We start from the raw sequence: 144,179 nt of genomic DNA on the forward strand, positions 1-144,179 counted from the left end.
AAATCTGACAGCTGTCTCACTCCTCCATTGGCTTCTAAGACACTATAACTTGCTGGCTCAGAAAATGTATTAAAGACATCGTTAATATAGTCCAAGTGACTCCAGTGGCTCAATCTTAAGTTTATAAAGCGACGAGAATACTTTTTGTGCGCAAAAAAAAAAAAAAAAAATAACGACTTTATTCCACTTTTCATTTCCTTCTCTCTGGGCCTCTAACTTTTTCACGTAGTTGCACGTCACACGCACCACACACATGACCAGCGTCGGCCAATAGTGAGCCTACGTGTGACGTACAACACAGACGCGCTGCGCTAAAACACTACGTGAAAAGACTCGAGGCCCAGAGAGAAGGAAATGAAAAGTGGAATAAAGTCGTTATTTTTGGGGGTTTTTGCGCACAAAAAGTATTCTTGGACTTAAAAGTCACTTGGACTATATTAACGATGTCTTTAATACATTTTCTGGGCCAGCAAGTTATAATGTCTTAGAAGCCTATGGAGGAGTGAGACAGCTCTCAGATTTAATCAAAAATATCTTAATTTGTCAGTAATTACTGACAGAATTTTAATTTTTGGGTGAACTAACCCTTTAAGCTTGGTGTGTCCTCATTTAAAATAAATATAAATAAATAAAAGAATAATAAAATAAAAAGTAAAATAAAAGGATCTGTGATTGCAAGGTAAATGGTGTCTCATACAGTAGTCAAAGTCTTTAAAGAGGAAACTGTGTAAACATCAAATGGAAATTGAATATTCAGCAGTCCACCACACGCCACTGCTGCGGATCATATCCACACGCTCACATGCACGAAAACACACCTGTACATATGCATAGGAAACCCCCCTGCCAAATAGGAACCTCAGACTTCTCTTTTCCCCTTTCTGTCCCTCTCACATTCAACCACAATCTGAGAACACACGCAAAGACAAAAGAGAAATAGAGAGAGATTTATCGCTTTGTTTGTGCACATCACCCAAATGGAGGCTTTTAAAACGCAGAGCGGTAAGCAAGCGGAGTGAGGTTTCATGGTCACACTCATATTATTACAGAGACAAAATACAGCCAGTGCATGCTGGTCCGTCTGACGCCCCCAGTCACTGCTCGAGCGAGCGAACACATCAGCGGAGAGACTAAAGGATGAGATAAGACAAGATGAAGAGATTGAGCTGGACTGTTGCTGGCTGCATATTCATAATTTCATTTCAAACGATTTTGTTTTATTAGTACTTGGTGTTTCCACACAAAAAGCAATCATATGGCTTCAGAAGACTTCAGAAGAAGAAAACTAGTACTACTTTTGTCCTGCTTTTTTTGTCCCTCTCCCTTTATTGTTCACTGTGTCTGCTTTCATTGTTTGACAGACATTACATTTTTTTTATTTTAAAATCTATTATTTTTCAAAATATTAAATCAAATAGTGTGTAAAGCACTTATTTTTATAGTAATAATGCCCAACAGCAACAGTTTCAGGAACCAACATCTCATTTGCCTCCCTTTAAGCTTGGTTTGTCCTCATTTTAAAATAAAATTAATTAAAAATTAATCAAATAAATAAAATAAACCTTTCTGGAGGGAACATTTTGTATTCATTTGCTCATGCTGCTCCAAACTTGTATGACTTTATTGCTTCTGTAGAACTCAAAAGAAGATGTTTAAAAGGGCTTTTAAATTGTCAAAAGTCAATGGGGTCCAGTGTTTTGTTTCGGATTCTACTGACAGCCACTGTATGCAAACGTTCTGCAAAATATATTTTATTGTGTTCCGCAGAAAAAACTAAATGACGTGAGTAAATCATCACAGAATGTTAGGTGAACTAATAAGCCTTCTCCAAACCCGCTAGCAGAGCTCCAAGTGTCTCTGCAGGCGTCTGCCCCAGTTCCCATAGAGAGAACCCCTTCCCCCTTGTCTCCCCTGCGCTGTCCCGGCGTGCCTTGGACCTCCTGCCTCAGGGACACAGGTAAATCAGCATAGCTGGCTTGTCTAACAGACGGAGATGTGTGTTATTTGGCCGAAAGAGGTATGTGCGAGAGTGGGCGCTCTGTGCCATGGCTGTGCTACTGCTGCCCAACTCTGCCAGTCCTTCCATTTCTGCATGAGGTCCGCCTGATTTACAGCACCCTGCAGCCTGACGCCCACCCTGATACCAGCACGCCTGCCCAGGTACCATATGTAGAGGCGAAACACCTGCATACATAAAGTGGACGCAAAGAGGCAGTAGGCATGATGTTTACAGCAGGTGGATCTATATATTTAAATACTTTTTATTATCAGAGTTGTTGGCAGAAGTAAGGAGTTATGATGGAAAACATACTGAGGATGTATGCAGGGTGTTTAGAGGGGGACAGTCTCGGGTTCCTGATGGATATTGTGCAAGTGAAAAACCAGTGTGGTTTTAGCACAAGCATATGCACACATACTGATAACTAAAGTTTGTGTGGGGGGGGGGTTACAGAAGTGGTCTTGCCAAGAGTCTTACTCTGCCTCGGAGACAGCAGGTGAATTTATAAACACAGATCGCCCAAACTGTCTGCCTTCACACTGACACATTCACCACCTACATTTTAAACAGGATTTACAGGGTGTGGATTCAAATATACCCCCATAAAACGTCCACGGTAAAACTGGTTCACCTGGAGTCCGGCGGCACTGAAGTGTCTATCAGATCATGTCAGGGAGTTGAACTCCGGAGTCCAGTTACTGTGTTTTATGACACCCTTCACTATATATTTCAGCTTTACAGACAAGAAAAAAAATAAAAACTCTATCCCAGTGGTCCTCAACTGGTAGGTCACGGACAGCAGGACAAAAAACAATTCTGAATGCAATTAATAAGATGACAAGTTGCTCAAATCAAGAGTTAGTATGGGAATGTAAAAATATATTCTAATAAACTGATATGCATATCCATATTGTGTAAAATACAGTATATACATAGCCCATATATGGTATTTTATGGTGGTGGTTTAGTAAATAAAAAATGTTAGTGTACAAAAGTAAAATCAAAATACTAATTTATTAATTATATTATATATAGCTTTATTACAATTAATGAAAAAAATTTACAACTAGGCTACAGCATGGTCACCAACGTAAACTGTCTATCCCAACTTCCAGGTAAATCACATGTGAAAAAAGAAAGGATCTCACAATGGCATAGCAAGCATTAACCAAAGGGGGGAGAGAGAGAGAGAGAGAGAGAGAGAGAGAGAGAGAGAGAGAGAGAGAGAGAGAGAGAGAGAGAGAGAGAGAGAGAGAGAGAGAGAGAGAGAGAGAGAGAGAGAGAGAGAGAGAGAGAGAGAGAGAGAGAGAGAGAGAGAGAGAGAGAGAGAGAGAGAGAGAGAGATCAACAAATGCAGTTTTGTGCAAGGGCAGAGTGCAATATAATCGCTGGCACATGGTTCGGCGCACTGACCTGAAAGCTCACACTGAATGTGCTGTGGATGGATATGTTATGTGCGCAGGGGCCCCGGCTGTAAGAGGGATGGATGGGGTGAGCTGGACGGGTTCCATGCCCTTAATCCCCCTCCACAACCTTTGAGCCATTGGTCTGGATCACCATATCCAGCACTTTCATGCAGCTGATAGCTATTCATTTACACACGTGGCTCATAGAAAGAGGAGCACCAAATTTGGGATGGAAAGAGGGATAGAAAAAAAGAGATGCATTGCCGGGAAACGTTACTTTCAAAAGTACTCCAATTACTCTCTTACAGAAAATAAGAAAACTGATTAAAACATCTTGAACAGGTCTTAGCTGCTGATCTATCCTGGTCAGGATGCTCTGTTGGCAGATTTAGAGGTTTCTGGGGTATTTTTCAGCTGGTCAACCAGCTACATCAAGCTTGGCAAGTGTAAACCAATTAGACTAGCTTGGCCAGCCGTGGGACCTGGGGCTGGTTGCATAAACCACTTAGACTAGTCTTAAAAGACTCATTACATCTTGACTAATTGCTTGGTCAAATTAGTTCTTAAGACAGTCTTAACACATTGGCTAAGTTTATGCAACTGGCCATTGATCTTAAACCAGTTAAGACCAGCAAATAAGCTTAGGTCTACGATGTTTTTTTTCTCAACAGGATATGACATGAATTCAAAACTTAAAGGGTTAGTTCACCCAAAAATGAAAATTCTGTCAGTAATTACTCACCCTCATGTTGTTCCAACCCCGTAAGACTTTCGTTCATCTTCGGAACACAAATTAAGATATTTTTGGTTAAATCTGAGAGCTGGATCACTCCTCCATAGGCTTCTAAGACACTATAACTTGCTGGCCCAGAAAATGTATTAAAGACATCGTTAATATAGTCCAAGTGACTCCAGTGGCTCAATCTTAAGTTTATAAAGCGACGAGAATACTTTTTGTGTAAATTTTTGGGTGAACTAACCCTTTAACATGTACGTCTTACTTCTAAACACTTGTGATGGTGATAATAAGTACGGCTGAAGACCAGCCATGTCCTTCACAAGCATTTTTGTTTTGGTAGAAAGCATCCGTAGATAACAGTCAGCAACTATTCACATATTGACGTCTGTCACTGCCAACATAAACTAAAGACAATGATTAAGAGCAGTAGCCCCTCTGTAACCTTATTAATATTTAATAATAGGAAATACAACTGAATCTCGACGCACACAAAAAGTAATGTCAAATATGAGCAAATAACTCCAGATCAAGGACATATTATACCAGAAATGATGTCTATTCCAGCATTAGAAGATCTAGCCAGCATATCTATTCAGGAAACAGCTTAATCCTGTGTAATTCCAGGTTAAAGGCATCCTCAAATCCAGAGCATCAGAAATTCAGTAAATGTCAGAAGTGATAAGTGGCAGGTGGATAGTGGATTTAGGGAGTTAGCAGTTTAGGGATATTATGCAATGTCTGGATAAGTATTCTATTGGAATGTACAAAGACATTGAAAGTCACTGTTGCAAATGTTGTGAAGCTATAGAGAGTGATGACAGACAATATAAGAACAGGGGATTTTTCCCTCCTAGTTTAGTTTTCTAACATATGTCCATGTTTTTGGCCTGAACAATTGCTATGTTCAATTCCTAAATCTCTAAATGTTCTTGATGCTCTGATTACAGGAGCCTGGTGGCATAATTTGTACATAAATCTCATTTAATGTCTGTCTTTTATGTTCACCAAGGCTGCATTTATTTGATCAAAAATAGGCTACAATAAACACTACTATTGTAAAATGTTGTTACAATTTAAAAGAACTGTTTTGTATTTAATATAGGCTACTTTAAAATCCAACTTATTCTTCGAACAAAGCTGACTCTGAGCCATTTCTCCAGCACATGATCCTTCAGAAATTAATCTAATATGCTGATTTAGTTCTCATGAAACATTGATTATCATATCATCATTATCGTTGAAAACATCGTTGATGAAATAGAAATCTTTTGTAACATTATACATGTCTTAACACTGTAACTTAAATGTGTCCTTGCCCTTTAAAAAAAAAATTCTGACTGACCCCATAGGCCTACTTTTGTACGATGTATTTGTCTTTAGGACACAATTCTGATATTCAATACAACAGCACCATTGCAACTGTGATACTTCTTTTATACAATAGTTCTGCAAACAAGAAACTGATATTGAGTAACGTACGTTTCTGAAGTGGCTCAGTTGGTATTTCATCTCCAAAGAAAATAGTTCCACATTAGGCCAAAGTCAAAAGCTTTGATAGTCGCCAAGCAACGCACAGACTAAACTCCGGCCTGGATCTATCCATGGAGCGGAGCAACAGAAACGTATCCCAGCCAGGGCCCCAAAGCGTTAATTACTCCTGTAAAGATCCACTCCGGCTTTCCAACGCCGACGCTCTTTGGCTTTCAAGCTGCAGATAAAACCGCACAACTTCTTGTTGCGTCTGTTCGCAAGAGAAATAACAAACGCTCCGGATATCAAAAGACGCTTCTCGCTCAGCTCGTTTTCAGTCAACACCGAAAAATGGGTCGCAGCAATAATCTAGATTATAGAACGCCATGTCGTTCAACACAAACTAGCGTGAAATACAGTGAAAGGCCACTGTGCTGTTGAACTCTCGGAAGGCCAATCAAATTTGAGGACAGGGGTGTTGATGTTAATATTATGTATATAATTGTATTTTTTTATTTTGTCATTATTTGTATTACCTTTACATGTAAACGTTTTATTTACATGTTTTATTTATATATTTAAAAAGTACTTTTGAGCTATGATGTATTTTAATGTGCTTTCGGTTGCAGTTGTAACATGCTTTATTGGCTTATCAAATGTATGTATATTTGTATTGTATTGCTAAAATACTTCTTAGAATAGGCCTATATTTGGCTAAATTTTGTGCCATACATACAATAAGAAAAGAAATGGACAAACTGAAAAAAAAAAAACGAAAAAAAAAAACTGCAGCCTTAAATAATAAAGCTTTTTTTTATTAGGAATTTTTATTAGGAATTAGGAAAGAATTTTTGAAACCCATTTTATTGTCCACCAAGTGTGCAGACACATGCTGTGAGCCAAACACAGCTTTCCATGAAAAAAATTAAACTATTTCATTGTTTAGCACTCTTTTTTTTTTTCTATCAATACTTCACTAGCATGGCAAAGTATGGTGTATTTGTACTGCTGAAGCAGTAGCAAGTTAGACTGTCTCTCTCACACACATCCTCCCTCTATCTCTGTGTACTTGTCCGCTCTCTGCTCGGGCCTTTCACACACCGACAGGTTTGGGACCCCTGAGCAGCATGACACTGCATGATGGATGAGCTCTCAAACCTTCAAACCAACCCCACCATATAGGAGGGGTCTGTGTGCGCTCTCCGTCTCACCAGCAGCACCTCATTCAGAATGCTCACCCCACCCGCTCCACACACTCTCCCTCTCGTCCTCCTGAGAGCCACTCAGCAGGCGGGCCAGGAGAGGTCACGCCGCGGGCAGGACATTTATGAGGTGTAGATATTTGCCTTCTCTCAGAAAAACACACTGTGGCATTGACATGGTCTGGCTTCTGCTCTTTCAGGTTTTCAAGTTTCAGGTTCAGTGAGTTGCCGGAATAGCTGTCCTTGTCTGATACAGCTAGCAAAAGCTTAGTATTTGTTTATTTTTGTCAGTATTCGTGTCAGGCAGCCGAACAGGGTCGAATCCTGCAGTGTTGCCCAAAAGATTCTGTAAAAGTAAACTGACTTTATAGCGCACAAACTAATAAAAAATCCCTCCCCCAGTGGTCACATGCGTCTGATGCATGACGGGCCTCCGGCTCCGGGTGTGACTGATGCGAGATCATTAACTTCGGGTCAGCCTCACCCTCTAGTACCAATGCAGTCGCAAGCATCCCAAACCTTCCTCTCTCAACTACAGTAGGTGACATGGCAAACAGGGAAACCTTGACTGGGAAATAAAGGTTAAGAGATTCCAGACGGTAAAAAAAATACCCCTGCTGATTACACACACACACACACAAAAAATACACTACCTGTCTTAAAAAAAAAAAAAAAAAAAAATCTTATTTTAAACTTTTGAATAGTAGTGTATCACAGTTCACACAAAAATATTAAGAAGCAAATGTTTCTTTAGTACCAAAACAGCATATTAGAATGATTTCTGAAGGATGTGACATTAAAGACTGGAGTAATGATGCTGGAAATTCAGCTTTGCACAGGAAAAAATATATACATTTTAAAATATATTAACAAATCCATTATTTTAAATTGCAATAATATTTCACAATATTACTGTTTTTACTGTATTTTTTGAGCTTTGCTGAGAATAAGATGTCTTTTAACAACATTTGAAATCTTTATTATTGTATATAAAAAAAATTAAATTAGGCATGTTTTTTTATTTATTGCTGACTTCTTAACTCATAAGATAACACTTTGTGGAAATACAATTAGACATGAAACAGCAGAAGAAAAAAAAAAGGAATTGTTACAGAACGAGTTTTGAATATTAATGTGCTTGAAAGGGAATTCAAAATAAGGAGTTATCATGAATTTAAATCACAAAGGATACAGAACAATCTTCTAATTCCATCACTTCGCTGGTTTTACGTTTAACTGTGCGCAGAAACCATATTCTTCCTGCAGTGTGAAGGTGTGCATAATACAATTAGTTTTTACACTTTGTTACACCGCCTGATGCCATGAAAACTTTTTAAGTGGTTCTTTTTGAAAAACCATCTATAGATGCTTCAAAGAATCCAGAAAGGCTTAATTTTTTCTGGAAATCAATATACTGATCTGAAGAACCCATAGCCTGATCATCAAGACCCTTTTAAATCTCCAGAACATCATATAGCCAACTCAAAAATGATATCAATAAGAAGAGAGTTATTTGCTCAACCTAAGGTGCTACAAAGAGCCTGTTTAGTGTAGGTCAGTGAATCAACAAAAGTACATTAAGCCTGTTGTAATCCACCTCCCTTCCACCACGAAATACAATTATGTGTAAATAACGTGATTCATTTGTATTTGTCATGAAAATAATGCCACAATGTTAAACAGGATTCATTTTCTTTATGCAAAATATAATATTGTATTTCTTTCTGGTGAATTAGGAGTGAGATATGACATATTCCTGATAATCACTCAAGTCTAATCTGTTTAGAATTCAAGCTTTTTTTTTTTATTGCCTACAGAATATCCTGCCAAACTTGTAATGTAGCCTACCATTGTTTGCAGACTTTCTCCATGTCCTCTCTCTGCCCAACTCTCTTTATCTTTCCCTTCTCAAAGCGGTATTGGAGTGAAATGACCTGCATGTGTTCATGACCTTATGCTGCCTTAACATGCCATCGGAAATTTCCTACTTCCCACTTCTGAAGCTGTCATGAAGGACACCAGGTTTATGCTTGGGAAAATCGTATTAAAGCCAAAATGATATTTAGCCTCCCATTCATTGACAACCATACATATATACATTCACCATAAAATAGCTAGTCAGCTTGCTGTCAATTCGGTCAAATAGAGGCTATTTTCGCAGTGTATACAACATATAATACGCTTTAAATGATTATTCATATGTAAATATGCACAAGGCGATGCAGCTGTTGTGGAAAAAACGAATAAAAAAATACCAGTCACAGCAGCAATCGTATACCGCTTCGCCATGTTTAAAGTTTATGGCTCACCCAACTTGGGAATTATTATCCCCGAACTTCCCGGGAATACAGCTTTATCTTTAGCGTATGCGAAGAGAATAGAAGGCGAAGGCGTCATGTTCAGTTTTAACAAGGAAACTCGTATACAATAATTCCGATGGCACATGAAGGCAACATAGTTAACCAGCTGAAACTGAACAACATTAGATTAGTCAATACTCTGGATGACTCAAAACCATTTTTAACATTATTTGCCGTTTGCCGACAGTGTATCAAGTGGTGTAAATTTAATAAGACATCAATTTAAGACCATTTAATATATGCGTATACATTCAGGTAAATCAATGTTTTCACAATATTCAAACAACCTTGAATAAAACACACGGAGGCAAGGCCATTTAGATTTTTTTTTTTTAATTAAATGCAACACGAATGCAATAAAATTAAGATAAATAACGTTTTAACAGTGGAAATATCTTAGAGTTATATTCGCCACAAGGTCAAAAAGAACATCCACCGTAAAAATCAGTTCCAAGTGGGTCTCAAATTCAGGTTACACAATGATTCTATTTCCTTTGAGGCTTGGCCAACTTCCTGGCACGCCGGTGGTGCCAGTGCCATCATATCAAGCGTTGAATCCAGTGTTTGTTTACAAAAATATCATTTTCTTTTTTTTTTCTTCTAATTTTTTATAGACCCAGAAAGTGACATTACATTAATTTTCACATCAGATTTCTTAAAGCTTTAGCTTCTGCAGTGTAACAGCAACAATGTCATTAAAAAAGTAAGTCATCCTTTAGGATTGAAAGGCATATCTGTCACCTTTTTCACAATTCCAACACGGAACAATCTGTACAGGCTTGCATATTAAACAAATAAGAGTACAACATTGACAATGGAAAAAACAAACAGAACGATTTTTGGCAAAGCAGGAAGAAAAAAAGTGACAAGAGGAAATATTTTAGATTAGATCTGTTTTAAACTGCCATCACTTACAGGTTATGATTGTCCTTCATGATCACGTGACATAGGACAGCAGGAGGCTTCAAGTGCTGGAAGCGTCTGTTCACGCTTTGTTTGCATGTCTATACCCATTCTTTGCAGACAAAAAAAGAAAAAAAAATCCTTGGCCAACACTTTGCTACAACTTTGCTGAAACATTGTAAGAACATTTCAGCTGTTTTCAAACACAAAAGCATTTGGAAAGCTATCTGCAAAATTAGTTGTCAGTCATCTAAAGTACATCAGGCAAAATCATTGCAAGTGCCCCTTGTTTGTGATTCAGTCTACATATTTATTGCAGTTGGAAGTATAGTAGTTCCAAGGACATACTTTGGTTTGTCATTTTGGAGGCCAGATTCCTTCAGTCAGTATTTAAAATGAATTTCCGGACAGTAAAAAAAAAACCTCCAAATATGCTATATGGACCTGGCACTTTTGACTTTTTGCTTAAATTGTTACCAATTAGATCACACAAAGACAATGAAATGCAATAGAAACAACCAATTCTTTCAAAGCCAAAATCAAACTCCAAAAGAAAGATGAAAGATAGTAATGAAGTGTACACAGACAGCCTGTTTCCTCTGACTGGACTGCATCGTTTCGACTGTTTGCTCCATGAGCAGAATGTCTTCCCAACCCCTCCGTTCCCTCCTATACAACAGTGAAGATATTATTCAGTAACTAAGGTCACCTAAATCATGCCTGTCCCCAAAACAAACCTCCCAAACAAACATATTTCATTTAAAAAAATAACACAATCAAGAGCAATAAAGAGGAATAGAGCTCTCTCTCCATTTATATTATATTTACATTTGTTGTTTTTAATATATATTTATATATTTATATATTTACACACATCGAATAAATCAATTGTACAACTATACACCTGAATGAGAAGATAAGCAAGAGGTACAGAAGTGTATGGCTTGACTGGAAAAATCATTCCTTTTGTTTTTGTCTGTGTTTTTTGTTTGCTCATAAACGGACTTCTTAATATATTGACATAATCATTAGCGCCAAAAAGAATGAGAAAAGAACAATAAAAAATCCCTGGTATTGTCAAAAGAGGTTATTAGACTGTACACATGTGAGAGCATCATTCAATTTAGAACACCAGTTAGGCCTCTAATCTCCAGGTCAACACCCATTCCTGTTTTTTTGTATTTTTTTTTTTTTTTTGTGGCTGATCTCTACATACACACATGGCTGTTCACATATTTGCATAAAGCAAAAAATTACCCTCTCATTCACAACTCCTCTCACGCAAACACAAACAAACAGATCATACCACAGCTCAAAGTAACAGTGTATTTGGTCCTGCTGGGATATTTAAAAGTCCTGGTGACATCAGTTTGACTTGATTAACCAGTGAAGAGCTTTCCAAAAGAACTTTCCGCAAATCCAAAATTTCAGTCAGTGTTTTTCACCTCCGATCCCATGTCTGTCAGTCTAAATATCCTACTCTGAAAAAATCCAGTGTCTTTTTCATTAATAGATACAAAAATATTCCATGTCTGTGGAGCCTTCATAGAGTGATCACCACGATTTGTCCTCCCCACAATCCATTTGATAATATACTGTTACTCTAAGAGTGGGCTGCAGAAACCCATGGCTGTGGGTTAAACTCACTTTTCACATCATGCTAGTTTTGTATCTTGAATAAGACTGGCCTGATTGTCAGCCATTTCTCGTATCTCACGATTTCAGTAGTGCATTCAGCCATTTTCAAACGTTAGCAGATGATGGACTCTCCCTCTGCCGTCACCAGCTGGCCACTGGTGGGGTCGTAAGTTCCAGCCAGGTAGTATAGATCTTGACTGTTGCTGTTTGGTTTCCTGATATGACTCAGGCGCTCATATTCAGCTCTGCTTACCACCTGGCACTTATGGGAGATGGTTTGGACGTCATTTTCATCCTCATGGGAACTTTGGTAAAGGGCATGCTGTGAAGAGAGAGGAAGATAATTGTTTTAGGTCTGCAAAGTCTACCTTAAGTCAATCAAAACCAAACAAGACTTCTGGTCACTACTGTACCTTTCCATCCCGGTGCCTTTTTCCAAGCTTGGTCTCCTCAGGGTGGTAGAACCACTTTACTTTGACTACCATGTTGCTGGACCAAGATTCCCATAGACTTTCAATGCGACCAATGAAGGGGAGGTGGGGTCGACCAGCAGAGAGGAAAACCGCACAGTCTCCAACTCGGACGGTGTCTTTTCCCCGAACGATGGCCTTGTAGAAGAGCTTTCGGGCTTTTCCTTTCAAACCCCGTCTCTGATGACAAGAAAGTAAAGTTTAAGGGACATTGATTTTCCCAACTAAAACCATTTTGGATTGGGATTAAAACAGAAACATCAGAACGGGAAATTACCTGAGTTGGGTTCCCAGACCACCTCCACAGCTGCCGTCCTGGCATGAACGAGGATGAGTTTGGTGGACCCTCTGAAGATGGTAACTTCTGTTTTTTAGGGAAGTCTTTGGAAGATTTGGACTGTACTACAGAGGAAGAGTTGTTGGCAATATCCTTTCTCCTTGGAGGTTTTCCTGTACTACTATTGACTGCAGTCTTTGAATTAGGGATAGTTATAGTTTTGGCTCCGAAAGTATGTCGTGGTGGGGCGGTGGGAGGTTCAGGATGCTGCTGTTGTTGAAGCAATGTGTGATGAGAAGAAAGGCAACCCTGAAGCAGAAGCCGTGATGCCTCTTCTTCATCTGAACTGTAGGACGAATCATTGTCAGACGAGCAGATGCTAGAGCTGGACAACGAGCCCGAACTAGATGCGCTGGAGGACCCTGACGACGACGACGAAACAGAAAGACGAGACAGAAAGCGTCCAGTGGTGCGCATGTCTGCCCTTCTGACATCTTCATCCTCGTCTTCATCTTCATCCATATCTGAATAGGAGCTTAGGCAGTCGCTGTGGCAGTTTGGCCCATAATCTGGATATTCACTAAGCCCAAGACCCTGAGGGTGCTTACGCATGTCTGATGAACCTTTGAGAATATGGCAACTGTTCCTTTTGGCATCTTTGACTAGAAGAACGGACTGGGAGTAGCCCATTGTTGAGGTCAGTTCTCCTACTCCTTTGGCTCCAAAGCCCTTTTCCAGTCGTCCACCTCTTTGTACCTCTGGGTTACCAAGAAGCAACAATGCTTTTCCATTCTTAGTCTTGGGGGACGTTACCCCTTCGTGGTCCAGTTTGACGAGAAATTCCTTCCTGTCTCCTATCTTTCTACCCCGTAAACCAGAGACGCCCTTGTGACTAAGAGGCAGACCTGTTGCCAACTGCTGATTTCCAAAGGAAGTGCAACCATTAGCAATGCTGCTGAAGGAGTCCACCTCAAAGGAAGTGCTGAAGATGCCTTTGGCTGGAGTGGTCATGGTGGAGCTAAGTAAGGGGAACATGTCTGACTCCTTTCCTCTCAGAGCTTTCTTCGTTAACCCGTTAAACTGGAACAAATCCATGGAGGGTTTCCTCCTGGACATGGTGGCAACTGGCCAGCCAAGAAGAGGGGAAGCGGTTCCAGTCACATTCACAGACACACAGCTCTTTGATGATGCATTGACAGATTTTGGCCTTCCTGTTGAGGAAGATAAACAAAGGTATTGCTATGGGGATGTAGGAAAACAAACCCTGCCATCAATGTTGACTTATTTGCATTTTCCAAGCTCCACTTGCTACGATGCTACCTTCAGCCCCTCAGAGAAAACAGATACAAACAAATATGCCTGACAGCGGAACATCTTATGACTCCATGTTGTTTGTTGTACTATTGATAACATCTGCCGAATTGGAGCTGTTGGACCGGTAGTTCAGGGCTTTAAGTCAGACTATAGTTAAGCAGAGTTCAACCTTGACGGCAGTTTCCCTCATCCATTTGTTCAGTTAAACACATTTCATTCCATTAGTCAACCGAACCCTGATTTCATCAGTGCTGGTGTGTTAATTGCACAGGGTCATTTAAAGTAATGAAGGCAAATGTTTTTTTCTTCCGTATTAATACAGATTATTCTACTTTTCATCTGATAATACTTTTAAGGCTCTTGACAAACATTAAATAAACCATTTGGTAGGTGGGTCGGTTCCTGGAACAAGAACCAGGAAAGGTAGTGAAGCATGCCCTTAGGGACAAACAGATTGAGAAACATCTACCCAACAAGTTTCTCTGACAGACCTTGTGATGATAAATGTGTAAATTACTAAATCATGAAAACCTGTAGTGGGATCTTGTTTGATAGATATTTCTCAATGTGTCTCTTTGAAACAACACGTTTTACCACTTTGTTGCAGGTTAAACGTAACACCAGGGGTGTCTTAGATGATGCAAAAAGCATTGACTTTAAAACATGTAATGTAACCCAAAATTATTTGAATCCAATCAATGTGGTATTTGGAAAGCCACGAGAATGTGGATGATGCAGCTGTCATCACGCACCTGGCTTGGCTTTAACAACATTCTTCCTGGGCTCTGTGTTAGCGGAATGCTCTGAGGACACATCAGCCTGCCGAGTTATCTTCTCTTGAGTGGAGGTCTTCCTCCTGCGGCACCTAGGTGAGACCAGGTGAGCTGGTGATGGCTCTGCACCTGCAGTACATCAACAATGCCACAGGCTTAATGACAAGCACGGAAACTTGGCACACTGTCTAACATTGTTAACATGAGACTCTTTGTTTGTATTGGAGATGAAATGAATTTATCTGCAGAAACATACAATGGATTTGGTAGCCTGGCGGAAGCAGACGAATGCTTGAAAGAGAAATCCATCCCCGGTCTCCATCGTCAAACTCTACCATGACACTGCCCTCCTTCTGTTCCTCACCTGGACCTCCTGTGGAAGACACAAATGTACAGCTCTAAAGAGAATGCATATGACTGTATTTGTGTTTGAAAAATTGCAAAAATTATGAACAATGCTAATGATAAAATGTTTTACATTTATTCTAACTTTGTGTGTGTGTGTGTGTGTGGTCCTGGTAAACCCTACATTATGGGGACAAAATGTCCCCACAAAGATGGCAATATCCGAAATTCTTGTCCTTGTGAGAAATTTTTGGTCTTCTTTCAGGAAATCAGCTTATAAATCATACTAAATTATGTTTTTTGAAAATGTAAAAATGCAGAAAGTTTTCTGTGATGGGTAGGTTTAGGGGTAGGGTTAGTGTAGGGGAATTAAATATACAGTTTGCATAGTATAAAATTGTGTGTGTGTGTGTGAGAGAGAGAGAGAGAGAGAATGATCTCACCTCTACGGACATATCCAGGATACAAACAGCGCGAGCGTTCACTCCAGTAAGCGCACACTCTTGTTCCAGCCGTCAGAGTTTCCACTGTCTCCGGCTGCACATCTAAAACCTGAAACACATGGATGACTTTCAAAATTAACCTACATATCTGGCAGACATGCAGCTTATCAAGCATAACAAGTTGATTTAGTAGACACACATGAAGAATACGAGACATCTACTTTGCAAAAAGCATGGATATCTTTGAGGCCTTCCCTTAAGGCTATTACAACCATGGGTATACCTTTCTCAAGAAACGCTGTTTGTTGATTTTGGTCTCTTTGGACTCAACGAGAATAAAAAGAGAGAAAATCAGCATCGCTGAATGGAGAGTCTGCTTTGAAATAATGGAATAAAAGAGCAGAGAGGTGAAAAAGGCCTAAATCGATGACTTTATAGTGAGGCTGCCAGCTCCCCTCCCACCACACAGAGCACATGCACTGAGGGCTCTTTTAGGACCAGTTCAAACGAGTCTGCTGTAGATACAGCCCTTTTGACAGACAGCGCAAACGGGGAGCCAAGGAGTTTTTGGCCAGGATATGCACTATGCAGGCAATGGTGTTGGAAGCAAAACAACTGATAAGAAGTCTTAAAAGCAGCCCAGGAAAGATGGGGTATCACTGAAGCGGGGGCTAATGCTAGTGGCTAGCAGTGTCTCCATGAAATCTGACTTTTTAAAAAGGGCATTTGTAGGTTTATTCCCCCCAAAAGTATACAAGTATAAATAGTAGTTTCTATCAATATACTGCTATTTTTTTTATTGTACCAATCTAGCCCAATATGGCAATGTTGTTTCAACCAATGGCTTGCGTTTTGGGCATGACTATGTTTATCCAACCAATGATAGAGAGGTGAATGTGTAGGCAACCTGTTTGAATATAGTCATTATTTTTGCAATTCGTTTGGTGTAGAAATTACCCACTCCATCTACAAGTCCAGAGAAAACATGGGTGCAATCTGATGAGAGAAATTACACTTGAAATATAAATATATTTCTAATATTCAGCTTTTTCATTGTAACTAAGTCTCAGCTTGATTTTAGCCCTTTAATAATTGATTGGATTGTGAAGAGTGGGATTTTTACACCAAAATGGAGCCAGAAAAGTTTTTTGAGTTTGCATTAAGGATCGCATTCTTTCATCTTGACTTATGTTTATGTAAACCTGAGCTGTGTTCGCTTTTTAATTCCACGCTAGTTCCAGTAAAGCTGATACACAAATATACACACAGGAACAATGCTGCAGGCTTATGGGTGAGTCCAATTTGTAGGAGTAGAGTGTAGCGTTCAATGTCAAAGCCTTTACTGTGCTAGCCTTCAGTGAGAATATAGTGCTCGCTCTCTCTGTCTTTCTATTCTCCCAGCTTTATCTCTCCCACAACTATGCACAATCACATCCAACACTGACACAAATGACAACCTCCTCTCTTTGTTTAGCATTTTGTGAACAATCAAGAGCTTTTTGTGTTGCAGCTTGTGGATTGTATCAAGAAGAGATATCGTCAGATGTTTTGTGTACTGTACAGAATTTGAGAGTTGCATAGAGCATGCTCATTAATATGTCTTTGAGGGAGACTGGGGACGGGTGGGTAGAGTTTGCGATAGGCGGTCCCTAGGCAGCGAGACACTTTTTTCCAGCCCATGATACTGAGAGAGATGAATGAGAGAAGTAACGCATATAATGTATTCAAATGAATGCATGCTGACAAAGAGCTGTTGGTTTACGGTGTGTAATCAGCTCCCTTTTTCCCCGTCGGCTTAGATAAACTATGCGTGTAAGTGCAACCCGCAGTTCAGCCCCAAAGATGTTCCTAAATAAGATAAATAAATAAAAAAGGGATGAAACATGCTATTCTGTACGTCCTCCTGAGGGGCCACGCAGAACTAACAAGGAACAGTTATATACAGTCACAATGTGAAACTGTATATGCAGGAATGTAGTGGACTGCTGGACCGCATTAAGAGCAGCTAAGCTAAAAGTACTGCTTAAAAAAACAACAACCAGGCTATATTAGCGATATAAGAGTTCCTAGGGTTGTCTACCCTGCTCTATCACAACCAGATGCTGAAATGTTCCTTTTACTGATGAATTTGTGCTCAATGAGATAAGAAATGAGCAATAAAAGACGCAAATGCAAAAGAATGCCTAAAGTTGGTTTGGAGTCCTTCACACACAGATCATAGCAGTTTACACGCTTCATGGCTAAGTAACTGCTTATCGGAACACACTCACACACACAACCCCAGATGCTATGTTCCTAACTGCTTTAGCAGAGAAAGTCAGAGCTGGGATGGATCCAGCCTTGAGCTGATGGGGCTCTGGGGGAGAACAAGGGGTCTGTGAGAGCCTGTGAGGGTGGCCTGAAGGGCTGGTTCAGTCCGAGGCCTGTATGGAGAGAGTCTTTGGGGGAATGAGTCCCCTGAAGAAGCTTTTTAAAGGGTCTCACCGCTTCCTGAAGCAGCTGCTCCAGAGAGTAGATCCTCGGCCTGTTTCCACGCTCTCCCTCAACGACAACACTATAGCTGAAGAGACAAAAATTCGAAACTGTAATTATCCATCTATACATCTATCATTCAATCCATTTATCTATACATTTATCGTTCATTCGTTCCATTCATCCTTCCATCCATCTCTAACTATCCATCCATCCATCCATGTTTTTTATGTTGAAAATACAGGGTTGTTGTCTTACATATCAGGCAGGTCCAGTGTATGTACATAGGCAGCGTACAGTAACTCGTCCTCTTTTGAGATTAACACTTTCAGTCCATCCTTCAGGATTTCTTTGGTGAGAATGCAGTTGGGCAGGGCTGGTTGTGACAAAGACAGATTAAAGTGAGAGGTAATTCTCCTTTTTACCACATGCAGGAGTACAACAGCATTATCTGTTTGTATATTTCTTACCCGGAAATGCACTGCCCATCGGCTCTGGTTCCTCCTCCTCTTCCACATCATCTTCCTCTCCCTCTGAGAAGCTGCTGTCGTCATCCATCCGGAATCCCTCATCGGCAGCAAAGCTCTCGAGCAAACGACTGACTGCTCGCCCCTTAGCCTGCTAACAGTCACGGAACGGCATGTAAGTCTCACACACATACTCACACGCCCCTAATGGCCCCGGGGAGAGTGATTCAGGGCTCCAACATTCATTCAAACTCCCATACAAATATATCACAACCTCTCGAACCTTAACAGGTCCAATCTTGTGCACAGCCCTTGGTACTTAACATTGCTCAAAAAAGCTGTCATATATTAATGTGATGGAGGTTTCGTCACTTGGGGTGATGCTGTTCGGTTTTCATTTTACAAGTGTGTCTCTAGGGCGAGGCCCAGGTGAAGAATGATGCGTGTCTTTGTTCTCTATCGCACTCTTTGAGCAAAGCGGGAATTCTTCCCGCCTTCTGATTAGGCAGGCAAAGTCCCCTCGCATGCCTCACTGATGACCTCACAAAGTGCCGACAGTGACAGCCTTGACACCTACGGTGTAAATCCTTTCAAAACTATTGACTGTTTTATTTAGACAATGCATGATTCAGCCCGTGAATTAGCAGGCGGATCCCATCTTATCTTTATTGTGAGTAGATTTACGAGAGCCCCTGACAGGACAAACCACACGAGAATTGCACAATCCTTCTTGGAGGGATGACTTTTTATGGGCGCCAAGAGGGCAAGGCAGACAGATCTAGGCCACTAGGGGCTAATTCGCTATGTGGCGATGCAGCCTCGCTAGATTACACCAACGTTCAGCACAACTCTTATAAATGAGCTCAAAAGTTACTTGAATTCCTGGTCACCAGTATACATTTTATTTTGGAAGCCATCCAATTTTCATGGAAACTGAGAGGAACCATTCCATACCTGCTTGTTTCTGATTCGTCTGCTCCAAGTGATGTCATCATACTGAGACGACAGTGCTTCTAACCAACAGCTTTTCCCCTGAAACAGCCGTATGGGATATGTTAGCACTGTTAGAGCCTTGTTTGTAGCTAATTTACCAAAGTATTCCAACAAAACATAGCTGATACCTTGCCAAAAAGCACTGCACTCTTCCTGGTGGTGATTTCTCGTGGAGTAGGCAAGGTCTTGAGAAGCCTAGTGTGGTCAAAGGTGTTCTCCCTTGACCCCTCTCTCCACTTAGAGCCAGTCAATCTCCTTTCCTCCTCCAGTTCTGAGTGGTTATGGTCAGCACTGACCAGGGCTTGCCTACAGGGGGCCTTCCTTCTCTTCACCTCTTCTTTAGTGACGGACACATTCATAGACCCTGGAGGGAAGAAGAAAAAAGAAGATATTTAAGAGTGACAGTGAAAGATGAGTGTTTGTGAACTAAGGTGATATCTGTCAATCCCTGCGGTCTAATTAAATAAGGATGTAACATTTACCGTATCCCTGTCTTTCTGTTTTGTTCTTGGCTTTCTGATTGGCCTCAAGCTTCATGATGGAGCATTGTAAAGGACGGCCGACTCCAGACAGTTGCTCTTTAGATGATAGATTCTTGAAGCCCTCTGCCCCTTCCTCGCTGTCGTAGATGCCGTCATCTTCCTCCTCTGTGAAAATGATGGATCGATTGAATGCATTGACATCTTGACTGGATAACAGTTCACAGCGGACATCTGAATCGGTCATGGTGAATGTGAATGCAGCCTGACGATTCCTCTCACTGTATGATTTGTTCGATATTTAGCATGATGAAGTTCATGAAATGGGTGCCAACTGTGGCTGTAACTGTCAACGTTCACAGGAACTATGGCAGTCAGAAAAGTCTAGTCACTGACAGGTTTGACCACCAGACCTTTGCTTCCCACACGTGTCTGCCCTAGTATCTGACTCCTGCTTACAGTCACACAAACATTACCATTCCAAGTTTGGAATCACTATGAAAAATAAATAAAAAAATCTGTTCTTCAAAACTTCTAATGAATTTTGGGATATTGCACACAATTTGCTGATTGGAAACACCTAGGTGAAAATAAAATGTATAACATTCTGCGAAACTTACACTCACAAAATGTTTTATTCAGTAAGAATACGTTTTGAGTGATTTATTTAATTTGATAAAAGAGACACTGTGATTTCCCCACAGAGCTGTTAAAAAGCATATTAAAAAAGCGGAAATAAAATATAAATGATAGATTAAAAAAAACTTAAACATTTATTAGAAATGTTGCCTTCACAACAAACTGTTAAGTGCTAAAATTATTAACACTAAAACTTAAATAAAACGAAATAACATTGTTTTCCAAATACCTACAGCTTCCATTTCTATTTCTATTTCATAACATAAGTTCACAAGTTCATAACATGGATGGAAACAGCTACTGACACCATATGCATTCTAGCTGTCAGTTTATTAAGACATTCAGATAAAGTTACATCTCAAGCTTTCTGCGGCACTGTTTTTGTTTTTTTGTATTTTGTACTGTATTTTTGATGACTTTTGAATTTGAATTTCTTACAAAAACCTACAAATGTCTTTGTGATTCCCAATTTTTTTGAGCGGTAGCGTACGCACACGAAGTCATACTCGCATGCTTGGGTGTCACAGATATGTATTGGCAGATGCCGTCTGTGGGCTATGTGTCTCGCATAGAGCGGAGATGGCACGGTGGCAAGCAGTGTCGGGTGTCAACACAGTGCTGACACACTTGTCACTTACAAGGCGCTCGTCAACACTCTCGCAAGCTCGTGAAATGTGAAAAGGATAACTTTCAGGGCAATTAACAGAGCGGCAACAACACTGCCTAGCTCGACCGCAGGCGTAGCTCACATTAGCGTTCATTACTGCCATGATTTCATCTCCACTTTGTTCACTTACAGAGGTGTGTTTGCAGGGAGCGTGGACTAAAACATGTAGCGGAACTGGGGCGGTGGAGGAAGTGTACCATTTTTTTCCATCTAGGTGTGGCATTCTGAACGCAGCATGATGCAGACTAGCATTACAGCTCGGGTTTTGCCCAATGCATGCCTGAGGAGGCATCGTTAATTTTTTTTAACGGCATGACAGTCGAGCAGGGAAATGAGAGGGTCCGCTGATCGTCATGCTGGGATGCATCTCTCTCGGCCCATAACTCACCTGTGTTGCTGTCGGACGGAGAGATGCCCTTCTCGGTAGCTTCTAACTTGCTATCCGTATCGCACATCAGCTGCTGAGTTCGGGGTGGCAGGGGTGAGGAGCTCAGGATGGCCTTTGACCTCACACCTCTTCTCATAGTCCGCTTCCCACTGGATCCCTGGTGGACTGCTGCCCTACTGCCTGCTGGGATAGAGCAAATGTTCTTCAAATTTCTAAATAATCTACAGTAATCTAAATATGAATGCAATTAAAAGTCATGTGTCACATACGTCTAGTATATATAATGTTTACCTGTGTCAATGTTCTCTCCAGTTTTGTTACAATGTGTGTGCTCTTCTTTTCCACTGTGATCTCGGGACAGATGTTCTGTAATAGTACTCTGTGTTTTGGTCTCTCTGTGACACAACAGGTTCACCAGCCTCGATCCACGCTTAACTTTGGCTTTCTGCTTCAGCTGTGAGCAAGCTTTCTGCTTAAACTTAGTGCTCAGCAGTCTTGGCCTGCCTCTAGGCCTACAGTGAGCCTTCATCTGAAAAAGAGAGAGAAAAATTATACAAACCAAAGTCAATATTTGTGTTGCATTTTTATGTTTGCAAGGCAGCACTGTATTGATGTTCCTCAACAGATTCTCCTCTAAATATTTTTTTTATTTTTTATTTCTGCATAACAATGTACTATTGATGTTTCTCTCTTTCACTTCATCTTTATTAATATGATTAAATGTTATTTCTTAAATATAAACTGATACATTATGCATTAAAAAAAGTTATAATAATAATTTTTCTTATGTAAAAGTTTGAAAATCATTTGACCATGTTGAAAATCACTTGATGTTATTTAACCATGTGTGAGAGAACAAAAAACACTAACCAACTGACAGAAAACAGTGTTGAGTGTCATGACAAAGGTGACAAAAAGAAAAAAACGGTAAGAATTCCCTTTACTGTTTAAAGTGTAAAATTCAAGTTAAAAAATTATTATTACTTACACTAAGAATATTCCAAATTTTACTCGCAACAATGACATGATTATCATATTTACTGGTCTTGTTTTCTTGCATTTATTTGAATGCTGAATTTTTCTTTCTTACATGTATTTAACCGTCTGACAAAAAACACCAACCAACCAAGAATGTTTGGCCTTTAAAATCAAACCAATAATGATGACAGCTGTGATACTAATTGTGAATTGGTCTTGCCTTGCATTTAGCTGAATGATAAATAGAGATGGGTCTTTCCTTTCTTACAAGTATTTAACCATGTGACAGAACTAAAACGAAAACTGTTCAGCATCATGACAACAGCAAACTTTAAGGAGACATTTTCAGCAGTTTAGATGCGATTAGCTACGAACCTGTGTGCTAGTGAGATGGTGGTAAGGGCTACTGGTCATCCTCCTCTTCTTCCTCTTCCTGTCTCCGCCTCCAGTCAAGTCCTCCACTGTAAGCAGACCCGGCCCCGCCCCCGCTCCAGCCGACCTGTCCATCACAACAGAGAGGTATTCATGAGGGGAGAGAAGAACGAAGGATGAAAAGGAGAGATCAGAGGCGAGCGGAGGGCTTGCCTTCCCTCTCTGTGGCTCTCTAATGACCTTCTTTTCAGGCTTTGATGAATGGAGAGGCAGGGGCTTGGTTCCCCGCTGCACGCTTGAAAAATTGGGATCTGACGCCAAACCGAGAAATATCTGAGAGAAGTGCTGGTAAAGCAACCTCCCACTCATAATTTTGTTTGTTCTTTTTTTCCTCGCTCTCCCTCGTCTCGGTCTCTCCGTCTCTGCTTACTCCTTTTCCATTCTGTGCCAATGGTTTCAGGGCTGTGAATTCCAGCATTACATTAATAAAAAAAACCCTTCTCTGTCTTATTACCATATCAATGCATCTGTTCCTGCACAAAGCAGTACAATGCATAGGCCTTCAGGAGGGCAACGAGAGTGAGTGAGTGTGTGTGTGTAGCCAACCATCTAGCAGACCTATTACACTGAAATAAGGCTCATACACTCGCTCTGCGGCGATCGGCGTCTCGTTTTGCAGTGTGTAAGCATCAGTGTTTTTACTCCTGAGAAACAGACAGCTACTTCAAACTCGCCACAGGCTGCCTTAGTCTATGCTCGGGGCGGGGGGTGGCGGAACAGACATCAGCTGGCCCGTCAGTCACCAGGATGATTGGCAGGTGAGTGTCAGAAGCCGTGTCGGCATGTGGTTGGTGAATTCCAGCCTCCCTTCAGTGTCCTAGCGACAGCTATAGCCAGTTAATCCCAAAGCGACCCCGAATCATGACATGAAGACATTTTTAATTTTTCTTGTTAATCGAGGTGCCACATCACCAACTTGACCTCGTGATTTCTGCGGTGCTGGATGCTGGACTGTTTCCCAGCATGCACAGCGGCATGTATAAATCAATTACCGCCTCATTGTTTACTGTGCTTAATCCATTTTGTGCAACACCGTTGTTGTGTTTCCTTAACTTATGGTCAATTTTAAGAGCATATTTTCACCTTAATGATGTGTATAATGTTAAGAGCCAAATTAGCAAGTTTGAAAACCTTCATTTTTCATTATACTAGTGTCACAAGGTGACATTTCCCTATTCTGCAGAAATCCTCATTTTAAAATACTGCTCATGGCAACTTCTCCTAAATTAGACATGAGGAGTAAAAAGCAGCATAAAAGTGGACCAAATTTGCACTGAGCATCCCAACTAGGTTGAACATTTACTTGTGCGACCCACTAAAAGTGCAGCTCTGGCCAAATTGATCTGCGCATAACTGATCTGGCACTGCCCACTGGGTCTCGCGTGGATAATTGGTCATTAATAATTGATATAATAATAATTGATTAATGAATAATGAAATACTGAATAATTTGTTCAGCTGAATAGCGCAATTGCGTCCTGCTTTTGGAGCATTTGGCTTCCCATACACCTCATAACTAAATAAAAAAGCTGCCTGAAGATGAAGAAGATTACTTTGGCATGCATATGCGAGGGTCTAAACAAAATAAATACATGTGATTTTTCAGGATTACCCATTTAGAAGAAGACCTGGCAGAAAGGAATGATACAAAATACATATGCACATGCACGAAGACATTCACTTACATAGACACACATTCATATACACTTTCACCACACAAGCCCAGCACTGGCTGCGTTGTTTTCCACTCTTCCTTTCAGCTGTCTGAACACTGGCTGTCTGCCCTTTACTCAGGCCGGTGCTGTCAGAAAGAATCAGTGTCCCCACTACATAAACCCCGGCCCTCATCCTCAATACAAAGAGCCCCTGCTTTAGCTGGAGATGGAGGGAGGATACCCGCAGAGACAGAGAGGCACGGATACATGACCAGATGGGTGGAAAAAACATAGACCATGCTCTAAAAAACCTCAGTAGAAGAGTCATTCAGATTTGTAGATGGCAACTTTCTCAGGGTGTATTACAAGTTTAGAAATAAAGACCGGGTTCTCTGGAGTAATATAAAAATGTATAACAGGCACCAAAGTTGCGAAACCAAGCTTGAGTAGTGTTAACAGCCGCATTATCTTTCTTATTATTATCAGTGTTGAATACAGTTGTGCTGCTTAATATTTTTGTTAAAATTTAATTCCGAATTCTTTAATGAATAGAAAGTTCAAGAAAAAGAACAACATTTACTTGGAATTGAAGTCTGTACTGTCGTTTTTGATCAAATCAATGCATCATTGCTAAAAACGTACTGACCCCACGATTCTGAACTGTAGAGTGTTTATATAAATGTATCAAATATCGATATTTATATATAAATAAATATATTACTTACTTGTGTAAATAAAACTTATCATGGACATTAGGGGCCCTATCTTGCACCCAGCGCAATTGACTTTGTACACCGACGCATGTTTCATTCCTATTTTGCACCCGCGCAAAGCGCGCTTTTCCCTCCACAGAAGCACGTCGCTAAACTAGGGAATGAACTTGCGCTCTCTGGGCGGTTCAGCGCAAAAAAGGAGGCGTGTTTTGGCGCAAACGTTCCCTGGTGCTATTTTACTGTTCCATAAAACAATTGCGCCACTGGCCAGAAAAAACCTAGTCTAAAGTCAGTGGCGCGTTGCGCGTTGTTCATTATGCTATTTTAAGGGCGCATGCTTGACCATAATGTATAGAGTGCACAACGCTCATACACTGTGATTCTCTAATCTACACAGAAGCAGCAGTTTTCATTTTTGCAAATCATATTATTACAAACGATAGATAGATAGATAGATAGATAGATAGATAGATAGATAGATAGATAGATAGATAGATAGATAGATAGATAGATAGATAGATAGATAATTTATTATAAATATAATAATTTATTATAAAAGCATACATCTAGCTTACACATTTACCCACATTATTATATGCCTGTTTAGCCGAAGCTAATTTGGGTGTGTTTCTCCCATCCCCAATGTCACTTCTCTCTCTTTTACGGCCGTGACGAGAGCGTTGCTCTCCTCGGCTGTGAACCGCTCTTGACGCGCGCCTGGCAAATCCGCCGTTATAATAGCAATACGCCAAGGAAAAAGTGCGTCTGCTCTTAAAGGGAATGTGAGATGATGCTCTGATTGGTTTATTTCACGTTACGCCCAAACCACACCTATGAATAATGAAGCTACTTCAGACCAACCCCTTTTAGATTTGCGCCCGGCGCAAGAGTCATTTATCCCGCCGGGAAAATAGCAACAGCGCCGAGACCCGCCCACAAAGTTACTTGCGCTTTGCGCTTTGACACTTGCGTTTCAGATCGTTAAAATAGGGCCCTAGTACTACTATAGACAAATGTAACTTTGTAAGATTAAACAAAATCAGAAAAGCCAGAGGAACACCAAAGCATCACTAAATAGAAAGAGAAGCAGCCAAAGATCAATGTGGATACAAATGAGAATGACTGATGTAGTGAAATGAAAGAAAGAACAGAGAGGGAGGGTGAGAGAGAGAGAGACCAATCCAGAGGGAGTCAGTCGACCGACCGGAGCTGGATCAATGGACACTAACCTCTATCGACTGCCACCACATGCGACGTGAACATCCCCATTTACACCCCATTCTCCACATCTGCAATTCTGCATCCGATAATTTCATCCAAAAACATCATATTACCATATTACCCACAATCCCCATTCCAAATCACACCTGGAGATTCATTATTGTTTTTCAGGAGAAGATGCAACAAGCACAACAGACCTGAGGGGAACTGGAGGAAAAATCGTAAAGCACAAAAGCATTACCAAGAGTAAACTGTTCAGCTCTGAACAGAGTAGAGAGAGTGTTGAGTGCACTTTCCTTTCTCCTCCTCGTGGCACAAGTACATCTATCTACAGATCCTCAACTACAAAGTCATTAAGAGCCTTAATAAAGGCCCCGTTTTTGTCAGATCAGAGAATAAAGCTTCGGTCTGCAGCAGAGTGGTACTTCCTCTGGCCGTGTGCATCTCTGATTCGCTTCTTCTGCATTTAAATGCCACAGAGTCTCCAAAACCCCCAAGGCCCGGGAGACCAGGTAACCGTGGAAACCTGATTAGTAACCCGACACCTGGTCCGAGGCAGGGTTTGGTGTGCGGTTGCTTCAGTTTGATGAGGACTGTGGCATGGGCGTCTATTAAAGAGCAGAGCTGACAGCCCCCCTCCCTACTCTCCACTGCCTGTCGCCACCCAAAGGCGACCTTCTGACCTCCTGACCCCGAAAGGCCCCTCTAGTCCTTGTGTCAACTCCATGTCACATTCCTGCTGTTGAGAGAGTGTGTGTGCTTGAGCGAGTATGCTGGTAGGAGAATTCACAGTCCTCTAATTACAAACCCCTTCCCCTCAGAGAGGTCAGGATTACACAGTAATGCTATTCAGGGAAGGGCATTGATTAGCAAGACACAATCATCAAGCTGAGAGAGAGAGAGAGAGAGAGAGAGAGGAGAAGACAGCAGAAAAGAGCAGGAGAAAACGGTCGTGTGTGTGTGTATGTGTTCCTGCCATGGTCCCCTTCACAGTCCAATAATCAAATTCTAGCATTCTCTCTCTGAAAAAAAGATGCTGAATGTTGCTATTATTTACCATTGAAACCCTCAATCATTCTGGCAAGTGAATATATATCGGCATAAATCCCAGCATAAGAGCACTGTGCTGTTTTATCATATGCAGGAAACCGTCTGACAACCACAAAATGGCCAAATAGGTTCTGTTTTCATTTTGAACTGTACGTTTTGTACATTTAAACCCAACAAACTTGCTTAAAAAGTGCACACATGTTATTTTTCTCCTCGTTAAAATAAATATCACCTTCTTTTGGCATTGTTTTATCTAAAGCAATAACATTTACACATTTTTAAGTGTCCGAATACATTTTGTGGCTAACGTACACTACTGTTCAAGCATTTGGGGTCTGTGAGATTTTTTTAACGTTTTTGCAATAAGTCTCTGATGTTCACCAAGGCTGCATTTAATGATCAATACAGTAAAAACAGTAATACTGTTAAATATTGTAATTTAAAAATAACTTTGATAGCACTTTATTTTACAGTCCTATTCCCTATGTACATACTATGTACTTATTATAGTAATTACAATAACTGGGTAATAACTAGGTACTAACCCTGAACCTAACCTTAACTCATGTAGTTACCTTATATTAACCAGTACTTTCTTAGGTAAGTACACTGTAAGTACACTTAAGTGCACATACTGTAAAATAAAGTGCAATCATAACTTCTATTTAAAAAATCTGATTTATTCCTTTGATGACAAAGCTGAATTATCAGCATCCATTACTCCAGTCTTCAGTGTCACATGATCCTTCAGAAGAAGCTGATTTTGAGTTCAATAAATGTATTATCAACACTGACAAAAACAGTTGTGCTGCTTAACATTTTTGTGAAAACTGTGATACAATTTGGAGTCTTTGATGAACATAAAGTTCAAAAGAACAGCATTTATTTGAAACAGAAACCTTTTGTAACGTTACAAATGTCTTTACTGTAACTTTTGATCAATTTAATGAATCCTGGCTGAATAAAACTATTTATGTAAAAAAAGAAAAAATTGTACTTACCTCAAACATTTAAACGGTAGTGTAAACAGAAATGACCAGAATTAAGCTCTGTGCAAATTAACGTATTGTCCAAGCACCGCATTTGATGAAGAACATCCAAACTGACAATTAAAGTATGTTCTGTAATTTATAATTTAGCAAAAAATTATTATTGTTGTCTAATTTGAATTAAATATAAAACAAATCCTAGAAGATAAATTTACCTGAGAAGCAACACTGCATAAGACATTAAGACTTAATACAAGTGTATTTTGTCTTACTGCATTAGAACTCTAAAACTCTAGTGTTGCATCTGTAGCATTTTGTTTATGTTTTTTTTAAGGATATTTTTCCTGCAGGAAAGCAAGTCAAAAAAGCCTACTCCCATGGCCTCATGGGATGGTAAAGTGTCCATCAAAGGAAACTAAGCATATTTGGACACAGGGTTAGCTGTGGTCTGGTCTAAAATCTGTCTCCAATCCATGCTCCCATGATGCACCATCAACACCCTTAACCTTGTCAAATGACCCTTTGACCTCAAACAGATTCGGCCAGAAGCCGAAGGATGGTACACTTTTTAGTACACAAATGCATGAGGGGAGTGAAAGACTGAAAAAAGCCCACATATTTCAACACACAACCTCAAATCCAATAACGCTGACAAACACAACAATGAATGTTACCATTCAATTCCCCAACAATTCATGCCGTCTGCCATCAAACTGACATAAACCATGATGAGAAAGTCAAACCTTGGCTTTTCTCTGCCATTCTCTAAAGGGACTCAACAAAAAAAAAAACTATTTTTACGACTCGGATAGATTTTAGTGGCGGGAAGTTGTCATTTGTTTTATTTGGCAGGGGAGCTTTATTAACGACACGGATAAATGCGCGCTGGGTATAGCATGTGTAATTAAGCTGTTGCTCCTGCTTTTCATTAGCACGCTGCTAATCAACCAGGCTAGTAATAAAATGGGAGTTTTGTTAATCAGGTAGGGTAAACTTGATTTGACCGAGTTTATCAAAACGTCTAAGGCCCGGCATAAACAGAGGTGTATCTCAGGAGAGAACGCTCATCCATCAGAGTGATAACTTAAAGCCCTGACTTTGCGCAGGCAATTGGTCTCCGCGCTTTATCAAATTAATATCGCCGACGCGTCATGGGTTAGAAGGGTGTCGCAACACTTGTAGATAATCAATGGAAGTTGTAAATATGATTAATGACGGCTCTTTGCACTGATTAAGCACTTAGTCTGCCTTGTACGAACTGATAGGAGCCTTCTAGACTTATTTACATACACACACTCAAAAGAGTCGGATTGCACACGCACATACAAAATGAGTTCACTAACATAATCTTTCAAAACATCTCCTATCTAGACTGTTATTAATGCATGTGGAGCGTTCGGCTGCAGGTAAGGAATTGTTTCCTGAGCTAGGCTTAATACTGGTCGCTGTAAAGCTCTAATTTAATCTCAACTCTCTCGCTCTGGAAACTGTGAAAGAGCATTTTCATTATTAATATAAAAGAGCTGTAGAAGAATCGCACTATATTTGCTGCTCTGCAGAATTATACGATTCTAAACACACACATACAACTTATACATCTTGTATAGCAATTAAATATAGCTAATTATAACTAGATTGTTAGCCTATGTCGGGATTAGCGACAGATCTTTTCTTCCATGTTGTGATGAACACAATGAATAATCGAAAAAGAAAAAATGTAGGGTGGTCTAAGTCTAAGGGTATTTGTTTAACCCATTTTATCATCTGCCGCTGGAAAATCGCAAGTCCGACTGATTAAAACCATAACAGCATAGTTTGAAGTACTAGTAAATTTAATTAAAACACAAGCTGGCCCATTTATGATCCTTTCATCTAGCAAAGAAAGTCTTTGCGAGTCAGAAATGTGTCCCTCACAAATACATGGAAACGCCAAGCATGAAGAAACAAGGTGTAAGGGAAACACTCACTTGACTTTTTTAGGGGCGTCTGTGGGGATAGGGGGTGCCGATGTGGACTTGCGCTTGCGTGGCCTTCCGGGTCCTCGACGAGCTGGACTGCGTGAGGTCTCTTCTTTCCTGTAAACACACAAACACGCACACACACACACAGCCTGTCAATCACTCTAATTCACACTAATGATGTTGAATGAAACGAAACACTAAGCCATCCTAATTGTGAGAGTGGACTAGAGGAAAGACTTAAGCACAGCTCAGGCTTATGCAAAGAGGGCTCAGCACACACTGGGTGGTCTCAGCAGAGCGTTGCGAGGGGACAGAGAAAGAGCTGGAGAGAGACTGAGCGTGTGCTGGAGGATCGAAGAGAGTTCGATCTCTCCGTGCATGTGTGTAAATGGGTTTTGAAAGGTGTGCGGAGTGCATTTATATGTGGAGGGTGTGTATTTGTGAAAGTGGTCTGTGGTTCACTCACTGGTGGTCATGTTTTCTCTGTAGCTTGGCAAGCTCCCTCTGTTTTTCCTTGTAGCGCCGCTGCAGTTCTGCCAGCCGCACACGCATCGCTAGCTCCTCCCGGTCGAGCGTTTCCATGGTACCCTTAACAGGACACACCTACACAATGGAATAATCTCCAGTGAGTTTACAGTAAAAATGCCTTTCAACGTTTTGTATGACCGTTTTTGTTCCACAGAAAGCGAATGGAGATATTGTGAATAACGTTCACAATGCTCTTTTCCATAGAGCGAAACAATATAGTGATGGCACTCCAAAAAGGACTAAAAAGCACCACAAAAATATTATAAAATTGGTCAATTTGACTCATGCACTATATGTCAGGGTTTCTGGAACCATACAATAGATTTGTGTGAGAAACAAACAGAAATTTCAGTCATTAATAACTAAAATAATTGTATTATTTGAATTGCAAGTAGAGCTGAACAATTTGGGGAAATAATCTAATTGTAATTGCGATTTAAAATGTGTGTGTTTTTTTTTTTAAAGCTCCAGGTTTGCTGTGCTTATGTGCAGAGCTGCACAAGTTTTGCCAAAAATGTTGCTATTATATAGCAATATGACTATACAATTATAATAATTATCATTCAAGCTTTAAAAGCGCATAATATTTAATTCAATCTTTGTGATATAATAATTGCACACAGCCAGTTTTATTTCAATTAATCATGCAGCCCTGACTGCAAGCGTTACGAGATTAGGCATCACGTGTTTAATGCAACAAATTAGAATATGCAAAAGCACTAATAAGATTTGAGAGCTGCAGTTGAAGGATAGATTTTCATTCAATAACACATTTGTATTATTTAGTGAAGTTTTCGTTTAATTCATTACAGGAGTGCAACTGCTGACTATAGTCTAAACAATGTACAAACAATCAAATGTAAATGAATGAGTCACATGTACCGGTTCAGGCCGTGGCGTCCACCTGCACTTCCTGCGCAGATTGAGAATTCTGCGGAGGGGTGGGGTTGAGTCTGCTGGAAGGGGCGGAGCCAGCTCCAAAGCCCGGGCGGCAGCTAGGGTTGCCAAACTTTGAAGGTCAAAGGTCAACATGTCTTCTTCTGCACAAAATGAGAATAAATAAAGAGATTAAAGGAGACATCACATTATCTGATCTTCTATCACAATGACAGATATGAGGAAGATACAGAAAGACATCTGCCTAGGGCAGGGGAGTCCAATCCTGTTCTTGGAAGCCCAACTTCCTGGAGAGTCTTGCTCAAACAAGCCTGCCTGGAAGTTTCTAATAATCCTGAAGACCTTGATTAGCTGGTTCGGATGTATTAAACGAGATTAGTTAATTTGAAGGCAAAGTTCAAAACCCAAAGCACAATGATTCACACAAAAATGAATAATTCCAAACTCGTATGACTTTCTTTCTTTTGCGGAACACAAAAGATATTTTGAAGAATGTTGGTAACCAAACCACAGGACAAAAAAAAACTAAAACAATTTTCAAAAGACCTTCCCTTTACGTTCCACAGAAGAAGAAATGTCATGAGGGTGAGTAAATGATGACAGAATGTTCATTTTTTTGGCTGATCTATCCCTTTAATCGATTAGTCTTCATCGTTGTCTTAGATGCATCAAGATGTGGTCACACGTTTTCTGACCCTTTTCAAATGTTATGAACCCTGTTTACATGTGTATTTAGTGGGAATCACTTGAGACAGATGTTAATGCCATGTGTAAACTGAGGCCTCTGTCTCTCCATGTATATTCAAAAGTGACCTAGCAAAACAGACATCCAGTCTGTCCCAGTAGATGCAAGCTGAAAAAAAACCTGCGAAGGAGCAAAAATAAAAAGAGAGTGGAAGAGAGAAGAGAGCGAGAAAGAGGAAAGCCTCAAACGGTACAAAGCCGCCTCTAAGCACGCCGCTGTTTCCTGACAGCACTTTGTGCTTTCAGAGGCTGAATGAGCAATGATGATAGCTATTAACCAGAGAGCTTATCTCTGTACATGAGGCTTAGATGCCAGGAGCCATGTTACAGAGAGAAAGAGAGAGAGAGGGGGAGAGAGAGAGATGAAGAAGGGCGAATTCTCAACATTTATCACTGTCATTAGGGCAGGCCACATGCTCAGTCTCCACTCAGCCAATGAGGCTTGAATATTCATGACAGCCAAAGCTGGCCTGGGGATAGTGCGAAGACTGCATGAGTGTGTATGTGTGAGCGTCTGTGTCTGTGTTAGCGGGGCATCCACAGCTCGCTATTCTGTTGCGTCACTGCAAGGCAGGGGCACAGTATGAGATCGGCGAGGAGAGAGACTGAACAAGGGGGGGAAAGAGGGAGGGGAGAGAGGCAATAAGAAGTAAAGTGTTTATTGAGCTATCTATTTATTCGCAAACATCCCCTCATTACTAACATGGAAAGAATCCAATTTTCTCCTCCGAGGGGAAAAGCACGGTGCACGAGCAGACCTGCGCGCAGAGGGCAGAGAGCAGGAGATCAAAACCAAACGAGAGGACAGGAGAAGAGGGTGGTGAAAACTGGAAATCTCACAAGAAATTTCATATCACATTTACCACAAAATAAAAATAGCTTTTTATATTACAAAAATAAAGCCTATTTTAAAGATCATTAGGTCAGGCGTCTTGCGAGTTGAGACTTTTTTTGAAAGTTGAATTTCTTTTAACATGAGGTTCTCATAACACAAAGTCAAAGGGATTCTTCTAGTACGTTTACAAAGAAAGATTTTTTTCATGACAATTAAGCAAATGTTCCCCAAAGATTCTCAGTGTCCCCCCCCCCCCCCCATTATTCCCAATGTTGATTCTCATTATAAATGGTGTTGAAAAAATACTGTAATCATCATGGTAGTATTTCTTTAATTTATACGGATTTAATACTTTACATACTGAATAAATGCTATACAATTTATAGTAATAATAAAATCATTTTATTTTTAGCATTACAATAATTAGAACTGGGGCAGAAAATGTTCTTAACGGTCATGTCAAAATAAATGTTACAAAATCTTAATGGTTCTAAAAATAGGTTTAATTTGCAAATAAAAAGCAAATACTTTGAATTTCCCATAATTTTCTAAATCTTCACTGTATACTAAATTACTACTTTAAATACTTAATTTATAATAATAATACATTTAAGCATTACAGTAATAAGAATTGGACTGGAAAATGTTTTTAATCATCATGGAAAATGTTAATGTACAAATATATAACATATAAAATAATACATTTCTATTTTTGTTTGGGGTGAAATATGACATGTTCTTGACACATTCTGTGAGATTTGCCTCAAAAGGGAGGGAGAGGAAGGAGAAATGTGAACGACACATTGTACAGGCTTTAAAAGAATTATAGCCGCATGAAGGAAATCTCTCAGCTGAAACGCAAAGTGAGAGAGACAAGTGAACAAAAAGGAAAAAAAGAATGAAATACAAGATGAGGAAGACTGGATTATGGGGGTCTGGGAGGGTCTTTGGTTTCCCACCTGGCTGAAATCATTGTGCCACTTTTAGCCCTGTGGTGGTCTTTTTGAAATCGATGCCCATCGCCCTGCCGTAATGAAACCGGTGGGGACCAGAGCCATGAAACAGCACATGGATAGAGTGATGAAATGAAAGCAAGACGTATGAGAGGGATGGAAAAGCTGAGGCCCAAAAAAGAAATGAAAATGAGAGAGGGTAGGAGAAAAGACAGATACATTTAGCCTAGACATCTGTGTGTGTGTGTGTGTGTGGGGGGGGGGGAGAGAGAGCGGTAACGCTGTGATATCACTAACCAATCAATAACAACTACCAACAATACTTCAAAGAACCTCTCAAAATCTATATAATTTTATCACACATTATTTGTCCGTACATCACAATGCCCATAACACCGCAAGGAATGTTAGCGGAGCACCTGAGACGTCTGCCATAGATAAGGATGCTTGAAATCAAATCGGTAAATCACTGAAGAGTAAACCCAATCGCATATGAAATCTTTAGCTGGCGAGAGACTGGGTCCTGACAGCCCACGCGGCCGCCTCACCTCCAGTTCTTTAATAATTCAGAGGCGGGCGTGTTTATTGATGACTTCTTCCCCACTGCAAAGAGCTTTATCATATTCTCTTATTAGTCCCTTCAGTGCAGCTCGCTTAGACAAGAATTACACAGCAGATTACATTCCTGTTTTAATACGGGCAGAAAACGCACACACACACACACACAAACAGCTAAAACGATGCACAGCGCCAAATGCGGTTAGAATTTTTTTTCCTGAGCGGTGTGAGAGTTGGGGATTTCTCAGCTGCTAGAGGATGCTGGCGTAAATAAAAACATCCTTTGGCAGGGAGACCCTAAACGGTCCCTGGAAAAGCAACAAGCCTTTAAAACAGCGCTCACAACAATGGGGCCTAATTAGCCGACAAAAACGGCGGCGTCCTGAGAGGAAAAAGATCAGCTGTTTTTACTATTTCATCAACTTCGCACTGTGGGACTCGAAGAGCTGTGGGAAAGCGCAGAGGCTTTTTTTCCATCTAAAATGAGGCTTATAAAAGTGATCAAACAGGTTTGAGGAGCAGGGGCAGGGGAGCCGTCCCTCAGGATGAGTGAGTGGACACAGTCCAATCCGGCGGACCCGGGGGGAACTAGCTATCATTAGAGCTGCCTTTTAAGACAGGCTAAAGCCCTTTAAAAACACGGCCCCCTCCTCACCGCTCCGTCTTAGTCTCTCCCACAGGAAGTGCTGAACCCCAAAAGACGGGGGAGCATTTGATCTGTAGGCAGGAAGAGAAGGCAGGAGTGCGAGCTAGTGCACAGTTGACTGAGCTAGTGTGTGTGGGTTCCTATGAAAGTGGAAAGCTGGACGGTCAGCTGAGAGTTAGTGTTTGTGTGTATTTCGGTGCATCTCTGCACCGTATTGGCGGGATGGCGGGATGGCGGTATGGGGGGGGGGCTTTGTTATCTTTCCTTCACACAAAGCCTGGAGATCTGGCTGAGCTGAAAACCCTATTTTTTGCACCTCTTTTTGTGAGGAGAGGGAAAAAAATGAAAGCCTCTGTCGTGGTCTTCCCCTGCCGCCTGTATCACAGCGCTACAAGACCACTCATGCAAATCACTGATGAGGAATTAAATTGTGTGTGATTGGGCGTGCTTTCTATTGTGATAAGAAAGAACTCAACGGCCATTTCTCTGGCTTTTTAACTACCTTTTGTAAACCTGTTGGTGCTGGAAATGTTACATATTTAATGTTTTTCATTAAACATGCAAAGCTGTTTTTCATGTGTTCTTTTTGTTGTGTTGTTGATCTAATGTGTATATTGTTGACACCTTCCTTTAAGAGTGATGTTTATTGTAAAGTCGTCTTGGTTTTGGTATGGTAAATTTGAATGTTTATTTTAGCTCTATTTTTGTCTTCCTTTGTGTGAATGTTAGGAAACGTGAGTTTAGTGTGCATTCGTTATTTTTGGTCCATAATAAACATTGTTGGTTAGACAGCGCCTCGCTTCATGTGTCTTTTTTATGTTGCTTATCCCTTTTAACAAGTGTTTGATTAGGAGTTCGTAACACTCACAAACAGAAATTGTTTGCTTTTTGTTCTTTTATAAAATAATTCCTATAGGGAATTTTTAGAGTTTCATCCGATTCATGAACCTCAATTTTGCTAGCAAAAATCCTATAAAAAATCTTTTGCAAAAGCTGACTCCCCTGAAAATTGAACATTTTGCACACACAATGAAACCGGAGTAAGAATGTACGAATTTACCACTGAAAAACCCAAACTGATCAACTGGTAACCTGAATATTGGGGGGCACATGTGTATGTTCGTCCTTACCTCCATTCTCTCCCATGTTGTTGCTCTGCTGTTGGGATCGTTCCAGCTCTGCCAGTTCACTCAGTAACTCTATGCCATAATTAGGGGCCACTGCATTCCCAGACACAGGTACAGGGGCCGTCATACGGGCATCTCGTGTGGCACACAGTGCTGCTGCGATGAGCAGCTCCAGGCTCCAAATGCAGCTCCCGGGATACTGATTCCCCAGGGCGGAGGGCACAGGACAGGGGGAGAAAGCTGGCGAGGGTGAGTCAGTGGCTGACACGCACTCATCCTCACCAACCCTCTCTGGGTCGTGCTCGGTAGGTTCCACAGACTGTGAATCCTGGGTGGTCGTCATGGAAATCTGGATAGGGTCTTGTAGCTCCTCATCTTGCTTCTTGTTGTCTTCAGCTGCCGCTGGACTCTCCATTTCACTAGTCTGGCTATTGGGGATCATGGTTGTCCGGTCCGAATGGGAGTCCGCTACTGTAGAGTCAGTAACGGGGCAAAGGGAAGTTTGTGAGAGAGTGGCATCCACCTGTCCTTCATCCACCTGTCTGTCCGTCACTTCACCCTCCTCCGCTACATCCTCTACTTCCTGGGACATTCTAGTAGGAGAGCCAACGCCAGTGTGGCAAACAGGCTCCTCCTCTTTCGGAGAAAGGGGGTGGGGCTGAGGTGCAGGTTCTGCAGGTTCCGCTTGCTCCGCTTCCAAGTCGGCATGCTCAGCCAATTGGACTTCTTGAGGGGAGGGGCCACCCTTGTAACCCATGGCGATGGCGGGGTAAGTGTAGCCAGGAGGGAGATCTGCAGGAAAAAATGGGAATAAAACTGATTGAGTGTTTCCATAAACACTGATGTTAGTTTGGGCTCCTCAACCTTGTTTGAAGTCACTCTATTACAAGCATAAAGATTTAACTGCTCCTGAAACACACTTCAGCGCACAGCGAACCAGCAACCCATTACCATTCATTTGTAATACACATCACAATATGACCTTGTCAGTTAAGGGGCACGGCCCCCTGCCGCTGAAGTGCAGAGAGGGGTGATATATATGCTGTATACAGAAGCATTAGCGACAGTGTGTACCATTCGTTGCGTTTATCTAGTATAACTCACACACATAATGGAGCCGGCGCCATAAAGGCTATGGCGCAGGCATGAGCGAATTTTCCATGAATATTGAATTATGTTCAAGTTGTTATGGATGTAGTGTGTGCGAGAGAAAGAAAGAGTGCACAGAGGAATGTTTGTGTATAAATTAGTCTTTAAGTGAGAGTGTGTATTCGTCTCGTCCGCCACGTGAGTGAAAACGATTGTGCAGGGAATGCTGCGTGCATGAAAAAATGAGAGTGTGTGTGTGTGTGTGTCTCTCTATATGAGATCTGCAGCATAGCCGGGTATATTGATGACAGCATGGTGTCTGGGTGTGATTGCACAGCCAGCCCTGTCACCTCAGCGCTGTGTTATTGATGGTATCCATCCGCCAGATGAATGCGTATCCCTCCGCCAGCCAGCACTCAAGGACCTCTGAAGGATAAGAGAGACCCTGTCTGCTGTTTCACTGACCTCCCTACTGTTTTCTGTCTATCTCACTCATACCTACCCTGTACGGCTGGCTGCTCTCCATGGGGTCTATGCTTTCTTGCACATACCAATGTGTCAGAAATGGATACAATGGTGCAAAGACACAAACACAAAGTGAAAAGTCAGCGCTTATACTTCCATTCATATTAACAGGCAGATTGTCTCCAGTAATCAAAGGGTAAAAAGTCCTTCAAAGGCTCTGTGTATCTTATCTGCGGCGAAATATCTCTCTTCTCTTGATCGTCCCTGTGGTCACGGTCTATTTTTTCTACTTCCATCTCTTCTCTTCTTTTTATCCTTCTCTCCTTCACTCTCTCTCCCCCAGGGGTTTGTGGAGCCAGGCGCAATGGCAAGACCCTAACCTTGAGAATGAAATGAAATGTTCCAGTCTCTTTCCTCTAGTTGCTGTGTTTTTTTTTTTTTTGACTCAAATATGAGGGCATTGGGATAGGAAGCGAATTTGAAAAAACACAATTTTGCCTTTTTTTCTATGCTTTATTCCATTTACCCCTTTTTTCAGACTGGATTATTATTTCTGTGTGATTTTTTTATTTTGGAAAATATAACTTGTACCATGGAAAAGCTATTTCTTATAGCTATGGCAATTAGAAATAAAGGGGGGTCTCTTGATCATTTGTCTATTATAATTGGCTTATATCAGCCAATAGTATATATGATACCAATGATATCAGCAAACATAAACAGAAGCTCAACCGTACTTGTTTGACACGCGAGAAAAAAACTCATTGGTTGCTGTGTAACACACGAGAATGAGCCTCATTGGTTCTTACTAGCTAACTTTCCAGCATCTGCCTTTAAGTAAACAAGTTGTGCAAACATTATGAGACCTAATTAATATTAATGAGCCAAGATTACAAGGAATATAATGAGTCCTCCTCCCACTTTTCATATTACTACTACACCCCTGCCACTTATATTCACAATAGCACCCATGAACAGGTAAACCCATACAATGCATGTTTGTTTCTGTAAGTACACTAAATACATTCACTGAATAAACGTCCTATTGAAATAACAGACATGAATGCTGCCATTTTCCACTTACCAGGCTCCAGCGACTGAGGGTAGTCCTGTGGCGGCTGGCCCTCACCCCTCTTGTCCTGGGACTCGGCGGGTTTTGGCAGGTGGTGGGGGGTGGTGTGGGGGCTGAGTGAAGGGGAACAAGGGGCGGCCACAGCCGGGCTGGGTTCAGGGCAGGGCGTGCAGGGCGTACTCTTGAGATGGGACCGCGGGGCGGGTGAGCGACAACAGGGCGAAAGACGAGAGGCGCAGCCCCCTGGGGACGAGGAGGAGGGGGGAGGTTTAGCGGAGGCTCCAACGGAGAAAGGCTTCGTGTGCTTAGGCGTGCGGAGCTCAGACGATCCCTCAACCAGATCGATGGGGGGATCCTCAGGTTTCCTCTGCAGAAACAGAGGAATTACAAACAGGTTTCAGAGACTGTATAACACAGCAATACAGCAACATTATTTCCAGTTTTATCACAACTGAAATGCATTTATAGTGGAAAGGGGATGCTGACATGGAGCTAGATATGATTCAGTCACCTCAGGTTTCTTGCATAACGACACGCACCAGGGACGCAGTACAATGGGTGCTAATGATCCACTGTTCACTTGCATTCTGCTCTGCTGCTTTGTACAAAAGCAGCCAGATAAAAGCCTGAATCCTGCCCTGTGCCTGAGAAGAATCCCACTCTTTCAAAACTTCCAACATTTAAATGCACTTTGAAAATGAAAGCTGGCCGTTCTTTGGCTATAACTGCTATGAATTTCTGAGAGCAGGAATGACAGGCTTTCCATAACCTCGGGTGCCCTGGGTAGGTCTGCTGAAATACGCGGGGCGTCAGTAGAGAAATAGCTGTTGGGAAATCACCTTGAGTGGTACGAGGAAACGTGGCTACCCATATGTATGTGTGCTGTCTCCTTCATGTGTTACCTGTGAGTGACTGTGTCTGTGCACCAACTCCATTGCCTGTGCCGCTCGGTGCTGCTGGTGCTGATGTTGCTGCAGCGCATAGAGTTCCTGTTGCCGTAGAAACTGGGTGCGGGAATAGACAGCGGGATGCTGCATGTGTGAGGCGGGCCCTCGGGCTCCGTAAACAGGGGGCCACAGTCCCTGCTGCTCCATTACATCTACAGAAAGTGAGAGAGAGAAAGAGAAAGGAATGAGAAAAGAATGAACAAAGGTTTTTCTTTTTGCCTCAAGGCAAGTCTCAGTTATCGCTCTGAAGGCCTATTGGTTTACGGCTATAAGATTCCACTCCTTTTCCGTCCCTCTTTTCTTCTACTCTATTTTTTTCTTTCCAAAAGTCATCCTCCGTCCCCAGGGAAAAAGTGGAACACACTCAATCCGTGGGCAGAGAGAGAATGCAAACGGCTTCCTTTTTACATTGTCTGTCCCTTGCGCTCACCGTTAGCCTGGCCATACCACAGCGGATTAACGCAAAACGACGGTCACCAGTGAGCGCACCAGCCACACTTGCCTGATCTCTGGCTATCGCATGCCGCAGTGCCAGTCAAGACGATTCAGCGCTGCTGTCTCAAACTGTCACATGAATGTGGCTCCTCTGACAAGACCTTCCTGACAGCCTGCTGAGAGCGGGCAAGAAGGGTCTACTCCCAAATGGCTCACTCATTCACAAAAGCTTGGGTTGGGTTATTATGCCTGTAATGAGGGTTAGGTGAATGGTGTTGGCCTTAAAAAGGAGCACAGATGTTATATCCAGAGACAAACTCTTGAGGAAAGGAGACAGACATGGAAGCGTTAAGGTCACCCGTTGTCCCGGCCTCACAAGGCAGCACCCACTGGCCACCTGATGCATATTGCATGCAAAAACACCAAGTACTGACTGACGCTAAATAACTGGAAACAAAGTTGTGTTAACAAGATACTGGGTTGATACAATCAGCGTGGATGAAATAAATCACTGGATTCGGTCAAGTTTGCCAGGTTAGTGAATCAAATCTAGGAGCTTAATATCAAGTTAAAGGGATAGTTCACCCAAAAATTAAAATTCTGTAATTTACTCACCCACATGTTGGTGATATATATATATATATATATATAATTTTTTTTATTTTTTTTTAATGAGCATGAGGAAAGGATGCCAGATTTTTTATTTTTGTATGAATTATACCTTTAACTAGACAAGCTGAAATGTGGACCAGACTTAATGCTACAAAGTCAAAGTTTGCCTACATGTGACTAGGCATTTCACAGATGCACTTTTGTGCTGTTTAATCGCTAAGCGAACAGGAAATTTGAAAGGAGTTGGTCATTTCTGAAACAAGCTGATCAGATAGGAAGGACGGAGGAAGGGGGAGAGTGAGGGAGAGAGTGTAGAGGGATGAAGCGCAGCTGTGCAAAGCACTTAGTCTCAGCCTTGAGCCTCAGCCCACAGAAATTTCAACACAATATGTTTTTCTTTCAGCCATTCGGTTTTGCATGCTGCATATTCTCCGCCCCTCCTTCCTTGATGTATGGCAAGGACCTTTGTTTGGGAAAGATTACTGGGACAGGGTTATGTTTCCCTAGGGAGGGATCCAATGGATGCACTTCCCTTCTTTGTTGCGGAAAGGGGAGTGTGACGCTAAGGAGCAGAGAGCTAATTAAATTTCACAGCCAGTGTGGGGAGGAGGAATGCCGAACAGAGGCGCACAACACAGGACAGCAGAGCACAGCACAATACAGCAAAAAGCCACGAAATGATGCGGCGCATAGCAAGGCACAGGATAAATAGGGGGGCGAAAAGACATACAGAGATGCACAACAAATCAAAGCACAATGCCAGAACTGTGTAGACATGATAGCACAGCCAAATACAGCATGGCATGACAAAGCACAGTGCAATACAGTGTAAAACCATTAAAGACATGCTAAGTATACCATATTCTAACCAGAGAATGACACAAACTGCTGGCATGAGCTGATCCTAAATATTGCATTGGTTTAAAGTAACTCAGTGTTCAGGTAGAGTAGGGATGTGTTGTTATTAAAATTCTATCTGATACCGATAAGCCAATAATTATTTTCACGTTATCGCTGTTAACCAATAAATCAGTCATTTTAAATGCTACAAGTGACCTTAGGATATTAAGTATTATAGCATACAGTATGAATAATTAATACTCATTCTGAGATTTGCTGAAGATTACATTTAACAGTGTTATTAAATGATTAGTGCTTTTAAAGGTAAACTTTGTAAAAGTGAGCATTAGATGATGGCAAAGGTAGTCTAAAGGTAAACAAATAGAGGCAAGCAAAATTAAATATTTGATATTGACCAATACCAATACATTTTTTTAAATAATGTTGGCCAAAAACTGATATATATACTTAGTATATAGTAGTAAAATGATCTTTCGCTGTGCAAAAATGAACAAAACATTTTGATCCCTAAATTGTTGTTTTTCCCTGTACCCCTCGCTTTCTTAGATTCCACACATTGACACAAAGGAGACACAAACTCCTAAAAGCCCACCTGGGCCAATTCTGCTGCCATGCGAACAACGTATTCATACAAATTTAATCTAAATCAACAGACCCTGAAACGTACACCCACACAGTGACTTTAGATCTCCATTTCTCTCACTCGCACACGCTTATCTATGCATACGCCCCCCTTCCCCCCCACACACACTCAAAGTCAAATACGCAAGCTATCTACTTGAAATGATAATTTGTTTAAACAGTTTGAATAATTCCACTTTGCGCATTCAGAGTGTGCATTAGGGCCGCTTGTGAAACTGTTCCCATTAAGTCCATACTACAATGTGCTGTAAATGCCTGCTTGGCTTAGTGAAGCGTTTCACAATAATGATTACAGAATGATACAGGGGCAGAAGGGGATGAGATGGAACTGTGCAGAGGGGGAAGGGACATGAGACCCAAGGGGAAGGCATTCAGTGTAGAATTCTGGAACAAAACAAGTGGACAGACTGATCAAGGATTAAATTGCTACAACTGTCTTGGTGTTAAAGGAAAAGTTCCCCCAAACAAGAAATTTCTGTTTATTTCTAGTTATTAATTGATCATTGGATGAAGCTGTGTGATGATTCTTCAAAAGTCTGCTTTTGTGTTCCACTGGAAAAAGTCAGTCACAAGGGCTTGGAACAAGGTGAGAGTCATTTTTGGGCCATTTATCCATTTAAGGACTATTCACAACAAGTCTAAAGTGGTTTATACATAAATAAATAAAAAACTGCACAAACAATTACAAATATTTTAGCTTTTCTTCATTTGCATGGTCTTTGAATATATGTGGAACTGAATAACCTCCATACACTTTATATCCTAACCTACTGGCATTGTTGCTAGAAAAGCGCAATTCCTGGGATAATTAAAATATCAGTAATTTTGGGAAATTTACCAAGGTGATGAGTGGCAGGGTGTGCTGCTGGCTCGGTAGGCAATACCACTAGGGCGGCGGAGGGGTCCTGAGGCAGGGGCAAGACTGGCTGCAAGGGGCTGGGCATGGTTGCAGAGAAGCCTGGGGTCAAGTTCTGGTGCAATGCTGCATGACTGAGACCTGAACAGACATGGAAAACTGCTTAATGATGAAAGATTTTGGCTTAAGTTTCAATACTAATGGGCAATTCATTGATTATTTAGTAGGGTAAAACTAATTAAACAACACATGCAGAAATTCAACAAGACCATGAAGTATATTGTAATCTAATATCATCAAAACAGTAAAAACAGATGGCAATTGCTCACCATAAGAGTGACCCATCCAGAGGGAGGGACTTCCTGTCCGAGGCATCCAGTGATGATGGGCGGGGTGGGCGTGAGCAGATGGCTCAGTGCCTAATTGGCTACCGCCTGGCACAATAAGGTGTGAGGTCAAATCTCCATGGCAACTACTGGAGGGGTGGATCCTGGCAAACTCAACTCTGTCTTTGTTTTCCCTGAGGGGAGGCCATCAAAATGACACAATGTTACTCTCTCAGGCAGGAAAACTACACTGTAGCATGCTGACTCTGCAGGTTGATCTTTGGAAACATCATATGACTAAAAGCCATACCTGAGGAGGAGTTCTCGCTCTCTGTCAAATGGAGGAAGTCCAAGCTGTTCCTCACAGATTCTTTTCCTGTCTTCATCCATCTCCCGCTCCAGCGGGTACATTGGGCGTCCAACACCTAACACAGACCATAAAAATAAGACCATCCTGTGGCAAAAGTCTCAGTGGCTATGTCTGAAATCAAAGGCAACAACCTGCCTAGCTGCCCAGTTAGTAATTGACTCAAAGAAACCTTTAAAACTGATTTAAAATCACCTTCCGACGCACCATTATGTGATATATACCATTATGTACATTTTAAAACTAATTTGCCTTTAATAATTTATTTAGTAATTTCACTTGTTCAGACAACATTTATATTCTTTCAATCAAATGCCAAACCAGAGGTACAGGATAGTGGGATATCAAAGGCACCGAAAAGTACATTTATTGCATTCATGTCTTGCTGTCTCTTTATACTGTGTATAAAAGTAGCATTTTCAGACACAGCCAACTATTAGACACAGCCAAGGTGTTGCAACTGGGTAATAGCTATTCAGCATGTTTAACTTAACAGGTGGCTGTTAATTGTCATCCTACATTTGTATGATCTTGGCATGTGTTTATATGAGAATATTGTACACTGTGTCCTAATGAAGATTTAAGAGCAATTTGGCAGTCACCGTAACACCTAAAAAACACAATCTGGCAAGGTTACACCTACAAAATATCATGGGATGACAAGTAGTTTGGATTAACAACCAAAACATCTTATTTGTGACCATTCCTTTAATCTCAAGATGTTTTTTTTTTTTTGCATGAGAAGTTTACAAAAGTTCATCAAGCATATCCAGTAAACTGAAAAATGTAGAGCTTGTTAGAACACACACTTGTACACACACACCAGACCTCCTGTCGAGAGTCGCTTACCCTTCATGCTGGGCATCACTCTGCTATGGTGGCTGTGGGTGGGATGCCCGTCTGGCAGGCGGCACAGGGGCTCTCTCTGCCTGGCAACGGCCACTGCTATCCCTACAGGGGGCTGTCGCACCTCTCCCTCCCCCTGAGCTTCCCCTGAGTCCTTGCCCGCCCGCTCCAAACGTGCGTTCTCCCCAGATGATGAGGCTCTCCTGGGGGGCAGGGTCTGATTCGCCTCCTGTAGAGCACTGCTCGCTCCGCTCCCACTTTTGTCGCTTCTCTCGCTCCTCTCCCCAGTTACTGCCCCCTGCTTGATGCAGCCCAGGCCACCAAACGGGCTCTTCTGAGAGAACAGCAGTGGTTGCTGGCTGCTGTACTTCATTAGACTACTCATGGCATTGCTTTCAGGTCCCTGGTGGCCCAGTGTGGCCTCCTGTGGGGCGGTTAGAGGGGGAAGAGGCCCTTGGTCCCCACGTGAAGTCTGGGAAACAGCACCCAGAGAGTTGTAAGCCTTGTGCGGTTCTTCATCCAGCCGAGTCGGGTGTCCTTGCACCTCCCAGGACGGTTGATTGCCGGTCTGTTGCCCGCTGTGTCCCTGTGACTTGGACTCCAAGTCCATCTTCCTCTTGTCTTGTGCGCTGCTGCTATGCTCCAACTCTGGACCCTGTCCACCAGTGCTAGCCCTGTTACTGTGCTGCTGATGACGTATCCGTGCAACTCTCTGACTGTTCCTCTGAAGAGTACACTCAATCTCTGTTGCACCTTTACCTTCGGACGAAGCCCTGTTCGACGGACCTGAGTGGGTACAGTCCCGGAAAGGTGGAGTGCTGGCATAAATGCTACTCTTCGCTTGGTGGCCACCCTTCGTCCCCTGTGGCAGAGAGGGACGGAAGGCATCAGATTCCTCAGTGCTGTCCAAACTACATGAACGAGCCGAGTGGGGATGCCTATTCTGACTGTGCTGAACCTCGTTTGTGCGTGAATGGGGGCCCGGGGGCCAGTCTGGGCTCTTGTCTGCTTTGCCATATGTGTGTTGCTGCTGGGAACATTTTCTTTGGCAGCTACTCGGAGGAGGCAGTAGGGTAGCTGCTCGACTTCCACTGCTACTCCTCTCAGGAGTTTTCATTTCTTTCCCTGCACCACCCCCGACCATCCCACCTCCCACACCTCGACAGTGAGGGTTTCCTAGCTGGAATGGTCCACTGGTTTTGTCTCTCAGTGGCCCCACAGAGGGCACAAACGTAGGCCCTGTCACCTCAGAGTCCCTGCCAAGGCTCTTTTCTTGAGCAGTGGGCATGGTTAGTGGAGCAGGGGGTGGTGGGCAGAAGAGATCTGGGTGGGGATGATGAGGATGATGATGGTGCGGATGACTTGGGTGTAGCCAGGATGCTCCGACGGCAGACCCTAGGCCCAGGTGAGGGGGCATGGAGTAGGGCACTGGGTGGGCATGGCCCAACATGGCACTGTGGCGAAGACAGTCTGAGGGCTGCTCACTAATTCGCATCTCTCCACTGACTCCCTCCTTGCAACAATGACCATCTCCACTGGTCTGCCGGCCAGTCCCCAGACCTGAGGCCCCCGGCCCCACACAACTGGGCAGGGAGCCCCTGGTTGTGGCACCTGGATCAGAGCCATTCTGGGTCTTGGTGCTAAGCAGACAGGAACTAAGTGTCTTGGGATCATCTTTGTGCCGAAAATTTTCTTCTAGGCCATGGGGGTGGTGTTGTGGATGGTGCTGGTGGTGGTGGTGAAGGGTGGGAGGACCGTGATGATGACGATCCTGCTTGGACTCTTGTTTACTCTTTTCTTTCTCTTTCCCTCCGGGTGCTACTCTTCGCTCTGCTACACCTGTCTCTTTGGAGCTCTTCTGGGATGCTGTGCTCCCAGGTTCCCGCTCACGACTGCAGGAGTCCAAAGGGTGGGCGAGAGCGGTCCTAGATAATGGTGGGAGGCTGTGATTGGTGGAGAGAAGGTGCGGCTGCGACGGGAGGCTTCGTAGATAGAAATCTTAGGAAAGAAAGAAATTTAGACAAATACTTTTACATAAACTGTTTACTGTTGCTTGACAGGAGAAATTTAACCTCACTCACCTTTCTGAGTGTCATAGAAACGGTGCTGTCCATAGAGTACGCTGCTGTTGCCATGGTGATCGAGGGGGCTCATGGACAGGAAGGTGGGGGCTAGACTCCCTGAAAAGCGGGGATACCCTGGGGCTGAGAGAGAAAGGAGAGAGGGGAGAGAACATTGTCAGGATAAACAAATGTAACAAAAGAGAGTGACAGTTTTGGCCTTTTGCTGTGGTTGGACACAGGTTCATGAAGCCCTACAGCATGGTACAACCTTTCCCAGAATCCCCTGCACAAACAAGTTCAGTTCTTTACTCGACATTTATGAGTAGCTCATCTAAACAAGAGCTTTTAGAACTTCTGTTTACAATTATTTAAAATTACAGACTTTTAAAAATAATCTTAATCTTTATTTTCAAAAAGTTTTTAAATATATTTTTCAAGGTAAAAAGTACTTTTTACAAATTTCATGAATTATTAATACATAAATATCAAGTTTTTGGGGAGTCGCAACGCATGATATTTTACGATCTGAACTATGAAAAATAATTTTAATTCAGAAATAAAAAGACACTCATCATAAAAGAGGTGTATTCAAGTAGTTGCATGTATGAATTGCATTTTTTTTTTCTTGAATAAACTAATAGACAATACAAAAATAGCATCCTATTATTGACTCAATAACCAATAATAATATCATCAGAAAGCTTTGCCTTTGACTTTAGTGCATAAAACTAATATATACAGTATATATATATATATATATATATATATATATATATATATATATATATATATATATATATATATATACACACACATATACACACACACACATTTATAAAGAGAGACACATTCACAGACACAAACCAATACAACACGCTCATTTAACAGCTATGCACACACATCCTACTGGTTCAATGAGAGGTAAATGGCCGCTCAGCTTGACTCTAGTCTCTGACTCCAATCTTCAAGGACACTGAACTGTTTCCTGAGATAGTGAAGGCTACAGTGGGGTGTATTTATGTGTAAACTAAGCACATGGCTGAAACCCAACCACAGACCAGTAGAGGTCAATGGCCAGGCACACAAGGGTCACATGCTTAAGCCGCCCACAACACAGAGCTATTATAGGCCATCTGTGGTGTGTGTGTGTGTGTGTGTGTGTGTGTGTGTGTGTGTGTGTGTGTGTGTGTCGTGTGTGTGTGTGTGTGTGTGTGTGTGTGTGTGATTTTTTCTGTCAGTGAAATGGTACTCGTTTGAGGGGAGAGTATCCCGGTGTCTTTTTGAGTGCGTGTTCCTCTGTGCATGTATTTGCTTGAGACACCCTGTCCTTGCACACTGTTTAATTGGATGCAGTTAAAAGTTTAACGGTCCGGGGCCAAAGTAAACAACAGTCCATAATGCTCATCCTCAGCATTCCACAGAGCCATTGTCCCATAGCCTACAAAACACACACACTGTCGTGACCCCATCAGTCCTGACACAATAGGAATTTCTGGAAAAAGACGATGGATGTGCACGATTTATTGGTGCCATATCAATCATCAGCCGATATTAGAGAGTTTTTATCAGCAGCAATGACCAACTGTTTTGTGATTGGTAGAACTGATGAACACACACCTCAAGAACCTTTGTTAAGACTTTCACTATAGTAACAGACATTCGGGGCATGAATTAAACCTTTGTGTAACACATATATCAATCACGAGCAAGAGGGTGAAAGTGAGAAAGAGATGTGAACGAGGGAGTGTGAGTGTGATAGAGACAGAGCATATCATTTCAAGAGGCAGATTATGAGGGAGACAGACCGTAAGTGACTGTGTAGGTACATGTGTGAGTGTGTCTGGAAGAGAGAAAGAGCGATTGAGAGACAAAGGAGCAGGGAAGGAGATCTCCCCCTCTCCTGCCTCTCCTACTAATTGACACCAGTGGAGCGTCCTGCTGACAGTGACATCACAGGGGAGTCCAGATGTGTAATATCGGGCCTTCTGGCTGCACCTGTTTCCTACAGCCACTGAATTTCAATGTTATCGACACACACTTACGCGGAGCGCACACATACACACACTCCTGCAGCATGCGTAGATACAGAGAGACGCACACATTACCGTGAACATGCACAAAGACGAGGGACAGGGAAATAGAAATTTAAACACCACAGTCATTTGTAAACGTGTGTATGTCCTTGAGCACGTGCACACATGTATACATTAACGTTTACATTTAATATTATTAAAAAGTCTCTTATGCTCACCAAGACTGCATTTAATTGAACATAAATACAGTAAAAACAATGATACTGTGATATTTTATTACAATTTAAAATAACTATTTCTATTTTCATTTATTTTAAAATGTAATTTATTCCTGTGATGGCAAAGCTGAATTTTCAGCATTATTTCTCCAGTCTGCAGTGTCACATGATCTTGAAGAAATCTTTCCTTCTAATATGCTGCTTTGCTGCTTATAAGAAACATCTCTTAATCTTAACAATGTTGAAAACAGTTGTGCTGCTTAATTTTTATGGAAACCATGATCGGTTTTTCAGGATTCTTTGATGAATAGAAAGTTCAAAAGAACAGCATTTTTTGTCTTAAATGTCACTTTTGATCAATTTAATGCATGTTTGCTGAATAAAAGTAATCATTTCTTTAAAAAGAAACTTTTGAACGGTAGTGTGCAGTCTCAAAAAGGAGACAAAAAGGAGATAAAAAGGAAATGGGAACTGAACAGACCAGACCAGACCACCACAGTTGATGCCAGACCAGAGAAGAGAAGAGAGGAGAAGAGGAGGCAACAATCACCCCAATCCCTCCGTTCCACAATTAATTTAAATGCCAACAATTAGAGCAGAGCAGCACGGCAGTCTGAAAGCAATCACACTCTAATGATGAGCAATAAATGCAGTCCAGCAAAGACCATTATAGGCTAGAGTGACGAGACACACACACACACACATAACTAATCAAACACACTTATTGTAAACTACAGCTCCCCAGTCTGAATGAAAACTGTATTCATCTAAATGAAGAATGATGGAGCCACAGGAGCTCAGTGTGCCAGATCAAACTGAGATTGGGCTCAGAAGCCAAGACACTGTTTTTGTTCTGTAAGACTGAGAAGCAGTGAAAAGTACAGGTGGGGAGTGTTGGACAGTGTCCCAAACAAAGTCAAAGAGGATCTGTGGTTGGTTGAGTGTGTGTGTGTGTGTGTGTGTGTGTGCTACACAGAACTACCTATTCAATCATATGCACACAGACATTAACCCTGGTGAGCTGAGCGCCAATGTTTATTTTATGGAGGTAATTTTCTCTTTAGTCTATGAGAAATTATAAACAAATTATTAACAGCCACTCCATACCTCCATCTTTCTCTGTAAAATACTTCTAATTACTAATTTCAATTTCAACATATTTTATTGCTAGGACTGTTTAATATAAATAACTAAATCAGTGACAAAAAAAAAAAAAAAGTACCAGTAATAAACCGAGAAAATTTAATTAAATTAACTAGTCAATCTGTTCCAATCATTAAGAAGTGCTGTGAGTGTAACTCAATACCAGCTCCACCGGCACCCACGACACAATCATATACCTTTACATGCAGGGCACAATAAAGTGCTTCAGATTACAGTCCATGTACTCAACATCCATGTACAGTACAAAACTGCATGTCATGCAACTTACAGGAAGAGAACAATAGTCACACAGAGACACGTACAGCCCTGTAATCGTATATATGTGAACAAAGATTCCTGACCAAAAAATAAAAAAGAAGAAGAGTAAGAGACTGTGTGAGAGAGATGCGTGCCTCTGTTATTGTTGATTATTACAATTAAATTATTAAAATTACTCACATATTTCCTTTAATTATATTTAACATTCGTCATCTTGATTATCTATTCCTTTAAGTTACATTACTTAATTCACAATTGTTCATTAAAAGTAAATTGGGTAACACTTTACTTAAGCCTTTATGTATAATGCATTATAAAAGTATTTTTAATGTATTAATTATGCATTGTAATGCACCTTATAATGAATCGTATGGTCTCATGAATAATTGTAACCACAGTCATATTACACCTTCAAAAGATATAATGCATTATAACGAACATCATGAATACCTTTATTATACGTCATACATAAAGGCTTTAAGTGTTACCATAAATGTTTGTTAATTTTTCTCTAAAATGTATTTACCTTTACTTTTCTAAACACTACAAAACAAATAAATATTGCTGTATTTAATTTTTGCTATACACATTTTGTTATGCCATTAAAAATTCATTGTTTAAACTGATATAGAGAGAAAGAAGTACAATATAAAAAATTACAAAACAGGGCTGACGCACTTCTGATCTTCTATCACACTAATTGAAGCAAAGCGGCAGAACGAAGCCGGCAGACGGAGGGAGGAGAGAGCAGAACAGAGAGGGGAAGAGGAGGACGAGGGGAGGGGATCTTGTCAGCTCTGTTAATTGCGAGATGTGCTGAATCAACGGCTGCAGAATGTGGCCACTGTGGCTGGCTGCAAGAAAGAAGACGCAATAAGCCACAAAAGGCCGATTCACATCAAAATCTGTGGTAAAACCACTAACGAACACCCTCAGGTGGCTTATTGCTTTGATACACGGCAAAGCAGCGATACAATAAAAGACTATTATGTTCAATAAATAGTAAGATTTATTTTTAGATAATCGTAATTGAAATAAACAATTCTTTCCAGCAAGTAATATAGTTCATTAGCCTAAGGGATCACATCCTGAAGTGCATTTGATGATTTTTAACTTGATTAGGCATTTAAAAAATGTAGGGCTCTATCAAAGTATTACTACCAACATGTTTTTATATTATATTTTAATATGTAATTTATTCCTATAATGGCAAAGCTGAAATTTCTACAGCCATTAACATTAATCCTTCAGAAATCATTCTAATATGCTGATTTGCTGCTCGAAAATAATGTCGTTTTATTAATGTTGAAAACAGTTGTGCTGCTTACAATTTTCGTGGAAGCTGTGATGTTTTTTTCAGACTAATGCATCTATTTTTTGAGTTAGGAAGGTTTTATGTAAAAAGAAAATAGACAAATAATAAAAAGAGAGAAGCAGGTGAAAAAGATAATGAAAGATGATGGTCTATCGATAATCAATGGTAAGAGAAGGTGTTAGAACCCGAAAGCAACAAAGTTTTAAAAGGGAAGAGCCATGGATGAAGGTGAAAAATAGAGAGGAACGAACAAAAAAAAAAAACATTAATGTAGAGGAAGAGTGGTTCAGTACATCAGGGAGAAAAAACTCAGGTATTGAATGAGTGAGAGATAAAAGAAAGATGGACAATGAGACGGCGAGAAAGAGAATACACGTATGAAAAAGAGAGAGAGAGTCTCGGGTGGCAGATCTGTGCGTTGGCTGGGCGCCAGACACTGGAGTTCGGCCAGCTGGCAACATGCCGATTGGGGCTTCCTGGATTCAGTCCTTAAAAACAATCATTTGGACAGACTCTGTGTGTGTGTGTGTGTGTGTGGGATAACATATATTTGAGTGGGTGTACATGAGCTACTGTAACCAATTATTTTCCTCTTACTCTCTCATTTATTATGAAATATACAAACTGTCTCCATGTCTTTTCCCAGGCTAAACACACTCCACACACACATTCACAGTCACTGCATGCAATGTGCCAAGCCAAGCCTGGCTTCCTCCACCAGCTGGGACTTCAAAGGTGATCCCCTCTCTGTTGCTTTGAGCCAACTCCCTTGCTCTCCTTTTTCTCTTTCTCTCTCTCTCTCACACAAACGTAGCGCGCAGACCTACCTAACACCCTCACGCACACTCAAAGTACAAACTCTCCGAATCTTTTGCTGTTCCGACTTCACTTCTACCTGCTCCGGGCGTTTTATTAACACCCAGCGAAGCACTCAGCTGTGCGGTTAATGCCTCACACAACACTTGTTTAGAGGATTTAGAGGGCACATGTGTGTGTGAGAGTGTGTGTGCGAAAGAAAGAGGGACAGAATAAACGAAAGCATCCTCTGGTCAGGCACAATCGCAACCTGATGTTCCTCAGAGGGTTCACACAGATGGGAAAACAGGTGTCCAGGTTGCTTTTAACTTGATCGTAAGGGAACGCACTTTATTTCTAAGGGAAAACACTAATGGATAAATGGATAAAAAACAGCACAATTAAAAATCTTAATTCCCTCTGAAAAACATGCTTAGAATTAAAGTGAACTTGTCATTTTAAACTGTTTGATTTTCTTTCTTCCATGGAACTCAAAATTTGATTTTTAAAAAAATATATTTTGCACACTATTTTCAATATAATGAAATTCTTTTGAAATCATACGATAGATGTGTGTGTGTAAATGAAACCAAAATTGAAGTCGTAGTTCACTGAAAATCTTGACTTCCGCCTTTGAGAGTTCATGACATTATCTTAAATCAGATCTTTTCATTGATTCATCTGGTTTCACAAAACCATGATTCATGAACATATTCATACTGGTTTTGAGAAACTGGATAAAACGATTCAATGAAAATATCCAAATCAAAAGGACAAATTAGTGAAACTGGATTCGGTTCTCAAATTCAACTCACCGACTCTACCACTTCAAATTGGCATGAAATAAAAATGAACTCTATTTTCTAACTCATTGTGATTCATCCATGCATGTGTGATTTTTTTTTCACCAATTCACTGATGGACATTTTTCCTTTTTCCGATACGTTGAATAATTTTTCGATCTCGTTGTGTTCTGTCTTACGGATTGTATTTCCACACTTGAAGGTAAGATCTTACGGATTTATGAATGAACCACTCGTTTTAAAAACGTCCTAGTCTATTAACATTCATTATGACATTTACTTCAAACATTATAATGCTCATGATAACTTTTGTTACTTCAACAGCTAAATACTCTTCACCAGCTATGCCAAAGAAAAACAGAAAAGTTCAAACACAAAATTCAAAAGATGGCTGCACGTTTCTCTGGTGCATGAGGTCTATAACAACTAAAATTCAGTCTGTTTGCCACAAGCTATGATATGATAGCACAGACATCATGTGGGACAATTTTATGGTGCTTTTACGTCCTTTTTGGAGCTTGACAGACACTATATATACTTCACTTGCATAGAAAAGAGCATCGTAAACTTCGATCATCGAATATTTGGAGTGTAACTCAATATCTTGTGTTTTCTGTTTGAAAAACACACACACCTCTGGCTGATCTGTCTGCCTTGGGGCGGTTGGGCGTTTAGGTATCTGGTTATCAGTTAGGTAGAGCCAGCATGTCTCACTGTTGGCTTATTTCTATGATATGACTACAAACACACGTTCTCTCAGACACTAATTTACACAAACACACTGACACACACCTGACCGGGAGAGATAAAGGAGGCACTGAAAAGTGTTGCCTGACCACAAACTGTTCATAGCCAAAAGAGGAGCCGAGGGGCCAAAAGGCAGAGAGGACACACACACACACACACACACACACGCGCACACGCGCACACGCACACTCAGCAGGGTCCGGAAGCCAGCACCTCCCTGTGGTGATGCTTCTAACCATCGGCATCTCTCAGTTAAAACCGCATTCACGTATCCACACAAATCCACACACAGATGTGTGTGAGTGTCGGTTGTCTGAGCAGGAAGTAGACCGTTGCAGTTGGGTTTAACCGTAAGGGTCACGAGACCTCTGGGCCTGGATGAGGAAACCCCACATCAACCCCCCAAAACAGCGAGCCTCTAATGTTGAGCCTCACATTGCAATGTCTCTTGGCAGTCTGGTGTCCACGCGGCCGTTGTGACCAGCTCAACTTCATCGTGAAATCCCATTACAATGATGCTCAAAATGCATTTCCTCGCCTTTTTTTGTGTGTGTTGCTTTTAAGGTAATTTACTAAATTGCCGACAGACATTACAGCACTATCCTCATAAAGTTAATGAATATTAATTAACAATTTCCTGGACCGCGCAGGAGATCCCGCTGCATCCAATCAACTAACGCTTTTCTCTCCTGTCCTCCCCCTTTCACCCCCCTGGCCTAATGGGTCAGGTGGGGCGTCACATCATCGGTAGCTGGACCGTCTCCAGGGGAACGGGGCTGGGGTAATTGCATGGCTCGTTTTGATGACATGCTTTTTATGCAAATGAAGTAGGGAGTGCAGGGACACGGCTGGGGGGGAAACGAAACCATCCAATCAGTTGCTTCAAGGGGCTAAGCACAATTAAAGACTGATTCAGATAATGAGCTCTTATCATCACGATGGGGCCGTTTTTATCATTATAGACACATTCTGTTATTAATATTATTGCTATTAGTTTTATTATTATTATTTTAATGGTGATAATCAGAAGCATCATCATTATATTTATGATTATTGTTATTGTTGTAGGTTATTGATGGTTTATATAAAGCTCTCCGCGCAGAAGAATATGCTCTTGGTCGGCTACGGCGCCACGTTTTTTCCTCTCCCTCTAACTCTCTCATTCTGTCTCGCACGCGCAGATTTGTTCAGTCATTCAGTTACAGTAGCGCTGGGTGCCAGCAGTAACACCACTGTGTTCGCTGCCAACCACAATTACTGTTCCATTCTGCCAGCTGCCAAGAGCTCCGCAGATACAGAGCAGTTAACCCGCACTGATACACACACACACACACACACATACACTTGAACGCGGTTGTATACGAATCTGTGAAAATACCAATAGCAAGTGCTCAGCTGTGCATACTATTTAAAAAGAACAGGCATGTGCAACACAAAAACACACTACACTCAGACACACACTAAAGGCATACACATTTATTTAAAGATCTATAAATGTTTAAAAGAACATATTGCACATTATGGACAGGAAAGTCTAAATTGAAACATAAGCACACGGAGTGCACATAAGGGGAAAACATAATTACGCTTGTATATAAAAAATGAAGACAGGAGTACACTAATATAGCACAGCACACTGAATCTTATGTGAGCGTTATGTTAGGTTATGATCGATATAGAAAGCATGCTGGGTATTTATACAAGACCAGTATAGAAGAATAGGACAGTATAGATTGATAAAAGGTCTAAGAACAATAGATAGATAGATAGATAGATAGATAGATAGATAGATAGATAGATAGATAGATAGATAGATAGATAGATAGATAGATAGATAGATAGATAGATAGATAGATAGATAGATAGATAGATAGATAGATAGATAGATCACCTTCATGTGAGTGGGGGAACCAGATCTGTGACGGGGCCGTGGAGTGAGGTCCAGAGCGATAGGGTGGAGAAGAGGGGGATGATGGGGGTCCGGTGGGATGGGAGGGAGGAGATCCCAGACTGCTGGCCAGAAATGTTCCCATGAAAGAGGCAGGGGAGTTCCCTATCAGTCCACTGCCTGCAGGACGAAATTAAAAAATGGTTAAAAATCAGACAAAACCACGGAATGACCAAATTATTGAATTACTGAAAATTATGAAGTGGACCTTCACAATTACAGTGCAGCCGTTACAAAGAGAAAATACATGAAGATTATTTTCTGCCTAAAATAATCATTCTAACCAAATTAGACAATTACAGTGCAATTGTGGGGAGAACTATGACTAAAAAAAGAAAAAGAGAGAGAGAGTTTTGTAGCATAAGCGTGTAGTCTGTTCTAAGACACTGTGCCCATAATGAAGTCCCTGTGATCACTCTGCTGTAGCTTCTCTCTCACACACACACTTTGCGACAAGACCTACAAAGGAGAATGAGAAACAGGCCGTAATACACTCTCTAATATACAAAATAATGCTAAATGCAAAGAATAAACTGCAACAAACCACAGTTAGCACAGAAAACAACAGACTTTTAAAATTGACTTGATATCCAAATATAAATTCTGGGTCCTGAAGCAAAACCATGTTGAGAACCACTGACCTAAATCACCCCAAAAAAACACAGATGCACAAAAAAAGAGCATAAAAAGATGGTGTGGAATGATAATAAGGAAACCTTGGATCGATTAGCATCAAAGTGATTTAACTGTATTCTTCCCCGAAGGAAAATGCGCAAGACTTTATACATTCAAGCCAACAAGGGTTAAATCAAATCCACTACACATGCACGGTACATACGAACCACACGGAGAAGTCATTACATTTCCAACACATCATCTATATTTTGTTTTTTTTCAACACAGAAAGAAACAAAGCGAATTTGCAACACTCCAATAAGTTTGATTAACCTATATGCTACAGAGGCACGGCTTTAATAAACTTCAGACATAATATAATTTAAAGATAAGGCAGCTCACCGGAGATGATTCGCTCGTGGTGCGATGCAGCATATAGAATCATCAAACCAGCTTATTAAACATGGAACTCAATAGAACGAATTGCGCTTAAGACGATGTCTGCACAACATTTACAAGATTAACAACAGAGAATTCTGTGCAGATGAAAAAACGCCACGCATGAACACACTGTTGTTAGTTTCAGTGAATACCGCTGTGGTTTCCTGTGAGTCTTCCCTTGACAAAGACCCTGCCCTTGTGTCCTCTAAAACAACCAACACCACCAATTAAACAGCGAGGTGAAGGCGAGTGCGGTTTCATTTCCTAAACTGATAAAAGTTAATTAACGTGGGTGAGGGGGATGAGGTTAAGGAAGACGTTTATGGGTGTGAAATTACTAAATGAGTGCTCTCACAAGATAAACAGAGCACCAGGCCACAGCTCAAGCCCTAGGCAAAAAATGACAGCAAGCAGGAAACAAAAAAAAAGTCAAGAAAGCAGGAAAAGACCAGCGGAATTACAGGTCTGGAAAGATGTTAGGCCGCTGGAGCCGGGGTGGATGCTGGGATCACAGCCGTCAAGACAGTTTGTCTCCGCTCACCCACTCACTCGCCTCGGGATGAAAGTAGCCTTTTTGAGCTGGTCTAGGAACAGTTTACCGCTACATGAAATGGTAATATCTAAGCTGGAGAATTCCCAGCACACATTATAGCCGTCTTCTCCCAAATGTCCCTACCCACTTCCCATGGGTTCCGTTCCCGAAATGAAAGGACTGTGCAGTATTCACCAATGCATTATGGGTGTGGTCTCCACAATTCTGGCAAAATCCACCACTTTCAAATGTACAAGGTCTTTTCCAGTTAGTTAGTTAGGTCAACAGTTAGGACACAATATATAGGCCTATATAGTGTGTGTATATATGCATTAAATTTAATCAACATTTCCTAATGTCACATTTATTAATTATGTCATAGTCAATTAGGCATCTAATTTGACAGAAATTTTTATACAAATTATGTAGTTGACGAGTACTTAATTTATATATTAATTAAAACTAGATTTTATTTAAAAAAGAAAAAAAAAAAATATCTTGCATTTTCACCTTATATTTTGATAAACTGTATATTTTAATTAAAACTGATGCACATTTTCCACCTCAACGAAATAAAAAAAACTTTAAAAATACATTTGACAATTTTTTTTGATGAGATTATGCATTTATAAAAACAAAAAAGTGTATTTGACAAGAAAATTTAACTAAATATTTAAACATTTGATTTTTTTGTATATATATATATATATATATATATATATAGCTTTTTCAACCAATATTTTTGTGAATTTCATATTTTAATTAAAATCGACATTTTATTTGATGAACTAACAAACATTTCTTTAATGACCATTGTCTGTAATTTTGTTGACAAGATTAACATTTTTATATTAAACTAGATTGTCAAAAAAATCTTGCATTTTTTTAACCTCATATTTTCAGAAACTACTTCTGATTAAAACCGATGCACATTGCTTATCTCAGCAAAATAAAAATTAAAATCGTTGATGAGATTAACACTGAATTTTTCGGGAAAACACTGGAAAAACACAGCAGTTGCTCATTCAGCCCTGAAATCCTAGAGACATGGAGAAGCTAAATATATTCGATCTATGATAAATTCAAACTGAACGAATGAAAGCAGGGAGAAAGGGAAACCTGATCCACCCTTATGTGAACCTAAATACTCCTACATGATTCAACCATCTTGTCGCCATTGGTATCCTGGTAGCCTCAACCTCAGACAGCACAACCACAGACTGCCGACACTGGCCGTCTGATGAATAGTCTGAACAGAAAACTGGAAAGCACATCTGAAACTCACAGCAACAGCCATGCAAGTTCATTGCACACACAGGTCCAGCCTGGAGAGTAACAAAACAGTGTTTACAAGGCACCAGGTTAATATTATGAGAGCTTGAGAGGAAGAACTAATCACTGGATTTAATCTAAATAGCACATAGAGACAAAAGTAAACTCAATGTAGCTTTCGATGGGCGTTTTTAGCCAAAATATGCAGTAAAGTGGACCAGACTTTATGCCACAAGTCTGATTTGCACTACACCCGCCGTACCCAACCATCTGAACAGCACATAAAGCCCTCACTCCTCCTCTCCTCTACGCCCTCCGCCAACTTCCCTTTAATAAAATGTTTCCTCTTGTTTGCTTTGCTTTATTGACTTTTTTCTCTTTTTTTCCCCCTCCGTCTCGAGCACGTCGTGGGCTGAGCGTCAGCTGCAAACGCTGAAATTATTGCTTTCGCCCATCCTACTAACTTCCCCCCTACTTCCACCACTTCTAATAAACCAAACTGCAGAAATGAAATGCTGATGATACATGAACAGAGGGATTGGAGGAAAGGAAAGGATGGCGGGAGGTCTAAAAAGAAATGTGGCTGCCAAAGAAAGCCCAAACAGCGTGTGTGGGGAGGCACGCTGAACCTGGGGAAGCCCAGTCACTGTGAAAAAACAACAGCGACAGAGTCATTACGGCAGGAATACAGTGAGCTATAAAGGATGATGCTGTCTTGTCAGGCGGATCCCCAAAGGGAATGTGTGTTTATTTATGTCCGTGGTGCGAAACTCGGCTGAACGAGAGAGAGTGACTCTTGTGCGAGCGCTTAAGGAAATCGGGTCATGTGCATACTAATCGCCTGATTCCAGGCTCAGAGCAACATTAATCCAATTAAGGAATTAAAAGGAAGAATCCTGAAGAGTGGGAGTCCCGAGTGTCTGCCACACACAAATACACACTCACGTAACTGCCAATTGCACAAGTGCATGTTCAGCCTTGTCATCAAATGAGAGTCCCCCAGCGCTGCCCTTTAGTGGAACAAGACATGTGTGTGAGACAGACAGAGAGAGAGAGAGAGAGAGAGAGAGAGGGAAAAAAAAGTCAAGTCAAAGGTTTGGATTATGTGTTACTTGTTTAAGTCAGAGATCCAAATGAAGTGCAATCCATCGGCACACACAACAGCTCCAGGTTCTAATGGGTCTGTGTGTGTACATTACAACAGCTGTCTCTCTCTCTCTATGTCTCTCTTCACAGGAGGATGTTTATGTCTACTGGTGCTGAGTACTCAGTTCAACAGAGAGAGATAACACAAGTGCTGCTCTAACTATGGTGGAGAAGAGAATAGAGAACGAAGAGTAACAGAAACAAACTCAACGTATTTTACATGTACCTAAACCATATAAATTTGCCAAATTATATATTGTTAAATGCATACATCCATATATACACACATGCACACATACATACATAATATATAGCTTAGGTATGAGATAATAAAAATATACATAAAATAAAATAATATTTGATTAAGTTTTGTCATTTGTAAAAATTTTAATTTAAAGAAATGTTTATATTTACCTGAAATAAATAAATAAATAAATGCTATAGTTTAGGCAATGTATAAAAAAGTATTATTTTGCTATAATAAATAAACAAACAAATAAATTACATAGTTTAGGAAAAATATATAAAATTGTATTTTATTTGAAAAAATATAATACATAAAAATATAAATGTGTGTGCGTGTGTGTGTGTGTGTGTGTGTGTGCACATAAATACATACATACATACATACATACATGCATGCATTCATACATCATTTACGCTTTAGGTAGTTAAAATAAAATATGTATATGTATGAATTTATTTTAGGTATTGCCGATAGATTATTTCCCCCAATAAACAGAAAGAAAAAAATTGGAATACCTGTTTCTGATTGGTCAATCTGCTATCAAATATTTTATATAAAGCCTGCTAAATTGATAACACTCAATTTCCAGCATAACTGTGCCAGTATCATTCTGTGTCGTCTCTCTCCTCTCATAATAAAACAATTTCGCTCATTCTCATCAATATTGTATGTCCATTATTTACTTGGTAAGTAGTTGTGCAATAAGTATATTATAAATTATAAGATAATATTTGGTCAGACAGTTAATATTGCAAAATAAACCCTGATAGGATGACCAGGACCCCGGCGCATATGGAACATGAATCATAAATTTAAGTAAATTTAACTAAATTTAAGAACAACAGATATCCCTGCCGAGATAACTAGGTAAACGTGTAAACATGAGTGACCGAGCTGTAAGCAAGCTCCACAAAATCACAAACACAAAAGTCTAACTGTAAATATCACACACACACACAAAAACACACACACATCTTGTAGCTCCATTAGTGTGAGAGCTGGAACATGTCTTATATGGCAGAGCTAGTGGAGGAGGGGCATAAGAGACTTCATATTAAGGGTTTTGTCAGGGGAGTGGTTACCGCATATGTGTGTGTGAAGTGAGGGAGTGTTTACACAGCTGGGTTCCACGCTCTCACACAACCCCACATCTCACTGTCCCCCAAAACATGTGCCACTCCAGAAAAACCCCAATATTTTCTCTCTTCACAGTCATAATAAATAGCCTTTGGGAGGGAGGAAGGGCAGGGTCTGCAGAAACAGCACACTTCACTCATTGCCTGTTTGCTTTGCGTCTCTAAACCGTGACTCAGTCAGTTTGGGATTGTGCCGTACGAGAGGATATTTTTGAAGTCGTTTGGTTTTGGCCCGATCGCTTGTGCGAATGAGTCTAAACTGACATGAGAGTATTTAGGGTAATCCACATGTAAAATTAGCATTAGTCATTAATCATTTCTCTTCCTAAACACAGAAATGGCAGAGACAGGAAGGATTTAAATGAACATGGCACTGCATGTGTAACCCTGCTCCCGCTGGAAGCCTAACCCCAGGTTGCACTCTAAAATTACATTTGTACATATGCTGCTAGAAGAAATAGAGCTATGATAGTTTTGCGTATTGAACAGAAATTTAAGGCATTGACTGATAATCTTCCCCTCCAGTGAGTTGTTAACTGCTGCAACCGGATCACTGGGTCACTGAATCCCGGACGAGCCCCCATATGTCACACCTGGCTCAAAGATGCGACATTAAGGGGAGACAACGTGGTGAAATGAACTAAAAAAAAAATATTTATTACATCAACAATAAACAAAATAACAATCATAATAGGACAAATCCATGGATGCGAAACAAAACAACATTCTCAAAACTGGTCTGGCAAACTGCCGAAGCAGCATCTTATAGCGGTGGTGACTAACAACAACTGCACGTTTAAATAAGGTGCCATCAAGAGATTCAGGTGTGCTCAAGTCACGCCTCAGTCACCAATCAAACCTACAAAAACCAAAGAAGAAAACAACCAGAACCACAACAACATGATCATAACAGTAAGTTTAACTCAAGATCCAGATCAGTCCAATTGATTCAACTGGATCAAATGATTAGCCTAATTCAAAACTTCTCTCATAAACTTGTCAAGGAAAGCTGAGGCAGGTGTCAAGGTTTCAGTGGCTAAAAACATACATTTCAGTTAGTTTCTCACACGTGATTTTTGTCACTTCAAATGTTTATACTGAATATTGTAGATTCTTTAACTTTGGTCAAGAAAAGGGTTGTGGGGGAAAACAGAATAAAAAAGGACAAAATTAATACAATAAAACAATATCTGTGATGAACAAATTTATGTAATCTCCTCAGGGATAACTATTTCATCCAAACAGGGCTTTAGAGAGATCTGATCCACTAAATCATATCACTACTCCATACTGTACTCTACGACAGGAAGCAAGAATCAAGGTCAGCTTACACCTACGATGGTTGCTGCACATTTCTACTTTTTTTCTTCAAATCTTTGAGTGAACACTGAAACAGGCAGGAAATAAAAAAAGTGGACAGATTAACAACTACAGCTCAAACTGTGAAGAACATGCTACATTTTTTCCAAGAACCACTAGAGATTGGCTGCTGTTGAGGAATTTCCTCCCTGGTGATGTAATTTGTGAATGTTGTGCCAAAAAAGGCAGATTTTCATTTTACATTTTTTATTTAATTCGTCATTGTTGTCTGCATACAATTTTTTTGTTGTTGTTGTTGTTGTACCTTTCACTGTTATGATATGCCATCCGTGGTATTCCCTGGTCATGAATTGAATTGTAAATCAGAGGAAGCGTCTTCCCCTGGGAATCGGGAAGAGGCCGTATGAGTGGGTGTGTGGTCTTGTAAGTGTGTGAGTGTGTAACTCTGCATCTGTGTATTTTAAAAAAGGAGGTCAGACTGGAAGTGAGTTAATTCCCAAAGGCTTGGGACACGCCACACCCCAGAACTGCCACAAACTTTTGGCAGCAAGGAGTTGAAGTAATCACAATGGTGTGTGTGTCTGTGTGTCACGTGTGAGTCGTCCTATGGCAGGATCATTAAACCCAGCTTCTCAGGATGAGGTACGTCAAACCACACAAAAAAAACTCGCACAGAGGCATGAAATAATATGTCGCAGAGGAGGAAAGGCGATTTGAGAAAAAGACAAATAGGAGAGGGGGGAATTTTAAACCGGCAACAATGAAAGAAAAGAGTAGACAGAAAGCGCACTGCACACGGCAGAAAACCAAAGACCCAAAGATCTATCGCCGAAGTCCGACAGCCAGGTCTGCGGGTCGGAGTGTTTGTATAGGCACAGACAGCACAGCTGGCGGGAACAACGGAGCATCGTTTGCTGGACAGTAAAAGTGCATCGTGCATGTAAAGAAACAGAACTGCACACCACCCAAAGAGAAAAAGAAAACAATGACGGATAGTCTAGAAGCAACACCATGAAGTGAATGAGTAATGCAAAAAATACATTTGTTCTTTTGTAAGATAAAGGTTTAGGCCTGAAACAAATGTGTCAAAATATGATTCATAATGGTTTTTTTAAGACTTATTTTTGGTGTTATTCCCTTTATTATGATAGGATAGTATAGAGTAAACAGGAAGCAAAGTGGGAAAGAGAGGGGAACGGGACCGGGAAAGGTCCGCAAGCCTGGACTCGAACTCGTGTCGCCCAAAGTGCAATCATGCTACATGTCAGAGCGCTGCCCACAAGGCTATCGGCTCCAATTACAAATCATAATGTTAAAACAACTACATGTTGCATTCTCAGTATTGCCACATTAGGGGGCACTATAACAAGCTCAGTACTTAAATATATAATTACACAGTAACAATGACACTTTAAAATAAAGTGTAACCCACAATTACTTGTTGCCACAAGGGGGCAAGTTAGCGAGCATTAACATACATTTTTTTTTTTCTGTGATTAGTTTTCTGTCAGGCAGAGCAGATTCTTGCTAAGCAACTTATTTAAAAGTTAAAAAATAACAACATTTATAGTTGATTTTATTGATTTTGTTGATTTTATTTATAGTTAATTTATACCTGAATAATAACATCCATTTTAATGCCACATTTGAATTTAACCACCATTAATCACCATCTTTAGCAAAGTCTCAAAATGCAATGCATTCTCAGAGTTGCCACAAGAGGCACTATTGCAATAAGCATAAACAGTCTTCTATGGTAAGTTTTTTAACTACTTGCATGGCGGAGCAACTGTTTGAAGACAATTGTGCTGAGCAAGTTACTTAAATACATAGTTCAGGCATGAAACTCTAACCGAAAGCTGATTGGTTCTTTCAATGCCGTGGCACCAGCCAATCAGTCAGAAGTACTTACAAATCAATGTAAGCATATATATCGTACCCTAGCCTGCGATCGGCACGTTGCGCGATTATGAAAGCTTCTGTTATTCCTCATCCTCCCCAGCCCCACCTGTAGAGATCTGCTACGGGGGCTTTACCATTTCTTGAAGAAGCCTTTCCTTTGTTTGTTATTTTTGACTAAGCTGAACAAATTATTGTATTTGCTCAGCAGCAGCAGCAACAGCGTAGCAGATCTCGTCAAGCCTATGTATATTCCATGCCCCATGCCAATAAATGCCGGTTGAAATAATCCACTCCGAGAGTTGTCATGACTGAAAGTTAGTTCAACTGTAAACATGTTTATAGCACGCTACCTGAAAAATAACCCATCCACTTTTATGGCACAGACATTTGAAGGTAACTCTATCGCCCTTGAGTACTGGCCTAAGATTATTTTCAAAGAGATGGTTATGGTGTTTGGCAAGAACAATTTAGTCCTGGCAAGAAACTCATGATCTGATTTTCTGAAAACCACAAGGACAAAACATTAATAAGCCAGCATGGCCACAAAACACTGGTGAAATTGAATGGCTGTCTTTCTGTTTTTTAAAAATTAGTAGGTGCTATTCATCAGCTCCAGATGTTGGATTGGGACTACGTATAATTTTGGTTTGGAAAACTGGGAGGACGTGTCCAACCACATTTTCAAATATGACAAATAGCTGTTACGTCTCCATTGCGGATCAATTAAAAGCATTCCCACAAGCCAGCACTCACACGGGTATCATTTTAAATCAGCGACAGGTTTTCAGCCCCCTTATTAAGAACCCAGTTAATTCAAACACTAGCTGTCAATCAAAAATCACACCCAGACTATTGAAAGAGCATATCCTCAGAGAGTGTGAGTGTGTGTGTGTACGTGTGAAACACGGAGATGAGAGTCAAACAGAGCAGACAAAACAATAGCGGTGATGAGCAGACGTGTACACACTCCAGGACACAACACACACACAGCTCCCTGCTGGCACTGCCGCCCTTCCATTTCCATGTATGAATGTTTGAATCAACCCCCCTGGGTGCAAAAACACCCCTCTATGATCAGCAAGTCTCTAAAATCACTCTACCTTCAGAACAAAACCGAGAGCCAGCGAGAGGAGATAAACACAGCAGTACAAGGTCAAACATTAAAGCCATACACAAAAAAAAAAAAATCACACACATACACACAGTGTTTTACAAAGCAAACACGATAGTCTGGGTCAACTCAGGGTTTGCAGATAGGACACCAGCTTCACACACATAGACAGACCATTGTCCAAAAATTAGTTTGCACAGACAGCAATAAACTCCTTCACTCCTAACTATGGTATGGCAGGAACACTGGGTCGGGGGGGAAAGTCATCTTTTCTTCTCTCATGCTATTCATGCTAATCTACCCCTGCTGAAAAGACCAGCATATGTGGCATTTTGGATACCGTGCTGATGTCTACACCAGGCTTCTAAACTGGTATGATGAGTCAGATTCCTCAGCCATCGGAGAAGTGGTCTGGTTTGAATATGACCTGAGCTGTTTCCCTGCTTCTCTCTATTGCACCTTCTCTGTCCCATCTATGGAAGCATGTTTCTGCCTCAGAGTAAAAAACAGAAAGGTATTTCTGAGATTTTTAATGTATTTTCTAAGAGTTTAAAACATGAAATAAAGTCACTTTGAGACAGGCTTTCACAATTCCTAGATATAAAGTCACATTAAGGTCAAAATCAGGAGACATAAAGTCACAATTGTACGAAATAATGCTGCAAATGTGTGATATAAGGTCACATAGAGAGATTTAAAGCTGCGATTATGCAATATAAAGTCACATTGGGCGAAATAAAGTTGCAATATGAATACCTTGATCGCAACATTAAACGATATAAAGTCACACTTGCTTGGGACAAAAAAGTAATTTCCAATAGTGAATATTTGGGTGACATCTTTTCTAACTAGCATAAACCAGAAAATTAATGCAATAACGTTTTCTGCTTCTTTCTCTCCTACTACTTTAGTACTCTTTACTATTTTTTTGCTCTTTTTTTTTCTGACACATCAATCTCATCCTCAGTAGCCGTGTTATCTACATGGATTTCCACCTGGCCACATCACAGGTCTGCAAGCTCGTCACCCTCCCTCCACACCACCCTGGCCTTTAATGAGGAAAACCTGCCCTCATTCCCCCGGGATCAGCATCTTGCTGTCGCCATCACTTCATTGTTATCTTAGCAAACAGCAGCTATGTTGAATTGTCATTTTTCGTGCTCTCTACCTCATTAAATCTCTCTTCCTCCCTTTGCCGCTTCCTGCAGCTCCTCTCCTGCTAAAAATGCTGCGCTAGTGGCTAGCGCTCTACGCTCCAACGCTTACGGTAAACTCACACACACTCTCGCACCCTCTCAGACATATGGATGCTGTCAGCCTGCCTCGGCTAGGCTAATTACATGCAACAAGCAAAGCCACCATTTGTTCCAAACAGGGAACGATTCAATTGTCTGCTACGAGCATTTGTTTTCATGCTAATCGGCCTGTTGTCACAAGAGCACTTTGGCTCAGGGGCCAAATATCATTCCACGTCCCCCCGATCCACCCTCTGTTCTATCCTGAGTGTCGGCATGGGAAGAGAGGCAAGGACTTATCAGATGGAGCTCTCAGTATAAACTAATGACAGGACGCTGTCCAAAACCTGGGGCTCAGCAAGAGCCGCTTCCCAACCCGAGGGGCGAGAGCGGAGCAACCAAGAGAGTGGGCGGAATTAACATGGAGTCAAGCCCTTCTGCTCTCTGGATTGATCTGGCGTGCCGAGCTGGAGACAGAGGCCGAAGCTTAATAGATCTCGGCGGGCTACTGGACAGGCCAAACAGGTTCTGGACAGATGACTGAATGATGGTTTGTGTGTTTTCCAACCAGAAAAGATCTACTAACAACAGTCCTACAGCGCTCCCAGTACAGGATTCCTGATGCAAAGACCAGCAAGTGCCTCTCTCGTTCTCTTCCCAGCATTCTTCTATCTTGTTTTGATACGAGTTCTTCTTTTCCACTGGCACTGCATGGAGAAAATCATATTCCCTTTCCCACTGGGCTCATGCAGTTGCACTGATATGGAAAATTATTTCAGAGGCAGCCTTAACCATAAACGCTATTTTGTTTTCTTTTTTTTCTCTGCTTCTCTTTCTCTCACACACCTCATTTTTTTCATCCTTCTCTTTCGAACTCTTTCTCTGTTTCTTTCATTCTTGGTAGGGAGGATATATTCCGAGGCCTTGAGAGCGCTCTCAGTGAGGGCGATTTGGCTGGTCTGTCCATTCCACAAAGAGCGAGAGGTGAGAAATCCATTTAGCATGTACAATACCCTTCACACACACCTGAATCACACCAGGTGCATGCTTTCAAATCGACCAGCTCGGCTAACACTCCTCCATTCAGTCCATTCATGGGGTGAAGTCAGACTCGCTGCGCCTCTCTTTTCTGGATTATGTTTTGTATCATCCACACTGCTGGTGGAGAATTTGACCCACTGTAAGCAGAGATTTGCCAGGTCAGAGCCGTCTCCCGTGGGCAGCGAGTTTCTGTGAGCTGAGTCTGGGGGAAGAAAGCCGCTCTATTTCATGGGTGGAAATTCACAAGGCATCCAGCAAGACTGGAAAACAGGCCCAGTGTGAGACTGATTCCTGTAATAGATGACTAATACATTGCTTATCCTCACGCCACTGTGTGTTTGTGCATGTTGGCGGTGTCTCTTTGGTTTTAGCTCGAGCATGTGCGTGCATTACAGTCTTCCCTCTGGTTTTCTGAGCATCCTACCATTCCGCTTTCTCCGGCACACTCCTGACAACAAGATGCCACGTGGCATGAGAAAGAAATATTACAAATGAGATCTTAAATGTGCAAGTGTAAGACTGCAATGAAATTGCTTAAGACTCCTGCTTCTCGGGTTTTCCTTACAAAAAAGACCCCAGAAATCAGGTCTCTCCTAGAGTTTCCAAAGAGATCCCAACTTTGTCAAAAAACCAAAGATAAAACCAAATACCAAAGTTTACCAAAAGTCAAAATACAAAATTCAAAGTAGAAGTAGAAGACTCTACTCAAAAAAGACTACTTAAATATTTAATACACAAGTTTTCAAGACCATGTTATCTGAGCTATCAATGTCAATGTAACACAGACCAGATAGGAAGAGCTGTGCAAGTAAACCTCACTCCTCTGGCCTCAAGAGGCGCACTGGCGACTGACACTAGGGACTGCAGCCTTAGCGTCCTTGTTAGTGCACTTGCCTCCCATGCTGGATTGAATCCCGCTCGGAGTGAGTCAAGTAGGGCCGGTTACATTTGGTGCCGTGACCTGGATGGGAGTGAAGTTTAGGGGGATGAGTGTGTAACAGAGGCCAGCTTGTTGTGTGAGTAAACCTCACTCCCCTGGCCTCAAGCGGCACGCTAGAGATTGCAGTCTTTAGCGCCCTTAGTTAGCCCGCCCGCATCCCATGCCGGAGACGCCGATTCGAATCCTGCTCAGAGCGGGAAAAGTAGGGCCGGCTACTTCAACATGAATAGCTTTATTATAGTTTTGTTTCTATTAAAGAAATTCTTATGGAAGTTTAGGACAGTGCTTCTAAAACATGTCCTTGGGATCCACATGTCCTGGATGTCTCCCACATCTTAAACACCTGATTCAACTTATCAGATTGCAAGACTTGAATTGGGTGTGTTCAAGGAGTGAGACATTTAAAAAAAAATGCAGTGGTGGGGACAGGCTTGAGAAGCACTGGTTTAATAGAAAGATTTGATTAAATGAAACATAAATGAGAATTTAAATGAAATCTCCTGAGCTATTAAAGAGCAACCTCTAAACTTATAGGAACATATAAATACTAGGGTTGTGCTCCATTCAGAATTTGAATTTGGCAAATAAGTATATTAAAATTCATATAAACAAGTGTGATTTTTGAGAAAAATTTTGAATGTTGCTTGAGAGAGGTTTAAAAAGTCTTTAAATTTGAAGAATTCATAGGCATAAAGTCAGATAGATTTATGAACTGAGGTGGAAAAAAAATGTATTTTCCAAAATTCCATACCTTTCAAAATTATTTGAATTGTAATTTAGTAAATTCCACTTCCTATCATTCAAATTCACATTCCAATTTAGCTTCCTGTGAGTCGTGGCCTATTAAATTAAAATTCCAACTATGAATTGAAAGAAGGCCAATTTTTCAATTCTGAATTTTGTACAAGCTTTATACACACATACATATGCCAGACAAAAAATAAAAAATACACATGACATATGTATAGCCACATGAGCCCACTGATGTATCTGAAGAGTCCTGGGATCAGGTGGTTGGGTGGTCTGGCTGGGGAGGATGGGACTTTGGGCTGAGCTAGACTGTCAGCTGGGTGGGCTCCCAGCATGAAGCCTCAGGGGCCACTCAGACAGTACACACACACACACACACACACACACACACACACACAGTATGTCCGGTGCACAGGACTTAATTCTCCCCAAGGAACAACACATTTTAAAAGCAAGGACACACACTGTCTGAACAGCAAGGGAGAGAAGGAAAACAAGTGTGATAGGGAAGGAAGAACAGAGAGGAAAGCTGGAGCAAATTAGAAAAAGTAAAAGTGTTTTTGGTGTTGGTGTTGGTAGGGTACAGTTGGAGAATGCTACTCATCCATCTATCTTTCACAGCCTTTCGTCCTAATTCCCAGATCCTGTCTTTTTCATTATCATTTCAATCTTTCATTTCATCCCTTCTTTCCCAGAAGCCCTTGCCCTTCCCATCAGGCTGATTCTTACGCACACAGCACATCATCATTGTTTTTAATCAATGTCCATCTTGATTATTTTCAATGTCTTCACCAGTTCTACCAAGAGCATTTGGCGTACGTGGTCTTAGAGCTCATTAGGGCCATGTGCATTCTGCAAACATTGTGTTGCATTTCTGCACTGTAGAATTACGTGGGATGTTTTTAAATACTGCAAGAAAGCGTTAAATCTGAGCTGTTCTTATTGTTTAGCCAAAAGCATAAAAAAATGCTGTGGAAATCTGTTGACATGTATGGAGTTTTGTGGCCACCGATTACAATAAATTATACTAATACTTTACATTAAGCTCCTTTATGTTAGCATTAGATAATGTGATAGCTAATAAGAAATAAGATTGAACACAGCATTTATTATTCTTGCTTGATGATGATTTACATGATAAATTAATACATTACTTTACAAGTTGTATAAAGTAACATTAATGCATTATTGTAATATGCCTCCAAGATGTCTGGTTAAAGATTTTATACCCAAAGATAAAATGCAACAAAAAACTCTGGCATTAGGAATCCACTGATATTAAAATTTTGATAATATAAGCTGATAATTCTTTTCATGTTATGGCTGATAACTGGTCAATTTTAGATACAATCATTTTAAATAATTTAAGTGAATTTAGGCATCACGACATTATCATGTGCCGTATAAATTTGCCAATGTACAGATTAAGTAAGTGTTATGACAGCAAAGGTAATTTATATAAAAGGGGGAGAGGAAATGAGCATGAACAATTACATTTCCAGCACTGATTTATGCTGATAATACATTTTTCTTTTTTTTTAAACAGATATGATATGGTATATTGTGCATCCCTATTTTAGATATGCCAGTGTCCAGACAAGAAATGATTTGTAAAACAAATAAATAATTATTTTAATCAAAGCAAGGGTCTATGAGGCATATTTCATACTGTTCCAGTTTCCCAGGCTTCTTTTCTCTGACCCTGGGCCACGTCATCACTCCAGAGGCCTTTTTGCAAGACTGCAGCCTCACAGAGGAACCAGAGATCCCACACAGCACTGACAGCTCACTGAGAAGTCATTCCTGCCCTTGAATCACAAGACCTTCCAAAACTTTCCATAAAGCTGTAAAGAGTAAACCAGGTCAAAAGGAATCTAAAGGGAGTCGGTACGCCCAAGGTTCAACTCTTGACAAATCATCAGCGGTCAGTATTTACACAAGCAACTCAAAATGCATGTCATAGATTTCAGCCAGATGCAAAATTGCACACTCACTTCTAAAAAGCTAGACGGAGAGAGTTCACGAAAAAACTGCCGCCGTTCTATCAAGAAATAAACAGCACATGAGACAAGTTCACTTATTGAGAGACTTTTGCCACACTAACCACCCATTCCCACCATTAACACAGTCCTAACATTTACACAACTTTGAAGCATGGGCCAAATCAGTTTTTGGACCGACAGCAAACATTCATATGCCTCACACTGGTATCAAGACCTGAGCTTTCTCAGGGCCGCACTCCCACTTCTGTGAGTGAGAAGATCCAGAGCAGGCTAGCAGACGCAAGACAGAGCTGACCATGACTCGACACCCGCCTGCATCTGCTCAAAGCCCAGCCCTGGGTGAAATCTCCCCGGGGGTGAGAGAGCGCTCAGATTGAAAGCAGAGCTGAGAAGATAAGACTGCCGGCTGCACCGGCCAAGGACACTCTGCCCCCCGGTGCAACGTCTGGTGCTGGCGTGTACTCTGGGGGAGGAGAGGGAAGATTCTTTTGGGGTTGGAGAAAGAAAGACAGGAAGAGCAGAAAAGGAAGAGCGAGTCAGGGAGGTTAGAAAGAGAGCGGAAGGGAGTAAAGGTGGTCCACATGCAGGAAGATGAGGTACAGATGATCAGGTGCAGGAGTGACAACTGGTTTAAATATGCATTTGTTTGAATGCTCTCAGAGGGGGTTGCACGTGTTTTCAATGCGTTTCCATAGGAAGAAAAAAACTAATGAGAATTCTGAAATATCTGTATTGTTTCTCCACGGCAAAATGCAAATGCAGGTTTTTCTTATATTATACGAGATATATTAGATGCAGTTAATCGATTTGACAGAAATAATTTACATATTGACTCAGTTATCAGGACATTCTTAAAGCCCCTTCACACCAAGTATGATAATAACAATAAAGTTTCAATAATCATTCTAATTCTTTAAGGATAGGGAAGTCCACATCAAAACTATAACAATGACCACACAGAGGAACGAAAATGTTGGAATCACTTTCATAATGATTTCCCCAGCTGATGAATGGGCCTTTACTGCTGATTTCAGAATTATCACTAGTAATTTTTGCAATTTTGGCAGAACCTCATCTGTTAGCCAGCTAGAAAATTATTCTTGAGAAACAAAACAGCAGAATTTGCAACAAGGCATAAACACAGAATAAAAATGAATGAATTTAGTGGCAAAAATAGAAATAAAAAAAATACTTTTTTTTAGAGAGTGTCAAGTCACCTTTACAGGGCTTTATACAATAAAGATTGTTTCAAAGAAGTGAAAATTGTGCATTTCGGCTGCTGGTCAGCTGAAGTCAGTTCAGTGTTGATTCAGTTACGTTGTAAAGATCATTCAAGTTAAATTAGTTCATTTCATCTATAAAGCAGTTCAGTTCAGTTCTCATACAACAGCATCAGTACAGTCAAATCAATAATATTGTTGAATTTTAACAACATAGCGGATGTAGTACATCCAAATTTCATTCGTACGTCACTCATTTGTAATACATAGAACATACATTTTTAATGTTAGCGAAGTAAGTTTAAAAACAAAAGTAGTACCTACTATACATTCGGAAGCAGCATAAAAAGTAAATAAGGGTAAATGATGAAAATGTTCATTTTTGGGTGGACTATCCCTTTAAATACAACTGAGTCCCCAGTTGAGCTATGAAAGAGCAACCTCTGAGCAATAATTTCCTTTGCTTGTGTATGCATGTGAGAGCTTGGAAACCACATAGGTTAAACACATGCAGATGAAAAGGTTCATATATAGAGATCAGACAGTCTTCTTATCTTCCTCTCCTCATCATTGCTCTACTGAGGCCTAAAGATTACCCCCTTATTCCTTACAGTGAACCTGCCCAGGGGCCTCTTTCATGTTTTTCCAGCCTCTGGACTCCACCAGTCAGGGGTAAAATGGAGAGTCGGAGGCGGGTAAAGCATTACCAGAGACACATCTGAATCTGACTCGCACTAAAGTTGAATTACGCCTTCCATCACACAGCCGCATTCATCCATGGCGTTCAGATGTCTGCTGGACATCTGGTGAAATAAAGCAGCAAGCCTTCCCAGCTGGGGAGTAAAATTAGGGAGCACTTCCTGCAATCTGTACACTCACAGCAAAGGTCATCTTCACAGGGGAGCACGCACAGAGAGAGGCGTCATTTGACCCCGTGACGTTACTGCCAGAGAGATGTCAGCCAATACCTGCACAGAGTTTGTCTTTCATAGCTGAGCTGGAGACATAATGGAGCTCTCAGTTATATTTAAAGGGATAGTACACCCACAAATGAAAATTCTGTCATCATTTACTTACCGTCAAGTCATTCCAAACCTGTATGCATTTCTTTCTTCTGCAGAACACAAAAGAAGCATGTTGGTAACCCAGCTGTTTCAGTTTCCATTGAATTTTTATCCAATGGAAGATGGAAGTCAATGGGAAACAAAACTGTATGGTTACCAACATTCTTCAAAATATCTGCTTTCCTGTTCCACAGAAGAAAGAAAATCATAACGGTTTGAACAACATGAGGATGAGTAAATGATGACAGAATTTTCATTTTTGAACGGACTTTCCCTTTAAGTTTCAACTCCTCCTTGCGTTTCTCCTATTAGTCTAAAAAGGGGATGTGTGTGATGTTGTTGAGGTGTCTGAAACACTGAAACAGGAGACAAATGTGAAATGAATAGGGTTATTTTCTCAGGATAAAAATGTGAAAAGCAAAAGAGTTTGCTCTCCATTTAATCTCATCACAGTCTCGGAGATGAAAAAAAACTGATACAAACAGAAAAGAAAATATTTTCTAGTCCTCCAGTTAAAATATACCAAAATATTTCAAACAAAACAAATGTACAATTATATTTTTTACAAATAACAATTTATTAATTTATTATCAATACTGTAAAACATATTAAGACTTCATTTCTTAGTGTGTGCGTTCAATAAAAGTCCATTTTAATTATTTTAATCTGACTACATCAAACTGGCACACTTTTAATTTTTTTTTTTAATTTTTTTTACTTGTTTATAGTTGAAACAACACAAAATCTATCAGTGAGAAAATATTGTATTAAAATGATAAATTATTAAGTGTTGGTACTCAAATTAATTTATCTTGTTTCAAGGATTTTTAGAGATTTTAACTAGAAAACAACACAAAAATACTATTTTCTGCAGTAAGAAAAGCTTTTTTTTAATTAATATATGACATCCTTTTGTCAGGAAAAAGAAAACAAAAAGCAAGAATCCCAAAAATCTTCTCCATTTTAATCTAATTAGGACCAATGTGGCATCAATTCAGTTATTAAAGAGTTTCCTTTAGCCTAAATTTTTACTGATTAAAACCAATTAAAGTATTTTCACAGGCCACACACGCACGCACACACGCTTGCACGCTCACAGTGTGTTCAGTCATGCTGAGGAGTAATACTCTGCATATTCGATCCCTGGCCGATCTGTAATCAATAACTGCCAGTGTTCTATTGTCACAAATGCCAATTAACAGGGTCTCTACAAATGCTGACTTGTTGATCTGGCACTCCTTTTCATTCTCGCTTTCTCTCTCTGTCTCTTCCGTTCTGTCTCATTCGCTCTTTTTAACACTTAAACGTGTGCACGCATTCTACCTTTGTTGAATTACTGCGTGCTTCCAGGCTTGTGAGGTAAATAAATCTGTTGGAATAAAGTGGGAGGACCTGAGCCAGTTGCCATAATGGAGAGAAACTGCTGCCATATTTCAGCTGAAGAAAATCTCATAATATCCTTTAAAAGTCAGTTTAGAACACAATAAAAAGGTAAAAGGCTTTCCTTATGTACCTGACCAAAGCTGTGCGTATTTGCACCATAAGATGAGGATGAGATAGTGGCTGAGTTGGAAAGTTTAGGCATCTGACTCGTTGCCCTATCGGGCAGTGAAATGCAGGCAGCGTTTGCAGATGAAGGTAGCTCACAAAACTGATTCCACAGGCTTCTGAGGCAGCACAACGCTTTAATGATCTACAACAAAACAGTGAGCTTTGGAGATAACTAAGCAAATATTTAATCACTATAATAGTAATTTTAAGCTAGAAATGACATCAAAAATGGAAAAAAGTTGGTCAAAAATGTACATTTACACACAAAGTAGCTCAACTGTCATGAAATGGAACGCACAGGATTGTGGGATATCAAAGGCAGCGAAGGATACATCTATGCTGCCTTCAAAAAATGATCAGATGAAGATATCTCACTAGACAGAATGTGACAAGAATTGGATTTGGACATGCCGCCTTGCCTTCCAAGAAGGAAATAGTTTGAGTTTGTTGCAATGCATTCTGGGACTGCCTTCTCTTCAAAGTCTACATGGGATCTGGCCAAAACAAGGTATCTTAGGAGGCAGCATAATTGAATTTGGATCTTATTGAAAAGCTTTTGCTCTGGGAACATACCTATGATTGCTTAAAATGCGGCCTACGTAGGCAGCTCTCTAGGTTTTAATACAGAATGTGTGTGTGTGTATGTGTGTGTGTTGCAGGCTGACAGGAGTGCACAGGGCCTCTGTGCGGTGTGCTCAGATCAGCACCTTCCCAAGAGTTCAACCTTTTAACAGGTTGAGCTCTGTAACCACCCAGAGACTTGGCAGCATGCTGGTACCAACAGTGTGTGTGTGTGTGTGTGTGCGCGTTAAGAGTCAGAGCGCAGTCCCTGCTTTGAGATGTTTTGACATAAAGCAACAACACAAGTGACAGGGGTACTTACTCAGACAGGAAGCCTGATCTCATATGCTTACACACATACGCAAACATGCACGGAAGCACACACACATACGCAATAGGCTCATTAACGCAGGACTGAATTCTTATTAACACCAGCGAATCCCTCTGTTAAACATAATTAGGAAAGAAATCGTTCATTTTCACTTTTTCTTTTGTGGAAGTGGAACAAAAAGCGTTAGAATTATGGGTTTTATTCATTAATAATTAAGTACACATTGAAAGGTTCAAGATATATTTCTGTCAGATTCACTACAGGTGCATCGTGTATGTAGCCTGACTACGTCAGACTTCGTACTTCCGCTCAATTTCAGTTCGCTTCTGTACTCAGTCTGAGATATGGACCTGTCTTTCAGTTTTCCTCCGGCCTCAAAACAGCCGGCCAATCAACGAACAGAGGGCGGGCTGAGAGCCGTGACGTAGACGCTGATTGTACCGTGGATGCGTAGTTTTACTTCACATAATCTGCAAAAGTCGTTCACAGCCATGTTCAGTCCGGTATTTCGCTCAACGGTTTTGTTTTCGCATCATACATGTGTTTACAATTGAAGTTCAATGCGACTGAGTCGGCGCATAACACACTTCTTAACCAAACGTTATGTGATTGGCTTACGGGTAACCAATGATTTTAAACTTCAGACAAGCGCCATTTAGCAAGAATGCATTAAATTGATCAAAAGTGACAGTAAAGACATTTATAATGTTACAAAACATGAAACAATTAAGTATCATGTGACTGAAGATCGATGGAATGGCTGCTGAAAATTCAGCTTTGCCATCACATGAATAAATTACATATTAAAATATTTTAAAAAAGAAAAGTTATTTTAAATTGTAATAACATTTCTCAACATTACTACCTTTACTGTATTTTTGATCAAATAAATGCATTAAAAAAATCGTACTGACTCAAAACATTTGAACAATAGCGTGTGAAAGAAAATAAAAGCATATAAATACTAAAAATATCAGAATACGTGAATAAACTGAGAAATAAATCTATGAAGAAGTAGATAAAGTATAAACAGCATATTGATGAATCATGATATCGGCTCTCTCGCACAGGTTTTACAGCCATTGTCAAGTCAACATCAAAAGCCACATGCGGAGCTTTACAGCCATCACAGTGCGATAAAAGAGCTGGTTCTGGTCCAGCGTGTTCTGATCTGTGTAATGTTTGTTATGTGAAGCTATTTGAAGGGATGAGCTGTGGTATCAGTGTGGTGCAGGTTCAGAGCATGTGTATCTGGATGGGTTGGCTTTGGCCTGCAGCCTTCTTGTTTTATATCTGCATGCGACTGTAGCAGCATGCTGAACGCACTATATGGACAAGTTAAACTCAGTATTTCCTCATTAGAGTTGAGCGCATTGACACACACACACACGCAGACATACACACGCACTCATGCACACAAAGGACTCCTGTGTTAGGAATGTTTATTCAGGGCTGACCGTGTGCTGCTCTCTCTGATAAGGGAGCAGTTAAGTCAACAGTGGACAGCGGGTCTGCCGGTGAGCATGTTAGCCGCTGTTTGTTCAACAATCTGTTTACAGTAAACACTTTGACCGCAAGTCTGACCCCCTTCACACCTTCCTACCTACAGCGCCCTCTAGCAGAGTGTCGCCCCCTGTTGATAGCAGTCTGGTTTTGCAAGTCAAGATGCGGAAAAAATTAGCTCCCTAGAAATGTATTACACACCATCAGTGAAGAGTTTGGATTCAACAATTTGCTTCTTACGATAGTAAAAAACGTTTGACGTAAAAAAAAATTTGCTTAAATTAAAATGTACAAAATATACATGAATATATACATACAAATATGAATGCAATTTTGTAGATAAATATAAATTCAGGAGTTCAATTCAGGAAACCGACCGGCTTCACAATGAAAAATAGTAGGCTATTATAGGCCTACGTTTAATGACGACATGTTGATGGTACTAACATTCATGTGACAAGCTTGTAGACTATTTATTGCAATATAAAAATTAAATAAAAAAAGGGTTAAGAACAATGGAAACTACGATACAGTCCGAAAGATTAGTGAATCAAAAACATACTGCGCAACCAGTGTAGAACGATTCCCCTTAAATTGACTCATTGTACGCTGATTGCCAAACGAATGAAGAAAGAATCCATAACAGGCCAGTCTCAGCCATCATCTTCCTCCTGGCTCTAGTGTTTACTGAAACAAAAACAAAAAAACCCAGGCACCTTTTTTTTCCCCTCATTTCCATTAGGACAACTTCTGCCTACTCTCTCGCTTTTGTCTTCTTCTAACTCATGTTTCTCACCCTGCTTTCTCATTCTTCTTCAGTCTCGCAGTCACTGATGGAATAAAATAGAGAAAAGGAGAGAGGGAACGAAGCAGAGAGCAGATCACCCAAGAGAACCAAACCAAGTGATCTGAATCATCTTAAAGCAGCAACAAAAGGGGAGAAGAATGGAAATGGGGAATAAATGAAAGCAGGAAAAGGATAAACCATTGCAAATGACAGATTTCCATGGCATAATTCAAGAGATGTAGACTCCCAGTCGTGAAGGATAAAGGCTCCTTAGAGTTTGACTTTCGACCACCACTTTGAAAACACACACTGAACAACCCAACGGGAATGCTGTTGGTCCAGAACTGGGACGAGCGCTCATAAAAAATCAATCTCTGCCCAAATTAGCTTGAAGTTTCAAATTAGTCATCGGCACTACAATTGGCCACCATAAACAAAGTGGCATGCTCAAATTAAACACACATTAACACATCAAGGTGAATGAACAGAAAGAGGCTCAGTATGATTATCAAATCGCAAAGTTTCTAAACCCAAAGCAGACACCAACCTACCATGATTTTTAGGGATGTAACGGTTCTCGGGGAAAACTAACCGTACCGCTCTCCACCCGCGGTTCGCCACGCATTAATCTCAATTCTGACGACGCATTTATGATATGATTTGTTGAAGGAAAAGAAATTCATAAAACGGACAAACAGAGTTCCACTAATGTATGTTTCCCAATCATGTAATACATGTTTGACAACCTGTAGTTAAATATGACATATTATTCGTTTTGTCGATAGTATTTCATAAAAAAAAATGATTAAATGAATGTTACCACAATTTTGTTCTACCTCAACATCTTTAACCATCTTTTCCCCAAATATTTCTTCATTTCAATTTGGACTATTTGGGTCTATTTGACCAACCTTTGAAGCATTCTTTATTTTTGCGATTTTTTTTGTGTCACAAGTGATGCAAATATGACATCCTTCACCTTTAACACTACATCTTTTACAGTTCTTTCTTTGCACATTTACAACTCTTCTTTTAGTACCCACTCTCTCTCTCTCTCTCTCTATGGAGATTTGTATTGGTTCAGCAGTTGTCAGTCAAACCTTTCCGGCTCAAGACTGGAGGTTTCTGAGAGTTCACTTCAGGTATCCGCCCCTATACTCTCACACACAGTCACGGAAATCACTACGCAGTCCTTCAAGCACTCATCCGTCTGCCTGTCAAGAGACTGAAAGACACCCCAAACTATAGAGCTCAGAATCCCCCAGAGAAGAGAATGACAGAAGAGACAAAGAGAGAGAGATGAGCGTAGAGGAAGGGAGGAGCAGAGGGTGGATGAGTGTGTCTGGGGAACTGGGGGACGCTCTCACAACATCAAGGGCAGAAGTGCATGCTGCATCTCTCACACACTGAAAGGTGGCTGTGTGTCTAGACGAGCACACACATATACATGCACGAGCATTTCCATTTACACAACATAGAAATGCAAAGTTATGCACTTACAAAGACATCAGCATGCAGGAAAATGGGCACGTAATGCATAAGAACCAACACACTCTCTATACAAATAGAATTAACACGGTTCATGCCAAAATCAACCCATATGCACACACGCGCATACGCGCACGCATGCACACACACACACACACACACACGCACGCACGCACGCACGCACGCACGCACGCACGCACGCACACACGCACGCACGCACGCACACACACGTACACGGTGCGTGCGCGCACACACACACACACACACACACACACACGGCCTCCCAATGGCCTCAAAGAGAGCTGAGCCGATGATTGGCTGACAGGCCAGCTGGGGTTTGTGTTCTTCCTGTGATGGCGGAAGAGAGGAACCAATCAGAGGCAGCCGCAGGGGGTCAGGCATCAGGCTGATTAGATTCGCCAAAATAGCAGTTAGCATGGAGGTAATCACAACTTTTAAGTCAACGCAACAACATTCACTTCACATGAACACTCACATATAGAAGAGATATAGGAGAATGAAAGTGATTGCACTATATATATATATATATATATATATATATATATATATATATATATATCTGTCAAAAGTCAAAAATATATCTGTCAAAAATATATATCTGGAAAACATTCCAATTTTTCAATGATTTTGAAAGGAGTCTCTTATGCTCACCAAGGCTGCATTTATTTCCTTAAAAATACAATAAAAACATTAAAATAGCAAATTATTTTTTTTAATTAAAAGAACTGTTTTCTATTTGAATCTATTTAAAAATGTAATTTATTCCTGTTCCTGTTATTCCTATATAAGTTCTTTTGAACTTTCTATTCATCAAAGAATCTTGAAAATAGTATCAAAGATTCCACAAAAATTAAGCACAGCTGTTAAAAATGTAATAATGTAAAAAAAAAAGGAAAAAAAATAAATTTATATTACTTTATATAAAAAGTAGGTGGTATATTACCAACTAGATAGCAAGCAAATGTGTTTTACTCTGCTGTTCAAATATTTGAGGGCAGTAAAAAATATATATGTTTTGAAAATAGTCTCTTATGCTCACCAGGGCTGCATTTATTTGATGAAAAATACAGTAACAGTAATATTGTGAATGACATGAATACATTTTTAATTACATATGTAAATACATAGCCTATGTAATTACAAAACTACAAAATTACATTGAAATGTAAAAGTTCTTTGACAATACACAGTATGCACAATGTATATATAAATTGTGACTAATGACTACAAACAAGCTGATAATGTAGTGCAAATGAGCGCAATCACCAGAGACATCATTTGAAAGTAACATTGATATTAAAGGGTGTTTGTCGTAGCAGTGCTACCAGGCTGCCAGAATCAGCAGTTCCTCATTTTCACTTTAATCACAGACACATATATCTGAACGCCTCCTTCCTGGAGAAGGAGTGAGCCTGGTATAATCCAGCAGCCTAATTACACCGACTCGTCTGAACATGCCACGAGAATCAACTAGCAGTATTTATACCAGCACAAACACACATTGGCATCTGTCATGGTGCTGGCAAAGACAACCAATGAAAGCATGACTCACATTTGAAGGGAGTCACACAGGCAGTATGTGGACCCCGAGGAGACGTACCTACAACTCATTAGTTTCTTGTATGGAGACTGTGCGAACAACAGGAACTGTGGGAGAAGCCATGTTCAGCATGCATATGTTCCTGTGTGTGTGTGTGTGTGTGTGTGTGTGTGTGTGTGTGTGTGTGTGTGTGTGTGTGTGTGTGTGTGTGTGTGTGTGTCTGTGTCTGTGTGTGTGTATTATGATAAGGCTCTGATGGTGCTGGAGGCGACCAGGGGTCAGACACCTCATTAAGCCAAGAGGAGGAGGAGGAGGAGGAAAGGGCAATTAACCATGATGGAGGAGAGAAAAGCAAACACACTTCATTCACTATACTCACACACAAATATGCACTCACACACACATGCACAGAAACCAAACAAAACAGGAGTGGCTGGATGGGCCCTGATCATTAATGAGTAATCACAGAGACAAATGACTTTTTCCGCTGCCCTATAGTACGTGTCCACTTACACACACACGCATCCAGAGCTTGTGCAAACAGGCATGCGGAGACCTGCAGATGAATTACTCAAGCTATTCTCTTCTGAACTACTTCAAGTCACACTCGCTAATTCCTCCAGGTTGCTTTTTTTCATTCTTCTTACTCTTCTTACTTAGTCTTTTTATACCCATAATGATATTTCTGTGCCCTGCCATTGTGTGTGTGTATGTACAAACCATGTGTATACATGTGGTTGTGCTTCTGTTGTCTTTCTGGTTGGCTAAGACTGTTTTTGTTAATCTGCTTAGGTTTTTCTTGGGCTGTTTGGTTTATGGTCTTCTGTGTGTGTGTGTGTGTGTGTGTGTGTGTGTGTGTGTGTGTGTGTGTGTGTGTGTGTGTGTGTGTGTGTGTGTGTGTGTGTGTGTGTGTGTGTGTGTGTGTGTGTGTGTGTGTGTGTGTGTGTGTGTGTGTGTGTGTGTGTGTGTGTGTGGTCCTGGTAAACCCTACGTTGTGGAAACAAAAAGTCCCCACAAATACAGCAATATCTGAAATCCTTGTCCTTGAGTGGACATTTTTTGTTTCCCATGAGGAAACAAATTTATAAATCATACAGAATAATCTTTTTTGAAAATGTACAAATTCAGAAAGTTGCCTGTGATGGGTAAGTTTAGGGGTAGTTTAAGGGGATAGAATAAACAGTTTGTATAGTATAAACATCATGTCTATGGAAAGTCCCCATAAAATATGAAAACACAATGTGTGTGTGTTTGTCAGTGTCTGTGAATTTGCTTAGTAATACTTTTGTAATTGTATTACTAAATACAAAATATTACTATACTATATACTATATACTATATATATATATATATATATATATATATATATACTATATATTATTTTGATAACATGTGGGGATGTCCTTAAAGGTATACTTGAGGAGAAAATAAAATTTCCTTTAGAAAAAAAATGCATGATTCAATTGGAATTCTTTTGGATTCACTATATATATATATATATATATATATATATATATATATATATATATATATATATATATATATATATATATATATATATATATAAATACCTTTTTTTCTATTTTACTATATTTTAACATGTAATTTATTCCAGTGGTGGCAAAATATTCCAGCATCATTACTCCAGTCTTCATTACATGATCCTTCAGAAATCATTCTAATATGCTGATTTGCTGCTTAAAAAACATTTCCTAATATTATCAATGTTGAAAACAGTTGTGCTGCTTCATATTTTTGTAATTTGTTCAAGATTCTTTGATGAATCGAAAAGTTCAAAACAACAGCATTTACAGAAAAAAAATATTGTCGTAACATTATGTCTTTTCTGTAACCTTTGATCAATTTAATGCATTTTTGCTGAATAAAAGTATATATATATATATATATATATATATATATTTTTTTTATTCCTTTCAAAAATAAATCCTAACTTGTGAACACTAATTTTGTGGGGACCAAAAGATTCAACAAGGATAGTAAAACCTGTAAAACACCTATAATGTGTGCACAACAAAAAAGTGAAAAAGTACAGAAAGGTTTCTGTGAAGTCTAGGTTTAGTTGAAATAAAGATAACATAATTAGTTCAGTATAATAACAATAGAGGTCAAAGTGTGTGTGTGTGTGTGTGTGTGTGTGTGTGTGTGTGTGTGTGTGCGCGCGCGTGTGTGTGTAACATTATCGTCACAATATCAGTACACTTTAAATGCTGAACATAGATATTAAATTGCCCACTTCCCAACCACAACGCGACTAAACAATGGTTGTTTTTGCAGCTTTGCAAACAACGACACTCTTTTGTGAGAGCAAATGAGGAGGAGTGAGGGATGAGGGAGAAAGCAGACACAGAGGAACACAGGGGGAGAAGTAGCTTCCTGCTCCTTGATGCCGTTTGTAACTGCTCTCTAGATCAGATATGCATACGCACAAACGTTCTTTCTGTCCAACATGAGATTAACCCGCACATGCGCGCATGACATTAAAACCCTCCTTACTTTCTCTGCCACACACACAAACTCACAAACTCGAAAAGCCCTTGCTAAGCTAAAGCCACACAGCCAGTTTCCTGTTGGAAAGTGGAAATAGCAGCACTTGTTGCAGAGGGGTCTAGTCTGGTCATGTCTGGCGGTGTCTTGCACACTGGAACGAGCCTCTATATTTGGCCTCAGCAAGAGAGCGTGAAGCACGCCTGAAACCCCAAAGCTGAGGTACGGCAAAACCCTAGCCCTCCCATGTTGAAAATAAGTGATGGGAGAGAGAAAAGGCAGCAGTTTCCTTAGGAGGGGGTTTAACAGAAGTGTAACCAAAAACCACATCTGCTTGGCTTCCACTCATATCAATTGGAAAGGGCTGCTTCTAGAGGGAATTATTCAGTATGGCTTGGGCTAAAAAAAGATATAGATAGAAACAAAGAAAGAGGGGACACGTTCACATCACAAACCAAAGAGATTTTCTGCTTAAATTCAGTTTTTCATGTGGTTGCTCACAACTTTTTAAATGTGACCCATATCAGACGTCAGTTTGAACAGGTGACGCTCCTAGACCTGCATGTGTTAAACTCTCAAACCTGCTATAAAAAACACAAAATGTGGCCATAGCTTTCCATGGCCTAGAAAAGTAATAAAATGTAGTAAAATCGTAAAGATTAATGCGGAAAAACCAGTGATTTCTTTAAATAGAATAAAAAAATAAATAATTATGTATTCATATATTATATTATATGAATATTGCTCTTTATGATTGTTTGTATATATTAGAATTTGAAAACAATGAAACATCATTCAGTGCGTTTATTGGAGACATTTGTACACTAAATGTGCAACTCTTTAAAATGGTTGGTTTTAAATATTTCTTCCTCATGCAAATGGAAATTCTGTCCAAATAACTACCTAATAATAATAATAATTATTATTATAATTAAATATCTGGTTTAAAAATACTAATAAAAAATAAAAAAGTTGGTAAAAAATGGAATAACTGAATAACTGAAAACTGAAAAGGTCATAGAAAGTGTAGGAACCATGAATGTGGTTTTTGCTGTTCAGACAGTCTGTGTCAGATCTGTGTCACATGTGAGGGGGAAAAAATAATTTGGGGCACATTTAACTGCATTGTGAGTGAGTGAGAGAGAGAGAGAGAGAGAGAGAGAGAGAGAGAGAGAGAGAGAGAGAGAGCAGTCAGCAGTCTGTGGTGTGATCCAACCCTGATCATTCTGTGTTCATGCTTCATTGTGCGTGTGTGTCGTGTGTGTGCGCAGTGGTTAGGAAGGGTCAGGCTAATGTTGAGTGCAGTTCAGTGAAAAGGTGAGAGTTCCTACGTAAGGCCACCGCTTCCTCTGACAACCCAAAACTGTCCTCCTAATCAGACTATCAGGACACACACACACACACACGCAGGTCACACAATTCTCACTGTCTAAAGCAACCTCTCACTCTAGCTTCCTCTCTTCTACATCTTCTTATTTACCTTTAATCTTTCAACAAAATGTTTGAAAATAGTATGAAAAGCCATTTATGTATCAGGCTTCCTGTAAAAAAAAAAAAAACACTCACAATTAATGCAGGTGATATTGAACTTTTATGAATGTTCATGAAAGGATAAACCATGGGCAATGGACAAGGATGTAACAAAATAATATAAATGAAATAAAAAACTAATCAAGTTCATTTGACCAATAGAGGACATCACAGTTTGACCTCTTGCTTCCATACAAAATCCATTTATTATATACTATTAATTTTGTAAGGAATTTATTATCATTTGTGACTTATTTTTTTCTAGTTTGACAGATACAGAGAAAAGCAACGCAAACTGCTCAATTTTCCAGTGTGTGTGTCACAATGTTCTCTCCCTCTCCCTTTCCTCCTTCATTCCTCCTTTATTCCCTTCTGTTCATTCCCCTCCCTGTCGTCCACCTCCATCTATCTGCCTTCTAAATCAATGTGTCTAATAAAGCCATCAGCTGCGCTGAAATATTGGGCAAACATGCACTCAATCAATGCATGCAAATGCCAGCCATCCATTCAGGGCCCTTCTGAATATCGACGGCGCTGCATGGGCGCACCGTTCCGGGGGTTTGTGTTCGTGTGTGTTCGACAAATAAAAGCAGAAGGAAGGACACATGAAGGGTTGAGAGAAGAGGAAAACCCAAGATAAATGCGTTTCATTTTCTTCTCTCATGGCTCCAAAACGGAGAGAGAGCGAACGGCAGGAAAACAGACTTCCTCTCGATCCGACCTGGAGGGCCACAGACATGCCCCTGTTTGAACTGCTGTAGAAGCGATGCGAGGAAAGGCAAGGCTGATCCCAGATCTGAGATTAAACGCCTCTGAAAATGAGAAGATTGGAGTAGTATTGTAGCGTTCTAACCTTGAGCAAACACACAGCAGGAAAGATGAGGCTGTGTGGGTTCAACTAAGCGCTATAGAGGCGATTTCGCCCTCAAAACATAACTAACTGTAAGATTCATTAGAAGCAAAGGTGAGCTCAGCTCAAAGAGATCTGCAGGAGAACCTGAATAAGCCTTCCAATCCTGGACGATCACACACAGAAAATAACATAAAAGAGTAAACATGGCTGATTTACTGAGCTCATCCTAACCCTTAGAGGCAGTGGTAAAGACTCTGGGTTCAGTAACCTCATGGAAAACCATCAGAGAAGCAGCCAGTGTGAGACTCTCTTTTATGACCCTAAACTACAGTCAACAGCTGAGCATTTAGCTCAGGGGTGGGCAAACTACGGCCCGTTAGGCTGTTTAATCCGGCCCGTCGAGTATTTAAAAAAATTGTCTTAAGATCGCATTCATTTTGCCTTTTTCTTGCAATACTTTGCGTTATATATATATATATATATATATATATATATATATATATATATATATATATATATATATATATTGCGTTGCATATATTTGACAATCGGAATATCAGATATTTCATGCCATAGCTAACAAATGTAAAAAAGGAAAAATGACATAAAAGCAGATCATCATTCATTCAGCGCTGTTGTGGCTGCGGTGTGTCACGTAACAAGCAATGACGCGTCACCATGGAAACCAAACAGACAGCTTGACTTGTTGCACGTTAATGTTTTTTCCTTTTTTGGAAACTCACAGAGAAAAAAACTGTTTGGTAACCACTTGCACACCTGTTTAGTTTTTCTTTTGATTTGTCTACTATTTAGTTTCTTTGCTCCTCTGGATCTGTGTGGATGTATCCTGACTGATTCCGTTTACCGACCTTTATCGCCCGGCTTTCGACTAACGTTACGCTCCCCTCTGCCATGTAACGACGTTACAGAACCCGGTTTTGTTCATTATATGGTCTGATCTGCCTTTGCTTTTTATGTTTTATTTTATTATAAACTAGAATGTACATTTCCTGAAGAAAATGTGAAGTGGTGCTTGCAGTGGCAAAACTCGCCCAACAAAAAAAAAATAAAATAATAATAATAATATATATATATATATATATATATATATATATATATATATATATATATATATATAGCCTATATATATATAGGCCTCCTTAAAATAAATTTGTATATTCGTTTATTTAGTTTTTTTCCCACAAATGTATGACTTTTGCAAGTGCAAATTGATTGCCATATGCAGTTTTAATTAAGTTGAATTAACGTAACCTTCTGTCATTTTTACTCTTCTAAGTGTACACTTGCAGGTGTTTTGTTTCTAATGTACTGTTAGGCCCATTAAATAATAATAAGGATAAACAATATTTAAAAAGTATAGGCTGTAATTATCTAACATCTGACTAATTAAAAATTAACCTCAAAACATAACATGCTAAATGGGGAATATCTAGCATAAAAAATGTATTGTCAGAATGTCCTCTCTCAGGAAAACATAAATGTGTTTGCTCAGCCCGATCTCATGAAAGTGCGAATACCACGAATTGTATTTGTTATGATGCAGTTTTCGCGTGCATATGATACGCACTTTATGGCGTGTAACAGGCACGCACTCCGCACCCCTAATGCTGGGTACACACCAAAAGATAATCGGACTGATTTTGGGCCGATTTCCCCCCTTCCGACAATCCTAGCTATGTCCCGATTATCTTGATGGTTCAACAGATTATCTTATCAGATTTTCCCTTGGTGTGAGGTATGTTAAGAGTGTCCGAACCTGATCGGAAGAACGTCGGAACAACCGTTGTTTGTTTCCCCTCTTGTTTCCCGAAGTCAGTCGCTAGTTCCGCCTCCTCAGTGACATCACGTACGTTGTTAAAGACGGCAAGCGATGATTGATCGGGAAGCAACGTGTAGTACGTGTCTTGTCCACGACACAGTAAGAATTTAGGAGTCAAAATCGCATAATCTGACAGTGACTATCGCAACAAACAAAAATACCATGTAGTATGAAGGCACGGCTCTTATACCAATACTCCACAAAGAGGATAAAGAGTTATTGAAAAGGTATTAAAGAGCGACAACTGAAGGAGAGACAAACTGAAAAATAAAGGCACAGAGAGATGGAGGAGAAAAGAAGTGAAAGGCATAAGAAGAAATAATGCTAGTAATATTCAGAGGGTGGTGAATGTGTGACTATAAAAGAAACTGAATCACTTTTGCAGATTGTATGTTAAGGATCAAGGCTGCAGTACAAAGGTGTGTTTATCTGCACAAATATTAGTATGAAGCAGAGAGTGTATTGAAGGCGCTGTAAGCAGTATTTGGAATACGACGCATGAAATGTGATTACCTGTCAGATTTCACTGAAATAGGTGTCCGAAAAACTATCTCTGTGACAGTCCTAGGTTGAAAAGAAACCCTTTTTAGCCAACCAGAATCATTTCTGCCTCTAAATCATTCAGCAGGTTTGGGTTTTGGAAGAAGAATGTGAGAATGAAGTTTGGATTTGAGCAAAACAGCACCTTTAAACTGAGTATCAGACGAAGTGACAGAGAAAGAGCAAAGCAAAACAAGCATGAAGTGAGTGAAAGAGAAATAGAACTTGCGGACTGAGTCACACGGAAAGCTGAATCGGAGCCAAAGGGAAGTGTATATCAGCCAAAGTGTAATCATAGGCCGGTCTCTCGGCTATTAGGAGAATTAAAGGCTGATTGAATGGTCTTTACAGTGGCAACATAACATTGCGCCGCCTCATCGTGTTTGTCTACTCGCTCTTACAGCTGGCCGAAAAACTCTTCTGCCCCACAGAGAGGAGCCAAGCTATGAAGAGCGTTTGAATCATTAAAAAGATCTGAATCACTAACTTTCATAAAAAACCGGCACTCGTTCTATCCTTAGACATCCGTCAAGGAGCGAGAGGAGCAGCGTTTCTGGCACCCGAGATGTGGAATCGCTACAGCCTCGATTCACGCCTCACATCTTTCCCTCTTTCATCAGGCTGGACCGGCTCCATGTCCTGAACGTATTTGTGTGTGTGTGTGCGAGGGGGAGATGATAGGGGAGGACTGTGGGACTTTGACTGCCTCTGTGTTGTGTCCACAGCTGTGTGTAAGGCTCCTGACCTCCAAACAAAGCTCAGCACAGAGGAGCCACTATCTGGCAGGCATGATAGAGGACAGGCCTGCCCGACCAGACGTGCTGAGGGAACGAGCGTAAAGCCAGAGAGACAACACAGCACCCGCAAGGCCTTTGATAACCGCTGACGACTGGAGCCGGCGTCACACGCATGCACTCACAGCATTCATACACACACTAACAGAAACTGCTCACAAGTTCATGCACATGTATAAGAAAGTGTAAAAGCACAGATGAGGTTGAATATGTTGTCCATAATGACCCTGTAGGAAAGAAAAATCCCAAATGAGATCTGTTTCTTTGTTTCTTCTAGACAGCAATGAGATTAAACGAAGAGCAAATTGAGTCTCCTGCTTTAAAGAGATACCAACCATGATGAGGAGTGTTTTCCTTATCGTTGCAAACATGGCACGCGTTCGCTAAAGAGTGTAGGCAAATTATTTTATTTTGTCCTGATTTCCGCCTGCTCCCTGAGAACTGCTTATTTCCTCTATAATCAGATGCGGGATGTTGATTTGAAGGACAAAAAAACCCAGGAATACAAGATTTTTCAGATCAAAATATGCGTGATGAAGCCCATAATCTATTGCGTAGTGTGGCTCTTGTTGCAGAGTTACATTGACGCGTCTCATGCAAACGCATCTCGCACGTACGGCGCTGTAGTAAACGATGCAAATGAAGCTCCTCGCATTAATGAGAATGCACTGCTGATGATGTCATTGCCGTGAGCCCTTTAGAGAGTCATTACACAACTTTCCCTTTCATTAATCACACACTTTGCCTTTCGTTTTTTCCTGTATCTCCAGCTTTCCCTTTCTTTGTTTCCCCACACTCTGCACTTTCTGTTACTCATTCTTGCTCTCTCTCTCTCTTTCTCTCTCTGTCTTTTTCTGTCACTGTCTCTGTCTTTCATTGACATGTTTCCGTGTGTGTGTCTCTGCAGTGTTTAATGTGCCGGCAGTGTTTACACCCAGACAGCGGGTGCAGCACTTTAATCTTGGTAGTGTCTATATGACATCAGCACTCTCGTTCAAGCATAAACCATAGTGGAGAGAACACACACACACACACACACAAACTCTCACATACATTATATTCACACATATATCACCTGCTTACTTTCTTCCTTTCCTCCTCATTTCCTTCCTTCTTTCCTGTCTGTCCATCTATCCGTATTTCCTTTTCATTCTTGCTTCTTTCCTTCTCATCCATTCTTTATTTCCTTTATTCTTTCTTTCTTTCCACATAATTTCCTTAATTTCTACATTTCTGTTCTTTTCATTTTCCTACCTTTCCATCCTCCTTCCCTTTTCTCACTGTTCTTTATCTTTCTTTGTCTATTCTTCCTTCCTCTCCTAATAATTTCTTTTCATTCGTATATTCTGTCCTTCTTCCTCTTTCCTTGCCTTTTTCCTTCCATTCTTCTACCTATTCCCCTCCTTTCTTTCCTACTTTTCCCCTTAATTTCTCCCCTTTCCGTGTTTCTTTGTTTGTCTTCTCATTTTCATTCTTTACTTCCTTTTTTCTTTCTTTCTGCCAGTTCTTCCTTCCTTTGCCCCACCTTTACTTATACTTTTCTTTCTTTCTTCCTTCCTTCTCCCCTTCCTACTTTTCTTCCCTTAATTCCTTCTCTTCCTGTTTCCTTGATTGTTTTCTCATTTTCATTCATTACTTCCTTTTTTCTTTCTTTCTGTCAATTCTTCTTCCCTTTGCCCCACCTTTACTAATGATTTTCTTTCTTTCTTCCTTTTCCCTTTCTTTCTTTCCTTCCTTCAAATTCCTTTCTGAATTTAGTTTTCCTTTCATTCATTCATTCATTCATTCATTCATTCATTCATTCATTCTTTTTCCCCTTTTATTTGTTTTCTCCTGTCCTTCCTTCATTCCCTTTTCCTACATTTTCCACCTTTTCTTTCCTTCTTATCTTAATTTTCCTTCCTTTGTCATTTTTTTCCTTTTCTTTTCTTACTCCCTTTTCCCCCTTTGCCTCACCTTTCCTAATTATTTTCATTCCTTCCTTGCTTTCTCACTTTCATCCCATTCTTTCTTCCATTTACTTTCCCCTTCCTTACGTTATTCCTTCCTTCCTTCCTTCCTTCCTTCCTTCCTTCCTTCCTTCCTTCCTTCCTTCCTTCCTTCCTTCCTTCCTTCCTTCCTTCCTTCCTTCCTTCCTTCCTTCATTTTCCCTTCTTTTCACCCTCACCCATACTTCTATTCTGGGGTCCAGTGAATGATGAAGTCCTCTAATCCCCCTCTAACCACAGTATCAGTGAGAGAGCGAAGCTCAGAAACTCAGAGCCCAGAGAGGGATTACCAGCAGCCCCAAGTCTCATTCTGCTGCCCTGCAAACTCTGACTCAGGAGAGACGTATAACAGTGCACACTCTCATGTGCAGAAACCCCATAAGCAGCATCATCTTAAAAAAAAAAAAAAAAACATATTACACAAAGAAACTAGCTGTATAACTGGTTACTTGTCAATAAGCCAAAAAAAAAAACAAGTCATTTAAAGTAGTTTACAGTACTTTAATTACAGGGACAATAGCAGGTTGCACAGGTTAACCCCCCTGCCCAAGGGCACCATGATTCTCAGTAACGCACAGTTCGTGGGTCACCCCTATCTGGGATCACACCTGTTTGGGTCACCAGCCCAGAGCTATTATCACCAGGCAACCAATACCCACATATATGTGTGTGTGTGTGGGGGTAATTAAGCAGTTAAATAAACAAGCGTACTGATGTTAGCCGATACGTTTTTAAAGCTAGAGATCTGTTTATGGGAAAAGAGCGATAATAAGGGTAGGCTCATACACATGCTCTATAGACTTTCACACACACACATCCACACACTGACATGCCACTTTCCCTTGTCAACAGCCCCTCTCTGTATGTAGTCATGCATTCCTCTTCAATCCAAATCACAGTCATTATGTTGCCATGCTGATAGCCGCTGAGCAGGTTTGTGTCCTAATTCAGCTGGCTGTGACCACACAGTACACCTGACCACAGATCAGCTCATACACAACAAAGCACGCCAGCCAAGCCATGCTCGTTTAAGCAGTTTATTGTTCAAATCAGTGCATTTCGGGGGCCAAGGTGGTGTGGAGAAGGAGGACTCTTTTAGATTATTGGAATGAAACCCACATGTTTTGACATGTTGTTCGCTTCGCAGAATTTTACTTGTGGGAGGAGTGAAGCTGAGAATTCATGTGGTCAAATAAGGCTTCATTTTTCTGTGCATTCTGGGTAAAAATGGCAAGGCCAGAGTCCAGAAATAGAACAGGGGCTATTATGGGATGCATGGAAGGCTGGCTCCGTGTTCAGGCATGACTGTGTGGTCACGGTGGTCACGGCACTGTCTTCCCCCACAGCTAGCCAACCTCCTGCTGAGTCTGAGAAACGCTAATCAGAACCAGAGAGAGACAGGCAGAGAGAGAGCGAGACAGAGAAGAAAAAAAACAAGCAAGTAAAAAAATAATAATAATAATGCAAACAAAAAGATTCAGGAAGACGATTAGGGAGGGATGAAAGTGAGCAAGGAAAACTCAACGAGCAATCAAAGCACGGGCCAAAGACAAAGGCGACGCGTCAACCAGAGTTTTGTTTTAATCAGAGAACATGAAAATATTCAGACATGTGGCTCAAAAGCAACAAGTCCCTCTCGAATTAAAGCCTTCGCTTTAACGAGAGAGAGGAGAAGGAGAGGAAAACAGAGAGAGAGAGAGAGAGAGAGAGAGAGCGTGTGTGTGTCCCTCGAGACTGATTAATATTGAATTCCTGATGCTAATCTTTGTTTTGTGCTTTTTTTCCTTTACTGGTGTGGAAGCGACGCGTCCTTAAAAAGCATGCTTTATGTATATTTAATGAAGGCTCTGCATACATTTGGAGCGCTCGTCTTGCTGTGTGGTATCCCACCCTCGCATGATCACATACTGCCACATACTGCTCAGGATACCCAAATATCGAAATTTACATTGTGCCTTTCATAATAGTCATATGCGCCAGGAGAAAAAAAATGTGTTTAATAATGCAAAATGATGACAAGCATTAAAAAAAAAAATTCCTAAACGATAACTGCATGAATAAGGTAGTCGGATTCTGCTTGGATCTTGACTGGGGAGAACAAATGGAGGGAACAAAATGTCCCCACAAAGATGGCAAAATCCTTGTGGGCACATTTTTGGTCCCAATGAGGAAATCAGCTTATAAATCATATTAAGTGATGTTTTTTGAAAATGTAAAAATGCAGAAAGTTTACTGTGATGGGAAGGTTTAGTGGTAGGGTTAGTGTAGGGGATAGAATACATTTTGTACAGAATAAAAATTATTATGTCAATGGAAAGTCCCCATAAAACACAATGTGTGTGTGTGTGTGTTTGTGTGTGTGTACTTGTACAACTATCTTTGTGAGGACCAGTTTGAGTTTTAGACCATTGGAGCGAGGACAAAGAGAGTAAAGTGAGGACATTTTGGCCGGTCCTCACTTTCTAAGAGCCCTTTAAAGGTTTGAGGGTCAAGACTTGGTTTTAGGGATAAAGTTATAATGAGGTTAAGGGTAGGTTTAGGGTAAGGGTTCGGGTTAGGCACTTAGTTGTGATGGGTAAGGTTAGGGTAAGCGGCTAGAGATTGCATTGTGTCAATGAATGTCCTCATAAAGATAGATGTACAAGAATGTGTGTGTGTGTGTGTGGGTGTGTGTGTGTGTGTGTGTGTGTGTGTGTGTGTGTGTGTGTGTGTGTTAGCGTGCACCTGGTACATACAGGTGTCAGATGCCATTGCAGCATAAAATCCTTGATGATATTGCCTGATATCATCTCAGTATCTGATGGTGATGAGCTCAGCACAACTGTGAAATTATGTGTGCAATTGTGCGTGCCAAGGCGGGACGATCTGACCTTGGCGAGGAGGACACACAGATCGATTATTGATCACTATAAGCGCACACATGCACAAACACAGAAATTATACAGCATGATTCAGAACATACACATCCCAAAAAAAAAAAGGGAAGTGGATTTCCCAGTTCCTCCAAGCACACACTCAGGACTGTCACTAGTTTCCTTGTCCAATCACACATCCTCACCACAGAAATGGAAGCACTTTCAAGGTTTTGTTTTTGCAGCCTATTTAAAATGTCATTTCTCTATACTATCAGACATCAAAGCCAGTGCGGAGGGCTTTTATTTTCTAAGCCAAATCCCAAAATTGTTTCTCATTTACAAAAGCTGGCTGCAGGCCTAGTCAAAGTTTGGACTTAATAATGACAGCAGTGCAAGAGACAATGCGAGGGAAAGAGTGTGGGAGGAGAGAGAGATTCCCCACATGGTTATAATATGCTGTGGTGGTTGAGTCCATCAGTCGAGGTGTCACAATGAAAAGTAGCTCACAGGATGTAGCAAGCAGCATGCAAGCGCACACACGTACACATGAAAGAAAGAACGCATTCTGCTCAAACCCTGTACAAAAACGGCAAATTGACAGGGTTCAACAAAAGAGATAGTCTCCTGGCCCCGGCCAGTGTTTATGTGAAGGTTTTTTTTCAGATACTTATAAAAAAAATTCTTTCTTTCTTTCTTTTTCCTTTCTTGCGTTCCTTCATTCCAATTCCTTTCTAAATTTTGTTTTCCTTTTATTCAATCATCCTTTTTCCTTTTTGTTTTCTCATTCAATCCATCATTCATTCCCTTTTCCTATATATATATTCCAGACATAATTGTTTGTTGCATGTTAGTAAATGTTCTAATACTTATACAACAACAAAAAACACTAACAATACATAAAATATATAAATGTAAATTTCTAGACAAAAGTCAAATAAACAAAATAATAGGCCAGTGGAAATGTTGGCATGGCAAGTAAAAATCTGATATATTGGCCCGACTAGCAGAAAAAAAAATCCTTGTTCAGCCTTTGAATTCAATTAAGAGATTATTTATAACTACTCATATGAACATTAGACACTTAAACATTTGCTGATTCATGCGAAATTATCCAGAACATACACTGCATTTTAATCTGCAGTATAAACTAATTTTCAATCCGCTGAAGAAACCCCTTAAAAATTTCAGAGAAGAAATGTGTAACCCCCTTAAGGAAATGTGTCAAAATGAGTGAGATAGCTGAAAGAATCACTTATGCTAAACAAAACAATAATAAAATGAAAAAAATGAAAAAAAAAATGCTGGGTGTTAAACTGATGAAATACAAACAGCAATGTTGACAAGTCAGGGGGGCTGTTTTCTTGTGAAAATGTGAGCCAGTAGGAAACAGAGGAGGAGGAGGAGATTGAAAAAGGGAGGGAGGGAGGGAGAGAGAAAGAAAGAAAGAAAGAAAGAAAGAAAGAAAGAAAGAAAGAAAGAAAGAAAGAAAGAAAGAAAGAAAGAAAGAAAGAAAGAAAGAAAGAAAGAAAGAGGGAGTCTGACAGCTGTATAAATGAGCTCTGTAGCTCATGGCGCCCCAGAGTACTGCCTCATTGTTGTGCTGATCCAATGCACAGCAGATGAACCCAGGGTTTAAAAGTTGAAGTGTGTGTGTGTGTGTGTGTGTGTGTGTGTGTGTGTCTATTGACCCTTATTTGCTTGCATCCGTTATTAAGCTTAGCTTATGTGTGTTTGTGTGCGATTGTGTCAGTGTGCATATTACTAGCCCTCCCAGTGAGCATTTTCAGTTCTCAAGTATCAGTTGCACAAATCCAAGTCGGAAGAGCGACAATTTTCAGATTTGGTGTGAAAACACCGTATCATATGTCAGGTGTGTAATAGGTGCATATGCATGTCTGAGTTGCCATGCATGCAGGAAGAGTGTCATTTATTCTCACTTCCTCATTTAAACCCTCCTGATTTGCATTAAAACTATAGCAAACTGTTCGTAAATGTCTTGTCAGCATAAAACAATCGCATTCGTTTGAGTAAGTACACCAAAGCTAGATTTGAAATTACATATCCAGTGCTTTAACATTTTAATTCCATAATCAATTTTTCACCCTCATGGTTTTCTTCTGTGGAATACAAAACAAGATATTTTGAACAACTCAACACATTGGAATGACATAAAGGTGAGTAGGCCTAAACAATGACAGATTATTTATTGCGTGAACTATCCTTTTAAGACGAATGCAGGCTTCAACGTTTCGGAAAGCGCCATATTGGCCCTCATGAAGTTCACGGCACAGCTGTGCTTTTGGGGAAACACAGTCCTGATCAATAGTCACAGACATTGAAAGTGATGATATTCCATGGTGCTGCAGCAGGTAATACATTTTTTATAGGTGTACATAAGAAGGTGTACGTATCAAATATTAATAAATGATTTTCTGCCGGCATTGATGACGTGCAGATGCATTGTTTGAGGGGCAGCGGTGACGGGTGCAGTCGGGCCAGGGCGTTGGGACTCTCTCGGCCTACTGAGGCACATCAAACAGTGAAAGAAGAGACCGTGGGGGGGAGGCGAGGGGGGGGAACGATGTCGCTTCTGCCAACGAAGCTCTGCTGAATCACACACACACATAGAGAGTGCCGTACACTCGCTCACAGCACTCAGCTGGCAGGCATAGTGAGTGGCGATGGAACACGCCAGGCTCTGTGCTACCAAGCAGAGGTAATTGGGCCAGATTACCAACCAGGTGGAAACATTCAGCCACTCTTTTTCCTCGTCTCCCTCTCTCTCTCTTTTAGTCACTTTCACTCGTCCCCCCTTTTGGAGAAGCGGAAGAAACGCATGCCATTACGGAAGTTCAGGATGAAGATGGAATCAAACTAAACGTTCAATCCAAATCACAAATCAAGTTAGGGATATTCCCGAAGAAATGACCTAATTCATTTAGCGTTTAGGCCCAAACTGATCCATTAGCTATAATTCAGAGATGATGCAGAGACAGACAGGTAAAAGTGAGAGAGAAGGAAAAAGAGATACTAACTAGATCCTAGGGAACGCAACTAATTTAAACTACAAGCCCTATCAAAGGCGAATGGCCCGGGGGCAGCAGTACCTCTGTGCGGAACAGGGCTGCACCGCGGAGGAACGAGTGGACGGGGAGGGTGAGACAGGTTAGGATCAACAGCAGCGCAGACAGCATTGTTAAATCAGGACTCAGGGCACACAGAAGCGAGAGAGGAAGAAGTGATATGAAAGAAGGCCAACCGAGGTTTGACAGGGCAGACCACTGCTTTTGCAGAAACATGACTGCTACAGCACAAAGCTACGAAATAACTCTCTGTAACACCGAGGGTGATGGTGAACAACCACGTGGATGACCGTGACAGACAGACAGGGTGCCACCTAATTGAACTGAGCCTTGGTGTTTGTTCCATCGGAGAATAATTAAGTTATCCTCTCTCTTAATCCATCTACCAATCTATCAGTATTTGTCTGAATTGAACAGTTCGAAAATTGTAGCTCTGGCTAAAAGAGTATACCAGAATGCATTTCTTACTTAATTTCACAAACATTGAGGGACTTTTACACATTCCTCCCATGCTGCATGTCTACACTCAATGGATTTCACTTTCTATGTGAGCGTGAGTGTCTGAAATTATCTAAATTCCCTGATCTAAAGGGAATATATATAAAATAATTGATAAATGATGAAGAAAATTTAATAATACACACAAAAGGGAGGAAAATATGCTTACATACATATATATATATATATATATATATATATATATATATATATATATATATATATATATATATATATATATATTAGTTACATTCCATTCAGACAAAAAGGGCAAGATCTAAAACTTAATAATAAATAACTTTTGTCCCAGTATATGATGTAAAATAATACACATATCATCTTATACTACAATATACTATCTATTCTGTATGAGCAGAAAAGACACCTGTGTTGATTAAAAAAGCCACAGCGGAAGAACAAGAATTTGATACGAGCGCACACACATACTCATACACACAGACACACATAGCCTACACAAGTAAATGATGCACCTGTATGGCATGAGCTGGCGTCCGCCTTGAGGCAGACGTTAAAGACATCTGCTGAGGATATGGAGGAAAGAAAAGAAAGAGAGAGAGAGAGAGAGAGAGAGAGAGAGAGAGGTAGGGGAAAAAAAGAAGAAAAGGAGATCCTACTGTACACATTATCCGCGCGCACTGCCAGAGCAGCATTTGATGTGCACGCGAGACCTGAGCAGCACAACAAAATCCATCAATCTACCGGGGGTTCGGCTTTTAAAATGCATTCAGCTCGACGACAGTCGTCGAAGAAAGAGACAATGAACCGATTCAATACATTAGAGATGAAAAATAACGACAGGCTACATTTTCTCGAAAGCAGCTATCGTAAAAGAGGCTGTATTTTTTATAGAGTTTGCCTTGTGGACTTTCGTTGTTTGTCTCTGTGTGAGGCATTAGGACGAAGTTATTTGTGTAAGGAACAAATAAAAATGACTTTTAAGAAGGCAGTGCGAGGGTATGCAGCGGGAGGCCGGAGAGAAAGACAGCCGCTAAAGACCCCGTCAGTACCCGCGCGCATTCACCGTGGGCCGGGGACCATCAGAGTCAGCGCGCGCTGTGATAGATCTCGCTTCTGAAATTTCATTCTACAGCACGGAGAACGTTATGAGTCCATTTCGAATTAGACTGAAAATACGTCAGCAAGGCTGAGCACACCGAGAATTCGACTGAACATATTTAATTTGAGTCTAAAGAACAGCAAACCCCAAATCGAAATAAACTTTAAATTAAGTCAATTTTAAATGCTGAACTTAATACCACACCCAATTACATGCGAAAAATATAGAATCTGATACAACAACAAAAAATACATTTAAGCGATATAAAACTAATCAAAAATATATATTGTCCTATATTTAAGCACACTAAAACAACACCAACGGGAATTTATTTATTTCATGAACTATTAAACTGCTGAGCACATTCTTAAAAAAAAAAAAAAACACGTCAGTCAAAACGGAGTCTATCTCAACAATATGAAAAGTTAGGCCTATATAGCCTATAAAATGATAAATTGTGGAATTATGCAGGCTACATATGATTTTCTCAGTGATTACTAACAAAAGAAGCATTCACAGACTGACGCATTCATATACCATACGAACTTATTTCTCATTAATAATCAAAATGCAAAGTGTACCTCTATCCCAAAGGTACACTGAATGCTGGAGACACTTGTTAAATCTAATGCATGTACTGTCAACTCATTCGCACCCCGTCACATCACCGCTCAATATAGAAACCGGATTTTCTGGTATTACAGACGCCTCTTTTAGCACACACACATACGCATACACACAGAGCTACTGACCCTAATCTGGGAGACTTCTCGAACCACAGCGCAGACACACTCTCACACACACACACACACACCAAAGCTTGTGTTATTAACTTAAAGCAGCAAGCCACTCAAAGATGCACCCTAATAATTAACATAAAATCGCGGGTCTTTACTAGAATAGATATGACCAAACAACTTGTTTTGTCAAAAGAAAACTAGATGTATGAACGAGCGCGAAACAAAGAGGGCAATCCAGCTATAAAGTAACAGTTCGTTATTAACAAAACACTACATTAATTAAATCATCCAAAAAAATAATTAGCTAATATAAATTCCATTTGACTATATAGCTAGTAAACTTCTCACTTAAGGTTGAAGGTAATTTTCTTGTCCGCTTTCTTAGGATACGAACTGCCATCAACTAGAAACGACCAGCCTTTTCGCAGCACATGACAGACATTATGCAAGTAAACTGTTCAATAAAACGCTTTAATTCTGTCAGACGCGACTTACACTGAGTCCGTAGCAATTGCTTATTTCCAAAAAGACCTTAATTTCCCAATAAAAAGTAAGTATAGGCTACAAGTCAACGCGCTTTTCTGAAGTTAAGCAATTTAATTCTGCTAAAAATATATGTTTTAAAAGCATTCACTTATCAACAGGGGAACACAAGCACTTACCTGAATGTGGAGGCATCGCTATATGTGAGGTGTAATATTTCCCAGGCTGGAAGTGACCGGGATGCTGCACTGTCGTGTGCCCGGCATGAGTGATCCTCGAGGCGGCTCTGTGAACCAGCGCGCCTCGCTCTGCCAAAAGGTGCGGCGGAGGAGCGAAATCCCGGCCTTCCATCCCGATAAAAAACGTTAAATCCGAAATCCAGAGCGGGAAACCACGAGAACCGAACCAAACGCCGCCCAGATGTTATAATTCCGTTTAGAGTTTCGGTTAGGTCTTGCATTCAGCACAGTTTTGGCTCTGACGGCCAAAAAAGTATGTCCCAGTCATGTTTTCTGCAACACAAAAATCATAAAATGTAGTTTCAATTACAAACCAGTTACACGAATGAGTGATGCAAATCCACAAGATCGTATCATGTTAGTATCCTTCAGAAGTGTAATGGTAATCCTTCATTGGAAACACCAGGAGTGTACGTCCATTGCTGCGACTGCTGCCTAAACTACAAATTCTCCGCTCGTCTCTCTCATCTCACCACAATTGAGCGAGCTTGCAGCACACCTCCACTTTTACATGGAAGACTCACTGCAGGCTACATACCATTCAGAGAGATGCCAAGATCAAAACATTTTTACAGTAGCCTATTCTTACGCATATGGACGTCTAAAGCAAAAAATATATATAAAATGGACAAAGCTAAACCAGTCGTTCTGTCTTTCACAAGACAAGATGATTTTTATTTTATTTAAGAAAATCTATAATCGCTGACGTTTGGTATGACCGCTTCCATTGCAAACGGTTAATTATTTAATGCATCAAACTATAAATGTAATTTCTTCGTCAATTTTTCCTCAGTCATTCCATTCAATTAAACTGCTTTGTTCGTCTGAACCAGGCTTTCTGTAACCTTTGTATATGAGGCAACAGCACATGGATGATGGCGTCTATATTTCACCTCTGGCCTCTAGTCCTTTAGTTTCCTAAATCACGGGTAAAAGCAACATCTTGCGCTGTTGCAGATGGAGTCTTGTCATGGCAAAATGGTGCATTGAGAGAATTGTCATGTGGTGTTACTAATGCGCGAGATTTGTTTCAAAACATCTTCATAACATGCTTGCATAAAGTACTTTTTCCAGATATTGAACATTGAAAGGCAATAATTAGAAAGGCGCTAATGGTGCTCTCCTTATCTCGCATCTTCAGATATTTGACGCTCAGAACGTTGAACGGCTGTTGGATGTTTCAGCAACGAGGCCTTAAAACGTTGGAAGTTCCCAGTTTTGAGTGTGAGGATGGTTGCAGTGCCATACTGCTGTAGCAATACTACTTTCATTAAAAGCACAAAAAATGAAAAGAGAGAAGTTGAGTGAGTGAATTGATGTGCACAACATTAGGCATCAATTTAAGAGAATTTTCCTCAAATAATGAGCATTCACTGAGGCACAGAATTAAATGTAGTGCACCATTTTTGCGCTGACAAAGGACATTTTTAGCAAACATGTATCATTTCTGCAACATCGTGAAAAGAAATTGGGCAGCAATTTTAAAGCATGAAGTATTTGAACGCAGCAACCTCCCACTATTAAGTAAAGCCGAACTTTTAACGTTCATTGGGATCTGAGATCTATTAGACTTGGCTCGGAGGACGGATGGGAGGTGAGGAGGAGCACATGAAAGAACAGGTTTCCTAAAGAAGGTTTTTGAGTGTTAGGAAATGCCATTTTAAACTCCAATAAAATCCAGACAATTTTATGAATCATGGTATTTCAATATAAAACGTCTATAGAATAAAAGCACGTGAAAACTAGAATTTAGTTAACAGGCCAATGGTCAGTTTCAATTTAATAAACAACTGTCCATTATTCAAGTGTAGCCTACAAAGGTAAAAGCGCGTATGTTCTTCTGCCATCACGTCCATTGCATAGCAGTTCACAAATGGAAGTCTTTTGTTAAGATTGTGTATAATTATTCACACTTGTATTTTTTTACATTATTAGTCGATAAGGCATTAATGTCTTCCCTCTAAATAAAATTCCTTCTTTATTCAAACAGAAATTCAGTCTTGCACTAATCTTCTATTATTATAATGATAATGATTATTATTATCATCATCATTGCTCAAACAAAGCAACAGAGTCGGATGAAAATAAAGGGATATTTTTCTTTCACCCCCCCCTGCAACACAAACTCGGTAATTTTGTATAACGCCAGATGTTCTTTAAAAAAACAAAAAGTAAGAGCAGCTCTTGAAGGCAAATGTTTATTATTGCACGCATATAAATACAATATAAACGAATTACTTACTGGTAAGTTATTCCTTGCAAAACAATAAATGGATTTAAAAAAACATAATACAAAAAATACGCAAAAGAGAGCAGAAGCAGAATAAAAACATTTGGAAATGGTTACATCCTAGAGTCTGCTGATTGCAGTGCGTGTGCAGTGCAGAAGTTCGGAGATGCACCGTAGTAGTAAGAGCTTCTGCTGAATCGAGCCCCGTACAAGCAGTCAGAGGCTCTTTCCTGAATCTGCTAGTGCCACTCAAGGAGAAGAGGGGGAGGTGACTGTGGGAGCAGTCGCGCCCATTGGTCTAATACCTACATGTCAATAAGCTCGTGCAGCGCGCCCCAGGATAAACAGTGGCTCCGATTGGATGGCGCTCTGAGCCAATGGCGTGTCAGCTGGATCAACTAAACAAAACGGCGGGCGCTTTATTTGAGCTTTCCTGTCTCGCGACTAGTTCAGTGCGAGGCACGACCACATGGTTGCTTATGCAGCCTACAGTGCCATTATTTAAATGACTTCAAACTACACAAGAAACGCAATTCACAACGTTTGAGTTTTTAACAAGCGGAACAGTAAGCCTGGCAAACATGACAAATTATTAGTTGCCATTATATAGCCTATTGATTATTTTAAATGATATCCGGTGTGTCTCATTGAGTATAATACAAACTAACTGAACAATGATAAAATGAGAAATTTAACATCAGCCAAACGTAAATAAACTCTCTTTCTCTTTTTTTTTAACCAATTTGTGAAAGTAGCCTACAGTATGTATCATTCAATGTAAAGCATGTCACTGCACGCTAGGTTTAAGGAGTTAAGAAACAAATTTAACCCAGATCACATCAAGATGGGAAATCACTTAAAGCCCAAACTACGGTGCGATGGCAAACAAAGAGTTAAAATCCTGGGCCTCGTCCTTAAAATTGTTTGATTGGTTGGCGTGTTGCCAGAGCGCTGTCAATCATAGAATGTAAACAAGGCTCTGATTGGCTGCTGTCCAGTCCGCACTGGGCTGCCTGAAAAAAGCAATTACTGGCCTTGCGGTTTCAAGGCGTCCCAGAGCTGGATGATGAAAGGAGATAAGGAGGGGCGGTTTCAAGGCCTCCCCTAGGCGAACCTCGTTGGCCCCAAAGCTAAAGGAGAGTCAAGAGTGACTTAATCAAAGGGAATGCGTTAAAAAGGGGGAAATTACATGTTGTATTAAATTTAAAGTATAGATTCTCGGATTAATATCGCTTAATTCAACAGCAACATGACAATTCTAATACATGGAATCTAAAAGACTTAAAACACGAGAAGGCTGAAATGAAGGCAAAAGCGACCAAAACGAGCGTGCGTATGCTAACAGAGGATTTTTTACGATGAAATTTAAACAAAAAACTTCACATTGACTGCGACTTATAACTTTGAGTGGATATTTCATAAGAGTAAGTATATATAAACTAACCGTAAAATATAAACTAACAATTAAACGCTAAAACGAACTATTGTATGCCGTTCTTTTTTTCTCTCGGTACAAATGCAATTCTGCAAAACCTGGGTGAGTGAACTGGAAAATGATTATTAACAGAAATGATTACATTATTATTGTTGTTTTTATTAGCCCACAATGTATTATTATTAAAATATATATATATATATTGCCTGTCAAACGCCTTTTTTTCTTTCAATAAACTGAAAAAAATAATAATAAATATATACTGTACTGTTTTGGCTTTGTTCTTCTATGTTTTTTTATACTCTGCAATTATTCCTTTCTTCATTACCTCTTTAAATTCAACCCATTAAACTTCATCCAGCAAAACCTTCTGCGTAGCAACATCACACAAACTATAAGGGCAACTTCATATAAGCTATTAGAAGAACTGTAATTTCATTAAAGTGTCTATACGTTTTTTGTTGTATCCATTTGTAATAAATAAATAAGGGGGAGGCGTCGACCACCATTAGCTTTATTGGATATAGCATATTACGTTTTTAATATTTGCTCAAAATATTTTGGGAAAAAAAGCATAGGCATATATAATGATTACCAATATATAGAGAACAGTTATAATGTGCTATATTACAAACCACATATGCTTGGTATTTTATATATTTATAGTTAAAAATTTTGATTAAAAAAAAGGGCTGATCATTGAGGCCATCTAAACAAAAGAGAGAAAGAGAGAGACAATAGACTTACTAAAAAAATATAATTACTGGAACTTTTTTAATGAAACGATAAAACATTCCATGATGTGGTGGAATCAATTAATAATCAACAGTTCAATAAATCATTCCATTAATTTATAAATTGTTTATGATCCTGTAGGAGTGGGGCTTGTTGTAAAGGAAAGGAAAAAGACAGAGATAAAGAGAGATAAATAAGGTCAGTCCTGAAAGAAAAATGCCACGGTGAATGAGATTCAACAGAAATTTTGGCCTCAGAAGTATGAAATCAAGTAACGATCCATAAGCAAGCTCTTAATATGACAAAGTGCACAGTCATTGTGTTAACCAACTCTACAGTACGTGTTACAGAGTGTGTGCTATGCCCTACCGCCGACCCTTCTATCAAAAAAAAAAACAAAAAAAAAATGCTGGAAAAAACCAATAACATTGGGGCAATAAAGAATTCCGTTCTGCAATACACAAAAAGGTGCAGCGCTTTAAGCAGATATCGGCACTTAATTTATTTAGTGACAAGAAAGACCCTTTTATTGTCGGGTTTTTATTGGCTCCTTTTCGCAACTTGAAAGGTGGGGGTGGGGTGCATTTTTAGTGGTGTGCGGATAACACACACACACTGCAAGCAGCCCATGCAAACACGTTTACACACAACCAAATGCACTCTCTTTCTCGCATGGAGGCTCGTCTAAATACATATAGCCTACATTTATACCTGAACACAACCTCAGTGTCTGTTTCTTTCTGTCACACACACACACACACACACACACACACACACACACACACACACACACACACACAATCTCCTCTCCCCACGCGCGTACACACATTCTTACTTTTTTTTTTTTTCTTTCACTCACTCACTCACGCACACACAAACAGACACACACTGTCCATGTGCCAGCGCGAGCTGCCCTACTGTGGGACGCGGGGATAATTAATGCGGAGTGACTGATTGCTCTCGAAACAGACCAGTCCTGCGAACGGCATTGTCCGTGATCAATGAAGCGTCTCTGATTGACACTTTCCCTCCATCTTCCAGCTACATTCAAACTACCGGAACGGGGCGTTTGTCACCAGCGTATAGGCCAAGGGTGCGCAGAGACGCAGTTATTGTCAGGCCTAAGTTGCACACCAGTTTTAGATAGTGCGAGATCCCCATGGTCTGCCTTTGGCAAAAGAATAAGACAGAGGATGCCTGAATACTAGAGCCCACTCTGATTCGAATGTATAAACGATGCTTACATGCGCATACACGTCCATGTAGGTTAGGGGATTTTATGCGAGTCCGTCGGATGAATCATTGTGACAATGCACTCCATAACTGGTGACGAGGATGGAGCATGTTCAGTCAAGACATTCATTTCGCTCACTGGCCGGAGATCTGCTCGTAAAATTGCACGAGAAACACGTTTAAAACATCCGCTGTATTGAAAAAATAGGCCTAATTAATTATTATGTTAACCTATAGGGATTAATATTGTATCATTTAACTAACGTGAAGTGTAAAATTTTACGTTGGTGTTAAATGATACAGGAACATCAAATTCTTTTATTCCTTAACAGAACTTGATTGAATATTTGAGAGTGCATGCAGGCGTCTTAAACCTACAAGCTCTAAATTAGGTTGATTGGTAGCTATTTGGTGACCTCTCCTCTCATTTTGATGATTTAAGTTAGGCTACTGCATTTGATATCCAAGCGAAATATATTTGGAGCTACTTTTGAATATTTGCAACCATCAGAATTACAAAATTCTTGTGAAATGACTTGGCCTCTGGTAAGTGTCAGGCATCAGGGACGTGCATACACGGCATGGACAAACGGTTTAGAGGGCCCAATGTATGCAGTATACTGGTGTGTATCAGGACTTGTATTTAAAACGTGGACATTATAAATAACCGGTTTTAGGCGTAGGAATATTTAGTTTAAATTTGTGTTTTGTGGTCCGTTGTCATTGTCAAGCGTTATTTGTGTCGATGACAATAACTTTACAAGAACAGTAAGGTCTAATGAAATCAGCGATGCAGAAACAGGCACAGTTGATTTTAGCAATCGCATATGGGAGTAATATTAGACAGACCTGACACCGAAGTCAAAACTCTACCTGAAACGACGAAGAGACAAGCTAAATCAAATGTAGCTAGAGGTTGGAAACCCAACCCTAACCCTAACCCTAACAACATTTTGGGTTTAAGACAGTACAGGCCCAGGGATAATTTTTGAATGATAAAAAAACAACTGCCAATAAGGGTGAATACCGACTAGCTGCCCTTTATAAATTCCAGGGTACGGCGTTATCGATAGAAAAAGAGCATCTGTGTCCAATTAAGGGAAGTACTGCTTCACCCCCATAAATGGCACAAACCTACCTCATTACGACCTGTTTTATTGTAAAAGCGAGAAGTCAAACTATAGAGAGGTAAATGAATCTAACAAAATACCAAAAAAAAAAAAACAAACACTTACACACACCCGTAAAAAAAAAAAAAAAAACTCAAGAAACTTTTGGTTATACCTTGCAAATCTCCCTAGGACTTTAGAACAGAAGCACAAAACAACGCAGATGAAGGGGAAGTAAATAGGCTACTTGCCGTTGATATGCACCAATTATTGACTGATCCATTTATAATGAACAAGAAACTGACGACTTACCACCCATAGTGCTTCATTAATGAGACTGTCTTATAAATACCTCAGTTGAAATTCTGTGATAATTCATAAAATGTCTCCTTAAAGCTTATCTCCCAAATTTAACGTGACTAAAGAATATTAATCGGATGAGTGGTCTAATTACTAGGAAATTAGTGAATAATATTAGCAATACCTATTTCGAGTAATCTTCGTATTGTAGTAGCCTATACAGTTGTTCAAAATACGAGTTACAAAAGTAGCCTATGACCTAAGTAGGAATGACTGCGAGCTGTTATATTGCTCATTACTGCCATAAATTTAAAACAAAGTAGTGCAACCATAATTAAATAGGCTACCTTATATAAAAATATTATGAGAGATGTAGTCACACAACGCAGTATAATAGTCTACACTGTTTGCGTTCGCGATAATGAGTCCGTATGTAAAGATTCAAATAAATCCTTGAGGGAATGGCTCAGCACATGCTTTTGGATTGTCAGTGGCCCACTCGGTTTTGACACGGGACACTGTGCTGTTTTGATCCGAGTATAGCCTATGTAGTAGGCTATATGCTTTTATCACAGCCTGGTGGTTGTCAGATCTTCATAGTTCCTCTCACAGGTATGCATTCAATGTTTTACACGTTATCAGTCGACGTAATTGTCCCTCCTGAAGGCCCTTGATACATGTTGATTTTTATGGGAACAAAAATGAGTCATTCCGAGTTTAATTTGGTTGTATAAACAAATGTATAGCTAGTATTACATTTCACGAATGGCTCAATCCAAACAGACTGAAATAATATGAAATCATATAAGCTACCATCAATACATAAGCAATAATGTTTTGACCCTATGACCAATAATCTTGGTGAGCAAAGCAATAATGCAAATGACTGAATTCGAATGAATGAATTACTTAAACTAGCCTACTAAACGACCATAGTAGAGATGTAGTTAAACATTTAGCATGTGAACGGAAACAATAAGTATAAAAGTTAAAATAAATGATATTTAATTTAATATAATTTATATGTATTAAAATTAGATTTTTTTTGTGTGACGTAAACTATTTGAGAGTCCAGCACAAACAATGAAAAAGTCAGAACAATCAAATATCCGGTCAAAAGGCCCTCTCCCATATTACACAGAACGGCGTGTTGGCTATACCCTAATAGTGATAAAAATCTTACGAGATATAACACATTAGTATCTTTCTAAAATTCCCATGTCAATTGTAGGCTACAAGTAAATATATTGTTTAGGCATTAAAATACTGAATACTGAAATACTGAAAAAATTGATACAAGTCTCTTTTTACTGACCGCCAAATAGTTCTTGATCGAATGGTGTATGTCCGAGATGAAAGTGTATTTTAATGTCAAGAACAGCCTTGTAGTAAACCATTAGCATATTTATTCCGAAAACCCATGTACCTTCTGCATAAAGGACACAAACATTGACGAGTAGCCTAAACATAGCACGATCTTCTCAATACTTCTGCAAAAGTCCTTATGGCTGAAATAAATCACAATCAGATGAGTAGAAAACACCTACCTATAAAAATGGAAGTCCATCCAGACAGAAAATATTTTTTAAATAAGAATTGACTATTGATTTATGCGAAATGGGGAATGCGCCCGTGATCTGGATTCAAATCTTTCATCAAGAAAAAGCCGTCTGAAGTGTCCCTTCCTCGCGCTGAGCTTTCTAACTAATCTTAACAGCCTTTGGAAAAAAAAAAAAATAGAGGCTTTTTAATTTATCATGACTACTTAGTCATAGTCTAGTCCGGTAAAAACTATTTAAAGCCTAAATGGTATATAAAAGACACTTGAATGGTTTCTGGTTGTTGAAGATCTATCTGAAGGTACGGAGCAAATCCGTCCGAATAGAGTCAACTGCCTCCTCGAGCCTCTATAATCACAAATTTATGGCTGGATGACGCGTCCTCTTCTCCCACAATGGAGCTCAGTGACATTAAACAGAAAATTGATGGAGAGGCGAACGAAATTTAATCTGCTGTCATATCCAGACCATTGCATTTTTGCCTCATTTAATTAGGGGAGAGGGCACGTGTCTCTTGAGCATACCCCAACTCCTTAACACACCTTGAACTGTTCTACTTTTTTTGCATGTTTGCACCGAACGGGACCTTGGAAAAGATTAGGAGGAAAGCGGCCCCTTTCCTCTGCGTCGTATAGACCTTGGATACTTAAATCAGATCTTCTCCACCATATTGGACTTTCCACATGATCTGCAAAAAGAACCAAGCCTACCTTAATCGGACTAAAGTAGCCAGTTTCATGTGGGAACTTCAGGAAATTAAAATACATCGCAGACGATTCGCGAGTCGATCGTGACCACGCGTGCGAAATTAGACATCGAAACAACTGTAGGCTACAGAATATTGATACTTAAAACCGATTTTAACTGTTGTTTTTCAATGTACATACGCGTTTTGTAAAGGGTGCTGCAGCTGATACAATGCATTCGACAAATCCAATGTGTCCGAGAACAGATGTTATGTAGAGGAGGTTACAAGAAACACCACAAACACACGTTCGCTTCAATATGTTGTTTACTTAAATAACTACAGATTTACCTTGAGGAAACACAGGCAATCCATTACAAAATACATTTGTTGTCCTGAAAGAAAAGCAATGCCCGACTCTTACAAACAAGTTATGTTTTTACATCCAAAACAGGCTATTTGCCTTGAAAGCGAGGCGTATTTCCCACTCATCCCCGGAGCAAAAATCTGCCCCCACCCCTACCTTTAAGGTCACCGCCCCGGGAATGATGACGTCTGAAAATTAACGCTTTCAGTCCCGTGAGCACCGATCGAGTGAGACGCAAGACTTTTTTAGCTTTACACAAATATATTGATATAGTGCAACTTGTCATGCACTTACAAGTTAAAAGAACCAACTTGCAAAGGGTGAACGCTGTAGTGCTAAACAGGCGTGCCGTTTAAAGGTGCACTCAAAGCAAAAAAAGTTTTACACAAAGAAACAAACACTTTTGAGAATATCAATTTTGAAGCCGAAAAAGGCAAACGAGAGATTAAAAGACATTTGTAATTTGGGAGATTATACTCTGTCAGACTATTATCAAGACTAAGGGTTTATATCATCTACACTGAAACAATTGTAAAAAAAAAAGTAAAAAAAAAAAAAACTACTAGTAAACTTCACAAATAAGCTAATTACAAAGAAACAGCAAACTAGCATTGAATTAAATGTAAACATTTGAAAGACTAAAACAGTACTTTCTAGTAAAACGTACTGCAATCATATTTATTTTAAAAACTCAGTGTAGGCTACATATATGAGCTGCAAAAAAAAAAAAATTAAAAAAAATAAACCCTGACGCTTTTATTGTTTTAATCAATATTGATTTACATATTAACCTCCCTGAAAAATTCCCGCACGGATTGCAAATGTTTATAAATACCCAAAGATGTTACAACTTGCTCATGAAAGTTTGTGTAAGTGCAGAAATGTGCTGAATGCAATAGTTTTATTCATTACAGTTGTCATATTATATTTATCAGAGGTGGACATTCCATGAGCAGGCCTACCCCAAATGACAAACAAATCAGAGAGAGATCTGCTAGCGTGCATATACTGTACATCTGCACACTTATAATTAGCAGTCAAAGTGTATTTAAACAGTTAAACAGCATCCTGACAAAACAGACACCATGCATGGCACATCTGCATTTACAGTGTCTTATATGGACGCTCGTGTTTAATAATGCAATTTCAAAAGGGATCAATCAAGGGAGGGCAAGAAAAGTCAGATACTTTTTCATGGACACAGACTTAACCCCAAATTACCCTGCTGTACCGTTAAAGACGATGTCACTGGCATGACTGCAATGGCAGAAATTATAAACATCATCTGCTTGTGTGGTGAATATTCTTAATGACTGTGTGTTTTGGGCACTTCCTTGTTTGTTGCATAAACATATGTGAATGGTAAGTGTTTGAAGGAGAGAAGCATGGAATAATTAACACTATTGTCTGCACTAAGCAAGCTTCGGGGCAGCTAACAGAAGATTAAAGTGATGGAGCTAAACCTCTCCATATTCATGAAAGCATGAATGATGGTATCCTGCCACTACAAACTCCTAACCTTTCTCTTGTATGAATACGTTAATTAAAATTACAGTGAAACTAAACTTAAGATCCATGCTCCTTATTTGTGCACAGAGAGAGTCCTGCAGAATACAAGTGTCAGAAGATGCAAATATGTGACTGATTCAGGAATGCTTTAATGCATGTTCCATTTATTTCAATTGGAATGTAATCTAATCAGTCCCTCTGTACACAGATTTTTCTTGCCCTGCCCTTGTATATTACATATTTGAAACAAAATGTATAAATCTATTTTAAAAATGTCATTTAATATAGATATTTTCACAGGAGAACAAATCCTCATTGGCCTTTCAATCATCATTCAGCCCCTCCAGACCAGCGCTGAGATGATGAGATTAACAGATTAATCAGAATGGTGGATTAAATAAAACATAGGCAAATATCATGAGATGACAAAATATTTTTAAAAAAACAGGACATGGACTTATGGCAAATTAAATTTCAAGTAGATATGGTCAAAAAAAAAAATCTATATCTACAGACATAATTTTCTTCCTTGGGCCTGCAATTTTGCCTGTGGACAGACCTATCACATGTTAAGGGCGTATTTCTATCCCCACTGGAGAAATCACAGTAAACCTGTCTGTGCTTAGTCCACTGTGATAACAGCTGTAATATGTTAGAAAAATAAGACTCTAAATTCCTCCATGAAGCTGCTGACAATCCAATAAATGGAAAACTTTCTAAAAGATCCGTGATTTCCAAAACATTTTAGATTTTTTGATAGTAGGCTAAAGGCATTCTATTCTTAAATGGACAAAGGAGCAGGAACTTCCATGTAATTAACCATTGAAAGCAACTCATAGGCCACATAGCTACAGAAATGAGAGTTGCGTTTAAATAGGCTATAAGTGAATCACTTAAATCATCATCCCGTTGGTGAACGGAATTCAGGAGTCACTTCCGAAACAGGATGTAGATGATTGACACAGGCCTACTAATTTAGCGATAACAATAGCGACATTTCGACTTCTCACAGGCATAAAATACGTGTGGTGGAGATGTTTGCGATCATAGTAATATTAACGATAGAAATAATCTGTCGCTCTCGCGCGCAGTTTAAAGACACGCGGACCTCCCAATAGGGTTGGTGTGGGGAACTAGTGGAGAGAAACAGAATCAAAATTTGAGAATTATGTGCTTTGTGCTTTCCTTGCACCGTAACCCAAGCTGTCAGGGTCCAAAAATAGAGTGACGTCACTGCTATGGTTGCCTGAATCAATTTGGTAAATTTCGCGACGGATGCACGGAACGATTCGGTACACTATGCGGACTTTCTATAGCTTAATGTGGTTGTCAATACGAGTCCATTTTTAGAATGCAGAGTTTTACGTTTTATAGTTATGGAGTGTGCATGTGGCCTATAGGGGACAGAAAAGTGCTCCAAGAGAAAAGCATATGGGCATAATGTACAAACTTTTTTATTTTAAAAACAAACTACTGTACAAAACATTACACTGAATGACTCCAGTAAACAGCATACGTTTAGAAAATGAGGAATTGCATCAGGTGTGTTAATTCCATGATCCTTATGAATAGGAAAATAAAGATAAATATTCAGTGCTAAATTCACACCACCAAATCACAGCTCCAAATGGCTTGAGATGTGAACAGGATTGAGCAGTGCATGCTCATTATTTTATCTTCAGATCAGAGCAAGAGGTCTGATTTAAACACTTGTATACATATGGATGAGGCATTAGATGTAGTACAGAGAGAACTACAAACAGAGACATCCCTTAAAAAGTCTGAGGCATTCAATTTCTTCTTTTTTCAGGTTTTTCAAATAAGCTCTTTATTGCAGCTGTTAAATACAGCTGGGAGAAAGACACAAGGACAGTATTGTGACGCTCCCTTTGTATCTGACGCATTTGCTTTTTGCCCTGGATGTTAAAAAAGTTCCCTCACCACATCTGTAGCGCCATCACATGGCAGGGCAAGCATCTTCTGTGACCCCCCGAAGCCATGGTTGTTGTTGGGAAGAAGAAAGACAGTTTGTGAGGGCATCAGAACCCAGCTGCAGGGTTGAGGAGAGTGCCACAGTCATCAAGTGATGGAACTGCCCACCCAACAATGAACCATCTCTTTTCCTCCCTCTCCCCACTGTCCCTCGTTCCTCTCTCGCATTCTGCTGCCTTTTATCAGTCTCTATCTCCAGGCCTTGGGCATCGCTTTCTTTTTAAAGATGTGCAGAGAGAACGAGACGACCCTGTGTTCACCCTCTGATACACACCAAGGTCCCAAGACTACTGCTGATTTGATTTTATGAGACGAATGAACAACGGACTCCATCAGCCACACAATGAAACAGATTTAAGGAAGAGAATGTGAGAAGCAGAAAGTGAGGGGAAAAAAATAAGCAAAATGGTGAAGGGGAGGATGAAATGAGTTTGTGGGCCGAGACCTCCTGATCTGTTTGTTGATTTTTACATCACACTCATGCCTTGAATTATATTAATTATTCAATTATCTTGCAAACACTTCTCAAAAGATTTTAAGTCAAGTCAAGTCACATTTATTTATATAGCGCTTTTTACAATACAGATTGTTTCAAAGCAGCTTTAAAGAGATAACACGAAAAGAATGCAAAAGAGCGTCACAGTCCAGCTTAAGTAATTTCAGTGATGTTTCATTTTTGTTTTAAAAAGTTATTAATTTATATATATATAGCCGCTCTGGAGAAAACCGTGATGTCATCGTCCAGCTCAGTTCAGTTCTTGTATAATAGTGTCAATGCAGGCAGATCAATATTATTGTTGAATATTCAATTAATTGTTAAATGTAATGTCCCCAACTAAGCAAGCCAAGCCAATGGCAACAAAGGTGGAAAAAGGCGAACGTTTAAAAAAACGAAAATTCTGTCAATTTACTCAATGATGTGTTGTTTCAAAAAAGGTCGTACAGGTTTGGAACGACATTGGGGTGAACCAATAGCCTAATTATATTCAATTATTTTTATTAATTTTTTTGGTGAACTGCCCCTTTAAGTGTGCAGATTTGCTTATATGCATCATTTTTAAGGAATAGTTCACCCAAATTTTTTTATTCTGTCATCATTTATTCACTCATGTTGTTCCAAACCTGTATGAGTTTCTTTCTTCTGCTGAACGCAAAAGACGACATATTGAAGAATGAATTGTATTTTTTTCCTACTATGGAAGTCAATGGCTACTGTCAGGTTACCAACATTCTTCAAAATATCTTTTTTTGTGTGTTCAACAGAAGAAACTCATACAGGTTTGGAACAACATGAGAGTGAGCGACTGATGACAACATTTTCATTTTTGGGTGAACTATCCCTTTAACACCAAAATGAGTTTCACATTAGAGAGTATGGCTTATTAACAAAAGTAGGTCTCATGTGACGCATAATATTATGTACTGATAATGGTTCATATGTTGTATCCTCTGCAACAGGTGGCCTCTTCTGTATAGATCAGTTCCAAATCCTGTTGGCTCTTTTATCACCGGACAGCAAGAACACAAGTGATATTTCATAGGGAAGGCTTAAAGGGTGCCCAGACATTGAGTTTTACAAGCTACATGAGCAAACGCCCCCCTTGGCAAAAGGCAATAGTGCTGTTATACACATATTCTCGAGCGCACACACACACACTCAATCACACACACACACTCTGTATCCTGACCATGTTAGCTGGAAATAAAATTTTAGTACCCCTGGTAATGTGCAAGTCGTACTGAAGACCAGGACAAAACTGAACACACACACACACACGTATTGATGCGCACACATTTTCATTTCACCTTTCTATTTGTTACAGTACTATCAATAAATGCTCAACCCTGGTGCAACAAGTTTCAGCATGCATGACACATCGCAATCAAAAAACATTACAAGATACAAAACACAAACAGAGGAAAGGGGATTAGTAAATTAACAACATGAATTGATCTACTTGGTAAATTGTACCAATAAAAGTCAAACAATAATTTACAAATAAGGTTTATGCATTTTTAGAGCAAACCCACTGCATTAAAAAACAGATCTACTGTCTGATCCTAAAACTTCAAATCAAATCCAAAATGCCTCTCCATTCCCCTCTCTGCACGCGCTGCTGTGTTCTTTATTGCTTTTAAATGGGGCTCCTTACAGACAACAACAGGGGGTCTGCAGCTAGCTCAGGGGTAAATGACAGCCATGTTATGTTTATCAGAGTTAACGTTGGAGATTGCTTCCAAAATTCCAAACATTATTGGCTACTTAATGCACTTTAATGCTGACATGCAGAACTCTCTTAAAAACAGCAGCAAAATAAATCTATAAATGAACTAAGCATGACTTTGGAAAAAGAACGAACTGTATCACAGTATCAAAATGTGCTATCAGAGATAGATAGATAGATAGATAGATAGATAGATAGATAGATAGATAGATAGATAGATAGATAGATAGATAGATAGATAGATAGATAGATAGATAGATAGATAGATAGATAGATAGATAGATAGAGTGGTCCAGCTGATTAATAAACCAGTGTGAGGAATATTGTCAGTTGAACTCGATTGTCTAGACTAGAGTGGTAGTAATTCGCACATTTAGGGGGTGCACCAAATGTGCGTCAAATGATCAATTGTCATGTAGCTGGTGACAGACGGACTATGAGAAAGGCAGATCAACCCGAAAGTCGAGTAATCACCCCTCTACGGAGTTATCCATTAATTCAGGGTTAAAGTCTATTTGCATTTAGACAAAGAGAGATCGTCCATCCATCACCGAGTCGAGGGTAAAAAGGAGGGGTAAAATAGTTCTCTTGCAAATAAATCTGTTGCCCTCCGGGGTGCGTTTACATAGGTGTGAACTGCGACTGTTGGAAAGCCGAGAGTAATTCATTTGAAATGCGAAACCCCAACTCACAATACTTTCCAAATAGCCACCCCTCGACTTTTTTGGTAACACTGTAATTCTCCAGGCCTTTAACATTATACAACGTATACTTTACATTATATAATGTTTAACAGATAAGTGCACATAAAACATAGTAAAAAAAAACCGCTTAAGGAAAATTTCACACACGAACCAGGCATATCACGATAGACTGCACTGATCTGTTGATGACTTCACCATCACTTAATTTATTCTGAGGCATTTTTCTGATATCCTCATAGTTCCCCTTTTGTTTTTGCAAATCAATAGTCTTAGCTTTCCAAAAAGTAGCCAAGCAGAACATCTAACCAGGGCATTAACCACCATCATGAGCTCTCTGCGTTTGAAAGAGCTCATGTTTTAAGGTGGACACGTTCAGCTCCAACACACTCAGTTTTCTTTTAAACAAAAATAGGCTTCGTGCTGAATTTAAATTCTGCTATTTCAATCGGTTCTCATTGGGAACATTCTATGCCCACGTATGATTGCCCTGATCTATTTGTGGACATAACCGGAACACATTTATTTCCAAATTACGTTATGTTATCTATAAACGACCCATACCATTCCCTGTATTTCAAAACAACTTCTCCAACATTGTGTTTTACGAGATCTAAATAAAAATCTGGCACGACCGGAATGCACATTTAACGTGCCAGTTGTTTGCGTCTATCGAGTCTACGGATCCCCCTTAAATATGGGCTACGTTTGGTGGGAATTCCTTTTTGCGCGGCTGGCCAAGGGCTCCCTCCCGTAGATCCAGCGGGTTTCCCCTCCCCCTATCCACCTCGGCGGCTGGGTTGGGGAGGGGAGATCCCCTTGCACGACTCCTCTCCAACCCTGCTACCTAAAGACGCCTGTGATTTTGCGTTAAGAAGAATGGCGCGCCTCCGGTGCTTCAAACCCTGTTGTGGAAATGGACGACGGTGCACCTACAACGGAAGATGCCAAATGTCTTGCGTTTTTTTTTGTTTTTTTTATACGTCTAGATCGTTGTTGTGGAATACAACAGTGAGGAAGATTGCAGAGCGGACTGTATCGTCTGGAGCAGAGAGAGGGCTAGATAGCTTATTTCACAGTCTTGCCCGAGAGCTGTTACATAGTCTTTAAAAAGGCAATGAATGGCACCGCGAGCATGAACGTTCTTCTCCGCGTAACGCTCTCATGTTGTCATGGATGTCGACTATTTGTAAATGTTTCCAAATAGCACTACGAGATCAGCACGCGTTGCAGCATTGCGCGTCATTATGACCAACAAGACATTGGATAATTTGGCGCGAGTTTCGAATGTCGCGCTTGCTTGTTTTCTTCTAGCCTACTCGCATTTCGGAGTTTAGTCGTACGATAGTGCAATGGTAAAGATAATGGCGACAATCAACAATAATTGGAAAAAAGAAGGAAAGAGATTTTGTGTGGTTAAACAAATCCGTCGTTTTCACATCAAGGATGTTTTATATGCATGGGATGTCTCGGAGGTCACGTTGCCATTAAGGTGGGATACAGCGATTTATTTATTTAGCCTATATATATATAGGCCTAGTCTAAATAATATTACAGGCTGTTTTCAAAAGGACATATATGAATAATTCATTGGGTATCCACAGATTTCTTAGAGGACAATTGTTTGGATCACTGGTAATCCTACCCTTTTTTTCTTTTTTAAACTACGCAATTTACAACAAGACAAACGATTTTTTCCCCAGTCATCTTTAGTAGCCTATAAAGTCTATAGGCATATTTAAACATGTTAAATTGTATATGCATGATCAAACCGAATTGTTCTGAAATAACGAATACACACCTTGCAATATATATTTTAAATCCACGCATATACAATTGCGATTCTGATTCAGGAACCGAAAAAGACTTATGGTTATTTATTAGCCTAAGTTCTGCTTTCTTTTTTATATCGCGCATGATTTGCATTTTTTATTGTATTTACAGCCTACTTATTTATTTTATATTTATTTGCACAGCATGTTTTCAGATACAGAATACTGTAATCAGATGTGTATTGTTTATTCGTGTGAAAAATAAAAGTAAATAAAAATGTCCTGGTCCTGTACCGTTTTTTTTTCTCGACCTATCTATCAATTTAAAAATTATGAGTTATATTTTGTTGCGTGTCTATTAAAAATCGCTATACACAGACACGATTTTTTTTATTTATTTTTTACGTGTTCTTTAAGCAAATCTCGTCTTTAAGATCTGTCGTCTGATTTTTATAACGTTATAAATAAAGAGTTGATTAAGATTTTGTTGGTTGAATTATTAGAAGCCTATAAGGACCTCAAATAATGATATTTGTATGGTGGTGAAATGTACATTTGGTGTGTGCCCCAACTGCCTAAAACTAAAAAGCTTTTTGTGTGTGTTTTGTATCGCCATAATTTAACACATTGTGAGTGTGTGTGTTTTTATCAACATGCACAAAAGCAAATCCAATTCAGCAGTGCCGTATAGGCCCCAGATAATTCATAAAACATATTGCCCCAAATCTAAAGCAAACTACAACCCCATTTTATTTTACGACCATAGGCCTATCTACTATTTTTCTACATATTTACATGTAAGCTATTTATTTTACCACATGTTTGTTTTATTTATTTTAGGCTACCTATATTATATATTTTTTGTAATTGTATGGCTATACTTTTTATACCTAGGCTATTACCTATATTATGTTTTTCAATTTGTCCAGGCATGTTGACTTTGCGTATGTGGGAGTGTGAGTTTGATAAGATAAAAAAAAAAAAAAAAAAAAATTACATTAAGCCTATATGCTTGTATTTATGTTTTGTAATTGTGAGATTAACCGTTAGATTATCGATAAACTGGCATTCTTGTGAAGGATATAGATAGACAGCATAACCGGTTTACCTCGTGCACTGACTTAACAAAAACAAGAATTCAAGAACACAGAAAGAATATTTAATTTTCCTCGTTTTTTCTTTCTTTCTGTATAGGCCTATAACAATAGACGGAGCCCCGCAGCGAATAGTGACGAGTTTCTGAAGTTAATTCAAACTGACTTGAGCAGAAGGGAATTTTTATGAATACGATGACGGAGTTAGGCTAGTAGCAGTATATTCTTAGAGGAAAAGACTAAATTTATAATAAATCAAGACAGTCAATTTACGCATTTTTGTGGCAAGGCCCTATTATGGTTAATGGAACATTGTGATTTGCAATTACTCAATCTTTCTAAAAAGGTTCACGCCAGACCAACAGCCTGCCTATGACCCAAAGCCTTCCTCCGACGACGGCCAGTAGAGGATGAAGGCCAAATAACCAGTTTTTCCTCGATTCTTTTTTACAAGACCAAAGACACATCTGTGTTTTGTAGATTTTCCAGATTGACGTAGGTAGGCTACTTGATGTATAAAACATTCATTAATTTATGCAGGCTGCTGGCCAGTAGGGCCTCTCATATAGTTCGTGTTATCAGTCTTTTCACTTCACTGACAATACATCTCGCTGCCAACTGTATTTGGGATATGTATTTACAGTGTAAACCCTTTAGAAAAACAAAAGCTATTGGGGGGGGTTATTTCATATTCGAATCGAATGATGTTTTAAATAAATTCAAATGAGGTGTTGTTATACGAAAACCTGAAAGCTAAGCATATAGACTCGGGACATTTTACAATTAGGCATACCAATAAGTCAATTTTTTTTTTATTTGTTTGGTTGTTTGTATGCTTGTAGACTGTTCACACGCGTTGAAGATAGCAGAGGAGTTAATGTGTGACATTTTATATGGTCATATAATAGCTTTATGTGTTATGTAAGCTTAGAGTAATGTAGTTTACCAACGTTCCAATGCCTGAGGCAAAGCAATAAGAATATTTATGCAATTACGTATTTATATTAAATTTTATTTATTTGGTTTATTATGTCCGTTTTCAAAAAAGTCATAAAAATAAATAAAAAAACACAGTGGGAAAAATACGGCCAGAGATTAGTTCACGAAATTCTTACATTTCTTGTTCTAGGCCTATGCAGAATTATAAAGCCTATTAAGTTGATGCGAACATTACGATCAGCTGAAACATTCAAAGACCGATAAACTGTTGTTTGTACAGGCCTAGTTTAAAAATAGTATTGCTGAAGATTTATAATAACCTTTAATTTTAATGGGATTAGCAAATATTATTGTAGGCTATACATTATGTAAAGCTCATATAATTTGTGATAGGCCTGCATCCAGTGATAAATGCCTTAAACCTTAAATTTGAATACATATTGTCAATTTAATGTACACGAATTACTGATCTGTGTTAGTTAATATTAGTAAAAGTTATTCGACCGTGTTACCAATAGCCTATATTCAGTGGGCCGACAGCAAGACAGAAGGTGTATCATCGTAAACTCAATGTAAAAGTCAGAAGTGTCCCAGGCAGGAGACTCTCTCGCCCCCCTGAGGCAAGCCTCATACCTCTCCCTTTGTGTCTGAGAACTAAACTATCACTTCAGAACGCCTTCTAAAATTCATTATGGATTTATAAGAAATTTTGGAGGCCAACTGAAGACAAAGAGATTTTCAAAGTTGAAAATCGTCACACACAAAATTTAATTAAGCAAATGCTTATTTGAAAAGTTCGAAAATATAGTGACGTGTGGATGGAACATTCTAAGTTGTTGAAAATAATAAATTTTTAGTTATATTCAGTTTTCAAGATATTCCACATGTAGGCTAAATCTAGTTAAGTATTATTACAATTGCTATATTAATAATAGCATGTGTAAATAATTATATATTTATTTATATTTTAATATTTTTTTTATTTTTATTAATAACACTCACAGTCATCGCACAGATAATAGGCCTACCAGATTTTTCTAGAAGTATTTTTTATTTGAATGCATCTTTCTTTTTCTTTTTACACGATAAACTTGTTCTTAACAAGTTCCCAACTTAAACTCAATGCTTTAGGTACGCTAGCTGAACATTATTAAACGTTTAGAAAACTAGAACTCAACGGCTGTGAGTCGACAGAATCCTGCGCTGTAAAACACAGGAGAGCCCGTTAAACACAAGTCCAAAGCCGCCGTGCTCATTTAACCAGCTATTAAAGTAAATCCAAATACCTTTCTGATCCTTTCTGGAAACGAGCTTCTTTCCTTTGATTATTTTAGCTATGGATTTTAAACATTTTTGGAGCAACGTGACTTCATTTTACCTTGCATAAAAAACACAACCGTCATTTGAAGGCGTTTTTTTGACAAATAGGGCGTGATTTCAGATTAAATTGCAAATACAGACAATGGCAAACAGATGTTAAAAATATTATAGAATTAACCCAAGCATATTCTTTAGGTAATGAAATAAGTCAAACAAGAAGCATGTCTGTTTTTACGCTGGCTCTTTCCTGCAAGTTCCTGTTTTATTTATTAATTGTTTTAAGTTACACTGTATCAGTACCGAAGCAGTTTTATAACTTTGCCAATGTGTTTTCTCTTGTGTATGTGTGTGTGTTTTCTCTCTTTAGTATTCAATTTCCTGTGGTTGTGTGAGCTCTGCATGTAATGACCAATGAGGATGTGAAAAGACTAACTGCAGATTCTGATGCAGTGGCCGTGATGAATGTCCATTCAATACTTTTATTCTTTCACTGTATTGATACAAACTGTTGACTGATGATCAGAGATTGATCTGGGGAGTATTTCATGCAATGTTACATTCTTTCTTTTCTGTTTCTCATTCCCTTGTGTGTTTTTTAAGACCCCTACTTTTAATCCCTTTACTAATGTTTTGACAGCAATAAAAAATATTCACGAAAGATTGGTGTCGAAGAGTGTTGCTGATCGGAAAACCTATTGGAGAATACTGTATTTAGAAGTACTAGACATTTTGTTTTAAATAAGATCAGACGTATTCTGGCTATCCATGAAAATTTTGATTTGGACTGACTGGACGCAGAGCAAAAATACTTTGTTCGTATCGAAAATATCGTCCGCTCCTGTCATGCTTATCATTTCATTAAAAAAAAATTGCTAGGGTCAAATCTTTTCTCCATCCTGACAGGTGTCCTGGCCAATGACTGGGCTTCTAGGTGGGTTTTTTTTTTTTTTGGCTGAAGTCTGCCCTGTGCTGAATCCCCACTGAAAACACCCCACAGGCTTGTAAGGTACCAAACATATCCGAAGACTCAATGGCCTTTCTCTGCTCTTTGGTCTATCTGCTTTACCTCCAAGGCCCATGGCTATGACTGACAGACAGTGATGACAATAGAGATCTCTCTTTCTTTCTGTCTCTCACTCCCTTAGTCTCTAGCTCTCGCTTTCTCTCTGTCTGCCTCTCTGAGTGAGGAATGAGTGTTGAATAGGAGGTGCAGGGGGTCTTGGAGCGAAGGGTGGGTGGGGGTAGGGTGGAGCTGGATTGGTGCTTATTTAATTGGCTGTCAGACCTCCTGGAGTTTCAGCATTTCCACAAAATGGGATGAGCCTCCCTCTCCACCCACACCCCCCACAACACACACATGCACACCCCTGACATCTTTTCAAACTAATGTAATTATGATTCCTGGGGATGTATTACGATACATTGACTCAACATGCATGCACAGAACAGAGAGCAGCACAGCAGAGAATAAAAGCAAACCAGAGTTTCAACCTCTCCACTTAAACTGATATGACTTTTATGGTAAATTACAATACATTTTTTTTTTTTTTTTTTTTTATCCAAAGAATCCCCATGAAGTCTCAGTGGATGATTCCTGTGGGAAGACAGCCATCATCTGTGTGTCACAGAATCTTAACTTGAAATCAGTTTCTTTCTGACTCCCTAAAAATATGGATTGGTCCGTGTGTGTAACTAAAAAAGTGGGAGATACAATGTCCATCTGTCTCATAATAAAATAACTGAAAATGTTTTTTTGCCCGCTCATTTATTAATACCTAGAATGTTTGTTTTATATATTTTGCATACAGTATCTAATTTCCCAACATCTGAGATACAATTTTTAATTGAAAATAAAATTCATAAAACATTTTAAAAAGTTCATTTTAATTATAAAATTTTATAATTTTTTATAATTTTAATAGTTAATAGCCTATGAAAACAACTTTCTGAAACTTTACGAACCAAAACCCCCCTAAACCAGACCAAATAAGAACAGTAATTGAAAAAATGACTTCTTGACTTCAAAAACACAAATTCATGAACAAAAACACCACCCATTTTTACACGTCAATTACGCTTGTTTTGTGTTCAGAAACTTGACCTGACAAGTCTATATGGCCACGTTCACACAGCAGCAGAATACGGTTGCCAGTCCTATATTAGAGTGATTAATTCTTGGTAAGCGGCATTCTATAACTGAATTCACAGGCTTCACAGCTGCATTTTCGGTAAATATGCTTTGTGAACGAAATCGTAGTGGGCTGCGTTTCTCAAAGGCATCTTGAGCTAAGTCGATCATAGAGACCATTGGTGCCAATTATTTATCTTTCACATCATACAGTACTTTGACCTGCGTGTATTTTCATGTGTGGTTTCAGTAACTTGCAAAGACTGAGATGTGAGTCTCATCAGTTTCTTCCTCATCTCCTCAACACACAAAACTGTGTGTCTGCACGCAATTCTCGACTCAGATAAAAGTTTTTTTTTTGTTTTTACATAGGCTATAGCCCATACATACACACACACATTTAACATGCATTACTGTGGTGCATCCGCTTCATTTAAGAAAAGAAAAAGATGCTTTTATTCAGTGATTGTGTACTGCTCTTAATTATTACAGCCTCTTCGTGAGGTTCAAGGGACAGAATTACGGTGATCATTGTTTTACAGCGAAAGCTGCGGCAGCGCGTGGTGTGTTTAGGCTGAGAAATAGCAGTGTTATTGCTGATGACAAGATGGCTGAAAATGAACCCCACATTGTCTTTCGAGACAACAGTTAGTTGATGTTTTTATTATTCACAGTGACAGCACAATGCTCTCATTCCGCAGAATCATTACAATCTACTGCGCTACTGAAAAAATTCTAATGACAAAATGCATCATCTCGAGACTTCGTTCTACTCTGCAACAAAAGCGGTGCAGCGTTTATCATAATGGGCCTTACATTTCCAAAAATTAACTGTATTTACACAGTAAGATGTAGTTTTGGAAGCACATAAGGCAGCAACTGCCTTCTCCAGGTCCTCTTTCTAACAAGGCTTCGGCTCAGATGCTTCCAATAAAGGGCTGAAAAACTCCTGCCTGTAAACCGTTGTGACATGTAAGGAGGACAGGTGTGTCTTGCCTATTGGGAGAAAGGATTTCTGGGAGAAGAGTGGGGTCCTTTGAAGGGGGAGAGAGCGGCACAGCGGGGTCCGGCCGAGGTTGAGGTTCTGCTCGATTGTCGTTTCCGTAGCAGAGCAGCTCATACATCATTTTCACGTCTTGGGTTTACTTTACCAATCACTGCGAAAGCTGAGGGCACGATGTGGCTGATACGATTAATGGACGGAGGGCAAGAGGTGGTGCGCATGTGTGTGCATGTGTGTTACGTTGAGGTACCTGTGTGTGTGTGTGTGTGTGAGTAGATCACCGGCAGGGATAGGGATAACCAAACCAGATGTTGAGCCAGAGGAAAAGAGGGGTAGAGGAAGGTCATGTGCGCTGTCTTCCTCATGTCCTTTGAGCCTTAAGTCCTGTCTCAGCTTCTCAGAACTGCACAGACCTGGCGTGTGGAGGACCCCAACGGACACCGCTGTATGTGTGTGGTGTGTCCAGGTTTCCTTGACTGTGAATGCCTTACAGGGGGAGAGAGAAAACAAGGAATAAGGCAGTGTATGTGTGTTTAAAGATGTGTGCGTCAATCTCAAGCCAGACCTGTCAGCGGGGGTAACCTATGACTGATGAGATCTGAAAGGGTAAGTTTCAGTAAGAGAGATGTTCTAGGGGAGGCCACGGGGGAATTGTATTATGAGTCGAACGGTGAGGCCTGCTACATTCAGTCCCTCTTCTTAAAATTCACAGTCACATTACTATAAAGCCCACTTCTATGAAGCAAGAGAGAAATAAAAATTGCACTTCTTGCTTAAATTACGTGTTAAATGATGCGTTCATGTTATGTGAGGAAACGTCTACATGATGTTCATGTTCACAATTACATTATTAGAAATATACCCGAGTCAAACAGGATATTCAAAGGGAAAAATGTTAAGAAGGACTTGATTTTATTCATCAGGAACTGATTGGATATGTTATTATTTATAACATTTTGATGGGATATATAGATGGACAATATTTTGCAATATATCCTTCCCCCCCCCATTTGGCTTCTGTCATGACAGACACTTTGACGACTCCACCTACTGGTGTAATAGCACAGTGCAGGCTAAAAAAACCCTCAGTAAGATGGATTGGTTTGTGTCCTATTTACCTGTTTCAACATGCAAGTGAATAAGGAGCTAAAATAATAAGAGCAATAATGTAACATGTAGCCTGTAAAATCGTGAAATAAAGTAAAATACAATGCTGATTTATTAGTTGGAATTCTCATTTAACCGTAATTTTCTGTAATTTGTTATGTAAACTTTTTGCTGTTCTTGTTTTTTCCTTTGGGGGGATTGTAAATTTACAGACTGTAAATGTATTTTCGTCCGTGCCTGAGATGATATTGCCACGCCTGTGATGTATAACCCAGGCTCAAGGTTTAGTGGTAAACAGTAACACCTGCTGTATGTATAATTCATACAAGACCCTCTCTCTCTAACACACACACACACACACACACACACACACGTACGCATATACAAGCCTATGTATGTGGAAGAGGCTTGCAGTGACAAAAACATCTGCAAGAGATTTGTAGAGTGAATTGATACCTAATCATAAATAACATGAACATTTGAAACTCATTTGGTAGGCTGGCTGTGACCTCAGAAGAGTTGAAGGGAGCATGAGGGTTTGCGTATGGCACAGAGAAGTTTTAGGCACGGAGTTAAGTGACTCTAAATGAGATGGGAGATGAGTGCTGTATAACATGGCTGCTGATTGGTACGGGATGAGAGGGATCACAGGGATACGCAACCGGACGCAAGCCCCCCCTTGTGCCCCCTTATTAAGTTGAGTTCAAGATTACACAAATTGTAGCTGAAAAAAAAAAAAATGAAGAAACAACTCCAATTTTAATATAGTTAAATGAGACACTTTGTGGTTGCTTAAAATGATTGCATAGATTAAATTTTTCACTTCTTGGTTTTGCCTGCTTCTACACACAGTAAACAATAAAAACATAGTTGCAGTTATGCGAAATAGTGAAATATGGCCAGAATTTCACAATTGTGGAATATAGTCACATTTTGAGATTCGAGACTTAACATTTTAAAGTATAAAGTTGCAAAATATGACAAAAATCACACAATATGTGAGTTGTAAGAAATGAAGTTGCAACTGTGAGATGTAGTCACATTTTAAATTAGAATAACAATTACGATAAAGTTGCAGTTATGAGAATTATAGTTGCAATTGTAAGATGCAGTCACATTTTGAAATACAGCAACAATATGATAAAGTTGCAGTTACGAGAAACAACTGGGAGACGCAAAGTCATAACCGAGAGTCAGCCTTATGAGAAATAAAAGTGCAATTGTGAGAAATAAAGTCACAATTACTGTACTCTGTACACAGTAATAATAAATTACTGGTGCGGAAATGGACATCCATAGCAAACACGGTTTACAAGCCTGTCTTGCAAGGATAAATAAAAAATTGAAGTATTCAAAGCCCTTAAGCATGTTGTATGTCAGTGTGCAGAATACACTTTATGTGACAGACTTGGAAAAAGTATGTGCATTCCCAATTTCCAACAAGCTTCCAAGAACTTTTCAAATCTGTGGCTTGTAAAAGGTTGCTTGTTCATGCAGTTAGTCAAAACCAGCATGAATGAAACTTGTCAGCAAACACACATTTTTCCCACAGACACTATTTTTAGTAGTAAAAACACTTCAGCCTCACACATGTGATAGCCGTCTGCCTCTGTGAGCCGTAACACAGCATGTTCCTCGTATGAAAACAACAGCACGCATTATGCGTGGACAGTAGAAATACCAGTGAAGGATCAAAGTGTTTTTCAATCAGTCTGAATAACTGTCTATGTATAGATATATGTATAGATATATGCTATCTATATATATATATATCTAATGCAGTAGATGATTTGAACTGCACACGCCACACGGTCATTCAATAAAATTTCTGATAGCAACATATTTTGTTCTTACTCTTTGTAATCACTTCACTCACTTTTCATCACTTGCTTCTGTTGTCGGATCAAAGAGTCTGTTTTTGACAAGCAACTATAGGCCGGTATCTCAGAGGGCAGCAGTCTTGTTTCAATTGAAATCGGTTCAGCCCAGGTTGGGTGGGTTTAAATATTTTGACACTGGCTTCTTTAATTTGAATCGGCTTGTTTATGTTCTCGCCTCAGCAGAGGGAATCATACAAGAGGAGTCTCTTTGTCCGAATTGCATGTGTTTCTTATCAAGGCAGCCAGGCACAGGCATATTTCCAAACTGCACACAAGGATCCTGTGTGGCCAATGAAAACCCCAGACCCTACAGCGCCCCCTACCTGCACCAACTTATCTGCGTGCAACTCATCAGTCTTGAAGTCTTAATTGTTCTCCGTTACCTTTTAAAGATTATTTTCCTTTCGGAGCCATCATTAATTATTCATGGCACGCCCTCTATCAACTCGCAATCGTTTTCTCTCTCTCTCTCTCTCTCTCTCTCTACCTCTTGTCAGTGTGATTTGCTGTGTTTCTGTCAGTAGCTGACTCAAGGCAGGTGGAGGGGTTTCCATGTGCTTTCCATTTGCCCTGGACTGAAACGGCCACAATTAAAACCAAATGTGCAACCTGTGGCTCGCGCATGCAGCGCCGCTCTGACACACAGACACGTACTCGCTTGCAAATAGTAGGGCGAACAATAACAATTCAAATGTATTGCCTCGCAAACAAAACGATTGGCTGAACTCTGGAAGTCTGCGCTGAGTCTCCGAGCAGGAGAGAGCGTAAAAGTTGTTTTGGTCGGGTGCTAGACGTGCGGAGGCCGGGGTGAGCGAGAGGCCAGGCCGGGGTCACCGGCGCATTTCAGTTAAAAAAAGGAGAAAATTATGCGGACAAGCTGAAGTTTCTCCGCTGCAGCCAGAATGTCTGCTGACCACACTATGTAGCTTGAGGACATGGAGACTATGATTAGAGCCCTGGTAGGCAGGGCTGGGGTGACTCTGGTAAGGTCGTATATAAGTACACCCACATGTTGTAGAAGTGCAGGTCCTTATACCTTGTGGGCATATGCACCCCACCTCTGACACCCCGAGGCCCCTCTTCTCTCTATAGCATGACCTCGGCGAGCTGATAATCATAGTTATTGACAGAACAGGCTCCAACTGCGCTAAACACTCCCTGTGGACAAACCGAGCTCTGATTTTCCTTTTGTCCAGATATAGGCTATGGTAGTAATGTACAGCATTGCTTTAGGGTGAGGTTGAATCAATTTTGGGATGTTCAGGGCACAAATGTTCACATTGCTAGTTTTCATAATACATTTTAATCGATGTGCAACTTACATTTATTAATAATGTTATCCATAGCACCACTACTACAATTGCTCATACTAAGCCTCTAACCTCAAGTAATAAACTTTGATGCAACTAATAGCGTTTCAAATTGCGAAGCTTCTCAATGTAGATAGTTTTAAAAAAACGTAAAATTGTCCCGCAGTTTGTGGTGCAGACAAGAGTGACACCTCAAATTGTGCCGAGGAGAGTGTGCTATTATTACTTTTCTAAACAACTGGACTTATGAAGGCTTTTTCTTCAGAAACTGTAAAAAATCGAGTTTCATTCCTGCCTGAGTCTGACCAGGCCACCAGTTTCCTCTAATACAGACAATAAACCTGATCAGAATATTGAGTCACTGCAATGAGACCCAGAACACTAGTAATTCCCCCTTGCAGTCTATCTGTGGGCTTCATCTAATTTCATAAGAGCTAATTAAGCAGTGAAGGAGAGGTGGGTAAAGGGTTAGATCCTGCGCTCGTGCACAGAGGGGAACAGTTTTATCTCTCTGTGTCCAAGGGCAATGCCACTCCTCTCTCGTGAACACAAAGTGCCACCCACTATGTGTTCTGTGCCCAAATATTTACACTCACTGCAGGAATGACCCCCACCCCACCCCTCCTTTTGATGCGGTTTACAGCTCAAAACTCACTGGAAAATGTGGCTTTGGCACAAAGTCAATGACTCACAGCAAATAAGCAGCACCATTACAGAAAATAAAGAGCAGGGCTGTTGTTTCAGGACACTTGGGGGAAAACAACAAATGGGTAGGAGGGTGTAATGACAAAGGGAAGACATGGCTTTATTCCTCAACCACTTTCCTCTGTCCACACCACTGCATCCCCTACAGCCGCCAAGCACATCAATCGCATGGGCCCTCTTTTTTCATTTACCTGGAAAAAGGCATGAATTACGGAGCTAAATTTCAGAGAGAGAGAAGAAAGCAAAGGGGGTAGACGTGGAAGAGAAATATCCCCTTGAAAGTGCACGCAGGCAGGGCACAAGGAGCTCACAAAGACTGCCCTTGATCAGACCAGTGTAAGAACAAAGGCGAGATTGTGGGGACAGTGAAGGCTTTCATGTGGATAGCCACTGTCTGTGTGCAGGCCTCACTCATGTGCAGGCGGACACAAAGCCCGGGCCATTCACAACACACAAGTGGCAACCAAAAAATACAAGTACAAAAGCCCCAAAAAAGTATCTGGACACTTAGGCTTCACTTGCATGAAAATACATAAAAATGTCATTGCATATTCACAAAATATAAAAAAAACCAAGTAGCATTTATTTAAAGTCATCTCTAATTTCTAAAGTCACATCTATTTTCTAAATGAATATTATAGATATAATATAAAAAAAAAGAAGAATTATTTATATATATGCTGAGTATTGTAAGTAAAAATAGTCAAATATCATGACTGGTGGACACATAAAAAATACATTAAAGCAATATCACGTGTAAAATAAATGTGTATGGGCATTTATCAGCACAGCAGATACTTTGTTCGAATATATATATATATATAGGCTACCCTGTATATACTGTATGTTCATTCCACAAATGTTCTCTGTGCGATGAGGATATATAAAAGGCAGACTGTGAACTAATAACTGTTTAGATTTATGTGTGATTATGTTTACATATGCTGGCTTTCGACATGAAATAAAAAATACTGTGCAACTACCCAACTGTGCAGTGAAGCCCTTACTTATGGCTATTTAAGAAGACATTTCCTGTTTAGAACAGGATAATGTGTTTCTCTTTGGCCCGAACCTGCGGCTCTTGCCAGCAGCTGCTCTGTGGTGATCCTCACGCATTTCTGCGCCACAGAACGAGGGAGGAGGAGGAAACGGGGCAATAAAACGTGAGGGTCTGAGATTCCAGAGGACCCGGAGCAAGTGTGACACACTTTCTCTGGGTGAGTGTGTACCTGTCGGTATTTGTTTGTGTTTGAGTGCAAGTATGTGTCTGGTGAGTGTGTGTGTGTGTGTGTGTGTGTTCCTGAGCATGTGTTCGTGAAGGCTGAGTTAGAAGCAGATGCAGAGATAATGGATGGATGTTGATTCTACACTGTCACCACTGTATGGCCATTTGGAGCCATTAAAAATCCCCAAAGTCTCCTTGATTCCTGTTCACTTCAGCTGCTGTGCTCCTTCTGAATTGCATGTGTGCATTTGTGCGTGTATGTGCCTATTAGATCTGACAAAATGATCAAAAAGGAAAACCATGCTGGAAAGCGGAGAGACACTGAATATAAGAAATCCATATAGACGTTTCTGGGTTGTACCACTGGGCTAGTGGGCTTATTTTATGAAGCGATTTTAATCACATAAAAAAAAAAAAAAAAAAAGAAAAGGTTCATCCTCAAACTGCCCCATTAGCTTGTAATAATCCTGAAGTACGTGTGGGAGTGTGAATTCATATGTGTGGGAGTGTGAATACACACACACTATATATAACTTATATATATATATATATATATATATATATATATATATATATGAAAATAGATTTGTGAATGGTGAGTAACGTTAGGCTATTGTATGTAAGATATCACGACTGGTGAGCACATAAAATATATCACGTGTAAAACGTATGATGTTATGGCCGTTTATCATCAGCACAGCAGGTACTTAGTTTGTTCTTATAAATATGCTTTAAACATAACGTTAGCAATATAACATATGAGAACAATTCCGTTAGAAAATGTCTCCGTTGCTAATTCAAAAACGTCACGTTAGCAATGACGGTTTGGCCATTTTTGAGGCGCAAATGTATCTAAGCACAATTGTGTGATATTGCTTTTATCCAACAGTATCAATAAACATGAAGTTAATTAAGTGTAACTTACTGTCCAAACACGCCTTCAATACGTCTTAAAAACAAAAACAGCAGAAGAGCGATGTAACGTTAGTCTCGTTTCGTTGCTGGAATGATTCCGTCTTTTCGGATGAATCGGTTCAATGAATGATTCAATGAATCACCCGTAGACCTTTGCTGATTTCGGAACCGCATTCTATCCATACTACTCGTACTATTTCTGCCATAGAGAGATATGGTTTTAAAAAAATTAAAGAATATTATGCGATTCCGAATTCATCACGTCATTTGTGTCTATTTTTGAATGAATCAGCGTTTTTGAACAAATCGGCTGAATGAATGATTCCAAAAACGTATTCATAAATACAGACACCTGCTGCCACCTAAAGGCGTATCGATACTATTTACCCGCAGAAAGAGTTATGCACTTTTTGTATTTATCTTAATATTACAGCATTGTTAAGTATTGTTTGACAAGTATTTATTCTTTGACAAGTATTGTCAAAATAAAATGACGTAACATTACACTTTAAAGCAGTAAGAATTGCCTCCATAACTCAGTTCATTCCACAAGATCAGTTTTTGTAAAATGTAATAAAAATTTTAAAACTCTATTGTGCTGTCTAAAACATATTTGGCAACATGAATAACAAGATATAATGCCTGAAAAGTGGCAACAGGAACATCTCCTCAATAATAAATGACAACATGAAACAAAGCTCTCCTGTATCAGGTGGTAGACTGTTAATTTTGTTTTGACGTCAACTTTTCAAAAGATTCTCTATAATATGCAGCACACATTCACTTCCCTGGAAGAGAGGAGCCTTATAAAGCTATACACTGTTGATGGAGAAGAGAGAGAGAGAGATTATGGGGTCATGGTCCATAAAAAGGGGGGTGGGGGTTATGTGGTTATTCGAAAGAGTGAAAAACGGGTGAGGAAAGGGGGGTATTCCTGTACCCCATCTGTTCCCCTCAGTCACTATGAAGAATATACGTGGCCAGGGATGGGGTCAATCAGAGGGCAGGGGCTGGGTAGCTCACTTGCTGCATGTGAAGCCATGAAAGTCATCTAAAAGAGATTCATTAGTAATGTTAGGGGAGCAATGGCTGTACCCCACTAATTCCTCAGCAGCTGTGAGCCACGCATCTGGTCTGAGCACTGTGCCTGTGATTGGCTGTGTTTCAGTGGGAGGGGCAGAAGAGGGAGGGGCCACTAAAAAGATCTATGATCTATGCTTTTCTCTTTTAAGGCACTGAGCTGCCACTGTCTCCTCTCTTTTTACCATGAGGGTTATAATTAGTGAGAAACGGCCGACGCAGATTTCTCAAAGAATTATAGAGAGGCCCGAAAGTGGCATAGAAAGATTTCCAGAGGCATGCGGTGGCCGTTGCTTGTGTAAACTGAGGCCAAATCAAAGCATTTATGGAGTAATATATTATATTTAGAATTCACTTTCATCAAGCAAGTCCTAAATGATCCGTTAGTTTTACAGAAACCTAAAACCAGCCCAATCACTCCCCACTGCCACACAGAAATGAGGTGCCTTCTTTCTCCGCATAGTCTGTATATCAAGAAATCAGTCAAGTGTCGGCATTCACACATAACCATGTCTCAAAAAAGGATTTTAATTGGAGGAGCTCGACGGGAGCCTACTCAGGGGCCCTTTCTGTGCCCGCCGCATGTAACAGGCCTGGCCATTGACTGGCCCTCCATCCCCCGTGGCTGATATACGGCGGGCTTGTATGAGGATGGCTGTGCATAACTTTGAGAGGAGAGGCTACATAGATCAGCCCATCAGCGCAACTCTTGTCACCCTCCTTTTTTATGAGTCTGAGGGTTTTTTTTTTTTTCTCGTGTAAAGATTTATGACAAGTTTTTTCTCTGCTATTTCATGGGTGTTTGAGTTAGTTAAGCCCAATTCAACATGAAGACCTGATTGAGCTGTACCAACAGACGCTACTGTAGTTGGCAGTCAGGGGGGGGGAGGGATGGGTCGGGTACAGAAAAAGATGGAGGAAAGAGGCAGAGGAATGTTTTAGGCCTGTAAAATAGCCACCTCTCAAGCCGAGACGCTTGCCATGTTTGGGTGGAGAGCAGTTTTTAATGGGGAAAGACAATTTGGCGCTCTTTCTGAAAGACTGACTTTCAGTGAGTGCTTCACAGGCAACCAGCGTCTGTACACATGTGGTCAGACAACTGATAAATGAACAGGACAACTAATCTGAAAGGAAAACATTCTCACTTTAATTACCCCCTATCTTTAAGCTGTGTGAAAACCGAAATTATAGCTGTCAGGCCTGGTAAATACTGAATGCACAGTTTTTCCCTTCACAATTGCCATCTTGTGTGTTTGAGTGTGTGTGTGTGAGAGCTTCACCCCAAGCCGTAATGGCAGTATCTGTAACGTAGAGAGATTTAGTCGTTCTAATGGTGTAAATGTCATTCTGACACTTTTACTGTCCACATGCACATGCCAAAGAGCTGCCTGTGCATGTGTTACTGCGGGAAAAATTCCCAGCAATGTTGCTGACCCCCACGCAGTGACGCGTAGATGTGTCTGAGGCCGTGTTCTGCTTATTTAACAAGAAATATCCATGAAACAATGAACACTGTTTTTAAGCACCAGCTAATATTCTGTGTCATCTCCCAAATGTTCTCCCTAAAATGGTCATGTCTTCCCTGATATTTTCATCAATGATGAATTCTTAAACTTTCACCCTCAATCTTGAGTTTGGCATTTGGTAAAAAAATATACACTATATATATATATATATGAAGAGTTCAGATGCAAATCAGCCTCTAAGTGCCATCTGAAATATTCTTCTAAAAATTTTATCAAGCTTGTATATTTAAGTACAATAATAATTGTCATTTAAGTGAAATTACTGAACTTAAATATACAAGCTTGATAAAAATGATCATTTTAGAAGAAAATTTCAGATGGCACTTAGAGGCTTTTGCATCTGAACTCTTCATATATATATATATATAGCCTTGGTAAGCAGAAGATACTTCTTTTAAAAACATAAAAAATCGTACTCACCCCAAACTTTTGAACGGTAGGCTAGTGTATATATGATCGATTTAACTAATTAGTCAATTAATTCAGTGTTTGTGCTTTTTGTTATTTTATTTACTTTATCACCAGGAATATGACAAATTCACTGAAGAATTGGTTCCCATTCAATCGCACACCTACAGTTGGAATGACAGGAAGTGGAATTTACTGAATTGAAATTCAACACTTGCATTTTGGGAAATTAAGTGGTTATCCCACCCTAAAATTAATTTATAACATATTAATTAATTTATTAAAATATCTACCTCTATACTGTAAAAAAGTGATCAGTTTACAACTTAAAAATGTGAGGAAACCAGTTGCCTTAAAATTATGAAGTAAATAAACTTCATGCGTAATTGAAAAAATTTAATTATGTGGAATTGTCAAGTTCACATAACTTATTTTTTTTCAATTACACAAAGTTTATTTACTTAATAATTTTAAGGCAACTGGTTCCTTCTATCTATCTATCTATCTATCTATCTATCTATCTATCTATCTATCTGTCTCTATAAACAAACTTCAATTATTTTTTTAACTTTTTTCAAAACTTTCAAACAATTTTTTAAATGTTGCACTTCTTAAACCAATTACAATTTACGGTCATTAGATAAAAAAAATAAAAAAATAAATTCATTTTAATTGTACTGACATTAAAATTCAAATTGCAAATCTGCATCCTGTTTGCTACTTCATTCCAAATTCAGTTGAATTAAAAAAAAATCTTAATTCAATTCTGAATGACACACAAACATATGCAGAACAAGACGTTCTAAAGGATTTTCTTCTAAACTGATTTTCTTATCTTCATCACTGAGTCTATTGTATTTAAAACACACCAACATGAATTTGAAATAGATTTGAAACTCATGATTTGATTTAGCAAATCATATTAAAACAGGTGACACTGGAGTGAACAAAAACCGACAGGGCTGTTTAGAACACTTAGTAAACCATTGATTGGTGACTACAAGCGTTGACAGATTATTGGCACAGGAACAGGTATTTGTTTCTTTTACTGAATCCGTCCTTAATTTCAACCAGGCTCCCATTATAAATAGGTCCGACCTTTGGTTGAACGGTTGATTGAGGCATACCATTCTCATTGCACAAAAAACATCTTTTGTTCCTTTTATTCACTATTATCAACATAATGGTCGTTATCTGCAGCCTTTAGCAATGCTGATGGTTAATAGAGAGGGCTTTAATAGATTTTAGGAGGACAAAGGTAGGCAATGTTTAGCTGCACATGTCAGTCTTTTTGTGTGCAGGGAGAGTTTGCATTAAAAACCTCATTCACAAGGCTGGTTGATGTGTAATTAAATGTGATTACAGCCGCAGTCTGTGTGTGTCCTTTCTGAGGTCACTTGCGCACACACACACACACACACACACACACACACACACACACACACACACACACACACACACACACACACGCTGCAACTCTCCGTCGCCAGGTTTCATCCCCCTTCCTTGGCTTCCTGAGGAGCCTGTGACTTTGGTGGCTGATGGGAAATTTTGTGCATGCCTGAGCTCACAAAGGCTCTCTTTCAGCTGCATGCATGCTTGACCTCTTGCAGTTCATCGCCCCGCTTTGTGCTCCCGTGACCTCGCGCTGACCAGGGGTTTCCCCTGGAGGTCAGCGGTTCAATCGGGTGCCTGTGTCTAATTTCTTGCTGGCTACAGAATCTCTCTCCCCCCGCTGCCAAATCTGCCCAGCAATCTGCCCACGGTCTCCCCTTCTGCTGCTTGGGCCTAATTCCAATCTTCAGGGATTAGGTGTGGAGTGACAAGACCCTCGGGCCAATAGGCTGACTTGTCAGTTAGGTTCGAAGGCCAATGGTACACAATAGCCAGACTTTTCCTGTCTCCTACCTAAAACCAGCCCCCCTAAAACAACACACTAAAATCCCCTCCCAGGAGAGCATATGCCTAACTGGGGCACGCTGGTCCCAACCTCTCCTCCAAAAACACTAGCAACAGAAAAGAAGCCTATGTTGCCCGGAATCCGCGGAGCTCCTGTTGCAGATCAACATCCCTTATTCCTGTTTCCCTTTCCTGCTCAAATCTCTGTCCAAATGAAACAACACCGTGTTTCGTCTGTGTAGGTGCTGTTGACAGACAGAGCCATTGATGTGATCTCTGCATGCATAAAACCTACACCGTGTGTCAAAGTAAAGCATTGCGGGACTCAAAGATATTGCAGGTGTTGGTTACTTTGAAAACAAAACGAACAAACCGTCAACTTCCAATTTCAGCAATATTTGTCAAATGAAAGTGAACCTGACTAACCGTGACATGCTGTGACGCTATAGGCAACATGTAATTCCACTCCTGGCCACTGGAGGCAACAGGGCGGGCTGGTGTCTTTGAGAACGCCACACTGGCAGCACTGCGCGTACTTCCTGGTTACAGATTGTGGAAACAAGGGTTTTTTGCGCCCATTTCGGGAAATATCTTTCTAAATATTTGTTGAAACTCCTTTAACTTTATACAGACGGCATAAACATCACCGGACGTTTATTAATAATCGTTTTAAAACAGTTATGAACCGATGATGACATAGAAATGAATGACTGATGGGAAAAGTGTGGACGTGGTATGTAAACAAGCTTTTTAATAGCATCCTCAGTCCTGAGATGGGAAACTTTATGAACTGTCAATGTGGTTAGTTATGAGACATGTTAATTTTTGCAATATGTATAGCGTATTAAATTGGCAAATTAGATGTATAGTATAGAACAACTAACGTTACTTGATGTGTTACTGTATAGTATTCACTCAAGTGTTATACATACTGTCACATGAACTCTTAATATTAATCTGATAGACTAAAGTGTTTATTTTCTCTATTGATTCAAGATAAAAGCAAACACTGCATATTTTCTGTTTATACTCTATGCAAACATGCTGCCATTTGTGATTTTATTGTAAACTGCCTCCAATCTTCCTACAAAAATGACTAATCAACATGTTCTATGAGTTGTATAAAAGTACTCAAAGTGCTTCTGACAACACAACTGTTGCCATATGGCAAGCAAACCAAAAACACATTTGACAACTACACTTGCTGTTTGTAATCAGTGCAGCAATTAGATATATGCCATTGTTAATGTTTTCAAGGAATCAGGTTAGTTGAACTTGTTTGTAGACCAACAATAGAAAAATATATATTTTTATTCCAGGTCATTCTGTGATGATCTGCCTTCCTTTAGCATGGAAGGCTATCTCTTATAAATTTAGCATCTTTGCAATATTTCAGAGTTTATTTGGAGGTGTTTTATTAGTATAAACTATATATATTATAGTATATTAGTATAGAATTTGTATTGATTTTATATAGGCTATGTGTATATATACAGCCTATGCTTTGATTTGCATTGATTACTGTTTTTAAGAAACTGTTTGCATATTCTTCTTCTGTCATATAGGATAAACATTTATAATGAATAAATTAATAAATAAGCAATTTAATTGTTGAAAAATTATGTATAAATTGCTATTTTTTATTAACCTGTATATTCCTCTTCATATACAAAGTATAACACTATAAACAAGAAAATCAAAAATCTCTCAATTTCATTTAGGCTGAATGTTTTTTGTTTTCTTCTGTGTCTCCACAGAGCATCGTAGCGAACAGTTAAAGGACATCTGTGTCAACCCACTTATCTCAATTAAACCTTAAGCCAGTGTAGAAGCACCACGCATACCCGTCTGGACATTAGAGATCTCAGCTGTCCGAGAGCCAAAATGACTGCGTCAAATTCGGGTCTGATCATGAACGTTGTAAACAGCATTGTGGGTGTGAGTGTCTTGACGATGCCCTTCTGCTTCAAACAGGTAAACACATTGTTAAAGGGGTTATGGGAAAGTGTGCTGTGCAGTTTTGTGTGCTGATTCCATATGATTAGGTCTGCCAAATGCACTTACAGTGCAACTTTGCTGGTTAATAATCTGTAAACTGAGCGAATCAGAAATTGATAAGCTGCAATTTTAGTTTGTCCACACTAGTTTGTATCAGTACAAGAATCAGAGTAAGCATTTGACTTTGATTTTAAACATGTAGGACATCTGTGTTCATCTATTATATGGATTTTTTTATTTATTTTCTATTCTCTCTGCAGTGTGGAATTGTGTTGGGCACATTGTTGTTGTTCTTCTGTTCGTGGATGACCCATCAGTCCTGCATGTTTCTAGTCCACTCAGCCAGTAACACCAAACGCAGGACTTATGCTGGACTAGGTGAGAGTGAACAAAAGCAACAAACACACAGAGGTCGCATTCATTTTCCATTAATAATTACTGTCATTAATAATTACTCACCCTCACGTCGTTCCAAACCTGTAAGACTTTTGTTCATCTTCGGAACACAAATGCAGATCTTTTTGATGAAACAAAAAAGACCTTTCTGTCCCTCCATAAACTGTTATGCAACTAGCACTTTGACGCTTCAAAAGGTTCATGAAGAGATTGTAAAACTCTGAAGAGACTCACTCGATCGCTTTATATGATGAACAGATTGAATTTTGGCTTTTATTTAACTTAATTCACTTCTTTGCTGAAGATTAAGAGATCATTATGAAACAATATCATGAAATTAAATGCATTTACACATTTTGAGAAGGCAGCTAAAAGAAAATATCTAACTTTATCAATGCAAGTGAATCAAACAAATAGGCCTTTCAATTTATATAGTTTCACAAAAGCTACACCTACAACTCATCGTTACGCAGATTGAAAGATCTCCTGCCACAGCAGTGTTTGTGATAAGTAGTGTCACATTAAAATGCTATTCAAGAGAAAATGCACAACCTTTATTGTCAAAAAATAATAATAATAAAAAAACTTACTTTTACAAGAAACTTACTTTTTTGGTTTTGGTGTTGAAATTTGCCAACTCAACATTTTTTTCTCTATCTCTCCCTTCCCAGCTTTTCATGCTTATGGAAAACCAGGCAAAGCACTTGTGGAATTGAGGTAAGATGCTTTTGTGGAGATTTAACTTTTTCAGCTTCGACCTCATGAATGAAGTAAGGTCTTATTGCTTGTATTTTCTACTTACATTCTCTCTCTTTTCAGCATGATCGGACTCATGCTGGGGACATGCATTGCCTTCTATGTCGTCATCGCAGATCTGGGGTCCAACTTCTTTGCTCAGCTGCTTGGGCTGCAGGTAAGAAATAACCTTCCTACTTTTAGGTTGTCACCTGGCTAAAATTAGTTAAACTCCTGTTGCTACTCCAACACCTTTCTTCCAAATCAATTAATTGTTGATATGCAGTTTACAGAACTGATCATTGCCCTTGTTCACAATCCTCCTGTAATGATAAATTCAAAGGCCACTATCTATAAAAAGTGCTGAGCTAATAAAAAAAGAACACTTCATAGACTTTTTATAACTCTAGAGTAGATTAGATCACAGTTTCTGTGTGAAAATGAACTTTTTATCACACCTTATCGCACCGGGTGAATTGAGAAATATTACTGGCCATGAATATATCTTACTAGTGGTCAAATGATATATCGGCTTATCAACCTTATATTGGCCTTCGGCCACCCTGCTCTCTGAGATATCGCCATTGGTCATCAAAAAAATAATATCGGTCGACCACTTGTAATTACATTTTATATATATATTCAAATATGTATATATATATATATATATAATATAATATATTTTTTTTCCCAGTTTTGTTGCCCTGAATATTGCCAGTAACTGCTTTTCCTTTTGCTTTTTCAGGTGACACGTAGCTTCCGTATCGTGTTACTGATCTCAGTCTCGCTGGTAGTCGTACTACCCCTCAGCTTGCAGAGAAACATGATGTCATCCATCCAGTCGTTCTCAGCCATGGCGCTGATCTTCTACACACTCTTCATGTTCACGGTGAGTCGTTCCCCTTTCCACCGTTCCAAACTCCAACCCTGTAAAATGTAATATCAGATCCCATCAGCACACCCTCATACAGATGTAGGCAGTTTACTATATCTATATATCTATATATATCTATATATATCTATATACTTTTTATATATATATATATATATATATATATATATGGCATTGATAAAAGGAAGTAAAGGAGTAATTTTATCTTTTATCGTTTTGAATATTGAATTAAATGATATAAAATGTTTTGCAAAACGTAAGCACTTCAAATTACAGCTGCTCATTGTGGTTGTTTTAAAGACATGTTTTTGAAAGTCACTTCAATGATATAAGTATGTGTGAAATTCATTTATAGCTTTTTTTTTATTAAATTGGCCAATTTCTGTTTCTTTTGAGAAGTTTAATGTGGTGATTGGCTGATTTTTGTGAATACAATGTGAGTATGCATCACCATGGCAGCAGGACTTCAATGTCAGTGGATTTTTTGGAAGCTTAAAAGTGAAGCGTAAGCTCTTAAACAACTAAAGAGAGCTGTCACAGAACATTATAAAACTCTATTAGGAAAAGATGTTGAATGCGGTGGAGAACAGTTTTTAAATCAAATTCAATGAACATTCAATGTAAAAAGTTTTCGAGTCATATACAGTGAATAATTGCTGAGATCATATTGAAATTCTGTAATTTAACCTGTACGTGTACGTTTTAGAATTTTGAGAAATGTAAAACAAATTTAGTTTTAAAATTAATAAGACAGATATTTAAGACTGCATTCTAGGTCAGTAATTAAATGTAATATTATTGATGATAAATGATTTTATTGCTCATAAATGTGATATTGATCAACCTCTTTGTAAAGACGGTCAGGTGTTCTTTCTTCCATTGAAGCAAAACATGCGTGAAGTTCAGGTTTTACGCAGGATTTCACTTGAATTGTGTTGATAATATAATTTGTAATAATTAAATGACAAAAAGGCATTTTCCTCACGACATAGAAGCACTAATGGTTACTAAAGGTCCTGATATAGACATTTTTGACCCAACTTTATGTAATCTGAATATTTTATAACATTGACATTGCAAACATGGATGTTCCTGGAGTTTTTTTGTCTATTGCATCACAGTGTAATCACCTAAACAGTTTATATACCTTTTATCCAGCTCCACGGTGTGTTTTTTTCCCCCCCAGCCCAATTTATTAGTCTAGCATTTAACCATCTATATGTCTTCCCTCTGCCCCCATCTCAACCTCTGCCCCGCCCCCATTCCTGATGCTGACTTCTGACTGACCATCTGATGTACCGGCCTATAGATAGTGTTGTCGTCTCTGCGTTACGGAATAATCAGTGGCTCCTGGGTGGAGCAAGTGCATCTGTGGCGCTTCAAGGGTGTCATACAGTGTCTGCCAATTATCGCCACCACCTTCTGCTGCCACCCGTAAGTAATCTGCCCCGGAGAACGGACCACTCCACTGCCATGGATTCAGCTACATTACCCCAAAACCCCTTCCTCCTCTGTCCACCTTCATCCAATCCAAAACTCTGTTTGTCGGCGCTGTCTGGTTTCGGGTATTTTTGTGTGTGTCTGTGTGTATGTGTGGGTGTGAGGTTAGTGCGTTCGTGGCAGAATTCATATGAATCGTGGGTCATCAGAGTTGTCTTGACTCTTTGGTAATACCCAGAGTCCCCTGATATATTTCCCGCTAGAATTATACCCTATGACTGGGTAAGCAGATCTGATAGGGTTGGGATTGGTGGTGATTCTGATGGTTACACGGGCTGGCGCTCTTGATTTTGAAAGTTTCGGTGAGTGTTTTCTGCAAACGTGTGCAGCAACCAAGATTTTATCCTTCAAGATTGTTCTGCATGAAACTAAAAAGTTTTCCTGTTCTTCAGCGATGAACTCGTATTGAAAATCATGTGTGGAAGTTGATCAGTACAATTTGTTGCCCCTTTAGTTGGCAAATTAATTAATTTATTTCTCTCCTTAAAGAATAGCTAACTCAAAAATGAAAATTCTGTGATGATTTACTCATGACAGAACTATTGTTCTAAACCTGATTACTTTCTTTCTTCCATGAAACACAAAAGAAAAAAGTCTGCGCTGTTTTGATGTTTTCAAGCTTCTAAAAAGATGCAAAAACCATAAAAGTGGTCCATACAACTAATGCGCTGTTCTGAACCCATGTGATAGCTTTGTGAGAGAAGCAGTCTGAAGTCAGTTTGTGGTCAGTAAGATATATTTTTTAAAGAAATTAATACTTTTATTCAGCAAGGATGCATTAAATTGACCAAAAGTGACAATAAAGTCCTTTAAAAAAATTATTTTTCAAATAAATGTTATTGTGAATGAAAATGTATCACGGTTTCCACAAAAATACAAAGTGGTACAACT

The 144,179-nt window shown here is 39.8% G+C and overlaps 2 protein-coding genes across 11 annotated transcripts in view; one reads left to right on the forward strand and one right to left on the reverse strand.

Moving 5' to 3' along the window:
• Positions 1 to 9,498: 9,498 nt before the first annotated feature.
• bahcc1b (BAH domain and coiled-coil containing 1b) lies at positions 9,499 to 103,815 on the reverse strand. Of its 6 annotated transcripts, none has more exons than XM_084434135.1 (29): positions 103,619 to 103,815; positions 101,317 to 101,649; positions 56,537 to 56,713; positions 47,331 to 47,453; positions 45,253 to 47,247; positions 44,347 to 44,461; positions 44,040 to 44,230; positions 43,693 to 43,851; positions 40,260 to 40,456; positions 39,370 to 39,724; positions 36,735 to 37,523; positions 31,854 to 32,011; positions 30,910 to 31,046; positions 30,450 to 30,557; positions 22,798 to 22,921; positions 21,736 to 21,967; positions 21,445 to 21,627; positions 19,754 to 19,918; positions 19,400 to 19,635; positions 19,233 to 19,310; positions 18,282 to 18,432; positions 18,070 to 18,187; positions 17,824 to 17,899; positions 15,340 to 15,448; positions 14,808 to 14,924; positions 14,531 to 14,680; positions 12,465 to 13,675; positions 12,131 to 12,367; positions 9,499 to 12,039 (listed from the first exon to the last, which is right to left on the reverse strand). In XM_084434135.1, exons 2-29 carry the CDS (start codon positions 101,486 to 101,488, stop codon positions 11,830 to 11,832), a joined length of 8,073 nt encoding a protein of 2,690 aa, XP_084290261.1. In that variant the 5' UTR covers positions 101,489 to 101,649; positions 103,619 to 103,815; the 3' UTR covers positions 9,499 to 11,829. The 6 variants fall into 6 exon arrangements, with proteins under 6 accessions (XP_084290261.1, XP_084290262.1, XP_084290260.1 ...); XM_084434136.1 differs by having other exon boundaries at positions 18,282 to 18,429; positions 21,445 to 21,624; positions 21,736 to 21,973; XM_084434134.1 differs by having other exon boundaries at positions 21,445 to 21,624; positions 21,736 to 21,973.
• Positions 103,816 to 138,253: 34,438 nt separating this feature from the next.
• The window catches only part of slc38a10 (solute carrier family 38 member 10), a 30,472-nt gene continuing 24,546 nt past the window's right edge, over positions 138,254 to 144,179 (forward strand). The window contains exons 1-7 of one of the 5 annotated variants that reach the window (XM_084434143.1): positions 138,254 to 138,500; positions 139,525 to 139,741; positions 140,026 to 140,143; positions 140,833 to 140,878; positions 140,981 to 141,074; positions 141,642 to 141,785; positions 143,098 to 143,222. In XM_084434143.1, the coding sequence (XP_084290269.1) occupies positions 139,652 to 139,741; positions 140,026 to 140,143; positions 140,833 to 140,878; positions 140,981 to 141,074; positions 141,642 to 141,785; positions 143,098 to 143,222 (617 nt within the window). In that variant the 5' untranslated portion in view covers positions 138,254 to 138,500; positions 139,525 to 139,651. Of the gene's footprint in view, positions 138,501 to 139,524; positions 139,742 to 140,025; positions 140,144 to 140,832; positions 140,879 to 140,980; positions 141,075 to 141,641; positions 141,786 to 142,968; positions 143,223 to 144,179 lie in introns of those variants that run through there. The other 4 variants (XM_084434145.1, XM_084434142.1, XM_084434144.1 and 1 more) reach the window with 4 other exon arrangements.

This window comes from Rutilus rutilus (genome assembly GCF_951802725.1).
Source record: "Rutilus rutilus genome assembly, chromosome: 16".
In the NCBI taxonomy this organism is placed as follows: domain Eukaryota; kingdom Metazoa; phylum Chordata; class Actinopteri; order Cypriniformes; family Leuciscidae; genus Rutilus; species Rutilus rutilus.

Excerpts from the sequence above, each read along its gene's own strand:
- bahcc1b (XM_084434132.1), bottom strand. The coding sequence starts at position 101,488 with ATGGAAGGCCGGGATTTCGCTCCTCCGCCGCACCTTTTGGCAGAGCGA. Across the intron at positions 43,852-44,039 it reads CTGGATGGGTCACTCTTATG|GTCTCAGTCATGCAGCATTG; the intron begins GTGAGCAATTGC and ends ATGTCTGTTCAG. Across the intron at positions 12,040-12,130 it reads AAAGGCACCGGGATGGAAAG|CATGCCCTTTACCAAAGTTC; the intron begins GTACAGTAGTGA and ends CTCTCTTCACAG.